Below are 144,179 nucleotides of genomic sequence, written 5' to 3' on the forward strand. Positions count from 1 at the left end.
GTAACAGAGTGTGAAACAGCCGGTACTGCCGGTAACAGAGTGTGAAACAGCCAGTACTGCCCGGTAACAGAGTGTGAAACAGCCACACTGCCCGGTAACAGAGTGTGAAACAGCCACAGTGCCCGGCAACAGAGTGTGAAACAGCTGTACTGCTCAGTAACAGAGTGTGAAACAGCCACACTGCCCGGTAACAGAGTGTGAAACAGCCACAGTGCCCGGTAACAGAGTGTGAAACAGCCGGTACTGCCGGTAACAGAGTGTGAAACAGCCAGTACTGCCCGGTAACAGAGTGTGAAACAGCTGGTACTGCCCAGTAACAGAGTGTGAAACAGCCACAGTGCCCGGTAATAGAGTGTGAAACAGCCGTACTGCCCGGTAACAGAGTGTGAAACAGCCACACTGCCTGGTAACAGAGTGTGAAACAGCCACACTGCCTGGTAACAGAGTGTGAAACAGCCGTACTGCTCAGTAACAGAGTGTGAAACAGCCACAGTGCCCGGTAACAGAGTGTGAAACAGCCGGTACTGCTCAGTAACAGAGTGTGAAACAGCCACAGTGCCCGGTAACAGAGTGTGAAACAGCCGGTACTGCCGGTAACAGAGTGTGAAACAGCCAGTACTGCCCGGTAACAGAGTGTGAAACAGCTGGTACTGCCCAGTAACAGAGTGTGAACCAGCCACACTGCCCGGTAACAGAGTGTGAAACAGCCGTACTGCTCAGTAACAGAGTGTGAAACAGCCACAGTGCCCGGTAACAGAGTGTGAAACAGCCGTACTGCCCGGTAACAGTGTCAAACAGCGTCAAACAGCCGCACCGCCCGGCGTGGGGACAGCGCTGTGACTCCGTGCCCGCTGATGGCATTTGGCTCTCCCACGAGTCTCACCGAGCCTGGCACACAGTGCGGTGGGAGGATGAAGCTCTGCCATCTCAGGATCTCTGACCAGCATCTCTGAAAAACACCAGAGGCAAGCCTTTATGAAAGCACCCACTTTCTACATTTCTCTTCCCATTTTTGGCGGGATTCTCACCAGAGCCCTCAGCAGCAGGCAGGCAGCCCCAGGACTAGGCTGGGATTGCCCTGGTGTGGGTGCCCACAAGCCCCTGTGCTTCCCTGCAGCTCATTTCACCCACCTGTGAAAGGGCTCTGTGGGTCTGCTTGTAAAGCTTAGAGATCTGTAAAGGAAAATTTTCTTTTTCTGTGTAGAATAATATTACAAGCAAATTAACTTTTGAGGTTTTTTTGGGTTTTTTTAAGGCAAAAAGGGACAGTTCTTTCTGGAGGTAAAAAGCAATATTCCCCACACATTTTACACTGCAAATACCAAGAAAATCTTATCAAACATATTCCATTTTATCTTTAGGCTGAAGACAAAGTCATACCTCCTCCCCCAAGCTGGGGAGCTGCAGGATCACCAGATTGACGTCATTCTCCTTGGTGATAAAACATGCTGCATGCTGAACTTGGCATTCAGCATGCTCAGGTTGAGCTAAGAGCTAATGTAATGAACTCTGGGGAAGGATTTACATCAAATACCACTCTGGAATATTAAATACAGACAAGACCAACTTCTCACTTGAATAATTACACACTGGCTGAATTCCTCCTTTAGTTTCAAAGAGGAATCACTTTTCTCACTTCCTTTTGAAAATTGCATGCATTGGTGCAGTGTTTCACTACCTCTGTAATAAAAGGATGAAGTGATTTCTGTTAAGTGTCACGGGCTGAACTAAGATGAGTTTCAGCTCTAGCAATGACTCTTGCCACTCGACGGGGGGAGCAAGCAAACCGAGAAAAGGCAGATTCAAATTTCAACAAGTGTCCCCAGCTGCTTGTGCTCGCTAACATAACCTCAAAGGCAGAGGTGCCTGGGAACACTCCTGACTTCACTTTGCATGCAGGAGTACAGTACCAAAGCTTTGCACACATATTCCCACTGCCCCGGCAGCACTGCAGTGCTCACAAGCTATTTCAGTTATCTGTGTTTGTACTCTCCTTCTGCCTGTGGATACCAGTGTAAGGCTTTCAGCCATGTTAAGATATTTATCCAGGCTCATTTTGAGTCAGAAAGAAAAATATTTTCTTGTGGTAAAAGCTGTAGTAAGCAGCAGGAGTCAGTTTGAAAGACAAGGTTTAGTCTCAGCATTATGACTGTGTGTTTGAGGGAGATATTTAGCCAGTGGAAGTTAAAGGAAAGACTCCCAGCGAATGAAAAATGCAAGCAGAGAAGCTGGAAGAGAGGAGGAAAGTGGAACATGAGAAGACCAAAAGACTGTTTCCTAGCCTAACACTGTTAAACCACAGGCAGGGCTTGAAGATTCAGGACTTCAAAGATATTTAGAAGCCTCAAAGCTACTTTGGTTAGTGGCTCTGGGTTCCCTGGCCTTTCCTAGCTCAGTTGCCTTGATTGCTAAAGAGGCAATTGCCATCGCTTCACAGGGTTTGCAGAGCTGAGTCCACTGAGGTTTGCATGGGAAGTGTTGGAGGAGAGTCCTAAAGATGTTGACCAATGGAAGAAAGGAACACATGAGACACTCTTCCTAAGTAACATTCAAAGCAGGCACTGAGATAAAGCATTCAGTGCTTTGGTGCCCTTTGCTCACAGAGCCAAAGCTTCAGCAAAAACCAGCTGAAACACCTGGACATCCCCTTTGTTCTGAACCAGCAGCACAGGGCTGCACAGGGACATGGCACCGATTTGAAAGCTTGTTTTCTGCATCTAAACATCATGTCAGGACAGACTGCGCTCCATCCTGCTATCATTTAACAGCACCCCTGGGACCCCTGCACCTTGGAGGCATGATGTCACACATGAGCAGAGAGATTATTTGTTTTGAAGCTTCTGAAAGCTCTGAGACCTCATTTCTAAGCACTCCTTGCAGAGTCATGACTCAAACCCTTCTGGTCTCACTGAAGGGCACAACTGACTACTGTTTGCCTGTGCTGTTTCTCAGCACCCAGCCAGTGATTATTAGATATCTATTATCCTTTCTTCACTTTTATGCAGGAATGCCATTGCTCAATTCCTTCATGTTCAAGACACATTTTTTTTAAAAATGTGCATTTTAAAATTTTTTAAAAATGTGCATTTTAAAATTTTAAAATTTTAAAATGCTTTATCAATGATTCCTCTACTGAGACAAGCAGAAACACCCAGACAAAAAGACACTGCAACAAAAAACAAGGCATTAATTCAATTTCAGGAGATTTAAAATTTATATATTAAATTATTTATATAGCCACTGGGTAAATTGCAGTATGAAAACCATCTTCAGACTTGTGATAAGGTAGCTGTGCATACCACCTGGTTCTCCTTTTGTCATAATAAGCAATCATGACTCCAAATTTTGTACAAAGGAAAAAGACATTCATCTAAGACAATTTGCTGAAAAGAAAATATTTTTTTAACCAGATCATGATAATTCAGATTCACTTGGAAGCATCTACAGGGATATCCAGGTTTATAAGCAGGATTACCTGACAGAAAATATGCAGCATAGAAAATAGAGCCATTCATTCTGTCATTTAATGCTGAATTGTTGAACCTTATTAAGTTTTAAAACACAGAGATTTTTACTAAAGCCCTGGAGGTGCATAAAGGACCTCTCCTTCATCATGTCTACATTGGAATTTACTCTTGTATTAGCATTAAAGCAAGAACAAATGAAAAGAGCAGACACTGCATCAAGACTGCCAGCCTAACTGAAACTGGGAACATTTCAATCACACTCAGTTTATTCCTGTGTTCTCCCTTCCATGGTGAAGGACCATCAGCAAAGCCATTTCTGTCCCCAGGAAGTTCCATCACTGAGTGACAGTTCAAAAAGCTGGAACGGGTTCAGAGCACAGGGCATGTGATGCTGCTGTGTAATCTTGGAGAATAAAGAAAGGAATCTGGAATGGCTAAAGCATGTGCAATGGGAGGAAAGACATCTGCATCCCGGAGCAGTGAATATCAGGTTAGAGCTATCACTGCTCCAACAGCAAGGCCTTCATGCTCATGGGCAGCAGCCTGGAATCATCCCCATGGAACAGGCACAGCCTCACAGTGCACAGAAAGCTTCAGAGGTGTGGCTTGGAGAGAGAAGCTCAGTGGGAAGAAAGTCAAGATCAGGCATCATGGTTCCAGATTTTAGTTATAATCTGTCCTTGGCAAATTTAGATGGACAAGAGAGTGAACAAAGCTGCAGTGGCTGAAAATCAGTGTTTTATGTTAAGTGAAATTATTGTACACCAATATGGACATAAATCTGGCTTACAGAGAGGGTTAATTAGCACAGTTCTACAGTCCAAGTAATGGAAATAAAGATGCAGTGTGAATTTCAGGGAATTAATCATATTGATCACATCTTTTCAGTGATGATGCATCAGGCACTTTTACAGCAGATGAAATTAACTGCTTTTTATCATATATTAATATAACCCAGAATATTAACTATGCTTATGAAGAAATATTTTTTCTGGGCAGTTTAATACCTTTATTGAGGATCTGCATGAGGGGATCAAGTGCACCCTCAGTCAGTTTGCAAATGTAGCCAGGTGGGGATCAGTCTCTCCTCCCAAGAAACAAGTGATAGGACAAGAGGAAATGGCCTCAAGTTGCACCAGGGGAAGCTTGGATTGGATATTAGGAATTTTTTTTTTAATTCAAGGGTTGTCAAGCACTGGAAGAGGCTGCCCAGGGCAGTGGTGGAGTCACCATCCCTGAAGGGATTTAAAACAATGTGGCACTTGGGGACATGGTTTAGTGGTGGATTTGGCAGTGCTGAAGGAATGGCTGGACTCCATAATCTTAAAGGTCTTTTCCATTCTAAATGATTCCATGATTTTTACCTGCAAACAAGTCTCTAGGCCCACATACTCATGCCTACACTTCCTCTCCCATCCTTACTGCAGCAGATAAGCAGAGGAGACACTGATAGTGTGATGCAGTTTTCCTCTAGTGGAGACACAGGAGCCTGAAAGGAACAGAAGAGATTAACACCAGGTAGCAAATTACAGCTGGTTACAAGAGATGCAACATAGGGAAATAGAATGTGACATTGCCAGGAAAACTGTCAGCCAACTCTCCCTCTCCTTGCAAGCTCCCTGTGAAAACAAGATACTTGTTTTATTGAGCCTTCAATGAAAATACATTTGCTCCTTCAGCTTTGGTTGTAGAACCTCTGGAAGACTGACCAGAGAAGCTTCTGTCCTACTACTGTCAGTGAGACAGTGGCACAGTCTGGGCACCCCTCACAGGGTCTGAGCCCCCTGGCTTAGGCAACAGGCACACAACAATGAACTACATGGAATTACAAAAGGGAATTCCCTGCCCCAACACCATATAAATGAATTCTGAATAAGTAAAGAGACCATACAAGCAGGGTAAGGGCAAAAACATTTGCTCCTGACACTAACAGGAACAAATGGTGATAGCCCATCAGTCTCACTGGCTTGGGGAGGAAGGAGAAACAGAAGCAGGTAACACCTGGAGAGGTCACCTCTTCCTTCCTTACCTTAAGGCTGCTACTGCAGTCCCTGAACTGCTCCATCATCCACCTCTCCCCAGCTTCTGCTTCTTCAGAAATGGTTCAAAATGTCTCTAAAGTCAATTCCTCTGCAGGAACAACAGTCAGCAGCCCTTTCAGTGCCTTTGGATGCCTTTCTGTCAGCTGGGAAGGATGACAGGATACTCCTTGAGTCCTCCAGTGAAACACAGCGTGGCACTGCATGGAGCTGCAAAGAGACTTCTCCAAGGATACACAAGGGTCTGATGGGATTACCAAGGGCAGGCCACAGACACAGGGGCTTGCCAGCTACACCTTTCATCACCTGTATGCCATTCAACCCCCTCAACTTTTCCCTTCCCCAGACAAAAAGTATCTTAGTTATTTTTAGAAGAATTTCATGTGTTTGTTAGTCTGCAAACTACAAAGTGCATATACACTTCAAATGAAATGGGTAGGACTTGACACTTCTTAAAATATACATTTTATTATTTTCTGGTAGTTGCTATGAAGGTTTCATTCAAATTGTGAAGGTACACAGCCTTTACAAACTTCTTGAGTTGAAGGTTTGTGTTGGTGGCTTTATGTTCTTTTTCTTTTACGGCAGAGGAGAATACATTGGCTATAAAATGTTGAAATTCATCAGATGCTTAGTATCACCTCTTCATATACGCTGTGGAATGCTTTGTAGAAATACTATATAAAATAAGGCAGACTTTAACAGGGAGTTCAGTCATAAAATGTCATGGGAGAAAACAAAGAGTTCCAACACATTATTATTTTTGTAGCCAAGAGAAGATCAGGTGGTCCTCACTGGTTTGTGGGAGAACTACTGCAGTTCTGGTGCTCAGACAGTATACAGTTCTTGTTTATTCTACTATTCTCAAGTGAGACCTTTTTAATAAAACTTATTTTAATTAACATAAATCAGACAATATTTAAACATACACATCTATCCTTACAGTGCAATAAAAATGTATCATTGTATAGTATTTTGTATTTGCATTATGAAAATAAAAGGTCTGTACATCAATTAAATGTATATTAATGAGTATGAATCATGTAAATTTATAATGCATCTAAAGTTGGCTTTGGCTTTTAAGTATTTATAAATTCATAGAAAATATTGAACATCTAACAAAATAAATAAAACATAACATTTTAATCATAGATGCTAACGATCAACCTCAAAAATTCTTGTGTTATTTTTTACATTTGCTACTAAATTTCTTAAGGAGAACTCACTTTCAGTAGTGCTCAGAAGTGAATGATTGCACCTTCTGTGATGTGAAAAAATACAGTACATCTATTTTTCATAGATCAAAAAATTCTTTCATAGACAGTTGCATTTTAAATGTCTGATTGTTCTACATAACTGTCTGAAGTGCTTATAAAAAGCATGTAGCTTTCTCATAAAAGCTGTGAGTCTCTATTAATAGATAAACTTCTAGTGAATGTCCTTTTCATGAGGATTCTCTTCAAGGTCTTCCAGCTTCACGTGCTGGTATGAAGATATCACAGAAGCATGTTCGTAATAAACCCTCTTCAGTACAAGTACTGCAGCAATCCAGTGTAATTCCACTTGGTGGGCTTATTTCATCCGAGTCCACACACGGGACTTTGGGAAGTCAACTGCTGACCTCATGTTCTCTTGCATGTGGAAGTTCCCCAAGTGCATGGGCTAGCTTTACTGTAATACTGAAGAGACCAAAACAAATCTGAATTCACACAGATAAAAGTGAGCTTGAATAAATATCATCAGGCTAGTGAATGACACACCATGGTCTAACTGCTATTCTGGTGGTGGTCGGAGGACTCGCAGGTTCCTTCCATCCAGTCCTTTCCAGTATTTAATGTTATTATTCAGATGCTCCATCAGATTTGGCAGGTCAGCAAATGCTAGGGAAGGAAGGGCAGAAAGTATTGAGCTTGCAGAACTGAAACAGTCACAGATTCTGTCTGCTTAAGTATCATTTGAAATGTCTGGACAACTGTGTTAAGTAGAAAAGCTGAAATCTGTCATCCTGAGTCTTGAAATAGTGTTGGCTGTAAAGTTCTCAGCACTCATGTGGCACTGGGGCCACTAAGAACTGTTCTGTAAATTTACTTAATTTACAAAAACTTACTCACAATACTGGTATTGTGAGTCCCAGCAAAGGAACACAGTTTTCCAGGAGGGGCATAGCTAATTATGGTTGTAATTATCCTGCTCCATCAAACCTCAGTCACATGTCATGATCTGGCATTCAGGGCAGTCACATTTCTGACCACTTTTACCATGGAGGCAGCACTTGGAAGGAAACAGCTGCTCCCCCAAGCAGTTTCCAGACAGCAGAAATTTGCCTTGAAGAATAACCAATATTAACATGGTCAAAATGACTGTGCTCAAAGAGCTATCAAAGAGAATGTGTTCCGTTCTCTGTTTACAGAGAAGTAAGTTTAAGAAGTTAAAGATTGCCTGAATCTAGTATATTATAGGCAAGCCATGAGAATTGCTTGTAGCCATACTTATAAGCAATAATGAAGTTATTAATCTTACTTGAACTGCAGGAATCTTCCCTTTTCTCCCCCTTTATTTAGGAGCCATAAAAAAGAAATTTTGTATCACAGCAGCTTCAAATGTTCACAAACTGTTCATATCAGGAAACAGCAGAGTTTTGCTTACCATCCCAGGCATCAAACATATCAATAATGAAGTAATCAATGAATGATAATTGGGATTTGGGGATGCTGCAAGTATTTCTGTCAAAAACTGGCATCACAACTGGTAAACCTTGCCTCCTTTCTTCATCAGTCTGCAAAAAACATTAGTGATTATTCATCTAAGACACGTTCTGTTAATGGGCTTCTTTTAGCAGCAGATTGTTTGGCACTGACTAGAGCATGCATCTGCTAAATCAAAGGAGGAACATGAATAAATCTGAAGCAGCAGCAACTTAATCTCAAGCAGCTAGTTGTTGTTCAGTTTCAGCAAAACAGCAGACAAATAGTGCCTTCCAGTGTTTCCCAGAAAGGGATATATTTACCTTCTGAATCTGCACACAAGCTGACCCTAAGTAACTTGGCACATTAGCAAGGTATGACTGCTTTGGACCTAAGAGCTGCTTAACCATTGTCAGTCTCTGATGGAAGCAGTGATCTGTCCCCCTCAGACATGGCAAAGCACCTTTTGTATTCCCTTGCCCCTTGCTTGGGGTGCCAAGTTCCAACTGCAGTGTTTGATACATAATCTGTAATGATGACTGCCCTCTCCTTTTCCACATCTTCCTAAAGCCTTTCCTCAGCACAGTGTGCTTAGGGCTTACAGCATTTCTTGGAGTGCGTGCTGCTCCCATCCAGACACTAGAACCTGATGATCCTAGGCAATGATTCCTGATGATCCTATTTCCAGAGGCAAAGCCAACATGTGGGTACAGAACACATCCTTGCTCTGTCTCATGGGAGTGCATTTGCAGACAAGGCACAAAAAGCCAAGTTCCAAACTGAACAACTTGAAAGCTTAGATTTTTCAGAAATTGCACAATAGAAGTTGTCAGCTTTCATCTCTCTGAAGGCATCTAGTTGTGTACCAGCATGAGTAATACCCATCATTTAAAATAAAAAGGTTATTATTTCTCACATGACACAATGCAGCCTGAGACATTCTGTGACACTGGCACCCTTTTAAAGAGATGCTCACCTGCAGCTCCAGCAGCCTGGTTTAGCTGCCTTACCTGTGCAAAGTACTCCTCAGAGATGCGCCCAGCCCACTCTATGCACTGTTCTCTGGGTCTGCATGGGTTGGAAATGTCAGCACACTTTATCAACATGCGTTTGATAAGGATACGGTTTTCAGGAGACCTGAGAACAGTTTTGATTGACTCTCCATCACCATTATTCTGTAACATTTAAGAATAAAAAGCAATCCATTAGCAAGGTCTCCATGCACTAACTCAAAAGCTTTTGTGCTTTGGGAATGCTTTCAGCACATCCTACAGGGATCAGTCCTGCTACTGGCTACCAGATTTGATATCTAACTGAATTTATAGATGGATTATCAAAGTTAGCCACAGCTCTGAGCTAGTACTGAACTCCAATTTCTGGATTCAATCACTGGCTTTGTGACAGATCTCTTTGGCATCTTTGGGCAAGTCATCTAATCCCTCTGTTCCTTATCTGCCTTCTCAAAAGTGTGGAGAGGATCAATTCATCACTACACACACAGTGATGAAGACCATGCCAAAAAATGTAAGTCTGTGCTGAAACCCAAGGATTAATGGATGGACTTGCACATTAAGAGTGGAATAGTTGGTTTGAAAAGAGAGACTGACCCAAGATGCAGAGCCACCCTTGGCACACAAACCCCATCAGTGTACCAATCATTCTGACAGCACTGCTACTATTCAGACAGCCAGATCCCACACTACCTCCCAGGCATGTTCCTCATTCCCCTCCCTTGCTGCTGGACTCTTTAAGGATGGATAGGTACAGGAGTTTACACTGATGTCTACTCAGAATAGAAACTCTTTGAAGCAAGGAACATACAAGACTTTTTTGGCACCTAGCAAGGTCTTGCTCCACAGTCAGAGCAGGGAAGAAGTAACAAACAGTAATGATAATAATAATGTGCTACCAGTTCCTGCAGTGTTTTGTACAAAGAGGGAGATACAAAGCAGCAGAAACATTCTGACCTTTTATTATGTCAGAATAACCATGACATTTTTCAGAAGAAAATTCTTGTGGGGAAGAAAGTTCTTCCTAAAGGAAGAAACTGACAGTAATAAAAAAAAAATTGATAGTACAGAAATGGCTCAGAAATACCAGCTCCACAGGTCTCACCAAAATGAGATGCCTAAAGCAATTCTTTTCTCTCTTTTCTAAGTATGTGGAAGGGGAAACAGAAGAAACAAGGTGAACTTCCAGATGCATGGGAAAATTATATACGAGAAAGCCAACATAAAGTGATGGAAGCTCCAGAAACACAAGCATGGAAATGAGGTATGGAAAATTAAGATTGTTCAGTTACAGATGGTAGAGAATATCCCAGTAAATAAACCACCAGGGATCAAGAAAGGATGTTCACCTCTGAGATCTGCTCAAACCAAAGGCACAGTTGTACTTGCTGGATGCAGATGTCTTGGGAATAAAATGTGTTAACTGTGCTTAGGCCCAGCATCCTGCTCCGAGTGCAGAGGTGTCTCTGCATGTCACATGTTGGCTTCCTGTCATAGCTGAGGTGACATCATGAGGGGAAATGGGAGGATAGAGGATGCTGGAGCTGGAAAGGATTTTTTTCAGTTTATGAAACAAAAGCAGAAAGGAAACAAACAGAGCAGCTTCACAGCATGGCTCTTTGTACAAATTTGTGTAAAAATAAAAAATAAATAATAAAAAAAAAGAAGTGGAACTGTCCCATTTGGAACAGGCAGTTGGCAGCTCAGCCTGCAAACACTGCACTGAGTCACCACCATGACTGGAAAGCAGGCCAGAAAACACACACTGCTGCTGCAGCCAGAGAGACAGCAGCCTTGAAAGAGGGGCTGACAGTGTTGTTCTGCTCAGCACAATAAATAATTTGCTTTACCCACTCACACATTACAGGCCTTTTCATAGGAACTTGCCAAACTGAAGCTCCAAGCTGAAAGAAGGAAAACATTTTTCTTCTTGTTTTCAATAGAAATTATATATTCTTTGTCTTCCCATCCTTGGGTACAATTTGCTGTGAATCACAAATGCCTTGTGGGGCACATAATTTCCCTGCAGTCTCTGGGGCTTAAGGATAAAACTAAACTTTTGTTTCGTTTTTCTATGTCCCTGTTTGTGTTTTTACTCTCTGACTATACAGGTCCAAGCCCTGTTCTTCAGCAGCACCAGCTATTCAGCTCCCTGTAATAGGCAAGAAGAGGAGTTTTGCTTCTCATGGGTGAAGGAACAAGACCTGTTTCTCTCCCACTCTCAGATAATAAAAAGACTGCCTTCCCCCATTACACACAACAGTCATAAATGTGGCTTTCTAAAAAACATGGTAAGAAACTACAGAAAACCATTACAGCTCCTCCATGAGGTTGCCACCGATGCAAGCTTTATCATAACCATTTCTGCAAGTCTTCTCTTGGCAAAAATCATTCCAACAAAATTATACACTGCTCTTACTGGCAACAAAACTGCTGGTTGAAGCTGTTATTGAAACTGGTGTGGTTTTTCAGAAAGAGTTCTTAACAGGCAATTTCTTTGTGTCCATGGGGTTCCAGATGGCTATTGATTATATGATACATAATGTCACCATCATCTATTTTAAAGATTAAAAAAGAAAGCACACAGAAACCCCATGGATGCTGCCAGGCAGCACTGGAGGCTGAGGGCCCTTATTGCCAGAGAATGCAAAACATGCCAGCCCACAGACCTGCCCTTATGCTGCACCCCCAGCATGTCCCCTTGGGAGGGATGTAATTCAGCCTCTGCTTTGAAGCAAACCTCGCCTTCTTTGCAGAAACAGCCAACAGCAATGCCCAGTCTTGCCACTTCTTCCATGGGAGCAACTGGGTTAATCAAAATGACATTTTTCCATGAAAAGATACAGCCCAGGGTCCTGGTTCCAAGTACGACATCACAGCACTGTGATATTAATAGGATCCAAGTGAGTCCCACTCACCCTCAAAGTGAGTGACAACCATGTTAAGCAGAAGGGGATTCAATCCCAGAGGTGAAAGATCAATCTCCAGCCTCTCTTTCTCCACATTTCTGATAAACTTTCTCAGAACACCATGTGGGAATTTCCCACTGCCAAGGGTTCCCAGTCCCTGCCTAGGCATTTTAAGGAGGACTTGCAATGTTGCTTACCCCATTTTCTTCTAGTGCTGCCAAGGGTTTATTAATGCTGTTGACAAACTTGTTGACATGCTCAAAGTGCTTTGTCATTTCTGTTGCTAAGACCATGTCAATAATGACTTGGCGAAGGGTTCGATACTCATTCCTGTTTAAAGAAGGAAACAATTAAGAATGCTGGCTGGGTCACAAAGGGCTGGTTGCTAAAACAAGTCTAACAAAATTGCAACAGACCATTCCTGTTTGAGAGAGGTGCTAGGGGAACAAAGAACAGCAATAAAGGCTGGGGCGGCTGTGTCTCTGTTAGATGTAGGTGTGTAGGGACATATGTGCTCCAAGCATGACTGGATCTCTAGGAGAAACAGTACCTGGGCAGAAGCAGAGGCACCAGCTGCTTAGGAGGCAGCTAGGACATGCCACACCTGCATGTTCCCAAGGCTTTTAGCACAGACACCCAGCTGTGGCTCACTCCCCAGGCAAGTTGTCAGCAATATTTTTCTGTTGTATCTTGAGAGAACCAAGGCAATGATCACATCCTTGCCCTGAATGCTTCTCTGAGGCTGCAAGGGCAACAGCTCCTTCATTATCCTTCACGCTGCTCTGTGGCTCTCTCTCTCCTTGTTCTCTACCCACCCAGCCATAGCTTGTTCTCTACATTCAGTGACACAAAACAACTCTTCTAGACTTGCTCACATTAAGATTTACACTAAATTCCTTAGATAGGGTCTGCCTTTTGATGGAGAAACTGACTGTGGGGATTTACTCAGAGGTTTTTGCAGGAGAGACAGAAGCATTCTACTCTTTTAGAAGCAAATTTCTCAAGGGCCATGGACAGTTCTCCACCAGGCAGTGCCCTCCTCTAGGATGCTTGTTTGCCTTATGGTACATAGAAGGAAGTGAGAGATGCAGGTGGACAGACAAGGACCCTGGGGGTCAGAATTACCTCTCCATGTTTTTGAAGATGTTGCATTTTCCATCCCGGGTGGTGAGCTGGAAAGCCAGGGCAGCGTGGTGGCTCTCCAGCACGGCCGTGTCGTTGTAGAGAATGGCGAGCTCGCTGCCAGCGTTGCACAGGAAGGAGTTTGTCCTTCCTGGGTGATCCACATCGTGCACTGTGGCAGCAATGAGCGCGGCAACCTCGTCAATCGGATCCAGGGTTTGCTGAAAATAGAAGAGTGCTTAGTTTTCCTGGCAGACTCATTAGGAACCCTATTATGTCCATAAGATTAAGCCAAGTCACTGAGGAATAAAAGCCAAAACTCTGGAGATCAGCAAGGGTCAGATGTTCTACACAGAGCAATGGAAAATTCATTATAAGCTTCACTGAACATTGCGTGACGTTTTTGGCCATTTTGTACCCCTTAAATTTTGCCTTAACCACACCTTTGCCACAGCACATCAAATTAAACAAATGTAAAGTAATAAATTAGTTTGTGTTTTCTAGCAACACTGAAACCACCTGCACTTGGAGTTAAGGTATTTGGCTTGGAAAAAAGACCAATACTGCTAAAAATTATTCTATTAACACCCCTTAATTTCCTTTGGCAATTTAATGTGTCCTAATCATGTTCCACTGACGTGCTGGCTAGGTTTACAGTTTGAAAGGAATGTTATCCATACATCCAGTTCTTTAATAACACTGCCCTGGGTTACAGCTAATGCATATTCTATGGAGAATATTCAATGTTTTGTATCCATGGATAAATTACATGACACATGTTCTGTACTTTCTGTGTCACATTCTGATTCTGGTAGCATGCTGCACTCCAAGCTTTATGTCTCCTTGCAATGGGCATTGCTTTATGCCTATTTTTATCTACCCTGTCATGAAGTACAAACCTATTTGACTCTTAAGATTTTACACTTAAGTGCTAATACTTTATTAATAGCATAAAGGAGAACAAGAACTAAGCATCTCAGAAATATTTTGTATACATTTGGAAACCAGCCTTTGTGCTGTGTTTATACTGGCATTTGTGAAGGATCAGATACAAAACAATTACATTAAAAATTTTAATAAAATGAAAGAGACACAAGAGCAGAAATATTCCCATTTGAATCTGGGAGCAGAGCAGATAATTTTCATTCCAATTTGCTTTTATTTGAGGTCCAAATTCTCTGTGGGCCCACTACTACCATTCAGAATAGTTACACTTGGTAGGTGAAAAGACAAACCCTACCCTTCTTCACACCTCCTGAAATTATGCAATGACCTGACTTGGCAGGAGCAGGGATATTATTCATTGAGGACTAAGAGAATCTCATGGAGAACAAGAGTAGGCAAATAATTATTTCTGCTCTAGTTCATAGTTAGCATTGTCTGAAATACTCTCTGCTGTGTGTTAACTTCTTCCTTCTTTCTTTCAGCTGCTGCTCATGGGATTCTATTTTTGTGGTATAAAGTTCAGAGAGGGGGATTTGAGAGAGGGACTTCCTCAGAGGGACACACTGAGCAGCATTCATCTGGCTGAGAAAGACCTGTGCAGATGGGAAATGGCCAGAAACACGAGAATACCTGGCCTGGAGGAGTCTACCTGACTTATTTCACAGGGATTTACAGCACTTTTACACCCAACATCAAGGCAAGGATTCTAACTTTGTTATCTTAACTCCCATGAAAGCGTTTTTTCTCAGAAAACGGTTTTGAGAATATGGTTGCAATTTCGAAGCCAGAAAATCTTCCTAGGCAAGTTGAATTGAGTTCAAGTTACCAAAAAAAATATTCTCAGCATGAATTTCAGTGGCAGAATTGGGCTTTGTGTGTTTAGACTAAGTTGAACTCTGTGCAACACTAAAGCAGCTGGGCTATAACTTTGAAAAGATGAAGAGAGAATTCTGAACTTTGATTCTGCTCCTTCTGTTGCTGCAACATTTTTTTCTCTTCCTATGCCTACAGAGGAATGGAAATAACATTCTGGAAAAAGAGGAGGCAGTCATGCTTCTGTGGCATTGAAATGGATCCAGATCTTTTCTGTTTTTCATAGATATTCTTGGGAAGACCAGCTAAACCTCTGGCAAATCAGGGGCTGAAAAAATCCAGTGACGTTCTAGCCCCACTAGGCATACAGTATTTGTAAATCAGCCTCTGGAGAGCACACTAATGAGCTGCAGCTCCAAGTTAACAGAATTACTACAGTTTAATGAGCTGTCAGAAGCTTGTTTACAGTCACAAATTTCTCAGCCAGGTGCCCATCACTGGTGCTATCCTTAGGCAGACCAGTTCAGAACTTGTACCCAGAACTGTGACTCAGACATGTCCCACCACTCTACTGCACACACACCAAGCACTGCTTTATTCCCCTGCTCCAGTCTGGGTGTGTGAGAGCAAAAGTCTCTGTGATTTATTCTGGTTTTCATGGTTCTAATACCCCAGTGGGTGTTATGGTAGTGACAAGTAATTTTTTTCAATACTTTCCTGCAGTGCAGTCTCTATGAGCCTCAAGGCATCTTCTCCAGTGGGTGACACAGCCTACTTATGACCTATATTGTCCTGGGAATCTTTTGCAAAATGACCATCACAAGACATAAGAGATGGTAATTTACTACATTAAATCTGTATCTGGCATGTGCCAGCACAAAAATAATTATGTTATTACCTCACCTATCTGAGAAGGTTTAATTACATGAAGAAGTTTTACTTGAAAATAAGGTTTTCTTATTCTCCTATCAAGAACTGTTCAATTCTGTAATATTAGTAGCCATCCTTCTACATATACTGTCAGAGAGATCCTAGAATTCACACAAAGCTCAGGTTTTTTGACCTCAGAGTTACCAAACTGGTTGGCACTGGGCAGACATTTGGCTTTTGAATCTGTTTCTGAGAGATCTTTGATTGCATCTGTATTCCCCATCTACATTGTTTCACATAGATGTGGACTCACCTTTACTCTCTCTTTAGACAAGAAGTAAGCAGTAGCATGTAGTACATCTGCTGAATGAGTGGAATTGTGGTAGGAGTTGGAGGAATGGTAGTTAGCCTCAATAACTTGTAACCATGACCTCAGAGTGGATTCTGAACAGTTTAGGAATTCACAGATTCCAAAGCGAGCAAATATTTTGAGACCCAGATAAACCAAAGGCCTGTGGAAAAAAATAAACAGAAAGTTTTAAAATGAATGCAGCTGAAAGAATATTATATAGCATCAACAGCGTGAATCCACACAGCATTTTTAGCTAATGATATATGTAATGATGTGTAAGGACTTGTTAGAGAATTACTGTGTCATATACTGGAATTGTAACATACATAAAGTCCAATTCCCTTTAATCCCTCCAGTGTCAGACAAAGGTGTCTCCAGGTTTCTCTGTCAGGGAACTGTAATGCACTAAAATTCAATTAATTATCCTGGCTTTATTACCATATGTCTGCTTGGACTTAAGGCAATACTAGTAATATATTCGTACTTGTGAGTCATTGAAAATCACTTTACTTATCTTAACAAATGAACTGCTGTCATTTAAACACAGTAGGAAGCAATCATAATTACACTGCCTTTAATAAGAGTACAGGCAACAAAGTACCTCCTTTGTCCCTCTGTGGTCTCTCTACATCAGTGAGAACAGAGAAACCTACCTGGTGATCTCATGCATGCTGGCTGGGATAATTAATTAAGTTACTGCAATGTACCCATTAAATGCTGTAAATCACACCGACTGTACTTTTACATCTTTCTTTTTAATTACTTATCTCTATTACTTCATTAGAGATCAAAATGCATCAAAGAAATAAAACCTAAAGCAAGTGGATGTAAACCCCTTCATTTAAAATAAAATAATTTTAAAGAAGAATAAAACCCTAGGTGGTTTTGCACCTCTTTGGCTCATAAAGCCACAGCCTAATAATGAACTGCATATTCGTTAACTAAGTGCCTGACATCTTTCTTAGACTTTGGTTTTGAATAACTTTCAAAGCTCTCACAGATCTGGGATTTTGACAAAAGTTTAAGACAGTCAATTAATTGCATGATCTGGCCTGCAAATTGGTGTCTCACAAAAGCTTTTACCTAAGACAAAGCATGATATGTGAAACTAGACCCAAAAGGGGAACTTTTTATAAGCATGAGAAAATAAAACCAAGGCTTTAAACAGAAAGAACAATTTACAGTCTTAGGGGGAGCCTTTGCTACTAATGAAGTACAGTCTATCAAAACTGCTGATCTGCTTTTGAAAACTTCTGTGATGGAAATTGGTATACCCTGCTTTTTATCAGTAAATGTTTTCAGTTAAGCTTATACATAAAATGTAACCTGCCAAGATTTTAGAATAAAGACCTTCCTCTAATCCCAGAGAAAGGTAATGGGAGTTCTGCTGAAAAGCTATTCAGGAATAAAACCTTTCCAATCAAATGGAAAGAAAATAAAACTTCATCTGTATTAACTGATCAAATCAAGACCAGCATGTGGATTCTGTGTGTAGTTTGCCGTAATAGGAATCTGAATCCCCACAAGAAAATAATTTGATTTGTATAACTTTTCTATTCCTGAATAAAGGAAGACTTTAAAAATTATGCTATATTGTCATTATACCATACCAAAGATATATAATCTTCACTTTTATCCACTGGGGAATTTGAAGGAAATAGTGCATGATGAAACAGAAGCTATTTAAGATGCATACATAGCCAGAAATGAGAAAATTTCAAACATCTGACATTGAAAATAAAATTAATTCAGTTGTAAAAGCACAGGTAGAGAACTTAAGGATCTGATTAGAAGACGACATTTAAGTCAATTTTCAGCAACTGCAGTTTATGAGCTCTTGCATTTACTGACCTTTTATGGGTGGCAGCCTCAAGTTCAAAGATATCAAAATCCCACTGTTCCTCATTTTCCATTGCCTCTGTTATCCGTGGGGGTATGTCATTGAGGGAGATTGGAGAGCTCAGACTGCCAGCAACCTGATGAGTTTCTTTTGAGGAATACAGTTATTACTATATGTATTTATTATCAGTATATTAAGTAGTATATTTAATAGTGAGATACAATTTTACTGAATGACCATGGTTTCTCTTCTGTAGAAGAGAGCTCAGTAATGCTGCAGAAAAATGCTTACAGATAAAAAACCCCATACAAAAAAAAAACCAACTCATTAAAAAGGACATCTAATCACATTTCCCCTGTTTCTTAAATTTCTGAACATGTTTTAGTATCTCAAATTAAATTAGCTGCCAAATTAAAACTTACGTTTTGCTGACAATATGTATTCGTTCCCTGATAATCTTCGTAAACCATCCTGTTAAATGAAAGTTGCAAGGTAAATGGAGGGTATTGAACAATAGGTCTAGGAGATGATGACACCAAGCAGTAGCACAACTTCAGGGAAGCCTGACTGCAGCCTGTCAGAATCATCAGAGCTGCCTCTCCCTTATTTGTGCTGCTCAGATTCACCCGCTTTACACAGAGCTCGTAACAGAGGAGGAACTGCAGGCTGGAGAATACAATATGGACTCAGGCAGGTAAAAACTCAGGTTCCTCAGGTGCAGATAGAGGTCTGGAATTGCAGCCTCACATCTGTCTCTGCCTGGCCAATGTGCACACCAGCTGTGGGTCTGTGCCCCAGAGCAGACACGGCGTGTCCACACGCTGCCAGCCAGGAGCAAAGGTGGGAGGGAGTGCATGGAGACATTGCCCTGCTCCCCTGCCCTGGGGCTGGCACATCCAGTCACCTCAGCAGCATCAGAATCTCAGGAGAATCTCAGGAACAAATTACTCTGAGGCTTCCTTTCACACAGAATGTGAACTTGTTTGTTCTTCAGTTCCGTGCCTCCTAGGCTTAATTCTGGCATGGTGCCTAGACGTGAACACTGAGATGATGGATTAAAACTAACAGACTTATGTATTTAATATTTACTTTTCGTTTTATAATTCTAAATGCTATGGCCCAAATCCTGCTTGCTCTTTTGAGGTTACAGCTGTTGGCTCATGTTTAGCCCATGATGTAAAAAAATAGTGTTTAAAAAAATATTTCTGAATGCATCTTATTAAAAATGTTATTCACACCAATTACAGCTGAAGTAAATGTGGATCCTGTATCTGACATGCAATATCCACTCTTAAAAGAGCTGTTATATCTAATTCTTATTTTCACATTTGTAAGTAAGTGAGTCTGGAGTTTTGTGATTTAAAAGGAAAGGGAACAGTGGCTGTTCAATAGAACTGCTATGACACAAATATTTAGGTCACCAGATGCTGCCTATCATTTAGAATCAAAGATTACTTTTTAAGAGTTGAAATAGCAGGTGTAATTGTATCTGGTAAATCTATCTTTAAACTCCAAATGCCCTTCCTGCTTGAGAGTTCAAATCCAATAACATATTACTTGTTTCCTTCTCAGATGTAACTTCTGAACGCAAATGGAACAATATAATTTGTTTTCAGCAAGCTCTTTGATGGAAAAAGGTTTCTCTCCAATAACTTTAAAACTCATACCATGCCATATGCTCTGAAATTAATTTTCTCAGCTTTTCTTATTGCTCCATAAAAAAGCCTTGGGCTTATTTTTAGTAAAGATTTTATATTTTGCAATATTGTTATCTTCATGTTCATGGACCAAATACAACAATCCACAAAAAGAAGAAACCAGTCGGGATTATGGACTCTTATTTATTCAGCAGGAGAAAAGATTCACTTCAAGAGAAAAGATTCACTTCAAGACTAATGATTATATATATCAATGTTCTTCCTATATTTTTGTAGTTAAGGTAACAATAAATTTTGTCTACTCAGTTAGTAAATACAACCCAGTATGAACCATTCAGGTCTTCTCCTGGAATTCTTGGAGTCTCCAACATGCTTCTCCTGATTAGGTATTTGCTGTGGTATTTTTAAAAGCAAAAATACACATAAACTATTTGAAGATAGATACTGGAAAGATGTCCTGATAGTTCCAACATGAAATTATAATAGCCAGAGACATCTCTGAAAAGCTCACATTTTGTGAGCCTTTTTTCATCCAACACACTGTAAATTTTTGTCCTGACATAGCCTTTCACATGCAACCTACAGACTGATGAGAGCACATATCCTTAGGGCACAGGTAACATTCATCTAAACTCATCTGTCACCACCAGAGGGGTCAGACTCCAGGCTCTGAAGGTTTGGGTTCAGTTCTTGCTTCACTATGTGCCCTTTGTTCAACTTTGGATACTATGCTACAGGTACAAATATAATCCAAGAAACAGCAACAAAAATATGTATTTTGCATTCTTTTGAAAACAGTCTTTGGTAGATTGAAAAGCCCCCCAAAACCACGTCATTCTAATCCTCATTAATAAATTTTTAAAAATATCTGGTCCTCTTTCTTTCTTCCTCTCCCATCTATACCTTACTCAAATGAATCACATTGAAAAAAAATTTGGTTTTACTTTCTAGTTTTAGCTAAACTAATGTTTTAAAGGGGCTGGTCAATTTTCTTCCTATTTTCAGAGCGACATTATTCAAGTAGGGGGAGAAAGTCCACAAAAAGATATGTGGAGTTTTTCCTGAAAATTTGGCGTTGTAGAGGCAGAGCACATGGCAGATGATAAAGATCAAGTAACTGGGAAAATCAGGCAGTGAACATTAATCAAGAGCTGTTTGTGGCAGTAAATACTTACTGTCATTAACCCTCCAACAAGGTCACTTGTGTGTGGATCCTCATCTTTTGTCCCCAGTTGTGGAGAGTACAATTCAGTGGTTCTTAAAATCTCCAAAGCCCGGTCTAAAGCTTCTGCAACTGGCAAGGGACTGCTCTCTTGTGCAGCATTGATGATGTTTATTACCTAATGTAGCATCAGAAATATTGTGAACTTTGATATTTTAAAAACAGAGACACTCATTAATTACTATGAAAACCTCAGGAAAATAACAAGACATAAAATCTTAATCTGCATGGGGAAAACCAAAATGAAAGGGATGTTACTGAAACGCTGATGTTTGCTACTGACTCTGAAAATAAGATATTGGCCTTAAGGACAGCGATCTTATTAATGATTTTCCCCTCCAAGGCACTCAAAATGTCTCTGAATGGATTTAATGCAACTTTCTCCCTTTGTTAAAGAGCTGGTTTTTGACAAATCTTTGAATGGTTTCAGAAAGCAGTTGACAATAAGTTTAACGTAAGAAGGAGGAACTCCAGTCCCTCCTTCTTAAACAGGATCGTGTGAAGGCTGACTCCATGGATGACACTCCACCAAGCAGGTGCGGGGATTTTTGTTCAGAGTGTCTGCCTTTTGGGAGCCACAGCAGTGGGAGGGTGGTGCAGCAGAGCAGAGCTGGGACATTACCTTGGTGATGGGTGCCTCGATAGTCATGGAATGGACCCTGGCCATGGAGGAGCGGCGCCGCTGGGAGCTGCCTGTGGCAAAACAGAGCAGAATTTGTACCCTGGCTGCACAGACAAGGCTCATGGCAGGATCAGTCAGGAACTCCTGAGGCCCTTCCTGCACTGCTTACCCTGCTGAGCCTTTCAGAGGCAATCTACTGCAGAATGCACGACTGCAAAGAGACGCTGGCTGAACCACTGATGTCCCTGAGTAGAGGTAAGTGGCCTGGCAAAATCGTGGCTTTGCTTTATTATTTTAAATATTCAGTTATAAACTCAGTTAAAGGACTAGACAGATGTGGGTGTACAAACTGGCAGGCACAGGTAGGTAACTACTGAATTCAGATTATTACAGGATGTATCTACTCTTGCTGCCTGATGCAATAGGACAAGTCATAATGAGTCAGCTTCCAAGCTGAGGGAAATCACTGAAGCTTTTTTGAAGTGGGTACCTATGCCAAATAAAAGCAGCAGAGGTTTTGGCCTATTACATTGGAAATGTAAAAACAAATGTTTTATACTGGTTAGCAATTTTGGTTCTGCACAGAAAAGGCCAAGATGAGATTTTTCTGGATATTGTGCTACCTATGAAATGCAGACATCTCTATTACTTATTGTGCTGAGCAGTTCTTAAGAAGAAGAGTCAATGCTATTTTTGCTGTACTGGAACATGACTATTCTCACTGGCACAGACATGCTTCACTAGTGTTTGCTGCCTAGACTGTGATGAGAGATGATTTAACAAAAGCATCTAAGTGTCAGCAACAGTTTTGAGTATGTGACTCATCTATCAAGTTTGGGGTGATCTAAAAGAGCAAAAATACAACACAGTGATAGAAAAAAAAATTAAGAAAATAAATCTTCATGTCTCTATCAAGGGAAGAGGTAAGAAAGGCAATAATTTGTGTATTGGGTTTGCATGACAACTCCAACTCAGCCAGACCCAACAGATGAGCTGTTTCACATACCATCACTCCCACGAGATGTTGTGGATCTGACATCCAGGGATCCTTTCCTCATGTCTTTGTGTCTGCAAGTCTGAGTGTCTGTGAAGAAAATGATATTGCATAATGACACAAAGTTTTGCCTAAGATGTATGTTAAAGCAACTGGAGCTCAGAAAAGCCTGGCAGCAGCTGACACTGACCTCAATGCTTCAGCAGATGAGAGCTGATCAAAGTGCCTTTTAAAGCTCTTGCCCTCTCACACTGTCCTGAGCCCAGCCAAGCTCTCAGGCAGAACATGCCTAAATGTCTGTGCAGAAGCAAAGTGTGGAGAGAAGAGCTCCCCTCTCACCACTGTGACACAACTGCAGTTGTGAACACAACTCGTGCAGCACAACTGAGCTCACACAAGGAACCACTGCCACCAGGTGGGCCCAGCAGAGCACAGGCCAGCAAGGGGGCAGTGAATCCCAGCTTCCTTAGGGACTCCAAGGTTCAGCCTGTGCTAAGACTACAGTTAACAGCAGGGATGCCAAGGATGTCCTAACTGAAGTGCTGAAATGTGGGATGAGGGTGAATGACAGTGCTGGTCATCCTCATTCCCACCCACATGCAGCTCAAGCCAATGCAGACACAGGTTCCATGTGCTACAGAGCAGCCACAGCAACAGGATGACATGACAGCATCCTTCTCATTTCTAATTCCATCACAGGGATCCACCACCCACAGCTGAATTATGGCACTGAATCCAGCAACACCAGGACACCAACTTGGGGCCCTGTGACAGCATTTTCAGAGGTGGGCTGCTTTGTGTCACCTCTAAAGTGAGGAACATAGAGCGGGTCTTGTATTTACTTTCCTGCCTTTTGAGTCGGATTCCCAGCTTATCACTAGGTAAGCAGGACTGTTCTGTGAAACTGTTTTTTCAGTCAAATCACTAAAATGGCCTTTATTCTCCCCCCAGGTATGTTATCCAGTTCTTGGGACACAAGAGACATGTCTTACCTGTCTGAGATTCAGCCTGAATACATTCACATGTCTTCTCCACCTACAATTCAGTATGAGAAATCCAGTTAGTCAGAACTCTGCCATTATTTTGTTATACTTAGGGCTCAAACTAAAGTGAGCATAGCACTGTTTTCACTTACCTTATTGTTGTCATTGCACAGTCTACTAATTGACACATAGTGTCTAATCTTTCTGCAGGCAAAAAACAGTGAGTTAATTCCCATCCAAACCTCAGCTCTAATTCATTGCTGACACCTGGCTGCTCCAAAGGCTCAATTTGGGGACCAGGTGGAAGCTGGATAAAAGTCTGGACATGCTTGAATCTTGCCCATGATCAAAGCCCACAGTGACCTCATCCCATCACAATCCTTGGCAAGAGCCACGGAAGGAGCACAGGAGAGTGAGCATGGCAGGACACAGTACAGGGGCTCAGTGACACAGGATGTAGGTCCTGGTGACACCAACACCAAGCACAGAAAGACCAGAGGATGCACTTGCACTTCAGGGGGAATTAGAAGAGTCAGAGTAACAAATGAGCACATCTGCATCTTTGGCTCCTTTTCGGGGAGAATTAGAATTTCACTTTCACTGCACACAACATATAAAGTTGATTTTGCCCCAAGCAATTAAGCACAGAGGTCTGAGGCTCCCTTCCTTGCATAAGCTTCCATTATACTCAGCAGCAGGATAATCCAATATCTGCTGGAGGCAACTGAACTCTAAACTGAGCCTTCATTCAGACACAAATCATGACTTCAGCTTCCACACTTACCCTCCCTGTCCAATGACAGGTAGTATCTTCACATTTTGTTGTATGCTATCTCCATTTTTCTTTTTCGCATAGTACATTCCTTGCCATTCCTGAAAAAAAGAATTCAAGTGGAAGGAAGTTGAGATCAAACATGAAGAGAAGCTGTAGCTCCATACCTTCTTTCACTGAAAGCTGCCTCACAACACAAAACCAGGCAGGGTTGGTTAAACTGTGCTCAAACCCTCAAATTTCTCCCCTGTAAGTAACCTGCAGGTGACTGTGCTGCTGCCAACGCAGGACAACTTCCAGAGGAGCAGCCTGGGAATGCTGTGATGGCAACAGCTGAACTCAGGAGCTGTGGGAATTAGCTGCATTCTCTTCCCCATCCTAGAATAGCTGTTGGTGGTCTTTTTTAACAGATGCATATTTTGAGCTGGGCATTTACTAAATACCAAGTGATTAATGAATAATTAAATCCATCTTCTATGTTCACTTAACACAAACTGCTCAGGCCAATTGCTGTACTTCAGTTGAGCTCAACAAACTAGATCAGATCTTATGTATGTGAAAACACCCTCATGAGGCACACAATATGTATTTATTTATGTGAGACTGACAGATTTCTCAGTCAAGCTGGCCAGAACACAGGTACAGAGAGAATAGTTTTACATTTATGTGGATGGAGCCAGCAAATAAAGACTCCAGCCCACAGAGAACTGCATGGTGACAGGCTGTACAGGAAAAAAAAAAAACATTAAAGGCTTTTCTGAGGATCTGTCAGAGAAGAGAACTGTGAATAACAAACGGTGTAGTGAGCATAATGCCTTCTGTGAGCTGCTTGAGGAATACAAATGAAGATAAAACAAGCACCACAAAATTCAATGCTCTCATAATTAAAAGTATGCACATCAATAGTTTCCTGACAACCAGGATGAGGTAGAGATGAGTAATTGATCTCTAACCCAGGTAATAAACCCAGGATGTGCACAAAGGGGTGAAGTCATAAACTACAGATTGGATAATTCCCTCATTGAAAGCGTATCCTTTTCAAGGCAGGTTATTCACTAATGTGTTCTTCTTAGGCAACAGATCGATTTTTTAACTTGTGAATTTCTAAAACCTGTGAAACTGTGGCAGGAAATGTGTGAGGGAAAAGGTCAGTGCAATTCTGAGAAGCAGGAGGTCCAAGCCAAACTCCTGCTGGTAGGTGAAGTTCTCCCAGGGATGTCACTTAAACATATTTTAAGAACACCATATGCTCCCTCCCAGAGCCTCTGTCAGCAATCCAGCAGAGAGGAGCTATTCCCAAGATGTGCTGTCACTCAGGCCCATGGTTGTGTCTGCACTGGAGCCACACAAGCTCCATGGCCAGCTCCTGCTGTGGGGATGCTGGGATCAAACCAGAGCAAAGAGCAAACCCCAGAGTGCCATTCCTGACAGAGGGCATCAGAGCTGAGCTCCCAAACTCCATGGGGAAGGCAAGGCACACCTCTACCTCTATCCACAGTGAGGAACCCCCCAGCTCAGCCTCCCTTTTACACTGGGGCTTCCTGCACCACACAGCAAAGTTCAGCAAATGCTTGCAGAAAACAGAGCAAACCAAAATAAACACCATGGACACAGTCCCACAGAACTGCAGGCTGAGCTGGGAAGCTGCTGCCACAGACCTTTATCAAAACACCATAGACACAGTCCCACAGAACTGCAGGCTGAGCTGGGAAGGTGCTGCCACAGACCTTTATCACAGAGTGGGATTGCTCTCCCACCCCCTCTGCAAAGGCCTTGCCAACAGTTCCCAAAGGGGGAGAGGAATTGCATGGCTTGTCTGCTTCATCAGTAGGTGTTCATCTCACTGCAGCAAAAGCAAAACTAAAGCAGGCTGCAGAGATCAGAGGCACCAGGAATTCTAGTCAGAGTTGCACATTTCATCTTAATGGAAGCAATTTGAATCATGAAACAGAAGAATGAAGAAAAGTACAACTCTTTTTTTAACTCCTCAAGCATGGATGGATGAACACTTCAATAACATTGGCTTCTGGCAAATTACAGGCAGCTGAAGTAACAAAAAACTAACTTTCAGAGTTATGTTTTTTGCTAAGAGAAACAACATCCTGACCCAAGAATCCCTATGTACTTTCCAAATTCCAAGTTTTGAGTTTAACACCTATGAACTTTGTTTTACTATACTGAACTTGCTCACAGCACTATGCTTGTCAGCACAAGAGGTGAAATGCTGCAAGAGTCCATCTTCCTAAATTCCATTTAAAGATAAATTTCATGCAGCTTAGATTTTTCCAAATATAAAAACACTTGCTTTCTTATTATTTTTATTACTCGGTTAGTATAGCACCATATTTGTTCAAAACAAAAGTCAAACCTGTTGACAGGAGATTAACACAGCAGCAAAGAGTTTCCTTTTTTGATGTGATATAACCTACACTAATCTACTTTGCTGTAGCCAAAATATGGCCTATTGTAGTGAGAAGCAGTCTTCTAAATTTAGGATATAAAGAAATCCCAAGTCTGAAAACTACACACAGACCATGTCAGAATGATCCAGGTAACTCAGGTACCTCTGAAAATGCTGTAATATCTTGACACAAATGATTTCAAAACTTCAGGTATTTTAAAGGTTGTTCCTCACAGTTAACCTCTACTTGCAAATGATTCCTGTAATAATTTAATTGGCAATTCATTTTTATTTTAACATATAAATTTAAGGTTGTACAGATTACATATTATAAAATGTTCCAGAGGGAAACACAGAACACCTGCAAACAGAATATATCCACCTAAAACAGCTTAGGCTGCTAAGACAGACAGGTTTAAGTAGGCAGCATTTCATTAGCACTCACTGTTAAAGCCACACAGTCAGGAGTAAAATTAGTACAAGGAAGGAGATGAATTAGATTTAGATTTCTATCACTCATAGAGTAAAATATATTTCCATTATTAATGAATTTTTTATCAGCTCACTAAAATATTAAAAAAATTTATCACTTTATATCTTGAGAATTGATGGTGTGGATTTAAAGCCTGACACATCTAATGCATTTGAATTATAACTTAATAAATACTCCCTCCTAACATCAGTTTTGTATTGCACACATTTACTGAAATAACTTCAGTCAGGCAACAGAAGGGTGAAGCACCATAATCCAAATTACTGTCTGGGACCTCTTCCAACAGGCCAACACTGGTGGAGATGAGCGACACAATCTCCTTGAAATGCACCTGGAATCTGCACCCAGCTTTTGCCACTGGGGCTGTGCCAGCACCCTGACCCCCAGAGCAGGACTCACCACAACTCTGCGTTTGTGCTTTTAGATCCAGAGTGCCCTGACTCCCTTGGGCACCCCCCTGCCCTGTGCCAATGCTGTGCTGCCTCCCAGGACAGTGCCCCTGACCCTGGGCCATGGAGCATCGTCCAACACAGCCCTTCCCAAACCCCTTTGTGCAGCCTCCATCACCTGCTCCTGCAAGGCACTCTGTCATGTTCAATGTCATCAGGAACCAGCTCATCTCTGAGCAGTGAACCCTTCTAATGGAAATCCATTAGACAGCTCCCATGCCATTAGGGAATTAAACAGACTGGCAGCTGGCACTGCCAGTCACTTCCAAGTGATATTGCAAATGTCTCCTTGGTATTTTTACATTCTGAACTTGCAAATCAGCTTCCACATTTCATGGTGAAATTCTTCAATATGGTACTTTTCTCATTTACATAGCACCAGATAACATGTGCATCCATCTCATTTTTCTTCGGTACTCCCACACCATTTGCTATGAACAGCATAAATTATAAAGAAACACAGCAAGTCACTTATTTTTGTAAAACAAGTATCTCTACCAAGCAAGAAAAGAGAAAGAAGCCCTTAAAAATGATAAATTTTTTACTTCCTGTTCTTGTTTTAAGTTGCAAATGCTGTGTGTCTGTGAAGCTGCAAGTCACAATGCATTTCACTGTTGGACTACAATAATTTATACAGATAGCAAATAAAAGTGATTCAATTCCATTACTCACCTTTCCTATCTTTATGCAGGAATTAATAGTATCTAGGAAATCAGCTTTTTTTTCATTTATAGGCACTTCTGTTAATTCCTTTTCTATTAGTTCACCTATTTGATAGCCCATCATTGTTTCAAAAGCAGGATTGACGTACTGTGAGATAAAAAAAACAAAAACAAATACCCATTCAACAGAATACTTAAGAGAAGAGAATCCCTTGTTTTGCTTGCTTAACCAGGAGATCTCTTTCCCAGCCTGAAATAAATGTCTGCATGTACTATTCCTGAGAGAGATGCTCACATTTTTTCTTTGTGAAGCAAACCAGGAATTTCCATGCTAGAACAGTTGTGCAGAGTGTGTGCATGTCAGCAAAGAGAGGGAAATTACACAAACAGCTGAGTATCACATATCCACAGAGTTTAGACAGACAACATAAATTCCTGAAAAACTGGCTCTGTCAGTTCCCAAACCAATAAACCTCAAACCTACCTCAGTGTTCCTAAAAATCACCAACTGGATGTTGGAATACCATAGGAATATTATCCATATCTATTGGCAAATTCATCGTCTTATTCTGTGTCAGGGCCAGCCATCCCTATCCTCCTGTCCAGGCCAGGCCCAGCCAAGCAGAGTGGAAGCAGTGGGATTTAACAAAGCAGGTTTCTCCCTGAAGTGAATGTTGCATTTCACTGCAGTTTTTGGCCCTTGCCAACAAAGCTGAACACTGGTACCCAGAGCCCACCCCTTCCTGGCCTCTCAGTGCTGAGGTACAGGCACAGTCCTGGCACAGCAGCTTCTGAAAGACTTACAATATTTTACAATATTAAACTTACAACTTGTAATGTTTTCATGTGAGAGAAAGGAAAAGGAGCCACTCTACATCTAATGTTTCTCCTCTAAAAGGTCCATCCCAAAGGATCCCTTCCTTTCCCCCCTGTGCCTGCTGGAGCCGCAGGACTCCTGCAAGTGTCACTTCTCTCAAACCCAGGGGCTGTCAGCAGAGGGACAATGTTTGGTCTGCAAAAAAATGTATTTAAAACAACTTCAGGATGAGTTCTGTTATTTTTGTAAAAGGGATGAAGGAGGCACATCCTTCAATGAAGTTGCCATTGTCAAGATTTGGCTCAAGAAGGTACAATTTGTATGCATGTTATGATTCCCAGGGGCTTAGACTCAAGCTCTTTACTGATAATAAAATCACTTGTCACTGCTTCATGGCTAGGGATGGAACTAACTCCTTTAAAAAGATGATGGTTTTCAGAACTGCAAAACTAAGCACAATTTCTTTTCCCTGTTTGAAGAAATTTCTAAGGGAGGATTACATTTAAAAACAGCTGGCCCAAAAATTCTGATACATCAAACAGTATCAGATTTTAGAAAAAAAAAAAGTTCAATTATTTGAATAGAACATCCATTAGATTTTAAAGAGCATCAAATTAACATAAAATATTTTTGGAAAAGAGTGCACATAAGCCAGTGGCTGCATTCATTCTTGATACAGAGAAGCAATGAATAATAGAGATAAGGAGTCAATACAAAAAATAGAAACAAGAGAGTAAATTCTTATTCATTCAGAAACAACAATCTCCATTAGAATTTATTTGATTTATGCCAGACACTTTAAATGGAGAAAATTCTACTCTACAGCTAAAATCACTTCAATCTTTTAGAACCATTAAGTTAGATTAGATTCTTGTGCTGTAAGAAAGAGTAAGTGTAATCATAGACAAAATAAAACACAGAGGAATTTTTCTGTAGTTATGACTGGAACAAACCTGTATTACGTGGTCTTCACTTGTGATCTCAATGGCTTCTTGACTTTTCTCCAATGCTGTAAATAATGAATTACATGCCCTGGAGAAAAAAAGAAAAAGGCATCCAAAAATTTTATTCACTTTATTCTTCTTATATATGAAAATAAAATATTATAACTCCATACTGAATAATGTTGCAGTCTAACAATTAATGTATTTTCTTCAAGTAACTGACATTCTATAATTAACTATTGCAGATCAAAATAAATACTCTATTAAAGATCTGGCAAAATTGAAAATTCTTTGTTGATAATAATTTTGGTAAAATTACCTTAGCTTGAATTGTGCCTGCACCTGTCCAAATTCCAGCTGAATCAACTCATTGTAACAGGCCATTCTACTAGAATTTTCTACATATCTCTGCAAATAGAAGGTTAGAAATATTTCATTAATACACATTCCTGTCTGAGAGGATTTGAAGCTCTGATTTCTTTTGCTTGCTAAAGAACCAGAAAAGGAGCAGATATGCCAAAAATGAACATGCTGGGACAAGAGCAATGGGAGAAGATTATTTTTTGGTACTAGCAAAACTTTTCAAGTTACTGCATTTTGAAAAGGTGACAGATCCTCATGGCAATGAGGTTCAACCAACCTGTTTATTCTCTGTGATTGTCGGCAGGATCACTGTAATTTTTTTAAAATCTACTTTTAGCTTTCTTAAAATAACAATGAAAAAATTGTTATGTCTCAAGTAGTTAAAATTTGAAATTATTATGAGTTTCCAACTGCTAATATACCAAATTGTCTATACAGATGACAATAAAATTTTCTGTGAAATACACCTTTATTGACCTTGGGGTTTTTATCTCAATGATCTCAGTATTTTCACTTTTTAAAAACCATTTCATATTTACCAGGTATGAGCCTGAATGTTAAATCTTTGTTCACACTAAACTCCCACAGACATGGATATTTTGGGCAGGACAACTGATTATCACAGGTAAGCCACCACAATCTAAGCTGCTAAACAAAATTTTCTATGCTTTGCCATTAGCCCCATTTCCAAGGCTCTGAGCCATAAATAATTCAGAACCTGTGTTGAATTACTTATGTGCCCTCTGGAATGACTCTGTTCATATAAATGCCATTATCTTCAGGCTGTAGCATTTCCTGGATCAGGCCCATACTAGGAATAAGCAGATGGGTGCAAATGGAATGTGATGGAACAGCAAAAATCTGGAGAGCACGCAACCAAATATTTGGAATTGTGCTGTGAATCAGGCCCAACCTTGTTCTAGTGTCAGCTGAAGGCACTAAGGTGCCCATTTAACTGATGCACTAATTAGCACCTTTCCTGCTCAGCTGGAACAGTTGCCAAGGAACAGATTCAATGCAATTCTTCTCAGGTGCCTCCAAATGATAGCTAATAGCACTTGACAGTGTGTGAGGCCTGTGTACAATGGGAATTGGCATTTGACAGAAGAAATTTCCCACAGCACATTCTGTTGTTCACTGCAAGCTGCTCTCTGACTCTGCCACTAATCAATTTGTCAATGTCAACTTTTCAAGGGAAGGATCATGTATTTAATCTGAAATAAATGCTTGAAGTAGAGGAGTCTCAGTCCCACTCCTTACATCCCCAAGAGTGTCATGTCAACGCTCAGAATTGGGACACAGAAGAACGAGCAGCACAAAAAGAATCTACAGGTTGGATCACTGACACAAATGGTGACTGGCAGCCAAACTTCTGGAGAGCTTCTTGCATGACAATTCTGAAATGCCAGAGCAAGGCAGCCGAGCACAGCACATACCCTCGTGAAGCCAGCAGAGATCAGGGGCAAGATGGATGACTCCTCACGATCAGGGTGCCTTTGAAACAAGGAGGATAAATCAGAGATTTTGTAATTAACTCAGACCAAATTTCACAATCCATTCATCTACTTGTACCCCAGATGCCACACTGAGGCTAATACTGCTAGATCCTTATAGGATATAGGAATAAAACATATTTTTGTATTTTTTATAAGCTTTCATCTTTGGCATGGATAAGCCAAAATGTTATTTTCCCTTGTGCATGTAATGAGCTGCTTACATCAAAAAAACTCTAATGCTTCAAGGAAACCAATTATTGAGCTAGATAATTGGACTTTTTCTGTACTGGATCCTTGTTGTTTATGCTGGCATTAGTCAGCACCTGAAAGTCTGCACAGCCAAAGTTTTAAGAAATTACTTGTTATCTGAATGTACCAAATCTTAGATGGGCAACTCAAGGTGCCTGAATGAAGATGGATTTTCTGGTGTTGCCTACCCACTGCCTTCTAGTAATTCACATTTGGGACACATCATTCCCAAATGAAGTATCTGAATACTCTGGCTGTAACTGTTAAAAGAGCCTTCAACATACATGAATGTATGGCTGGAATCAGGAAGAAAAGCCATTATGGGAAGGGTCTGTCAATAAGCAGATTGAAGCTGGTCATGTTTAGCACATGGCACAATGGCTTTGATTTATGCAGGAAGTTTTGGATCTTGAAATGTTTAATTAGGGTCCTTTTTTTTTGGTAGAGATGGTAGTGTGTTTTTAATGGTAAATTTCAACAACTCAGAACTGCTTGTCAGAATTAATGTGTTCTGAGAAATGGCCATTCCCAAATTAAACTTGGAGGAAATTATCTTCCACTTATTTCATTTCATTAAATACACAGAATTTCTTTATTTTTTACTTTTACATTATTTTACAGGTAATGTTTTCAAAGGAGGGAGAAGGAAATAACCCATGCAGTACTTTACTGAGATGTCATAATCTCTTTTGCTTTTAAAACTGCTGTGGTCAGATAACACTTTGTACTGATCCAATTGTTCTATGTCACTTTTCACACTCAGCAGATCTCTGGTTTTCATATTGAAAGAATATTGAAATATTGAGATTATTCATATTGAAAGGCAGATTAAGAAAGGTTCAAAACACAGATCTGCAAGAGAGTTTTGTACAGGATGTTGCAGAAGTTGTTTGAAACATGCTCTGAAAGCCTGCAGTGATGGGGGGAGTGTGAGGAGGAACCCAAAACAAAACTCCAAGTGAGATTCTTGAGTTAAAAACCTAGAAATTAAAAAAAAACAATTTCTGTCCCAATCCTATGGTCAAGTATGGTAAAAACTATGGTACAGCACATTATTATTAGCACAGTAGGAAGATCTAATTCAGGATTTTTAATGTTAATGTTTTCCAGGTTAACTTTTACAATGGTAAGATTCACTGTTTTGATCACAGGGGAAAGGAAAGAGATGAGTATTTACCTTTGTACTACACAAATAATGACTGTGTTTTCTGAGGCTTTTGTTGTTCTGATAGACCTTCAAATAAAAAGCAAACCATTTAAATTCTTTTTAAGTTCACATTTCAGAAAACATGACTTTATAGAACCTTCAGACAGCACTTTTCTTAAAATATCTTTTTTAAATCATTTAACAACAAAACAAATGTCAAATCCTGAGCCTGCTGCTAAGAAAGGAGAATAAATGATATCTGAGACTCCATGAACATAGATTAATCTACAACTCAAGTACTCCCGGTGGGGGAATAGCAAAAAATATCCTCTCTGAAACAGCATTTAATGGACTTGTTTGAAGGGCTTGGCCTCACTCATTTAAAGTGCATTTTACTGAATTCCGGGGCAGATTGGTAAAAATGGAACACAGGGAACAGCACTGCTACCTAGTGTTGGCCTGACAAAGATCTCATCCACGTGTCTCAGCCCAGCACAGTCCCCAGGGCACACAGTGTGACCCTGGCACCCACCCACAGCCCTGCTCACGTTCCCAGGGCGATTTCACTGTGAAGCCTCTGGAGCAAGGCACTGCTGCCTGCCCAGGCTCTGTGGAGAGAGACTCAAATCCTTCCCTCCTTTTTTCACACTTCACAGCAGTTTCTAAAGTTACTTTTGGAATCTGTTTGCAATTTTGCTCTTCATAACGTACTTTCAAATGTTGTAGGTATGGAAATGTGCACGCCAAACATTGCCTGTTAGCACTGGGAGTTATTCAACAGGAAGTGACATTCCAAAAAAATTAGAACATTAATGAAGTGAATTAATTAATACAGGTGCTTGGTGGCATATGTTATCTTCACAGTTTATTTAGTGTGAAAACAAGGAACCAGGTATTTGAAAAAAAAACCCTAAACAACAAAATGAAACACAAAAAATATCCAGCAGCTCACTATGGCAACAAACTTGTACACTGTGGCTCCAAGCCAGATGGAGCTTCAGAGACCCTAGGACACAACCAAAAATGCTGCTGCTCTCAGATGTAAAACACTGAAGTAACAGTATTTGATGCTGCCAGTGCACACCTGTCTAAAACCAAAAAAAAAAAAACAACACTGCTCTATAGAGTTTATAAAAACATCATATAAAAGCAAAAAACCTGATGCTGTGTTAACTATATTGTTAAGCACTAATTACACTGAAACGGTGCTTACCTGCATAATGCTTCTGCATCAAAGTATCTGGAATGCCTATGGTCAATGATGATAATGTCATGGTGCTTATCTAGAAAACATTCCAGTGCAGACTGGGGTGTCCTGGCAAGGTTGCAGCGGAATCCAGCCTTGTCACACGCCCAGCGGAACCCGCTGCTCTGCTCGTCCTCCTCAGCAAACACCAAAAGTACCTGGGTGGGGCATCACAAACAAGCCTCACACTTACAGGGGATTCTGTGACCTTTTCCTCTTCTAAATATGGCTTTTAAAGCCACTTTTGAGGCTTAATCCATTGTTTTTAAGAGAATTGCTTTCTACAGACCACTGATTTTCTTATAGTTGTCTGTATACAGAGGTGTTTCGAGTGTGCAACAGTCTGCCCAAGCCACGGCATATCCACATGGGAAGAACAAGTTTTGGAACTGCCTCTCTTGTCATTACCTACAGAGAGAGCGCAGGCAATCAAGAGACAAGATGCCTGAGTGTACATGAGGGAGTGTACATGAACTGACAGTGAGTCCACTTATCTGAAACTGTCTCACATGCAGCCCTTTTCTTGGGGTTTATTTTTCTTGCCAGGATCATATTTCAGAAAAGGGAAAAAAAAAACCCAAACCAAACCCAACAACAACAACAAAACTCCACAGTTCATCTTATGTGATGATTATGTATTTAATGCTGCTTCAATGGCATGACAAAAAAATCTGCTTTCCTTTCCATCTCATCCTAATCCCCCAAAGTAGTGGATGCTGCCCACTCTGTGGGGTTTCTGGAACCTCTGGACAGGCTGGTCAAAAGGAACTCATGCCAGACTAAACTCATAATCAGTACCACTGTATATGGAGTATGTCCCTGTGTGACTCCTACACAAAGCCTGCCATGGGATTTATATGACAGAAGAAGATTATCATAGCTGAAATCCAGAACTGGAGGTCAGACCTGGGAGCCACTATTGGCTCTGCCCTAACTTGCCTTGTAATTGCCAGTAACTAATCTCTCTAAGCCTTTTCAAAATCAACAGAGAGCCTATAGACTAAAAGTATGATAAGGCCCAATTCCTTTAAAATGTATTTCCAGTTCTAGGATTTAATACAGCAAAGAAGATGAACAAACTCTGCTAAGGAAGCCTCACTGATGCAATTGTGCTTTGTGTCAGGATAATGTTTGCAGAAGAAAACTACTCTTGCCTGAAAGAATACAGCATGGCAGACTATAGATCTGTGCTGATTTTGGGGATGGCTCAGCACATGCAGCCTGTTGGGAGGGATGGGTACCTAAGCCAGCATTTGGTCTGCTGTCCCAAGACACCAATCTTTCAGAAGCTGAATCAAACCACACTCAGATATGTTTTGGTCAGGCAAAGTGAAGCAAGTGTGACTCACATCACATCACATCACATCACATCCCACTGCTGTTTATCTTCTGTGTGATTTTAGGAACTCCAGTGCTGCTACACTTTGGACCAGGCTGGTGAAATGTACACCAGTAAATCTTAACATTCCCATGTACTGCATATTTTTGTTAGAATGAAGGATTTTGCACACATTCAGTTCAGGCTCCTTTTATAGCAACCTGCAAAACTGTTTGCAAAAAACATGTCGTAGTTTGGGCTGTGTTTAGTGAAGTTAATCTATAACACTCCTTAAGAGGGGGAGAATGGATTTCAACAACAGCACAGAAAACAGGACATCTGAGTTGTATGACTGACTCTGGCAAGAATGTGATGTTGCCTTCCTTCTCCTTCCCTCACACCTGCCAGATATATTACCAGGATAAATCAGCAGCATTTCAGAGTGGTCTGTGACTGTACAAAAGTGATACAATCACTAAAAACAATACAGGTGGCAGAAATACTCAAGGACTATTCTGATTTTGGGGAACAGCTGGATGAAGATGTCCTAAGATCTGATTTTTGATGATATTACTGTTCCGACAATGGCTTGAGAAGAAGATGTTAAACTGCAGTTCTTAAGACAGAGATTTTCAAATTATTAGGTCCACATAATAATGCCTCTACTGAGGAGTTTTGCAATTCCTGACAGAGGAACATCTTGGGTGATTAATGATTCAGTATGCCTTGGGTTATGGGAGAATTTCCACAGGAACTCCAAAGGAATCACAGATCTCTAAACCTCATGTCCATCCCAGGCAAAGTAAGGGGACAAATGACATAAACCATTTATTAATAAAGGGATTAAAGATGATTAATTATTGTCATTCAGTAATGAAAAATTAAAAAAACATATTTTGCCAAGCTCACTTCATATTCTTTTGTAATGATATTGCAAGTTTGGTTGGCTTGGTACCAGTTTGATGAGATTGTGATTAAGAATTTTACTACCAGTAAAATACAAAATGAGGCACAAACTAAATGATTACAAGGTAACTGATAGCAGAAAAAATAGATAGCTCCATTTTTATGAGCTGAGAGATGGTTGAAGAAAACAGGCAGAGGTTTTAGGGTATCACATAGATAGAATGCCATTATAACAATCTGTTGTGTGCACATTATCTCTTGAGCAAAATACTCTGTGAAGATCTCTATAATCCAAGAAGTTCCAGTCATAAATATTAACATCTGTGATACTTTAGAAATCAAGACTTCAGTTTGAACTGCTGTGTTACCTGAAGTTGATCTTGATGAAGTCTCATAGGGCCAAACTGCACATCTGTTACTGGTGCCTAGAAGAAAGAAGAAGGGAACTCATTAATGAATAATACCTAAGGAAGAAGAAAAATGATTTCTGTTATCTCTCTCCTCCGTGGGAAGGAGGGCAACGACCACAACTGCTTCTCTTTTATATCATTAATCAAACTTCAACATTAATGACTCCTCAACTGGTATAAGACTACTTCTAAAGGATTTAAACACATAAATACAGAGGGACACTCAAATAGGATTAGAGTGTTTGGTTTGGTTCTTTGAGAATTCCCACCAGGCAAGCATCAGCACTTTCAATGTACTTAAATATTTTTTACCTCTTGTCCCAGAAATAAAAAGCTAAAAAGCAGGAATAACAACGTTCCCCATGCAAGATAGGAAACAAAGTCCAACCATTGGTCCTTGGAGTCACATGGACTCTTCAAAAGCAACTGGAGTTAAGAAATCAGAAGAAAATAATCTTTGGCAATGCAGTAAATGTAAGGTATCTCTGAACTGAAACATTAAAAGAAAAGGGCTGTTGAGCACAAAGGTGGCATTTTTACATTGTTCTTTTTCAAAATTAAAACCCACTCAAAGATCAGATTTATTGCTTTGCAACCTATAATTTTTCCAGTAAGTAGTTTCAAAGAATCATCAGCACATCCCACAGAAAAATCTTTTAGAACTGTACACTCCACTCTTTCCATGACCTTAATGCTCCATTGCTCAGCCCTAAGGGTATGTAATTTGTGTTTTTATTTATTTATCAACTTGGAAGTCATCACTGCAATATTAAATAAGCAACAAACACAAGTCAAGGCAAAATGGCAACACAGTGCCTACAAAAGCATGCCAGGAACCAGTGTTTGCTTCTCTTGCTTAAGTGGGTCTTTAAGAGATGATACTAAAATGACATGGAGGGGTTTCAGATTTATTCAGCCATTGGGGTCAGATTGGCTTAGTTTAAATACACTCCAGTCATTTCTTTTTTTCTGATCTTGAGACCAAAAATCTCTCTTCAGTTGGAAAACTCAAGCTGCTTTACTCTCCCCTGTCGTACACCATCCAATTATTCAAAATCTGCACTACGAAACAGCAAAGACTTTTGCTGGTAGCACACATGACAGGGGGGAATCCAGCTCTCTGCATCAGTGTTACTGGGTTTGCAGTCCTGAATCAGTAGGATCAGCAGAAGTGCCTGAAAGCCATGGAGAAAACATCTCACTTGAGTAAAAGACACCTAAAAGATGCCTTTTTACAGTTACTTCTCTGTCCAGAGCTGCACTTCAAACCTGGACTTTTTGTACACTCCACCTGGCAGCATAAAACAGTGAGTGTTCCATGTCACCGGGCAATGGCCTGAGCTGGAGGGCTCAGATCCAGAGCTGAACCTCACTGGCAGCTAGGGGGATGCAGAACCCCACCCACGACTCCAGTGTACCCTTGGACCATCAGTCCAGGCCCAAGGGGAATTCTAACAAATGAGATAAACACAGTATTGCCCGTTACTGCTTTTCAGATGCTCCTTTCTTCTAAGAAGCTTGTGAACAAATAGTAATTGAAGTACTTTAAGGACTGAGCCTGAAAACCACTTTTCTGGCAGAAATCTGTGGCTATTGCTGCAATGAAAATACCTGTCTATGCACCATTTACGCCTAAGTCACAAGAAGTGACCAGATGAGATAACCTGGCTTGTTACACATTAACTTGCTGTCCTGAGTGGAATCAAAGCCCTGGTCTGCATCTCAGCTGGAAAATTTTGGTGAACTCCAGTTAATTCTTAATCCTGTTGAAATCTGCTCAAACAACTTGATTAATCATTTAAACTTTTTGTGTGCTGCAGGTAGCACTGAGAAGTAACATGCCAATTAAGGATTGTGTCAAAAATCAAGGCTTCAGCAAGGATTAGCAGAAACTCTCAACTATTGCTGAACTAAATGAGCTTTTAAAATACCTCTAATGCTGCAAACTTATAACAAAATCAAACACAGCCAAAGCTCACACGTGTAGTACTGCACAAACACATCTTTATTCACTCACACTTTCTTCTACTTCTTCCATGGAATTTCTTCCCTAGTGGAAGAGCCTGAGTACATTTTCAGATTGGCAGACACGACTCAGGCATGTGCCAGCCTTCCAGGCAGGCACAGATTGGGAAGAGTGTCTGGGAAGGCAGAGGTGGGACTGGCTGTGGGTTCCTGGAGCTGGCTGTGATGAGCTGGCTCTGCTGCCACAGCGCCGCTGACGCAGAGCCCGTCAGTGCCGCGCGTGCGGCGCCTCCAACACTCACAGCACCTGCAGCCCTCTCACACCCTCCGACCCCTCAACTGCTGCTGGTAGCACTCACTGCCCCTCAAATTTGCCCTCCTTATTTGAACACTGAATTTTTTTGTCCTGTGGAACCCCAGCCTTGCCTCTGGCACAAAGTGGGATTCAGCCCAAGGCAATAGCAGGAGCTGTAAGTGACTGACAGCTGTCAGCAGGGAAGGTCATCCCCTGACTGCTGTGAGCAGCTCAACACTCGGAAATGATCTCTGTGTTGTAGCAGCTGCACTGCAAACACTGAAACTGCTGATAGAAATAGTCCATGTTTCCAACGCCCTGAGAAAAGTGAATGTTGGGTAAATAAAAACAAGTGAAATAAGCTTTAAAAACACAGACCTACACAACTGTGGCTGATCTGATTAAAGTACAACAAAGTCAGCCCTGACCCGATGTAACCTGCTAAAGTACTTCTTTCTATGAGTCATTCTTCATATTTTACCAGAACACAACCTGCAGGAATAGTCTGTTCATCACTGCTGGATTGTTTTTTCTTTCTTCCTACTGCTGGAGAAACTTCAGATGCTCAATGAATAAATGCAGAAAGGAATAAAGGGTGGACATAAAGGCAGCTTGATTCACACGCTCCCTTTGGTGATAAACTGCCTGGCTGGTGACAGGGACAGATCTATGCAGCCCGTGGGTGTCCTGTTTGCTAGAAGTGGTGTATCCTGGCATTCTCCAAAATATCTCTTACCATTATCCATTGAGGAGGAGAGCACACCTAACATTTTGGGCAGAATTAGCTCCCAAAAGATCCTTTGGCTATTAACCTTCATGCAACACTCCTGCTATGGAGGTGCAAATGCATTTCCTTTCTGGAGGCTGATTTTCTTACAAGATCTCTTTGCTGAAGCTTTTTTTGGGATGCTTTAAAGCAGAGCCCTGTGCAGCAACACTCAGCACTGCCCACCCGTGGGAGGGGCTGCTGGTGCCTGGAGGAGCAGGAATGCTCCCCTGACACCCACAGCGCTCCATCCCTTCCCTTCTGCCACGGCAGGAGCTGTGCCAGTGCCAGGAGAGGCTCCTGCTCTGCCCATTCCCTGCACAGCCTGGCAGTACATCCCCCAAGGGCAGCTGGCAGCACTTCTGCTCCTCTGCCAGGTGAGCACTGCTGCCCTTTTCTGCAGCTCACTGCAACAAAAAGGTGCCATCAACTTCTGCTGAATGGATTGCAGATGGGAGCTGCTGCTGGAGGGCAACATCTGCATTCAGTGGGCAGACAGTCAGAACCTCTGACTCACTGTAATATATGACAAATAACTACAGTGATTAGACACACGACTTCACTGTTAGTCCTACTGGAATACAGCCAGCAAAATTCATCATTTTCCTCAGATCAATGTTTTAAGGTATCATCAAAATTTTTTATCTGATTTTAAAACACATACTTATATTTTCTACATATACTAGGTACATGATATGAATCTGCATGAGTTGACTCATCACATAAGAATTAACAGTCTTGATTATCAAGATATGCTGGAAGCCACAGGACTGTTAATATTAACTTAAATTTTGTAATTCTAAGAAAACCAGAGATGCATTTTACAAAGGAGAAAACTCCTTTCTCTTAATCCACCATTTTAGGCATAGATTTATCACCCCAGAAAACAAAGGCTCAAATGAACTCAAATGATAGACTTATACAATTCCCTAAACTTTTATTGATTCAGGTTCTATTTGCTGCAAAGAATTGAAATCTGCATGAGAATATACTTCCTCAGAAATCTTAGCCAAATCTTCCTGGATGCTGAAAGCTGGGAAATAGACAATTTCCCACAAAGTGGCATGACAAGGTGCAGGATCTTGTCCAGCCAGGTCATGCCAGCATGGTTCCTCTTTCTCAACAGGGAAAGGTGTTGGGACTTGTTGCAGCTCATACTTCTGGGCAAGAAAGTCTCCATGTTCAGGATCAAGTTTTCACAATTCACATTTTTCTTTGCTTATCATAACATTCATCACTTTTTGAAGTATATGAACACGAATCCAATCCATGTTCATTTACCTACTCCTTTCTCCAACAAAATGAACATCTGTAGATGACTTAAGACTCAGCTTCCTATTTTCCATGTGCTTTCTGCTGTACACTGAACATCACTGTCCATGTCTTCCTTGCACACTTTGACAGCACTCTTTTGTTACCAACTCAGCATCAGTGCAAGTAACATAAAAAGCTGTCCAAGCAGATCTTCCTAACAGGCACAGCATAAAATTAATTTTATAGTTCACAGACTGAATTCCAACCTGGTTAGCAAATCCAGTGAAATCCAGAGCAATTCAAATACAATGAAAATATACTGGATTTACTTCAGTGTAAATGGAGTGGGAGTCTGGCCCTGTGCAGCTCTTTCTTTTGTTGTTTGGAGGCCACAACAGTTTGAATAAAGAATAAAGAGAACAAAGTGTCCAAGGTTTCTGCCTTCGCTCAACAGACTCAAGGACAAAGGTAAACTTGGCCTTCAAAGACCCTGTGCTGTACAGTCAGTTTATTCTTTGCTGAAATACAAAGACATGAGTTCTGTAAAGTGATTAAAATTTACCAAAACTGCTCTTCAACCTGGATGAAACCAGTTATTCCAGTTCTTGATATTTTTTCCTATTTCTGCTTCATAAAAGATGTAGAAAAATGTCACAGACTCTGAACTCATAATGTTGCATCCTGACTCAGTGCTTTGATAAAATCTAGCATTTAGATTAATCTAAATCGTGTTTTCACTGATGCATCTCTCTCAACAAACGAATACAGATTTCTATCTGTATCACAAGGCCTGCAGATCACTCAATGTTTTGTTCTGGCATAATTTTTCTTTTATCTATTTCCTGGTTTAAATTGATTCCTAGAAAAATTATCTACAATGCTGCCATGTAACAATACAGCAGACAGTAAGTAATGGGTAACACACCCTCTGTTTTCTTAATCTTAAGTTTTAGTACTGTTTTTGGATGCATTTTACATAAATGAGCTCTTGAGAGCCCAACTCTGGCCTTCAATTCACATCATTAGCAACACACAATTTTGACAGCTTGCAGTTTTTGTGAGGAGAAAAGCTTTATTGAGTGTAATTAGTTGCCAGAGCTCTCACATCAGGATGCTGGCCCTTCTCTGGGCATGTAACCAGCCACAAGACCCAATTTCTTATTCCCAATGAACTGGCAACACCTTTCCCCTCCCAAAATCCAGCAGCTCTTCCATTACTCAGCCTGGGGGCAATTTTTGTGTTAACCCAGGTCCTGAGGAAGCTTCACAGGAAATTTACAGCCTGGTGGGACTGGGACTGCTTTACGAGAGCACCATCCAAGCTCCACCAGGGCTCTCCCTGGCACAGCTGATTTTTGGCTTATGTTCAGCTTGCCAACATGCCAACCACTATTATATATGTTTGTTTGTTTGTGTTCTGGGCCTGGTTGCCCACTGCATTTCCTCAGTGCCACGAGTGAAGCCAAGTTAGAACTGAACTGCAGCAATGCTGTTGTGAAATCACACTTGCTGCCTTTTTGCACACTTCAGACATAATCAAGAATTCCCATTTTCTACTGTTTATAAATTCTCCCCTTATGCTTTACAGGAAACTTTGGATATCAAACTGCAAGCGTAGCACATGCAGAAGTGAATCATTCTGTTTGGCTGGGAATAATTAACAATGCTGTCCCAAAGTGACTCGGATTCTCATCTGCACTGTGGTGGGGCCTGCACGGCCTCAGGCCCAGAGCAGGGGCCCTCTGTGGTCACGTTGTACAGTGACAGCAGAAAAAGCCAGCCAGCAGTGCCTGCCACTGGAAAAGGGCTGAACTTTTACACAGAACAGCCTGACAAACTGGGGGATGTTTTCAGGTCCTGATATGGTATTGAAATGATAAAATAAATGCTATTATCACTCACGCCTATGGAACAGATCTTCAGCCTTGAAAAGGGAGGTTGCTGGTTTCATTTTGACATTCAAAGGAACTGAGGCACTGAGAGAGAAACAACTCCATCTTCCCTTGTGCTGAGCCCTGGCATCCCTGGGCAGGGTGTGCAGTGCCCCTCCTTGCTGGCCAACTGGTCATACTGGGACCATACTGATACCTGGGAAACACCACTTATTTCTGAAATTCAAAACTGTGTTGGTGATAACTCAAACAAACTGTATCACATCTTGGTAATCACAGCAGTACTGTAGGTTTCTAAGCTAAGCAGATACAACTCCTGCAAAGCAACTCTGCAAATCTCACACTACACACTTACACAAGAGTGCTCACTGCCAATGAATCACACAGCAAAAAGGGATGGAATACATCATCCAAGTCAGAAAAAGAGAGCCATTTACTCATTAATTCACATTGACTTTTCTGTCCAGTGAGAACAAAGTTGAATGGAAACCAGTCCTCATATAAAATCCAGCAAGTTATATTTGCTCCAGCATCTACCTGATTCAGACCCCTTTTAGACCTGCATTTTATGCACAAGTACACTGGGCTTGAAATTTCATCTATTTGTCTGAGAAAAAAAGTGAATCATACACTCCACAACAACAAGTGTGAATAACCTTAACATTGGTCTGTGCTTCATGGTTGTCATTTTGCCAAACCCTACTCTGACCAACCAGCCCAGAATTTAAAGCGCCCTAAGTCTTCATAATCTCAAGATTTGAGATGGTTCACTGGGGTCTTCATTAAGGTCCCACTTTATGACTGAAAGTGCTGGCAAGAACTTCTCCATTCAGGCCAAAAATGCACAGAGCTCTGTCTGGAGGCTGTGAGGTCTCCCCATATTGAATCCCTGGGCTGCTCACTGAACTGCAGTCAAGTATTTCTGTGTGGTGAGGGCATGCTGTGGAGCATCTGTAGTTATATCCTGCACTAAGAGAAAACCAGCTTAAATGATCTGGCCTCTACTTTAGAAGAATTTTCTAAACCCTATAATAATGGTTTTCTATACATAGGTTGCAGAAATTGATGCCTTTATCAATGCAAAAAAAAAAAAAAAAAGTAGTATGAAGATTTTCAGCTGTTCAAACAGGAACAGAATGTGCAACATGCAGAAACTGAATTGCTTCAGATGAAGCAAAAAGAAAGAGGTCATATTTAAGGCACTAGCACCTAATTCCATGTTTTATTAGTTTCTGACAAAATTCAAGGGTCAGCTACAACACCCTGCACTGCAGAGCAAATGTCCTGCCGAGTCAGGCACCCCTGGCACTCTGGGCTTACACGAGGGGAGGGTGGGATTGCTCTGTGAGATGGAGCCTCATGGGCATCGGGACAGCACATCTGGGTGGGTATTGCACCTTGCTGAGTTTCAGCAGCTCTTCCCTTGTACTCCAGCAGCCCTGAGACTCCTCTGATTTCCCCTTTGCAACCAGGACCAGCCATGCTGTGTCTCACAAAATGCTTTAATGGCAGCCACATAAAAACAATGTGCCTAGCAACTCCCAGAAGGCTGAGAGTCTCCTTTCCTCTCCCCTCTTCCCCTCAGCTGACACAGGCCTGGTTATTCCACTGGCTGGGAGAGCTGTAACTGAGCTCTGGGGACCAGCTCACGCCTCCTACACCAGCATTTTACAAAAGTTTCACTGTGCTGTCCTCTCTCATCTGCTGGCAGCAGTAACTTTTACCCAGGTGCAAAGGCTGGCCAAGTCAACAGGGAAGAAATTGGTCTGTAAGTCTTGCAGGTCATCAGCCAAGACATGTTCCAAATCAGAGCATTAAATATATTGGGGTTCACGTAACTCCAAACAAATAAATGCAGCCTTTGGCTTTACCAACACCTTTGTCAAATGGGAAAGGAACTTCTCACTCGTCTGCTGTTGCCTCAGGTGTATTAATTTTACAGGCAGGCTGTGGCTGACTTTCCATCCCCCAGCTTGAGCAGACACCTCAGTACAAATACAACATTCTTCTGGCCCTGGGGGAAATTCTTCCTGCCTGCATTTTAACAGTTGAACTGCACAGCACTCTGGGAGACTTAAATATGGCACAGTAGTTCTATTGTTTAATATCATTAAAGCTGCTTGCTCTCTTGTGATTCTGCAAGATCCTGAAGTATAGCAGTAAGTGCTAATCTGTTTCCTATCTATCAGCTAATTCTGTTTTTTCTGGTGGATACCACTTACTAATTTTATTTTAGAGAGGATTAAAGATGCATCAGAACACAACAGAACTCCATTATCAGTTTTCATTTTTTCCTTATGAATATGAATTTCAGTGACAGTTTTCTTAGAACCATCTGGATTTGAACAGATTCACTGACTAAAAGGAAGTTCCAGTCTACCAGGAAGTTTTCCAGCTACTTTATGCCAGACAAACTTTTCATGGCTTGATCTACCAACACTGCAATCGTCACAAACAGACCAAGCAAAGCAAGAGTGTACAGTCCAAAAATAGCAGAATTCAGTCAGCAGATCTGCTGGGCTTCCTAGAAGTTCTCCATACTGTCCTAAACCTCCATTTGTCAAGGAATAAACTTGCTTTTCTATTGTCACTAGTAACACATTTTGTGTGCTGACACAGTTGAGCCTTTACTGACCACAGTAATTTTTTCCACCTGCTGCCATCTGTTATCTTTATCTCCATTTCTCCAGCCTGTGCAGAAGTGGGATCCTGGATGTGCCAGTTTGCTGCTCCAAGACTGGATGGTGACAGCACAAAGCTGCCTCCTCCTCCTCCTCCTCCTTCCCTCTTCTCCCAGCCATGTGCCACACACAGCACCCTCACACAGCTCACTCAGGGGTCTGGGAACCTGCTGCACATCACCAGAACTCTTTGGGGCTCCAGGGGTGTGCCCTGCCCACCTTCAGGGTGCACAAACCCACCTGTGCTCATCCAGCACCCGCCTGGGAGCTGCTCTGAGCACCAACAAAGGCGCTGTCTCTGAGATGGGATGTTGCAGGTAAAATAACTGCAAAGTCAGGGGGACAGCAGCCAGCAGAGCAAAGGAGAAACGATCATTACTGATAATAAGCATAACTGTATTTTTGTCTATTGAGTACATGTTTCTCAGACTGAGTGGAACTGTCAATTGACACTTGAGAAAACCAAGAGGAGTTCTTGGCAGTCAAACCTTTTCTAAATAGGGAACTTTGTCTCCAGCAAATGAAGACTTGAGACTGCAGGCATATTCAAGATGTCTTGTTTTTAAAAACTGAGGAAATTCACAGTAGAACATTCTTTTTTTTCACTCTAAGGTTTAGCATTAATTTTGCTTGTTCACAGCTATAACCAATGCAACAAACTAACTTCAAGTTTTAAGATAAGGAGGAAAACAGACAAAAATACTTAAGAGTCCTGGGCATCCCTTTCTTTTGACCACTGGGAACTCCACTGGCAGAGGGGATGAGTGACTGGCCCCTAATACAGATGCCTCTTCATTGCTGAGGACCTACAGGGTAGTCTGAAACCTGACACCGTTTTTCTGCCTGACTCCTGTTCACTAACTCACAGTGCTGCTGCCAGCCCACAGGGCTCGTTAAACATCACACGCCTGCGATGGGATCACGGGGGTTTTTTTTCCTTAAGTATAAAACCATTTTACAGTTATGCCAATCCCCCTAACTCTGCATGTCTTTAATAAAGTGGGATTTTCATTATGATCAGAACTGCCATTAAGTAGACTTTATTGCAACAAAGCAGTTTTTCATTCTAGTTTTCTTGTAAATATAATTTCGCTCTATCTGGATTTGTGGTAGGCACACTCCATTTTATTTCATTTAAATGAAAGAATCTGTGTAATTATACTATTATCTTTGATACAAAGCAATCCTGCATCTTCTGCCTACGAGTACCATTTCCTTTACAAAAGAACTGCTGGATACGCCAAAGGAGATGCTGCTGGTACAAAATAAATTATTATTTTGTACCAGCAGCACGATTTTCTCCATAGAAACGCAGAAGCAATCAATACATTACCAACTCCTAGTAAAGTTTCTCAGTGTTAAAGCTGGGGCAGCCCTCAGCCCAGGAGCCTCCCACAAGGCAGCTCTTTAATAAACAACCCATCACCAAGGAAGCCCTTAAAGCACTCTGACATTGCTTTAACTGGGAAACAAATCCAGCTGGGTATCAAATATCCACTTAAGATGAAATCCTGCCCTGCTGTCCAAACATACTCTCTCCAGGTACCATGTCAGCATTCCTCAAACTGAGTACACAGGCCATAATTACCCAGATAACAATCTATACGTGTTGAATAGCCTCATATAAATTATTTAACCTTGAGATTTCCAGGAAACAGAGATAACGTCTGGAGATACTTGCATCAAATACATTTACAAGTTGCATGGCATCAGTGAAGCTTTGTCAGAGAGAGCTGCTGCAGTCACAAAGTTTGAAAGATTTGCAAAGATCTGTAACGTGGGGGATAAGAAGAGAAGATGCAAAAACACTGAGTAAATCTTTAATGTAAACACATATTCACCTGCAAACTGCCAAGCATAAGTGCTCTATAAACCATGAAAGCTTATAAGCAGTGGTTGAAAGGTGCATTTGGTCGAGCAGATGTGGACTTTTCATGTGTCATTTGAAGAGACATTATAGAGCAGTGCTTGTCTTGCCTATAACAAGAGTGGGTGTCAGAAATTTTTTTCTCAGCTTTACGAGACTCCTCAGGTTTCCCACTCCTCAAACCCGAGTGGGCCCTTCCACAGGGCCTGTCTGAACAGCAGCACCATGTGCTGCCTCTGAAACAAGCAGATTCTCTGCTCCTCCCTGCAAGGACTGCAAAATGTGAGCCGACACTAGAGCAGCAAAAACAACTTCTCAGATATTAGGATCAGCAGGTGCCTATCACCTTCTGCACAATTTTATTGACACCTAAATTTATCTGTCTCATCTAAAAAGGTCTGATGCTGGAACTGAGAGTGGCACAAATGTTTTACAACAGGAACCAGTGCTGGGGCTGGGCATGGGTGGCTCTTGTGTCACAGGGAACAGAGCTCCATAGGGCACTTCCAGCCAGGCAGTGACATCCTTATTCCACTTGGACAACAATGATGAACTAAAAGAAGGAGCACCATGAAAGAGAGAGGCTCCATTTACTCATTAAATAACTAAATAGTGTCCACTATGCAAAACCCCCATAATTAGCTGCAGGGAAAGCTGGCCTCTATCCAAAATCAATCTCCCTCGAGATCCGAATTCTGGCATTAACCAAGCCTGTCTAATCTGTTTTGCAACCACCCAGAATGTGTTTCTCACTCTGCTGGCTTTTCTAAGGAGAGGATGCAGCAGCCCTGGGCCTTCTATTGAGAGCGTGAAAGCTTTATGCCAAAGAACAAACAAGAGAAAACAGACATTAAAGCCCTGTCTGGCGACACCATTAGCAAGTTCACAGTCACCATTTCCTTCTTCCCCCCCTGCACCAAGTGCTTCTTCCCAGACAGTGATCCAGACTGCTGATAGCTCTGGCTGGGAGCTTTTACCAGAAATTTTAGCAGGAAATGTTAATTTGCAAGCCTCGGTGTCCTCCCCTGGGGAGGACGGACGCTGTATCTGCATGACCAAACTGGGGGGACTCAGACTTCCTCAGACCTGCCTGCACCAGGCAGAAGAGAAACTCCTCTGTATCTCCAGCAGAGCGGAGTAAAAAACCAACTGTACTCATTTATTTTCTTTTGCCTTTTCCCCCAAGCTACGAAATACTAGGAAGAACGTCCAAAGCAAACAGAAAAATTCTATTAATGAAATATGCAATTTAGTGCAGTTCCATGGGCTGACTCTGAGCTCAGCCAGACTTCTAGGACACAAAACGTAGCTGGAAATTCACAGAAGTAGAATAAAACAAAACTATTGCTTTGCATAAAAATTATACTGCATTTCTATAAACCAGTTTAATGGGAAAGATAGCCTGTGTGAATCAGTAAATATGACCCATTACAAATAAATTCGATATCAAAGATAAATAGTTTTTAGTATAAAGTGTAATGTCTCATATGCAAGCAACAGAAATGAAAAACCAGACTCACTTTATTACAGTTCCAATAAAACTACAGTAAAACTATAGGTTGCTCTGAGAATTAAAAAATAAAAGTAAACCTATAAACTCACTGAAGAATGACATAGGTCTGACTCTTTAAAAGTTTATTACTCAGATATTTCACCTGATTTCTTTTTCTTCCTCTATGAACTTTGACCATAAATCTGTAATTACTTAGTATAGATGCAGGAGAGAACAGTGTCCTTAATTATGGAAGCTTTTCTCAATCCTGGGAACTTTCATTTGACTTGTTTTATGTGTTTGCATGTTCCTTTAAGCCAGGACAAATGTTCTTACCACATTCATATTTGTGTGGTTAGCAGCTTTTTCTGCATCTCTTTTGTCTTCATCCTCTAAAGACAAAACAAATGGTGTGCTGCTCAGTGTTGAACTTTATAATTTCAGTAATGGTTTGCAGCAGGAATATATTTTGACTAATTCTATGAGCCACTACCACGTACAGTCTAAGCACCTACCATGGAACACCACAGTTCTAATTATTTCCTTCACTGCTTAATTTGAACCAATATGTCATACTCTGGATGACTTCAGAATATACTGTGAGACACATAATTTAATCCACTCATATTCTGTAATCTAATTTTGCTAAGAACTTTCAAATATATTCCAACAAAACAAAAAAAAAAAAACAAAACAAAAAAACAAAAAAACAAAAAAAAAAAAAAAAAAACAAAAAAAAAAAAAAAAAACCCCACCACCCCTTATGTGAAACAGCAGGAACACATTAGGGGTGGCATCAAACCACTACTCCATTAGACATAAATTACTCACAGTATGTTCCCCACCAAAACAGAGTAACAAAATTTGTAGGCCACAGTATGAGGTTGTACCCAGAAATACTTTCCAGATGAAGCAAGCAAGATTTGCAGTGGTTTTGTGACAATTTCCTGCGAGTGGCAGAGGTTATCTGGGGCATTTGCTGCTGGGATTCTGTGTCCTTGCACATCTCCTTGTCTGAGCTCCACAGAAAGCTGCAGAGGGCACTCGTACAAACCAAGGCCCATCGTGACTCTGTGTCCTTCCCTCTCTGCCCAGCTGGCCCTGAATGCTCAGTAATTGATCACCTGGGAGTTCCTTTGTCAGACAAATCCAACAAATCCATTGCCAACCCACACTGTGTGGTATTCCAGCCTCGTGCCCTTATGTATTCTTAAATAACACAGCCCTGCCATTGCTACCCACGTGCTCTTCAGGAAGCATGGCTTGCTTGTACCATAAATGAATACTGCTTACAACATTTAAAACAAATTTAAAATTTTTACAAGATAAACATGCCTGTGTTAGGTAAAATATTTTTCCGAGACTGTAAATGTGAAGCCATGGGTGCCACAACTCACACTGCACATATTACATTTCTGCTTCAGACCAAGTTTCAAGACAGAATTTTACAGTGTTTATGACAACTCAATAGCTTAACTGATGATTTTGCTTTGCAATTACACTGCTTTGTATTTTCAGCCCATTCTATTTTTTTCTAATCTACACGGCACATAGGGCATATAGAATTGCCAGGTCTACCACTGGACTGCCTTGCTATTTTCTTCTGGAGTAAGAATAATCTCTTGGCTCTGCCAGTCAAAGAAAAACACTTCCTCCCCCAAGTCTGACTTTGAGAATTAAGCTAGAGCCTTTGCAAGCAGCACTGTGCAAAGCAATGCTTCCCACATAAGAAGCTTTTCAGAGTCTGCAGCAAGAAATACCTTATGGTAAGTATAGATCTATTTTTTGCAGTACATGATTGCATACTTTCTGAAATGCTCCATTATTTCCACTTTTTCTGTCATACAAGATTATTTTAATTTTCTTTTAAATCTAGTTACTACTGTTGTGTCATTGCAGTGCCAGCCAGTTGTTTTCTCAACTCAGCCCTCACAGTCTCATCTGGAACTCTCTTAGCTTCATCTTGTCAGAAAAGCTCATGTTCCTTTGACTACAAACCACTGGGAAAGGTGAGCACTCATTTCCCACTGTCATCTAACACAAGACTGAACAACTGGAGCCCCAAGCTGATCATATCAGCACTGAGGGAGTTAGAGGCAAACATCTGGAATTGATTTGTTAGAAATGAAATGAATGACAGCTTTTGAGGAGCTTTAGCTTGCACCTGTACTTATAAATCTCCATGAGGGTAAGTTATGAACACATTTAGCCAGGAGCAGGAGGCAGAGGCTCAGATTTTGAGCCCTTTGGCAGATTTTGAGCCCAAGGGCCCCAGGAGGGAGCTTGGTACTCGGATGCCCTGGTGACACAGTTTGCTGAGCTCTCCTCCACTGCAGGGTAAGGAACAGAGTTCCTCAGGCTTGCTGTGCCCCCCAGGCTGGCAGAGCCCATGTGCAGACAGCTCTGCAGGGCATGGGGGGCACAGCCACCCTGCTGCCCCCTCCCCAGTAATGCAGGGCTCCAGCCCTGCAGTCCACACAGGCAATGGGGAGCTCTGGCCACCTTTGCCACGGAGGGAATGTACCCCTGAAGGTTGTTCTTGTTGGCTGTAGCACCATTAGGGGTTCAAACTTGGCAAAAGCTGTGATGGGCAATGGAAAAGAGCACAGGAGAAATTTAAGGGGACAGTTCTGCCAACAGGATGGGGGGAGGGGAGCAGAGGTCAAAAGAATCCAACACCAGCACTGTTATCTGATGGGAAGGCACAAAGACACAGGATGAACCTCAGAAAACATGGAGAACAGGGAATACATAGAGAGGAAGAAGGGCAGAGGACAAACAGAGATAGAAACCCTGCCAGCAGTTTGGATGAAGTGTTACATTTGCCTAGGCACTGAACTCATTGTCTGCAGCCATCTCCTCACCTGATTCTTTCCTGAGCCCCCTCAGCAGACAGAAGGTGACTGATGTGGGTCCTGCACTATGGGCAGGTCTGTACCAGGGATTAGATCAACTTCTTTATTTCCATTTGTGTGCAGTGCAAGGTTTGCACCACAAGGGTTTAACTGACTGAGGTGCAAGTCAACCACATCTTATCCAACCTGGCAGCCTGTCTTGGAAAATGTTCATGTTTAGAGATTGGAATGATTTTATTGCGACAAGCCCATTCAGAATGCAAGCCCACACCTGGAGATGTAAGGCAGATTCTCACAGGTACCCAAGGCTGGGTACTGCATCCAGCCCAGCTCTCCACATGCTGACTGTGGGCCCCATCCTGGATGCAGGATGCTGCAAGAACAGGAACTTGGTGTTGCAAGGGAACCCTCTCATATTCCTTGTTCATTATAATGGAAGATACTCTGAGGCAAAAAGCATTTTTGTCTCTGCAGAGATCCAAGCATGAAGATGTCAGAAGTGATGACAAGAGCTCAGCATTTCCAGGAGGTGCCAGCCCACATGCTCCACACTCAGTACTTCACACACTCAGACTATTTCCAGTCACTGCAAGCATCAGTGAGACACTGCAACAAAAGTGAATTTAGTAAAGAAATGCAGCAAGCAAAATGTTCTGGCTCTACCTTAATAAAAACCTTTAAAAAACAAAGACAAACTCAATGCCCCCAGTGGTGGGATAGTTCCTATAAATCACTCCAGCATACCCTGTAGTTCTGTCTGTCATCAGATACTCCTGCATTTTTTCAGCACTCTGCAAGTTGACTCCAAATGTTTTATGTTGTGGGATTTTTATTTTTCTGGTATTTGGGTGGGTGGGGCAAGGGGGGGAAGTGTTTTAGGTTTGTTTTGTTTCTTTGGAGGGGTGTTGTTTTGTTTTGTTTTAATAAAGGATGTTAGGAGAATCCTTACAAAAATTGGTTTTGTGTAGTGATTAAATGCTCTTTGGAGAAAGGAAAAATTGAATTTCAAGACAGAGCAACACTAAGTTGGGGGGAGCATGACAGATCTACAAAAGAGAGGTGAGCACAAGACTCAGGTAAAGGACACAGCATCCCCTATTTCACAGAGGTTGCGTGGGTTTCTAACAACAGCTGCTCCCTCTTGCTATGGATGACAGGAGGCCAAAATAACAATGTTGGTGTTATCAATGAAAGCACCCCAGACTTTGCCTGGAAGACCTGTTGAACAAAGGTCTGCTCTGCTCATTGCTGGTGCTTGCCCAAGTGGAAGTTAATGCCCAGTGGCAGCGGCCAGAATCAAACCAAAAAGGGAAGGGATCAGTCCCTGTCAGTGTCAGCACCCCTGGGCCCAGCACTAGGCTGAGGAGCTGAGGAGTTCCTGAGGAGTTCCTGATGGAGCTGAGGAGTTCCTGCTGGAGCTGAGGAGCTACTGAGGAGTTCCTGATGGAGCTGAGGAGCTCCTGCTGGACACACTGCCAGCAGCCCCTCTGCCTCAGAACTACAGCTGTGAGCACCTGACAGAGGTGTTTTCACACACACATCACACAGCACCACATCAGAAACTATTTCAGGCTGCTTCAGGAAGCTGCTAGCATAAACTCACAGAAAAAGATCCAAAAGCCATTAAAACCCCCCACAACCTGAAACAAGTATTTTATCACTGCTCCATTTTGAGCTGTCAGCTTTATCCCCCTAGTTCACAAGTGAACACCTCCTTTATTTATTTAGCTCTGCTGCATTTAACCCTGCATCCTGTCTGCTGGGTGCATCCGCTCCACAGAGCTCCACGCAGCAAAGCCTGAGCACAAGGTGGGGGAGCTGCTTTCCACAAGCCAAAAAACAGGAAATTTGATGACATTGTTCAGTGAGCAGACGTCAGCAGAGAGTGATACAAAAGAGTAAACAACTTCCTAGCAGCAGCAGACAAATGGGCCGGAACTACTGGAATCCTGTGATGTCTGGTGTGTTTTGCATGAAAATTACTGTTTCAATGAAACAGGGAGAGATCTTTGGCTGATGCAAGTTGGAGCTGCTCCTTAGAAATCTAGGAACTACATCTTAATATCTAACTCCAAGTCCTTACCTTTCTGATCCTGAAAACATAGTTTTTGAGAATTCATATTGATATTCTACATATTTTGCAAATATTCTTATTATTTTAGAACACTCAAAAATTTGAGTAGAAAGGATAAACTTCAGTGAAAATATGGAAGGCAGTACCAGTAATGCAGGTGCCACTTCATAATGATCATACCACCATCAGTCTTGTATATACAATGGATATACAGACACATAACCTGTAAACTTGTGTGAATACTTTGATATGATGGAAGCACTTTGCTGGTGGAACCACACAGAAGGTATGACATCTCCCTTTTGGATTTCAGTGTTTGCTTTGTGCAATGTGCTCTCATATTTTCCAGCTATGGGCAAATATCAAATGTAATCAAAACAAATTAATCTCTCAGGTAGGCATACAATGAAGGTTGTTCAAAGCCAGGTTACATCAGGCAGGAAGGAAATGTAAGGGAGGATATTTCTGCTCCAACAGAATGCCCTTCCGCCCATCTCTTAACTGCAAGAAGTAATATTTGACCAGTGACCACAACCATGGAGCTTCACCAGTAAATTCCAATCAGAAAGATGGTAACCCCTGGAAAAACTCTCTTGCCTACACATCTACATGTAGAGAAACCACCAAGGCATGTAATTTTGCCATTTGTACTATCTCTTTCAAAGGGATGTAGAAAAATTAAGTCGTATTCTGAACTAGTTCTTAAACTGTTGACAAAGGACTTAGCTGGGGCTTTATAACCTGGAAACACCTGGGGATCTTACAGAAAATACACCGGGATATTCTCAGTATTCCAATTCAGTAGGTACCAAACCCTGGATGCTCATCTCATCCAGGTATGCCTCTAGCCAAAATCTAAGCAGATCTGACTCCTAAGACAAAAATCAGCAGCTAAATTTAGAGCTGTCCATGAGGCTGCCCTACTCCCAGTAACAGAGAGAGAGAGAACAACAGGAAAGAGCCAGATGCTTCTCAGCTCTCCCTGCCAAATTCTCCTCTCTTTGGAGACAGAAAATGTCCTGCATAATCGTGGGGAGGAAGACACACCAATAGCCATGTCAACAATGCAGCCAAATGACAAGGCAAGCACACTGGGCCAAAGCTATCTGCAATATAACCAGTGAATTCAGCAAACTTTGTTCTTCCTAAATCCTGGCAAGTAGCTACAGGCTAACAAACAACTAGGCAAAAATAAATAAATATATGCACTCAAAGAGCAACAAATGCCAATAAAACCCAGCAGGTCTATAAACAAAACAAAACTGTTTTTCACTCAACACTCTACCTACATCAGAATCTTCCTGGCTTCAATTAATTTGTTCTTTCAGCAGAGTGTGAGTTTGCACCAGTTCTGTCATTCTTCCCTGACTCCTTGAATGTAAGAATTCAGAGCTTAGAAAACAAACTCCCCTTTGAAGCTAATCATTCCCAATCCTCTTTTCTCTTTGCTTACAAGGTGAAATTCGAAGTACATACATCACTGGCAAAAACTTCCAAGAATAAGCAAATCAACCTGGAGGAACTCCAAAGTGTTTATCAGAGAATGATGTTCACCTGGGTGTGCCAACAATGCCAAGTCAGTCCTGTCAGAAGTCAGGTTTTCTGCAAACCCCACAGGGCTTCAGGATGAAATCATTATTTTGCTATAGCTCCCTTTCCAACTCTTCCTTGCCCTAAGGCTTGTGACTAGGGAAAAAGACCTTGCTCTGCCCTGCAGGAGCAGTGGTGATGGTGCTGTGACACGACCTGAGTGGAGACACCTGACTGTCCAAGCCTGTCTACCACAGGGCCCACTTATTTAGGGCTTTCCATTGTTAGGGTCTGATTTGTACCAACAGAGGTGACCCAAGGCAGCCAGCCTGTGGTTTTAAATCTGAATGAAACCATGGAATCCCACTGTGTGCAAGCACAGCGTGGAAAGGGTGGGTGGCTGTGCTGAGCATTCTGTGGTGGGGTTAGTTACTAACTCTTCTCTATAGGATCTGGCACAAAGGACAGCAATTTCTACAGAAATTCCCTCCCCCTTTCAATGGTCTGAGGCCCCAGACCAGCAGGTATGCCACAAAAGACAAAATGTTCTCCAGTTATCTCCACAATGCCATACTGCTAAGATTGATTCAGCAGCCACTGTTTCCTGCTTTTTCCTGTGCACCTAAGCAGAGAATTTTTAACTTTCTGTGCCTGGGATCAGTTATCATCCTCCATGTTCAATTAAATGTCTAGGCATGATTTTATTTCATGGAGGTATATTTTGGAATTTTACTTCTTCAGTGTAATGTAAAAGCACCTTTTAATAAGATTAAATTAGTAATAAAAACCCAGCCTGGGTTTAGAGGGGAGTGAACCTGAAGACCACTAACTATGGCATTTCCCCAATTTCCCCTTTTCAGGTCACTTTACATTAAATTAGCAAATTGACTGAACTGAAATATGTTCTGATATAAAAAGAGTTCTTGTCAGGAAAAACAAGAGCTCCAAGAGTTGGATGCACCTACCATGTGCCATCCACAAAGGGGAATGTGTTTCTTACAGGATCACTGCACAGTGCTAAGCTTTGTTTCTGTAGAGATTTTGACATATGGCTGAAGTTAGACTTAAATTAGAATATTCCTCTTTGAATTGAGAAATGATCTTTCTGTGCAAATGAATAGTGTATTCAGTGTGAATAAAGCTTCTGCTATTGCACAGTTCATCCTATCTACTGATGTCATTTCCTCTTAGCTGCTTCTGTAATATTAATAATCACCATACAGCCAAAGAGGTCATACACTAGGAATGTATACTTAAAAATTCTTCAACATCACAGAGGAGTTGGTACAAAACAAATCTATATTTCTGGCTACATGAACACACTGAATGACTTGCAAGAACATGACGTTATGCCATTTAAAGGTGGGGATAAAGAAACCTGTCTGCTCAGGGGGAAAAGACTCCACACTGCAAGAGAAACACAAAAATTGAACTGAGGAAGGAAAATCATGAATGAACGGTGAACCTAAGCTTCCTAAAAAAGGGGCACAGATAAAGTAATCGTGCTGATATAAGCAAACATTTGAGCCAAATAATTAACTCTCAAGAAATAGCCTCAGAACACAGTAACTGGAAACTTTCAAGATGGGCTGATGAAAAAAAAAAAAACCCTAAGAGTATGATCTAGTAAAAATAGCAATGATTCCTTAGAATATTACAGAAGAAACAATATCTCACAAATATGTTCTTTTTCTCCTTTACTTTGGGTGAATATAGGTCCATGGCAGACACTGTGCTCTTTTATGTACTGGACAACATTCTCTTATGTAATTTGAAGCATACTGTGCTGAAAAACTAATTATTCCTTCCTCAGATTTGAAGGTTGGTTAGTTCATAGAGGTAAAGGACTTGTTATTTTTCTTTAATTCAAAACATTTTAAAAGCCATAAATAAAGGTTGTAAACCCTGTTATGGTATCTGTACAAGCTACAACTGCTGAGCAATAGTCCAAACTAGTTTGAGCAGAACTTGTGGGAGGGGTTGCAGAGGGGTGCATCTGACAATCCTGAATCCCAGTTTATAGGAAATGCCTAGGGAAAGCCCAGTTCTCCTAGGGAGAACTGACCCCCATGGAATTCATTTTGTTGAAAACCAAGGCTCTGCATGTCCACCACACAAATGTATCTTATTGCAATAAAGACAATTTTAAGTTAAGCTTGTGCTTAAGTTCTTGCTGAAACACAGCTTGGTGTTGCACACAACAAGAAGTTTGTAACAGACATTCATTTTCAATCAGACAACCTAGACGTTGTAGGAATTACATCTTACTCTTAGGATTGCACTTGGACTGATTTTGTCAGTCCCCAAAGAGAGAATTCCACTGTTTATTACAAGAGCTGGGATTAACTATGCACTCTAGCAAACACACTAGAAATCCTAGCAGGATGTAACTGTATAATTACACTTCTCCCAGATATCTCAGAACAAAATACAAATCTCAGTTAGTGCTTACTGACACCCCCAGAGCATTCAAACTCATAAATGAAGTCTTTGTAGATTTATAAACAGATAGAGAAAAGCTTTTTGGAAAACAACAGACTAGCCACACTTACCACACTTAATGAGGTTCTGGCAAACTAGAAAATATAAAGGAAATAGTTACATAATGCCTAATAACTGCTTAAAATGGAAAAAATGTTTCTTTTATCTTGGCTTGTTCTAAGGGGATGGTCAGAGAGTACAACCCTGCTTCAATATGAAATCATGGCTATGATCAGCTGCAGCTTTTAAAAGGTGTGTGCAGGTACTGCACAGACCATGTTAGCTTTGAACCATGCTGAAAAGAGAGTAATTTCTATTTGCTGGGAAGCTGTGGGTTTAACTTAATAGCTCAAAAGCAATGCATTGACTTTCCTGCAACTCAGCCAAGGAGGATGGAGTAAGTATTCTCAGGATAACAGGAAATAAATCTATACATACATTTATATCTCTAAATCTATTTAATACTGATAAATCTATATTCCATTTCTTTGTTCTCTGACTTTCTATACATTAAACAGCTATTGCAGATTACCAAGAAACTGTCATTATTGTATACTTCCAAAGCTTCCCACTGTCCTTTATCCCAGCTTCTGGAAGGTGCTATCATTGGAGCACCAAGAACGCAGTGAACAAGGTCTCTGTTTGTCCAAGGGGAATCTTTGTGAGGAACACTCCTTGGTACTGGCCCTGCTCAGGAGATGTGAGGCATGTGCTGCTCCTCAGCACAGCTTCCCTGAGAGTTACAGTGCACCTGTTTCAACAGATACATCAGAAACAAAAAGGTAAATGTAGTCCTGGCCACAGCTCTCACAGTCCTGTGTCTGAGCTGTCCCAGCAGAAAACTCTGTTTTATACCATATAAATAGGTTTTGAGTGTCTACAAACAATATATTCATTGCTTGCATTGCAATATTATGCCTTATATCGCATATGCCAACCATAAATTCAGGCTAACATAAACCTAGATTTTTCAGCTTCCATGCTAAGAAAAACACCTCCAGTACTTCTGGTCTTGAACCTTGCATTTCTTGTTAACTACAGATCCACGTATTCTGAGGCAAAAGTGCTTTTAGTGCACCAACAGTTTATTGCTGTTACCATCACTCAAACAGGCCTAATTAAGGGGCATCAGAATATTACATTAATGAATATGAGTAGTGATAGTACCAAAGACATCCCCAGGTGAGGACCTGACCCTTTTGACTATTATTTTGGAAGCTGCACTTTTCACAGCTGCAACTAACTGTAGCCAATAGCTTTCTACATGTGCTGTAAAGCTCAAGACTCCCTAACAGATGATAATAAAATTAACAGTCTTTAAAAATAAGAAAGCCAGCAATAGCAACACACAGGCTCAGCAGCCATCTCGTCATCTGTTTACTCTGGAAAGCTGTAAAGTCACCATTCATTATTTCACTGCTTTTGCAATTATTAATCCCTAGATTTCAAATCAATTTTAACATGGGTGGTGAGTTTTTAGTACTTTAGCTTCTGCTGTGCAACACCTTACTCCTTGAAAGTCTGGGCAAAATAAAAAAATTGGCAAACCTGATCTAAACTTGAAACTACCTTGGAATATTCATCCTGAGTGCAGCTGCAGCAGAAATCCTTACACACAGCTCTACAGGCCCTGCAGCATTTCTAACAGGGATGCAGGAGCAGTCAGCAAAGATCCTGCCTGAGGGACGCAGGAGAGCATCAGCAGCTGTCACTGCAGAGCCCCCAGAGAGCCTCACAGGGGCTGTGCTTCAGCACAACTTCAGTTCTGTGTGAGTGAACTCTTGTTTTGTCCTCACTAACTGCACACATGACTTAGCAATTCCATTTTCTGGAGCGCCCCCAGAGCAGCAGGCTGCAGTTCATGGGGTCAGCACTGTGCACACCTGTGGCCAAGGCTGTGCTGCCAAGCCCTGGCTCAGCAGGGACCCAGGGATGTGAGACCTGAGAGGGCCCTGGTCACATCCAGCCCAGCTTCAGTGGCACTGCCCTTCCATCCTCCTGCTCAGTGGGGAGGAGATGCTGACAGCTGCCATCTCCCAGGAGCTGACAAAATGTGAGGAGTTCCACCCAACCAACACTTTGCAGGTGACAATTAATTCCTACAGAAGCAGAATTGTGGGGCAGTGTGGCAGGCACACCTGACCACAGGCTGTGCTTTGGTCCATGCTGATGAAGATGCAGCAAGCCCTGTGTGAGCCTGGGGGCTGGCAGTCCTGGCTCACGTAGGGCACTGAAGATGCCTCAAACATATTTTAAAAGGTGGTCTCAAAGCCTAAAAATGCCAGATAATCCAAGTACAGAACAAGATATCAGAGCTAAACCTAAATAATGTATTTTTTCTTTACTATTGACTAACAGCCAACTACTTCACTCTATAAATATTACCCTGAGCTCTCCTGGAGCAGGGATGCCCCTCCAGGTTTGAGATTCCTCACCCAAGAGAGCCTTCCCTGCCCAAGGCAGAGGGATCCCCTCAGTGAGTGACTGGCAGCACACTGAATTAATTCTAATGAAACATTATTAAATCTATGTAGCTACTCAATATTCATTAGCATAAACTTAATAGAGATAATTTCATTTGACTACATTATACCTTTGTCCAAGTCTGAGACTAAGATTGTCCCAGTTGCACCTAGAGTCCATCAGGAGCTTAGAAAGCAGGGGGGTCCACTCTGAACCTCGTGACTCAACAGGAAGGTCTGTGGTCTCTGTGTGAATCATTCTAACTAGATTCTAATCCGATTTTCCTTCTGATGTTTCTTCCACGCAGTAATTAATAAGGTGAACCTTGCCATCAAACTTACTGACCTGTAGCAAACCCCTGTTAAATTTTATTAACTATCATCCAATTTATTGAATGCTGTCAAATTATTATTTCACCTTAATAAAAAAAACAATACTGCTGCTTCTGTCTTTTGAATGAGGTGCATTCTACTCACCCCCAACAGCCGGAATAGCTCACATTCCAGGACAGAGTAAGAGCAACTAATTCTGTGTCTTCATTCCAACATTTCTGAACATCTTTTTGGGCCCCAGTTTTGTCACAGGTACCAAAGGCCTAAGGCTGTCCTGGAGTTAATGCACCCCTTCTCAACTCATATTCTCCACCTGGATACCATCCCTGTGACATTAAATCCATCCCTTTCCTTTGTTGTTTGTCCTCAGACAACAAAGAAATCTCACAAAGGGTCAAAATGTATCATCTCTGTTGCCAGCTAACAATTCCTTATCACCATTACTCATTTATTCTGTTTATGTTTTCTCATTGCCATGGTAACAACACAGCTACAAAAGGCTTGCATGAAATAAATCAGGGGAGTCTGCAGACGTGAAAGCTGCTCAGTTAAACAATGGCTCACCTCGAGGGGAGAAGGTGAGGCACAAAACCTGTAACACATTAATGCTCTGACAGTTTTCATCATGCACTGCTAACTGACAAACTGTGGCTAAAGAAAGCAGAGTCTAAAGAAAACTTTTCGAATTAAAATCTCATAGGGAATGTAATACAAGGAGAAAGACTTTAATGAGATGGTTATGAGTACTCATCATTGTTGTAACATATTAATTAAGCATTGATATTACATGCAAACACCAGAAATTTGGCCTCTAGCCTAATGACCCTGCAGTCTAAGAGATCCAGCCCTCAATCTTTCCTTATACTAATGTCCTTTTTTATATGAACAGCCTCACCACATGAGATGCAAAACTTCCACAATCAAAACTTCACAACAGACAACACATACAGAGAAAAATAATCTATTAATGGTGATCTGCTAAATACTTTGGGGAAAGCATGGAGAGAGGCTTTTGTATAAAGGGCACATAGGCAAGTTCTGTTCAGTTTGTTTTAGTTTTTAACCTGCTCTCCCTGGTTTTCCCTTTACTACAAGTCTCAAAATACCTCTACTGTTAGTCTTTGCACTTATAATTAAGGGCATCACAATGCTGATACACTAACAAAAATGCCCAGAAAGAGAACTTTCAAGATCCACAGACATTTTGATCTGAATGCAGCCGTTTTGCCCCATTTGAGGTGTCCTGGTGTCTCTCACATGATGTTCCCAGCTGGTCCAGTTGTGTGCTATGTGCACCATGTGGCAGCCCAGGAGGATCAACTGAGCTACAGCAGGACCAAGTGGCCTCAGGATCACAGTCTTAGATGTGAGAGAGATCTAAACCAAGTGAGGAGATCCAAATCAAGTTTCCCTTTGGTGGATTTGCTCCTTGTAACAATCTTTACTAACACTGCTGTTGCAACAGGAAAGCCTCAAGTGCCTTTTCAGCTCTGAGGCCCCATCAGCTCCTCCATTTATGTTTATTTCTATCACCACTATATCCTGGGATGCTGTTTTGCTGGATCACCAAAACACAACGATGGGCAACACCTTCCAGATGAAGCACAGAGGGAATAATGGGTTGTAACACAGGGAAAAACAGACTGTGACACAGACTGGAGACAGCCATGGTTCATTGGGCCTGGCATGGCTGATGCTGCCAGCAACACTGGCAAGCTTTCAGGGCAGCAAATAAACCCAAGCAGGTATCAGCTCACTGTAAATAAGTTTAGGCTTGAAATAAGAAGGATTGGAAACCCTCAGAAAGAATAACCTTCTAATAGAAACAGGGAAAGGCTGAAAAGGAATTAGCTTTGAGACAGTACAGGACACATTTATCAAAGACATTTAATGCTGTGGCTACCCATAATAGCAGAGGGCTGACCTTCATGACCCAGGTCATCCTCCTACTCCAACAACTGTATGTCCCCAGAACACAAAAAAGGCCAAAAGCCTTTGTTCAAAGCCCTTTTTCCTCTCTGTGCTTGTTGTGTGCTTAATCCACTTCTCCAGTGGCCAGTGAAATAGTGAACAAGCAGCTTGAAAAAAGAAAATGCATTAAGCAGAAACAGAATAAGTCACTATATCAAACCCCCAAATGTGTTCTATTTGAAATTTAACTTTTAAATCTTCCATCCCCAACTCCAAAGCACAAGAGCACAAAAGTGATTGGGGAACCAAATCTCCTGGTTTTATGGTTGTCATTACACAGGTCATAAAAATTACTGACTCTGGCTCTTTACGCCTTTAATACATTAAACATAATTACAGCCATGCCCTGACTGAGCAGCAATCTCACTAGTCAGCATGTGATTGTAGGGTTTTGAAGAAAATCAACTGCTCAGCAGCACACAGAGCTCCCTCATCCCAGAGAGAGGAGCAGGCAGCTGCACAGCCTTGTGACTGAGCATCCCACAGCACAGTTTGTGCAGCCCTCTGGCCTGGGCTAAAATCCTTCTTTACCATCATCACCTCAACAGGTAGTTACTCCTGAAAAGTACAAGCAGGTTGCTTGAATTCTAAAGAAAAAGGGAAGAAAGAAGGTTTTTTGGACAGTTGGGAGGAAAAGTGGTCCAGAGACAGCACTCACAGTATAAAGTATAAAGAAATAGTATAGTATAAAGACAGTATAAAGAAAGCTGAGCTCCCTTCAAGAAGTACATTCACAGCATGCTGTAAGTGCTCTATTCATTCCTGCTCCATACAGAACTCCCACAGGTACTGAAGGGGGAACGGGACTGAGTCAAACATCAGACAAAACTTGAGAAATTACTTCCAGTTCTGGGTGCCTTCCATTTTGAGACACTCCTACAACTGATACTTAAAAGGGTACAAATTCACTGTTTATCTTCTTACCTTCTTACCCAGGCAGTGTGATTCCCAATTTGGCAGCTCCACACACAGGGAGTCTGTTAGATCTGCTCTGGCAAAGTAAAGCAAAACTCAGAGACCTCAAATTCCCTTTGCACAGCTGAGGCTGCCTTACTTCACATCTGTTACATCTTTACATCTGTTCAACTCAGCTAATTCTCCTTAACTCTACAATGACCACAGACAAAATTTATCTTAATTACCTTCAAGAAAGCAAATAATTTAGCATCAATCCTCAGAATGAGATTATTTGTTTCTGTTTACAAGTTCTGTAAAGCCCAGTTCAAATTCAGGACCAAATGACAAAGGCACCCAAATGACATTTGAAAACTAAAGCACAGACAGCCCTTGGTGCAGTCAGCATGCTCAGCAAGAATGGGATAACTCATCTATATAGAGTATTTCTAGATTAAAAAACCTCAAAATCCATTAATCGTTAAGTCCCTCTTTAAAATCACATCATCCACCCTTGGAGTTAATGCCACATGAAAGTCTTCTCTTATTTCCTCTTAACATTTCATTCCAACTGCCTAACTGCAGGTTTAAAAGCTCTTCCATCAACACTTAGTTTTGAAAATTGCAGTAATTTACTCTCACCTGAGATCATATATAGTAATCTGCTTGTTACCTCTTTGTTAGAGTGCCCCACTGTGAATGCATCAGCTGCAAGAGGCATTGCTGCTCTCCATCCCATTTCAGGCATTTGCAATTTTATCAGCTTTTGAATAAGTTGGCCTGGGCCTTGGCCGTGAAGCAGGAAAGAAACTGGCTTTCAAGGACTTTTGGTGTGAAAACCTCAGCAGCTTTTTGTTCATAAAAGTCTATTCAAGCATGTGGATATTTAAGGTGTTCTAAAGATGCAGTTACAAAACCTCTCTGTTCACTTGTAGGTTCCTGTGGGGTTTTTTTTTTCCACATGGTTCAGTATCTGGATCACAAAGCAGTTAAGACTAATTGGCAAAAACATTCATCAATACTAAGCCTTCTTTGTAAGTACATTGATATTATGATATTAACTTTATCATGCACAACCACATCAAAGGCTTACATTTGCTCATGGCACAAAACCACCTATGTCTCATTTTACTGACAAAGGAACGAAGATGTCAGTACTGTAAGCAGCAGAAACATTCTCCTTCACTTGTCAGTCAGGGTTAAATTTTGTGACATTTGCATCACTTAGGCCATGGCCAATCAAAAGAGGAGACTTTCTGTTCCTCACCCTCATTTTTGGGCTGCAGATGCTTCAAGACTGAAGCAGCAGGAGGCCCAGAAGCAGCACTCATCACCATGGACACGTCATCTGCCACAGCATCTCTGGGGCCCTTTAGACCCACAGCAGAGCAGCACTGCACCCACTCCACCAGAACCTCAGCAAGTTCTCTGCATCCTTCTTCTGGACAGACGAGTGTCTCCAACCACACACATGGGTTCCCTTAGCTCTTCAATCCACCTCAGCATTTCCTGGTTACTCACTCTTTTGTTCTTTGAAAAATGATTGCCTACCAGCTCCTGTCCCCGGGTCATCACTTCCCATCTGGCAGGGAAGCAAAGCTGCTTTCTGGCACCAGCACAGCTAGTGCTGCAGCTGAGTGACTTCCCTGGAAATCAGTCTGCCTGGTTAGCCTCTGTCTCTCCTGTCCTACTGCAACAGAGAAATATTTCTTCCTATTTCTTGCCAGCCTCAAGCAGCATGTCATCCACATGGCACGTCCCTTCAGCAGAAAAAACAGGTTTTCCAGTTAAAGACTGAAAACTAAATTACAGAAGAACATAAAAATTCACACATACCAAATTAATGATCTTTGGCAAAGTATTGCTTGAACGCCATGATGGGGTTTTACAAGATTATTGTTATTGTTTGGCAAAGCTTTTAACTGACTGTTACATTATTTTTAATGAGAAGTAATTAAAGGGGAGTTTGCTACTGAATTTTAAAGACATTTTTCTTAACACATTGGTGTATTTCATTGGCACACAGCAGTCCATGTGAATGCATGCACACAGCAATGCACACCTTTCCCACCAGCAACTGCACTTATCCTGGTGCACATGGCTGTAAATTTCCAACAAAAAAAAAAAAAAAAGAGAGAAGCAGAACAGGAAGGAGACAGTCACAAGACACAGGGCCCAGCTCTGAGACCAGGCAGCAAGATCCATAGCTCAGGTCTGCCAAGAACAGGAAAGCAATAAGTAATGAATCACAAACAGCTGGGGGTAGGGGGAGTTTTGGACTGGATCCTTTCTAACCCAGTCCCAACCAAAGCAAAGTCCATATTGCCAGGCCAGGGGAACAGCAGGAGGAGTCTGACACTACTTTGAGGCAAGAGCTCAAACATCCATGGACCTTGGAATGACTTGCAAAATCCTTCAGTGCTGCAAACCATATTTACCACCCTGAGAATGGTCTTTGAACCCATTCTCACCTTGCCTTACCACAGCCAGTGGTGCCTCTGTGGTAAACAGTGCATCTGCTGGCACTGATGTCCCCTTCCACTCCCTCTGCCTGTACTGAACCAGCTCAGCTTGGGCTGATCACTCTGGGAAACAACAGACACAAAGCTAAACTTCCCTTGAAGGAGTGACTTTTTGTCTTCCCGAGGAGACCTGAGCATGAAGCAGAAGGCACTGATGCCATGAAGGGTCAGTCCTGTCAGGATGCAGCAGGAGCAGGCAGAGCTGGAGGGCTGTCTCCCCACTCCTGCACACCTTGCCCTCCACGAGGTGAGGGTCAGGCTCTGCTGTGGAACAGGAACAGCTGGGCACTGTGCCCTGGGGCAGGGCAGGTCATGGGGAGGTGGAGATGCTTCAGAACTGGCTCAGGAGGGTCAGGGCAGCTGAGGAAGGCAAGCACTCCCATTCACTGTTTGCCATACTCTTGTTTCCCTTTTTCCTCATTGCTCACCTTTTCTCTCCTCCCTACCTCAGTGGTTTTTGCTCTTTTTTTTTCCTTCAGTGCTTTTTCCTTTTTTTCCCCTGCCTTACCTCCCCCTTTCAGTCCTGTTTATTCACTCCCCTTTTCAATCACCCACTTGTGCTGCTGTTCCCATTAACCAGAGATGGATGAGGTCCCAGCCAGACCAGCAGCAGCCTCAGCAGTCAGGGGCACAGAGCTGCAAGCCTGTCCTTGGCCAGCACAGCCTGTGCCACCCAGTCCCCAGCAGGCTGCACCCAGCAGCACAGCAGCTGCTCTCACATAAATCTGTTCCATTTCACTGTTTTTACATTCTGAATGCCTCTGCTTCCCAGCTCCATCACTACAGCCAGGGATCATCCTCAGTCACTCATTTGCCTTCACAGGGAATTTTTGCTACTCTGGGCAGAGCCCAGGAAAGAGGATCTACCACAAGCAGATTAAGTTGGGATTTCCCTCCCTTTCCAGCAGAGCCTGCTCTCCCTGACCCGTGGCTGGTGATGCTGGCAGACGTGTCAGAGACTGTCACCCCTCCAGCAGGGCTGCCCTGCACCTCCTAATCCCTGTCCCTGACAAAGCCTCCAGCTCTGGCAGCAGCCCCAGTGCTGCGTTATTGCATGCACAGACCAGTTCAACACTTACAGCCCCTATGGCAGCAGCTGCAGTGGAGTGTGATTCTATAATCTATAGAAGACTATCATATTTGGGCCCTCTTGAAGATCAAAACTGAAATCTCCCTTCACCAATACTCAACAACTCATTATCAAGATGCAGGTTAGATTTGTGGAAAACTATTTTTCACTTATTCCCAGACAGCACTAAAATCCTGAAAGATTTGGCTCTGAAGAGTCTCCCTCTTGGAAACATGACCTTTGGGTAGGGCAGAACAAAGACTTTTTCAGTTTCCTCCATGTGTACAAGGCATCTGCCCTGCTGGACATCAAAGAGAGCCACCATGATGATAGGAATCTTTACTTTGGCAGAAAATGGCATGTAGCACACAAACAACATGCAGACTAAGAGGAGAGCTGCCCTGCTGGGGTTGTGTGTGCTGTCTGTGACTCCTGTACATGCCTGTGTGCTGCCTTAATTTTGATTTAGTACCTCTGCCTCGTTTGTGTGGATTCGTTTAGAAAATTCTATAAAGCAATAAATAACTAAATAGCTAAGGGACCTGAGGATAACTGGACACAGAATGCCTCATTTATACCACATACTTGTATTCCTGCTGACTACTATGTGTGATTTGTTGCTAAAGCATAGAGATTCAGCAACTTGTGGTTGTATTTAGTCTGTGTGACAGTGCCTGTTTTGCTGACCCCTGGGGCTCCCTGCAGGGCCTGTTTGCCCACACTCCCAGAGGGGTGCACAGAGCTGAGTGTCACATTCACTGCAGGCTGGGCAAAGATGAGGCCTTTGCTCATGGCTGACGTGTGTCAACTTTAAACCTGTAATAAAGGCATTTTCAGAGGCACAACTGTCTGGGTGCTTTTGTGTGGAGCTGTGTCACGTGGACAGGAGGCACATGAGGAGTGAGAGGTTACATAAAACTCGTTTATGGCAGTGAATCCATGGGGCATTGGGAATCAGCTAATTAGAAAGGAAGAATCTGCGTGTGCACACACACATCTTGCTAATTGGTGATTATGGGAAAGAAAGGATCAAGGAAATAGATGGCAGCTAAACAGGATTTTAACAGGATACTAGAGACAGAAAAACTCTTCCCTCAAGGCCCAATAAGCATAAACGTGGCAGATATGGTTGATAAGAGCAGCCCTGCCCTTCCATGAACAGCAGGGTTGAGCTCATCTGAAGCTCAGGGCAGAGGATGGACCTCAGCCCCCTCAGGCCCAAAAACAACCAACATCATGGCAAGAGCCCTCAAAAATATGCTGATTTCTGTTTCAATTCCCACCAGAGGACAGTGCCCCACTGCACAGATGTGACTTCCCATTCACATGGGATAATTCTTGGGGAGAGTCAGGGACCCATTAAAAGCTCCAGAGAGCCACTGGCACCATGAATTCCTGAGTGGACCATGCTGACACAGTGAAGGCAAAGAGAAAATAGATTACATCTCTGCACAAATACCCCAGCCAGGGAGCTTCACTCTGATTTCTCTGAGAGTCTTCTGACTTCCATGGTTTTTATACACTGACTGTGGCTTTTTTCACAATGCTACCAAGTTCTCTCTCCCTCAGGCAGATAATGCCTTTGAAGTGGTGTACAATAAACTGTGTAAAATTGTCCTCCTTTTTCATTTTTTAATCAATGAGAACAACAGATCCTTAAAACACAGTATCAGACCTTGAAAAAACAACTGTTCCATGCTACAAAAGAAGACCTTTCAGCACACAGCTCCAATAGTCTGTTCCTGCACACAAAACCTGAAGCACAGGTTAAAAAGACAAAGCTAACAAGCAAAATAATTAAGCAACAGTAAAATGTAGCACGGGTGAAAGCAGCAGAAACTTTTAAGTTGACATCTAAGACTAAGTAGCAGAAGTTCCCCTCCCCAAGCTGAGTGTTGAAGCGCACAGGGTTTGTAGAGCAATAACAAGAACTGTCCCAGGAGGAGATGCAGAGCCCTGGCTTTGCACCATTCACAACCCACTCGTGCAGGGCTGTGCTGCTCACAGCCTCAGTGGGAGCACACTCACCCCAGGGGCCATCTGCTACCCTCTGCTCAGCAACCACCATTAACACATTGTCACTGTCTTACTTACTAACACATGGAGCTGGCTGTTCTTCCTGCAAAAGAAAGCTGTTCCATAAACATAAGGACTTATTTCCAACCCTCAGCATTCAACACTTGCTTGCTTGCCTATTCCAGAGCATTCATTTTTAAAATCTCTTCTTGTGATACAGACTTTGAGGAAGAAATAATTTATTCAATGGTTTGCTTCTGGTCTTGAACAGCCCTGATGAATAAAAAGATCAAATTAGTGTTCCCTAAGCTACTTGTCAAAGTGGAGGCAGAAAATTAAAAACACAGCCATTGTATGACAATGACCGGATAGAACTGCCCTTAGTGGCAGAGATTTACTCCTCATCTTCCTCTCCACAACATTATTTACTCATGGTATGTTTTTTCACAGATTAGGACCCTTGCTCATGTGAGCCCTTGTGCACAAGTAGCACATTTTATCTCAGTGGGATTCATTCAGAAAGATAAGTCTGCAGAAATCAGGGCTACAGCTGCACTTCTGAATGCTGCTGCAGAATAAAGACTGCAAAACCAGACACAGTGTCAATAAAACCTCGAGGCAGAGCAGCTCCTTGGCTGTTGACTGAACTGTGTATCTCTAAAGGACTGCAAATGATGCAATCATGGCATTTCCATTACTGTACAGCAGCATTTTTAAATGGAATGGCACTGGCAAAACCAGATTTAAGGTAAGTCACAGTCCCCAGCACCCCTTTTAAAAACAAAACAAAGACAAATAAACAATTTGAGACAAAATAATAATCTGAGCTGACTTTGCAGTATTTACCATGCTTTCAAAACCATTTTGTGTTTTTAGAAAATACAGTGGATTCTGTACTCTGTGGCGTTTCCAGCGGACACAGCTCTTCCTGTGGTATTAGACCTGGCACTGCCACAAGAACTTTGCCCCTGATTGTCTCAATGAAAACACCACAAAAAGGAACACTTTCCACCACTGACTGAAAAATCTTAAACATACATCTGTACAGGGATACATTTATGTAACCAGGCATGAAGAAAAAGAAGAGAAAAACCTGGGAAAAAGATGAAAATGCAATGACAGATTTTACTAAAATCAAATAAAAAGACAACGGGGATTTGGGGAAGGATTTTTGTTTGTTTGTTTGTTTGTTTTTGAGAGATTCCAGTCAGGCTCAAAAGCTTTGCTCATTTTTAGCTGGTGGATTTGAGCCAGAGCCTTTCCTTGGCTCTGACTCAACTCCACTCTATAGCTTTGATTCACTGAAATCAGCTGCAGCTGGGGGAAGGGAGGCAAGCTGGTGCTGCTCCTGCCAGGGCAGGCAGGAATTGGAGGCAGCAGCTCCCCGAGCACTGTCCCTCTCCCTGCAGCAGGGCATGGGGTCCCTGCTCCTGGAACCCACTCAGCTGTCCCTGCCAGACAGAGCTGCTGGATCATCATTTTTGATGTGAGAAAGCAGAGTCAAAGGGAATCAACCCAATTATATACAGATTACATTGAGTTCAGAGAGGTTCTGTAATGTCACAGCCCCTGGGAGCTGGTGAGGATGCTCTGTAGGGACAGGGACCTCCACAGCCTGGAGGGACAGGGCGCTCACACGTGTCCAGAGCAGAGCTTGGCTTTTTCTGCCGAGTGTAAATCAGTGTTTAGCTGCACCAGGTCCCCAGCACAGCCTGCCAAAATGCCCCAGCCCTCCCCAGGAATGACCAGCCCCATGGATGGAAGTGTTGTCTCTTCACCTCGTGGGTTCAGGGATTTGTCTGTGCCCTCTCCAGCAAGGCTCCCAGCACAAGCCCAGCAGGGTGGGGTGGGTGAGCAGCAGAGCCAACCGGAGAGCTGCTCTGAGCACTGCCTACCACACACCAACCAGCCTGGAGAGGACACTGACTGTGCAGCACAGCCAGAATATGCACTGACAATACAGTCTACAGCTTTCATTCAGCTGTTTAGTTACCCAAGTCACACATTTTCCTCTGTGAGCTCAAAAAAATACATTCTAGAGAACAAAAACTGTAAAGGGAAGCGAGTCAGGCTGAGACAGACACGTACACCCTGGGCACGTGGCCGGGAGGCAAGGAGAGACACACAGCTAATTGCAAATTGCTGCCATTGCCATATTAGTCATGCAACATAAATGCTGTCAAGTAACAAGCTTTATGGGAACAGACTCTGATTTCTCTCACAATGCCAGAAAGTGGCATTGTGGCTAAAGGCTGTAAATGAAGCATTGTCAGGGTTGGCAGCAGTTTGCCAGGATCTGTTGGCCAGCAGGGGAAATGGGCTGTATTTAAGAGCAGGCTCTTTCTGCAAGCATGGCTGACTGGGATGGGGAAAAGGCAGAAGGCAAAGAGAGACAGCTGAGTGGCCAAAGCACACACGTAGTCCCAGACTCATTCTGCATGCAGAAGCCCTGGAGAACTTTTCTCTGTGAAAAGTAACCAAAATCTAAAGCTGCTTGGCCAAATACTTCCATTCTTTTGGTGAAAACAAAATCCACATTTTTTACCCACATTTTTCTCTTCATTAAGCAAAACTCTTGACTTCCCTTATGCCCCAGTGCTGCATCAAGAGGGTAAAGGTACAGGTGTGAGACTTAGGCATGTTGTGCTTCCTTCAAAAGAAATAATTTAGAGATTTTTTCAGATTCATTTCTGATCACAAACAGTTGAGCTTGCTGCATTTTGCTGTACTCTGCAGTAATTAGTATCATGACTCCAAAATGCCAATTTACAGATTCTCACTCAGGAAGTCTTGAAGAAGATGGGAGTCAGATATTTTGCTTTCTGGCATTTATCCTCATCCAAAATGAATCTATTCTTAACACAGAGCCATGTGGCAATGGCAAAGAAATACAGACCCTTTCACCCCAAGTGGGCGATTTCATCAGAATTAGCATCTCTGAACCTACAGCAAACTCATTTTTGTGCTGCTGTGGGAATCCTGGCTGTGGGACCTTTCCCAGACTCCCCAGCTAGGCTCCTTCTCTAGTTTTGACAGCAGTACCCAGCCATCCCACTCTGGTGATGAAAAATTCTAGAAGTGTCTGTATAAAACACCAGCCAGTAAAAACAGAAACAAACAGAAAATGCAACATTGAGATTAGAGTTGCAAAACCTGAGAGAGACCATCACTCCAGAGGGGTAGCTAAGCAACAATTGCTTTGTTTTGTTTTGTAATCTATATGAGGAATAAAAATACCACCAGTCCAGAAAAAATATTCTCTGTTCTGAAGAGGAGCTGGGGCAATGTCAACCAGTCCAGCTGCCTGCAGTGCATGAAAAAATGTTTTAAATCTGTTTTAAACCTGCCATCCCAGAGCTGCTATATACAACCTTGCATCTGACTGTTCAATGTGTCAGATAATGATGGGATGGCTTTGCTGAAGTTTGTGTGATGATTTTTTTGAAAACATTGTATTTAAGTTAGGTGTGCTATTCTTGATAGTAAGTCTGATAGCTTAGACTACATTTACCAACAGAAAAAAAAGCCTCCCTTAGAAGGGACATGCTTTGAGTAGGTTAATTAACCTAATGAGCACTACAATAAAACCCTATTAAACCAGGATGCTCCAAACATCCATCAAAGGAAACACTACCCTATCCAAAGTCAAATGCACTTTCAAGTTCATTAAAAGCCAAAATAAGTGAGTTTCCAGCTAAATTCTGCTGGATGAACTCTGAAACTCAGGCCAAGGGTGAGACACCTTATACTAAAAAGAAATGGAAAGTGCTGTGTAATTGTTTCAGACAGTAATGAACACTGTTACCATTTCAAAGGACAAACTCTTCCCCACCAGTCAGCAAGTACCAGATACGGCACAAGCTTCAGAGCAACACTCCTGGCTCCTTTAGCCTCAGGCATGGCCACTTGACCAGCCAGGAGCCACAGCACATCTGCTGCCAGGCAGCAGAATTCTCTTACAGAGGAGAAAAACACTGAGAAAAAGGTAACAAAAGATGTGCTTAGCCTCCTAAACTGATATTCCTAGATCTGAGGTGAATTACACCGTTGATATCAAGGTAGCTTCCCAATTAAATCTTTACAAGGTTGAGATTTTCTTGTGAACAAATACAGGGATAATCTTTATGGGTGTTTGAGCACACGGAGAGGTGACTCATAACTTCTTAGAGCATCCAAGAGAATTCATAAGATGACTATTGCTGAAAACTCCAGTTGGTGCTCAGCATTTCAGGAACCTGTCAAAGCTTGTTCTTTAATCCTCAACAAATAATCAGAGAATGGTTTGGGTTGGAAGGGACCTTAAAGACCACGTAGTTCCAACGTTTGCTTTCAGGCATTTACTAAAATCTTTTTTACTGCTGGACCATTTTGAATATTGTGATGGATGTAAGAATATCTGAAAACTGAATGAGCTTCTCTGTTTCTACCCTTTTTCTACCTTTCCCGTGGGTGTAACTGTATCAGTACTAATGGAAGAAAAGAATTCACCCCAACACTTATAGGCAGCATTCTCCCTTTATCATAGGATCAAAAAAATACAATCACATATTATTTTAACATTTAGAAACACATTTTGCCCAAATGGCAGAGCTGCCCAATCCCTGCTAAGCCCTGTGGTGTCCATGACACGCTCCCTACCACAGCAGGACAGGCAGAGGTGGAGAACTCTCCAGAGCATGTGCTCTAGGGTCAGGAGGGAAATCTCTCTGGGGAGGAAGATTTTGAACAATCAGGCTCTGAGGAGAGCTCCTGGGAGGCTGCACAGCCCTCTCCAGCTCCAGCCCCTGGCAGCAATGCACACTGTGCGGTTTGGGTGAAGTGGGACACAAACTCCTCCTGTTTCCAAGGCCCAGCTCTGTTCCTCACCAAAGTCAGTGATCACTCTGATGGGCACTGGATCCTAAGCAATTTATATCCCACGTATTTCTGAGTACTTCAGCCTGTCTTTAAGGAGGCAGAGTCTGTGTTTGAGCACCTGAAGAGGTCTTGCCACAATTGTTTTTTTCCAGTGAAGACAAACTTCTGCCCCCATGGCAAGGCACACCATCAAACCACCGCTGTTGCTGATGTTGGTTAAACTGAACAGAATGCAAGAAGACCATAAAATAAAATTATAATTTCCATGTGATGGGCCCCAACAAGAAGCCATTGGGGCTATGCCCTTCTCATTCCAACAGATGGAGACAGAGACCTTTGGGTTTAAGCACCATGCCTAAATCTCAATATCTACAAATTTAGATATCACCCCGATTTATCCATGCACTCTGCCAAAAGATTTAGATTCTCACTAACTTTCCATCAAAGGAACAACAATAATAAAGGGGGGAAAATCAGTTCACAGAAATATCTATAGAAATAAAATGGAGGCATAAACTAAAAAAAATAATAATATATATATATATATGTGTATATATATATCTCTTGTCCTGTCCTATACTACATTACACTCAGCCATAGGCCAAAAAGCAGTGTCAGGATGAGAAGCAATAGGTTTTCCTAAACTGTATTTAACTAACTTAACTAAAAATATTTGTGAGTTCTGGGAAACAGTCTCATAGTTGGAGGAAAAAACACAAGCCAAACATTTTCCCTGTTTATTGTACTTTAAAGTTTGGATACTCTTTGTGTTTCATAGCTGCTGTTTAGGGAACTGAAGCCAGTGAGGGCTCTGAGGTGCTCAGTGCTTCAGGAGAGCGTGTCACACCCCCACAGCATTCTGTGTTCCCAAAAATAACCTTGGGAAGTGGCGTCTGTGCATCTCAGCCAACCATGGCAATGTTGCAGTAGGCCCTGTTGTGACAGTGCCTTCTCATGGGCTCCAAGGAGCCTGTCCTTCTCCTTCTCTCTTTGTCTGGGCTATGTGAGGTTACTGAACTCAAGATACCTTTCAAAATATATTTATCTGATTTTTTTTTCCATATAGCTCCCTCTGCCTTTTCTGGGAATAGCAGTGCATGTGCTGCCATTTGAACCATGACATCTCCCTCCTTTCTGAAGTCATCTGTGTAAGCATTTTCTGAGATGTTGCAACTGGCTGTTATTGCAACACGCATTTCCCCCCCTCCCAGTATTCTCTATTGCTTCCAGGTTGTGACATCCACCAGCAGTTTGCCTCTTTCCTCCCTCCAGGCTCAAGGTTTCACCTTCAGAAACCTCCCAGCTCCTCTGGCCAACAGGAGAAGGAACATGGGCTGGTTCTGTGCTTGGTTTTAATGAAACAATCCACAACACTGCCAAGTTTCCAGGCTGACCATTTGCAAATCAATCTAGTACTATACATGCCACATGCTTCTGATCTGTGCAACAACCCATACCATGAAGCAAACAACAGAAACAGCTCTTCTTTGATACATCCATTGCTCTACTTTCTGAACCTTTGCTGCATTTCATCTAAAAATGGCAGTGCTGATTAAAATACAGAAAAACTTGTTTTGACTATTTATGGCAGGAGGACTCTGCTTAAAAGTCTCTGCCTTGAAGCCGAAAGCAAAACTTACAGCTGTTTACCATATCAGTTTTACAAACAATTTTCAGAACTAGACAATAAATTCACTCTCTAGGTTTGTCCTGTGTTTCTCCTCTCCAGCAGCTCCAAGCTGTGCACTTGCTTGCTGCTAAAACTCTTTGTTACTGGTTCACCATCTTGACTGTTCAGCTTTTATTTGTCCAGCTTCCCAACCTCTAGACTTTTCACTCCACCCTAAATGGAGCAGCTAAAATCTCTGAATTTCTCCAGGAGTTTCCTGTTACTGCTGCAAACTAAAGAAGCCTCTTCCTCACTCACAGTACTGTCAGTACTGTACGTGTTTTCCACACCATCTACATCTTTGCTCCCCTCCAGCTCCTTCCATACCATTGTCCTCACTATTATTTTCTCAGCTTTCTACCTTTCCCCCCAGAGTAGCTTCTCACTTTTCTTCAGCCAGTTTATGTAAGACCTTTTTACTCATTAACCACCAATACTCAGATTGTCCCCTAAAGTACTTCTTCATGGCTTGATTTTGTCTCTCCCTGCATTAACTTCTAACTCTTCAACACAAGAATCCCATCCTGAGCATAATTTCAGCATTTCTTCACAGGGAAGAAAAGGTTGGAACAAATAACCACAATGCTGTAGGAGTTTCTTGAAGGTAAATGTATTGAATCCCACTGGGAGTTCAAGTTTCACATTAGAACACAGAAGCAGCTCAAAAGTAAAAACAGAAGCTACTTCATAAAGGCAATCATTAATGCAGTTACACAGTTACAGGAAGAAATTGTGTGTATGAGAGATTTTACTTAACTGTAAGCAAATCAGAGATGCACATCTCATATATTAATCACCATCCCTGTACTTTTATTTTTTGCTCAGATGGAAATTCACAGCTCTAGATGGACTTACAAGACAGCTCCCCTTCCTGAAGTGTTGCCAGCCCTGAAAAGTTGATCACATAACAGAGGAAAGAAAGAATATATTTTAATAGCTTTAATGTAAAAGTAGTCCCTTATTTTTGATTTCTAACATTAAAGTATATTTTTCACTTCACATTGTTAACTAATTTTATGCTCTTTTTTATGCAGTGACCACAGAAAGCCAAAACAATGGAAAATTACTTAAGCAAAATTAATCAGTCACAGAGAATGATACTTATTCTGGAAGCTCACTCTATCGTCTTTCTTCAGCAACCTATGACTATGATTTCATTTGTGAGTCTTCCTTTTTTCTGAAGGCACAGTTGAAAACTGAAGCTGAAGAATTAATAAAAGACAAGCTCTGTGCTTCACCAGGGACACTTCCAGCTGGTCTAAATCTGCACTTGTTCCAGTGCAGTGAATGCAGCGATGACAGTTCACCAAGGAAGGCGAACTTTTTTTTGCCTTAAAGATGTGTATGTTCTTTTTGTTTTGCATTTTATTTCATTCCAGAAGTAGTATTGATTTTGGCAAAGCATCCAAAGTATTGTTGTCCCCTTTTAAAACTCATGTAGACTGCTGAAAAGACAGGTCCAACAGGAACAGTCAAAGCTGAGACTAAAACCATAGGAGTAACTTCCTGACAAACAGAACCAACAAAGATGAGGCACAGCAACCTAAAATGTGCAAGGTTGTAAGCATGACACAGCTGTCTGAAGAGCTTGCTGCAATCCATGAATAGGGTGTAATGTAACATCTTAAAACACACCTCTAAAAGAATTAATCATGATTGGTTCCAGGCAGTTGTTCATGTAGAGACTGCAGCAATATTAAGCTTTTACAAACCCTTTGAAAGCCACTCAGGCAGTGGTTGAGTAAGGCTACAAAATGTGGGATCAGTAAGCACTACCAAGGTGTCACACATGCACAATAAAGACTCATTGAGAATACACTCAGAGACAACTTTCTAAAAAGGTAACAGTGATCAAAATCAGCACTTCGCCTTTTACTCAAGTAAAAGATAAATAGATATTGAATTGTATACACTGGGAACACAGATGTCCAAATCTGCCTTTTTTTCTAGTCATAAAACACCACGCTGTTTGTGCACAGGAGAGGACAGACAGAAACAGCCCCACACATGTCCAGAGGTGGAATGCTGAAAAATGAAAGAGGAACCTCCATCCCTTCACTGCTCACTCGACAGACTGTCAGCCCCTGGATTCTGGACAAACTGCACTGAGATGGCAAATGCAGAGATAGCAAATGCAGAAACAGCAAATGCAGAAACAGCCTGCCACTACTAACATGGGCTCAAAGCACCAGGAAAAGGAGAGGGCAGCCAGGCCCTGGTCAGATCCTGACTGTCTGGCCCTGCTGCCCCTTCCAGAGTGTTGACTGTCATAAAAAAGTGTCCCACAGCCACTAGGGGTACAGAACAGACCTCAGGTCTGCATGTGACACACGGCCCATGACAACGACTGAGCAAGCATGAAGTGGAGCACGTTTGATTTTCATGGTAAGAAAAGTGAGCACAAAAGAGCTGACAGGCAGCTGAGAAAGGCAGGGTTCAAGTTCCTGGTCTGCCACAGAGATTGATTTTGTGTGACCCCAGTGGAGTTGTTTATTCCCTGCACGCCTGAGCAATAACTCCGTGGGTGGTGCAGAGGAGAAATTCATTAAAAACCAGGAGGTGTCTGGACACAGGAGTACCCAAGAGCTCTAGGACTGGCATATTTATACATACAGAGAACATTCAGAGACAATTACTCGGAAAGCATAAATGCACTGACAGCAAATGTTAAAGTAAGCATAAACAGAGGAAATGAGCAGGGGACACAAGAACAGTGATGATTTCCCTCATGGTCCTAGACCTCAAGAAAAGGTCTTTTCTTACAAATCTAGCTTTTTTCTAGGTTGGGGGTTTTTTTGTTTGTTTGTTTTGTTTTTTTCTTTTTTCTTTTTTTTGTTTTTGTTTTGTTTTTTTGTGAGGGATTACAGCTGCCCATGCAAAGGATGAGCAGAAGCACACCTGTGTGCTGTGTCCTGTCTGACCTGGGATGGCTGAAGTGGCTGCAGAGTAAATCAGGGTCAGCCTGCAGCTGCAGCCAGCTTTGTGCAGATATTGTAAAGCAGAGAGCAGGAGTTTAACTCTCCTCCCAGTGGAAACACAGGCTGGCTCCTACAGCCTCTGCCCAGCAGCCAGCAAGAAATCCTCATTAATCAGAGAGAATACAACTCTCACCCAAGAGCTCACTAGCATTTCTTGGGACATGCCAGCTGAAAAAGCAAGACTAATATATTTTACAAATACACACCAAAGGTTTTAATTTTTGACAGCTTTTATCTTAAGTGAAAAAAAATTTAACAATTACTTTTTAAATGTGAGAGAGATTTTGAGTTCAAATATTGTAATTTGCCATACCAAAAGCAAACCGTAAACTTGTTTAAAAATTAAATTCTCATTGAAAAAGGGAACATTTGCTTTTCAAAGTGCACTTCTTTTCTCGTTGATAGGGTAGTTTTAAAAGAAAAATCACAAGAGAGAAAAATAGTGCACGATTACTTTTTTGCACCCCACAAAACAATTATAGGTTTTTCTGGGAAAATGTATATCATGGTGTTAAAGAAGGGGACATTTTCCCAGCATCTTCATCTTTGTTTTTAAGCCAAAGGAACATGATGTTAAATTCTGTGCAAATATAGCACAAACCACAGTCCTTTGTGCATGTTCTTGAACTGTTTCAAGGAGCCCTAGAGATATCACACATTATCCCATGATTCAAACCTTTAACCTTGAGGGAAAATACACAAAGCAGCTTCAGATTTTTTCCAACTCAATACAGCATTGAAAGTACTGTAGCAGCTATTTGATAAACACAATGGAAGGGCTTTTAAAGTGAATACATCTCATTGGCCATGTTTATAGTAAATGTCTCAGTAAAGACTGTTTTAAAATGCAAAACATATTTAACTACTCCAATATTTTTACTGTACTGATTTATCTGCTTTAAGAGAAATCCAAGCATGTCTCCAGTTTGAGGAATGCAGTATCACTCATTTACTGAAAAGGTGATTGATCATTTTTAAAACTAAATAAACTTGATTTTAATGATCTTCACCTGATATAAGAAATATTTTAAACAAATCACATTTATCCCAAGTACCTAAAATGATTCTAAGGGCTGACAGAGTGGAAAATCTCCTACAGCATGAACACAAATGCAACCCCTCTGGGCTCATGCAGCTTGAACTGCCTGGTATGGATTTAAATATGGTATGGGAGGCAAACCTCCCATAACTCACAACCACTTACTAATGTTTGCTTGTATTTAGCAAAATATCTGACATAGCAACAAAGTTTTCAGGGTAAAACTATACTGAAATACCTGCAAGTCGAATATTGAAATATTTCTAGTCATGGTGCCTCACTTCCTTATAAATGTGAGTCTTTAAAATTTAAAAAGGCCCCCTAATATTATACTGCTTTTAAATTCACTTCTATTGCTTCGGAAATACGTCTGATTCTTCAGGAACTTAAATACATTAAATTTCATTTCATCATCATTCACTCAGCCCAGAAACAACAAAATAGCAAATCCTCTTTTTCTGCCTTATTCTGCAAATTATCCTCCAAAAGAAATGCAGAAGTTATGGTAAATTCACAGCCCTCACACATTTGAAAAAATAGAAAAGAAAACAGCAGCAGTGTAAAATAATCATTGTTATCGTATTTCTACAGAACTGTGAATTCTGTTGGCTTACTGACATGGAACCCTTGGTGAAATATTTTTAGATGTTTGTTATGTAAATGTTGAAAATCAAGCTAAAGTTTTAGGCAGTTTTTTTTTTTTCTTTTTTTGGCATGAGATATGGGAACCAAGATATTGTAGCATGACAATAACTTTTAACAAACTCTTCCTTCTGCATCGTTTTTTCACTACGCCAAATAAACATCTGCGATCCACATGAAGAGAAGCTGGTGGTCTCAAAGAAAAAAAATGCTTCTATGAGTCTGAAGTCTGTCATAAAATCAGTGTCTTTGGAGGCCCCAGTGCACAGAGCACACACTCCATCCACACTCACCCATGCCCAGCCTGGGACAGGAGCAAGAAATACATTCCATTCTAGAGCAAGCCAGACATTGCAGAACCACTACTGTATTTATTTCCTCCTAGAATCATTAATAATTTACCATCTTTTTTAAAAAAAGCAGCACTGGAGCTGCATCACTGCATTCTGAGCGAGTTCTAGGTATTCATACAGTTGTTTGTTTTCCTTTATCTCTTAGTTCAAGTCCTGAGTTTCAGCCCCACTGGCCTTTTGTAAATCCCTGAAGATAGCCAGATGGAATGGAACCCAAGGTTTTATTAAGCTACAAAAGAAAATAAATTACGCTTAAGCTCATGTGAATATTTAGAATTTTTTCCAAACGCGAGGATAAATGTGCAGGACTTGTGATGAGATACAGGAAAAAACAATTCCATTAAAGGGCCACTTATGCCCAGTGAGAACATTCAGAAAGTTGATGGGGGAAAAAATAATAAAGCAGATGGCAACGTGAGGGCCTTAAATACCCACCTGCCTGTCCACCAGGGACAGGACAGAGCTTTCGTGGGAAGTGCTCACACCTTTGGCACAAATTGAAATATGTTTCTTCTCCACTGCTTTACCAGGAACCCAGACCTTCATGAAGAAAATGGAAAGCTCCCATTGGGCTCTGCTGGGGACAGAACCAGACCCTCCCAGCCTGGCATGAGAGCAGCCAAGGGAATGTGGGCACCTCACAGCTCCCTGCCCACTGGCTGTGGGCACGAGAGGGTGCTTGCAAGGCTGGGAACACAGCATAAAGCTCCAGACAATGATTAAAAGTCTCAGCTGTGGAGGAGAGATTCTTCCAAACAAATCCTTTCCTGTTGTGAGATATTTATTTTTTTTCTTAGCAGACATCAGAACTCTCTCATTTGCAAATGCATGTACAAGTCTCCAGAGGGAAGTTTGAACTTATCCTTAAATTGCTGAAAGTTTATTATTATTATTTTCTCATGGAAAAAGTCACGGATGTCTTGTAATCCCTCATGTTCCCATCTTTTATAATTAAATGCATCTTGACCCAGAGAAAAGCTTGGGAGCCCATTAGAATAGGAGGTGAAAGACAATTCTGAAACAATTTACAAGATGTTCTTTCCTTCCAGACTTCAATGTTATGACTCACAACTGGGTGCTGGAAGTCCCACAAGAGCAGCTAGGAATCTATACATTCAGTTTATGAAGTTTCTAGAGCAGCAATGGGCTTTTTCTGTGTTTTACAAAGTGATGCAAAACATTTTGTGTCAACAGAGCTAATCTGCCCCATATCTTGGTAAGCACTGCTCAGTCTGGGGTACAGATCTGACACATTTGTATTTCAGAATCACAATATCTATATATTTTTAGGGGATGGAAAGAGAAATGGTAGAGGCTGGGAGGCAAGCAGTGTGCCAAAAAGCTTTGTCTCTTCTGCAAAATGTCTAATGTGTTTTCTTAGGGCCTTATCCAATGCCTGTTGGAACTAATGGGAATCCCTGCAGGGCTTTGCTTTCACACTGATGTACACATCTTTATCACCTCTGCATTACATTCTTGTCACATCTGTGGGCAAAATGGCTGTGAGATGCTCTGATACATAAAATACATCTATGAGAGTCCTGCCAGAGGAGTTTGCTTTCCTGGCTTCTGCATGGTGCTGTTCAGTGCCTTGGTTAAGCAAGCAAAGAAGATTCTTGCTTTCTGTCTCTTAAAAAGACTTGAGGGAGACACTATAAGACAGTGAGTAACAGGACTACAGCTGACCACCAAACATGCTCATGCCAGTGATATTCTGTGCCTGGATGGCAAGTAATTTTGCTCACTTTACCATGAAAATGCAGTCACATCAGCTGCACTGGTGCCCTGCACCTCCTGCACTGCAGTGCCAGGGCTGGACACACTTTGCCCTGCAGAGGAGGTGCCCCCTGCCCAAATGTGTGTGGGGTGGCTGGCAGCAGGTATGACAAGCCCAGACCCTTACAGAAACCAGACAAAACCACCCAAGAACACAGGCTGCTCTACCTGAGTGTTCAAGGAACACCCTCCTCTTGGGGCAATCCACCAACCAGAACATAATACTGAGAAAGATCAGTGTGCAGGATGAGGTAATCTAACAAAAAATGCATTATTTAATTATTTTGGAAATGCATGATAGACTCATGTAAGACATGGTGTAAGGGTGTTTTGGATCTCAGTTGGTACAGCCTGTGGAAGAGCTCAGGATGGAGCTACCACCGACCAGGTTCCAGTGAGCTCCAGAAGTGCCATGGCAAACATTCCTGCGTTTGGTTTGGGTTTGCTGTGGTTAAAGAAGCCAATGCAGAGGCTCAGAATTAGCATCAGAGATTATGGGTACTATGTAGGTGAGATCTTAGCTTAGTGATACGACAGCTTGTGGAAATTATGTAAATATATCAAGTTACAGTGCACACAAAAGCACTGCACAATTACACCAGATATTTAGACAGTTGATCCCTCAGACAACAAATGCAAGTGATACAAGCTCTTAAAACTACATGAAACAAGACTCTGCTTTTTTGCCAAATTAGCTGGTAAACTAACACAACAAGCTTTATCTTGTTCTTATTAGCCCACCTGTCTTTGCCCCTTTAATGTCGGGCTTTAAAGAGGAAATGAGCACTTAACTGATACTGTCTCTTCAAAGGAAATATTTGCTTCAGTTACCTTGCATTTTTAATGAGATTGTTTAGTCACAGCTTGGCATCAGTTCATAGTATGCACCATATCAAAGCTTTCAGGTTTTCAAAGCACAAAAACACATCAAGCAGTTTGAGCCAGCAAAAGTGAAATTCTTCCTGGTTGGCATAAAATCATGGAGATGTTTAACTCCTGTCCTTGGTCAGTGCAGAGACAGAATCAACAGGAGAAAGTTATTCCTTTAATAGCAACCTCTGTGCCATTTTCTGGGGCCTGTTTACAGAAAATTCTCTGCAGTTCAGATTCAGCTGAGGAATCACCCAACCAACTGCAATTTGCTCATGTTTGGGATGAGGGCAGGAGCTGCTGAAGTGGCCTTAGCACACCAAGGAGCCTGAATTTACTATTACGTCATGCTAGTGAAAACTTAATAATAATGTAACCCTAGATGGCCTCTTTTTGTTAAAGGGCACCATAAAAGACATCGTATCTTTATTTGCTCTTTGTTTCCTTATAGGCCCCAAATCAAACATTTTGCTTTGTATGGCTCTGACTCAGCACACAGTACATGCATCTTTGACACAAAGCAAGGCATCTTCTGTACACAAAGACAGAAGTCCTGAGAATATTTACTGACTTAAACCAAAATTACAGCTCCAACCACCATCTCAAACCCTCTCACAGTGCACATGTAAGCAGGTGACCTGCAGTTGAAACATGAAGTCTTGCACACAAAACTTTAAAAAAAAAAAAAAAAGAAACCACTCATTAATATTTTACATCAATACCCATGTTCAAAACACATTTCTTCTAAGTTATGCCCCTTCAGTAAACACCAGAATGGTTTCATAAGGCAAATGATAAAAAGCACTGGAAGATTTACAGAAAGACAAAAGCACCCCTCTGCCTTTACACCTTGCCATTCAAAGAACAAAAGCTGCAGCAGCAGCTGAAGAGGGCACCTTCCCTAATAAGAAAAATTTCCTATTTTTTACCTAACTTTTGTACACAGTTTCTGTGGCAAACACACATGTCCAAGAGCCACCCCCTGCCTCATTTCCTCTGGAGCAACACTTAGCAATGTTCATCCTCCACTGACTGAATGGGCTCGTTCATCTGAATGAGGCGTGGAACAAGCAATATTTAGGAGGGAACTGCTAAAGGATCTTTGAAAGACAAAATGAATGTACAGGTAGAAAAGCAAACAAGACTCCCTTAGACACAGCAGCCACTGCAGACCTGGGCTGCTTCTGAGAAGCTTCATCTTGTTCACTGCCACAAGTGCTGGGAAGAAATGTATCCTGACATCCCCCTTCCCCAGAGGGAAGGCAATACACTCAGCAACTGATGTGTTAGAAAGGGTGAATGAATAGAAAATAAATAAACTATTTCCATATGAATACACAAGTGCCTAAAAGAACAGTAATGTCTCAATATCCTCTGTAACAAAGTGCTAAAGAATGTCAGAACTGCTAACACAAGAGGTCACTCAATAAAAACCCACTCATTTCAAGGTACTGGAGTATATTACTCATAGCAAACTTTTTTGGTTTTTTTAATCAATAGGCAATCTTGGAAATTTAGACCAATGAGCTCCTGCAGTTATGCCCAGCTCAGAGGCCAAAATGGTAGAACCAAAATAGCATCAAGCCTGGAAAAAGATTATATAAAAACCAAGGAAATGTTCTGCAAAGTACCCATGCTCCCACTCAAGTTCTTTGAGCAGTATATTAATGTATAAAAAACCCAGCAAATTCTGGATACTGTAGCTGTGACTTTGAAGCTACAAGAACACAAACAAAGGAGATGCACCAAAAAGAAACCATGAGCTAACTGAAGATACCACCAGAGATGAAAAGGGAGGAAACAAAACCAGAGGATTAAATGCACAATTCTCACCATGTAAACAAGGATGTGTTGCCTATCATTTTGCACCAGTATTTGCTTTCAACACTTCATTTACCAGTGGCCCCACAGACACCAGCCTGGCTCTAGGGAAGGTGCACTTTGCCTACACCAGCCCCCAGAGCAGCTGCTCTCCCCCCCTCTGCCCACACTGGCCAGGCTGTGGGAGGATGAGTGCAGCGGCCTGCAGGGATGGCACAGTGTGGCCATTCCCATGCAGGCCAGGACACTCTCAGCAGCCTCTCACAAATGCATTAGCCACAGCTCCTAAAGCTCCTTCAGCTTGTGTAATGATGTGTGATAGAAAAGCTTAGGAAAACAGCAGCCAGAGAGATTCACATTAAATAACAGACAACTTGACCTGCAGGTGGGATGGGCTCAGCCATGTGGCTGGGTCTTAATCAGCAGAAATTGGATTTCAAACTCCTGCCTGTTGTGTTGCTTTTTCTAATTGATTTTTCAAGGCTGAACTGAATCAAGTCTTATGCTAAAATGCAAATAGCTTTGGGGCTTAATTTAACATGCACTTTTATAATTGATGAAGCTAAAAGCAATAATGTGTAGCAGATTTGGCTGTGTGTTCCCCTCTATCCCTCCACTTCACAATATCCACCAGAGTGTCCTGATGGCTGCACCCACCCTAGCTTGGATTTTAGGGAAATGAATGGCAATTCAATAGCAATAGGCTGTCTGGAGCAGCAACCCAGACATTTTGCTAGTATGTAAATATGACTGTAAGTCAGTTATCTTACTCTATAAACAGTGGGCAGCCCAGGGCCCATCGGGCTCTCCCCTTAAACAGGGACTCACCTAAGGTTACTCCTCAGGCTGAGATTCCTTCCTGCAGCAGATCCCCAGTGAGTGGCTGAGAGCCTGCTGAGCTTCACTAACATTGCATCTCAGATGGGCTGAGCACACCTGATCCTTGAGACAGAAACCACTGAACCAGTCTGTGCCTAGATGGACCCAGCTGACCTGGACTCCTCTGCACAGGAGCAATCTGCGTCTCATCACTCAATGAATCTCCCTGACACATGTGATTTATGCTGCTCTCTATGCACTAAATAATCAAGTGTACCTTGCCATCAAATCTTGTTAAACCACTGTCACATTCACCACTGAACTTTGTTGACTCCCTGCATCAATAAAAGATGCTGATCCTCTGCAAGTGAAGTGCCTCACTCCATCTGGGACAGCTGACAACCCCAAAGGTCTCAGAGAATGCAAACACAAAAAGGACAGAAAATGTTTTGCACTGATTTAAAAAGGTAGCTCAGATTTCTAATTGATTAGTGGTAATTTAGGCAGCATTGTTAACTTCCAAAGCCAGCTCTTAGAACACACGTGTGTGTAGCCTCAGGAGGATCTAAGCCTTATGTGCTGTAAAGAACTGAAAAACCTCCTTCAGGCAAACAGAAGTATTTCATTTCCAGGCTGATGCCAAAGAAATTCCAGAATTTATGTCCACAGAAGAGTCAGGATATCCCAGAGAAGCCAACCAATACTATTGTCTTACTTACTATTATTCATTACTGCTGCATTATTCATTCTGTGATAGAGGCACGGACCCAGCCCTATGCCAGAGCTCACTCAGGGCTGGGCAGACACAAAAACAAAAGCCTTTAGCCTGAGCAGTTCAGTAGTGAAGTCACTCAGCCACAGACACTGCTGTGTAATCCTCCTCAACCATGAACTCACCTTTTAACTCACTCTAACAATGCTGCCCATGTCACAAACAAAAATAAGTGTCTTCTGGATTGCAGTGTGGAAAAGAGTTAATTAAAGCCTTGCCAAGTCACCCAAACCCAAATGTCTGAGTACCTGTAAGCACAAAAGAGGTACCACCTCTAAAAGCACTTCTATAGACCAGCTCCTCCAAAATCCTATTCCCTGTCTGTCCCTGGGCTGCTCTCTTTTTTGAAACACAGCTAAATTAGCAGCAAGCAGTATGACAAAGGGCAGGAGACAGTAGGCATTACTCAGGCCTCTAATTCTTGGTGACACTCATAATGATACATCAGATGGTTATAATTCTTTTTAAGGCTCTGTTCACAGTAAATCATTTTTGCAGTGCTGCTGCATTTCTGGTTACACACTCATGAGCACACTAAATCCACTTCAATCCTCCCTCCATCAGACCACACCACACTACTAATTACATTTATTTGAACTTTTCTGAAAATACTTTTCTTTCCAGATAACTCATCTCTTCAGCTTGAAAAATTGTTTTCATCCCTCAATGACATTTTTATCTCTACATTGAAGAGTTTATTCTAGCAGTTTGCTAGGCAAGTAGAACTAAAAAGAAATTAAAAAGCAGCCACAATTCCTAAAGTTTTGATCTGTTTTTAAATGTATCTCCATAGCTGCCAGTCTACAACCAGGAAAAAAGGTTACCCATGGCACATATTCAGACAAAGTGTGTGTGCTCTGCAGTATTCAAAGGAGACAGAGCTTGAGGTCTACTCCCAATCAAAGCTGAAACAGAAATTTTCAGATTTTTTCCCCTTTAGCATCTTCCAAATCATTGGTTTGTTATTTCTCATGTAGGGTGTTCTGCTCATTCCATACACTCCAGTCTGCTCCCTCCTCTCCATCTACTTTCCATAGCATTTCTGTTCATTTTCTCCACTTTTCATTTTCCGTCCCCACAGATTCCTTCTCATCTCTCAGAATAATCTCATCTATTTGGGTGTCTTTCTTTTTTTATAACCACAGAGTCCTTCCCTCACTGTCCCTGCCCACACTGGGAGCTTTACCTGGGCAGCCTGGCACAGGAGATCCAAACACCTTCCAGGGGGAGGAGGTGACAGAGCTTTAGTGCCTGCTCTGCTGACAGAGCTTGAGCTGGCTTCCCATTTTCACAGCAGACCACTTTCCCCGTGCACTGGAAGGCCTCCTGCAAAGCTGAAAACTGCATCTTTTAGGGTTGTATAGACTGAAAAACCTCAAATATTTTCTGTGGGATAGAGCCCTAACTAAGGGCTCTATTCACCAGAAATATGATGCCATGGACTTCCACAACCCAGCATGTAGGCAGACTGCACTTGATAAATGTGTGTTTATCATACCTGCACAACTCAGCTCTGCTTTTCCAACCTCCTTTTCCCTTAAGATTGGGAAGATAAAGGTCACATTTTAAAAAGACAGGCCTTTAAAGCTATTTTTAAGTGCTAGCAGCTAAACTCTCTGTGTGAAAATATCCCATCCTTTTCTATTAAATTAGGCTGCATTAAATCAACATATTTTTAAAGAACTGGTACATTACTGACAAGAGCTTAAGAACTATTTAGTTACAGTGATACACAGAGGGTAAAAGAAAACTTCTGCTACTGAAAAAGGAAGCTCCAAAATACTGAACTAGAAATTCCAATATGGGTATGCATTCAGATTATATTCCAACCAAAACTCCTGTACTAATTAGAGATTGATTTTTACAAGGCTTCAGATCCTCTGTACCTCAGGGTTACAGAACTACCAGTTTTCTCTCTTACTCTTTAGACAAAGATTCATTTTCTGCTCAAATCAATACAAACAATCTGTTGCACTCCAGCCAACTCTACACCTTTCCAATACACACTCATACTCCCTTTTAAAGATACCCAACATTCTTCACCAGCACCTTTTCCATTTCAGCAAAGGCAGCACTTTGGAGTGGCACAGAGCAGAGGCAAAGCCAACCTCACCCTTGGGGGATGGAACAGAACTTTTATGTTCCCCACTCTGCACCCAGCAGGATAATTGGGTTTATTTTCACCATCTCTGCTGCCCCTTTTCCTAACACAAGGTATGTTGCTTCTCAACATGCAAAATATGCTCAAAGATTTCTTTATTTTTTACTTATACCAAAATCTCAGAGAGCAAAACTGCTACCATTAGGCAAGAGATGAATTTTTAGTTTCTTAAGGGAATGTTTTCCTGGTTAAAATGCCATCCTAATCTGCTATCCCTCCTTGTTCCAATGTATATCTCCTGACTTTCCAGGCAAAGAATACAAGGCCAGTAACTCTGTTCTCCTGACTGCCTTGGGCTCTGGCAAAGAGCAGCTGAGAAGAAAGACATGTTACATATTCATGATTAAAAGATAACTGATAACCAGGATCCAGATGTTGGCCTCTGCTGGCCAGCACACAGTGCAATTATTATTCCATTTATAGAAAGAGATGTTGTCCTGCCTTTTCCAGCCAACCCAAAGGTCTTCCACAAAGTGCTCAAATACTCTGAAGAGAGGCATTCAAAACAAGGAACGAAGAGGGAACTAATCATATTTGCTCCACAATTATTGCATTATAAAAAGTTAACATGGCCTCAGCCCCAGAGCGTTTCCCAGTCCCACAAACTCCAGGCTCACCGTGTCAGGGTGAGCTGGGATTTCCCTCTGCAGCCCAGCACAGGCTCCCACACGGTGCCTGTGGACAGCACTGCAGCACCCAAGGGAAAAGCAAGCAAAACGTGGGCTGGGAGAGAGGTGAGAGCAGCCCCTTCACACCCACAGCCCAGCGCTGACGGGGTCAGCGGGAACAGGCACAAATTGTTTGAGCCACATGAAGTCCAATGGGGTTATTAAAGCTCTTCTCTCTCTGAGCTTGACCTTGGAAAAACTTCCAAATTTGTTTAAAGAACTGAATGGTATTCTAATTCCCTGCGTTCCTGGCAAAGAGCAGGACAGCCGAAGCATAGGCTCTCTTTTGGGGTTTTTGGGTGGTGAGACTCTGGGCTGGAGGAAAGGGAGGCAATAAAAGAAAGTGAGGCTGAAAGGCAGAAGTTTCTCAAAACAGTGACTGTATAAAAATTATAGTTACCAGGCTGAAGAATGACCCACAGCTTTAACAAATTTTAACTGTTTGACATCTGGCTATCTGGCTATAATACTTTCATGATTTGTTTTAATAAATTGTCAGTGTATTAAGTCCAGTCACGAATTATAACAGTAAGTAATACATTTTGGCTAAAAGCATCCACAATTCCATAAAGAAATGCAAGTGAGAGAGGTTAGAAATACTTGAAAAATTCTGACAATCACTATGAAAGAAAGCCTGTGAAGTGTACAACTTTACACCATCTACTCAGACTCTGCATGCTAATACATTAGTAATCTTATTTTTTAGCTGTGGACAGGAAAATATATAAACTGTTAATCCATTATATACAGCCTTTTCCCTTGGGTAGTTTGAAACAATGGGAAAACAGAACTTTACTGAACTTTTAAAATAACTTTTTGTATACCAACATTTCAGTTTACTTTAAAAATACACTTCTTGCAGCTGTAGAATCACTGTGTATGTAGTGGTGATTTGTTTACTTACTATCATAAAAAGTAATAATGATGAAATGCTGTGGTTCCTATTAACATCACAGTTTTATATTTATACTGTGCATGCCATTTCAAGCATTAGTGGAACTTGACACAAATATGATTTTTTCCCAATTCTCACGCATTTTCTCCTTTCTCTGTCAACAGTTTATTTCCTAAAATGTACAATATGCAGCAACTTCTGCTTTGACTAAATAATCTGATTTTAATTTTTTCCTCCTATTATAAACACTGTCTGTTCCCACATAACAGTAACATCATTTATATGACAGAAAAATATTTACAGTCAGATCATTCAAACAAAACCCCAACATCAATATAGAGAGCTACCCATCAAGTTGTTCCTCCTTAAAGTGCCTTTTTTTTCCCCCCCCATAAAGCCTCAAATGTGTTTGACTCCTTAAGGACAGCATAGATCCACCAAACTTCAGATAATTATCAAGTTTCTGGTCCCAAGCTAATCACAGATTTTAACAGTGAACATTTACAGGAGTTTTGCATGGCCCAAATTCATATTTTCATGACACCACTCTTAGAAACAACAGCACTATTTTGGCTGAAGATTTTGCACACAACCAAACAGAAACACACACTACCCCTGAGGCAGACCCCAGACTAATTAAAGTCAGTGCTTGAAATCTGATGAAACAACAATAAAACAAAATAAAAAACCCCAGAGCTTACTAGTGTACTGTGTCAGGAAACATTTACAGCAGCGACTCTACACACCCCACCACAAAATAAATTCCTGCCCAATTACGTTTGCTTTGGCCTCTGTTAATTTGATGCAATTTCAGTTGGATCTTGGTGGTTTCAGCTCTGTCAGCTCTCTCAGGCTTCCAGCAGGGCAGGAAAGCAGGGTGGTGTGGATGAGCTGCAGGAGCAGCACAGGGCAAACCCGCCCATGGGCACTGCCCCTGTCCCAGGTGCTTCCCCTCTCTGGGTCCAGGGAAAACCTTTACAAGTAGGTGTGATACAGAAACACTGCAGGGAAAATATCAAGAATTTTACCCTGCCATTGTTTCAATTAAAAAAATAATAAAGAAAAGGAATAAAGAAACGTAAAAGGGCAAAAATCACGATCTATATCAGAGTTCTCTAACGAAGCAGAAGCTTTTGGTAGTGCAAAAATATCTCAGAAATTATAGTTTAAGAAATAAAGCTCATTCATTAACTCATTTCCTCAAGGCAGTATTTTCTGAGTATCCCCTTTCTCCGCTTTTACTCACATGATATTATATAACTATTTTATTACTGGTCTCATTTAAGACTTAGAAAGTGAAGCTCCAGATAGCAATGCAGTCACCATTAGCTCATTTAATGGCAAACTCTTGCAGGAACTGTAATTGAATTCCAGCCACTTTCCAAATTTGCTTTGTTATTGTCTTTATTTGAAGAATTAAAATTTTACAAATTATTTTTTAAAATATTCATATGAATGATTACTCAATATTCCTTTATTTTAAAATACAGATTTCTAAATTTTATTTTTTAACTCGGAAAACTCACACAGATATCCAAACCATTTTCTTTTAACATTGAATTGCAAAATAGCTCTAAGGTCTCTACTATAAACAGTTCAAAACATCAGAAGGAAAAATTTAATCATTTAAAAATAGATGCTGTAAGTAGCACTTCCATTAAAAATTACAGCTCAGTTGTCTATACAAGATTTCTAAAAGAACATCACAAACTACTATAAATCTCAGTTTTGTATATTAAGAAATTATATTGCCAGTCTCAAAAAACGCTCTGTTTAAAAGAGGAAAATAAATAGTCTGTGATGTTGTTAGAATGAACCAGCAAGTCCTACATTACATACACAACTGGGTAGCTGCAATGTTTATAGAAAGACAGTAATTTAAACCTCCACTGAAAGTACTTAAATCTTTGTTGCTGACAGTTCAGAAGACAGGGAGGAAAAGGCTTTTGCCAGAATCTGATGTTTTAAGAGAAGAAGACATTCCACTTTTGCTAAAACACCGCCTGAGATTGTGTAGAAATATTTATGATTATCAACAGAAAGCATGCAATGAAAGGCGTGAGTGATTATAGAAACAGAAAATTAATTCAGAAATTGTCTTCTCAGCCAGGTGGCATTAGCTTCCATTTCTGATTTCGCACTCCCTAAAGAAACATTCCATCTCCTAAAGAGAAAACAACACTGGGCTCATGGATATACCACTAACACTGAAAACTGAAAAAAATTAGCTGCCCAGGATTCCACTAAACTGCAAGAACTACAAGAATTTGTAATCTCCTGATGATTTCACCGCTTTTTATGTTTAACTGTACATGTTTCAGCAGAGAGTCCAGTCAGCATCTCATGCTTGGTTGCACAGACAGCTCCTCTTTCCCAGGTACAGCCCCTGTTTTATTTAAACACCTTACCACCTCAGAAGGCTTCAAGCAGCTGCCTGTGCAGAGTAACACCATTCCACCTCAGAAGGCTGCAAGCTCTGCCCTTCTTGCTCTTTGGCCACACCTTTTATCCCCTCCTGTTGATGCCCTGCACCTGTGTGCCCTCTGTTCCTGTGTGGTTGGTCAGTGCCCCTGGGCACTCCATGGCTCAGTGCTGTCAGTGCTGCTCACAGCTGTGCCCACTGGGGATGAGGCTGGGCCAGCCCCACTCCCAACTCCCCCAAATTGTGCCCCCACACTGTGTCAATGGGTGGCACAGGGAGCTCACACCCAGCTCCACTCCCCAGGTTCTGCCTCACCCCACAGCCCTTCCCTTCCTCCTCTCTGCTTCCTGAAGGTTATCTGAATGCAGGGATCATCATCTAGAGACTCTGTTTTTTTCCCCCCAAACAATCAGTGTTTGTAAACTGCAGATTATCTGTACTGCAGCTTAGGTGCATGAAAACTGGCATGCTGCTGTTTAAAATCCTCTTTTCAATAAAATGCATCAGCAAACAAATGCCTATTCATGTAAGGAAATGGTGATCATTCTTATTTTGGACATAAACCTAGTATTTTATCAAATATAGTTTTGTTTAAATCTTACTAATGCTGAATGATTAAATCTTAATAATGCTGAATAAAAAAATGGGGTTTTTTTAGTCTTAGAGATTTACATGCTTATAAAACTATTCTGCTTTAAATCTCAGGCCTGGCATAGAGTAAATTTCTGCTCTGCTTGGTTAAAAAAGGTATCAGCTTACCAATTCTTCTTCTGGGTACAGTAATTTCAAGACAAAATTAGGTTTACTTAATGTAAAGGCTCAAATTACTGTAAAAGACAAGAAAAGGGATGTATTTCACAGCCTTATGTCATCTTTTTTCCTAGGAGTTAACTTTCTCCTTAATCTCCTAAACAAGACACTGGCATTTTGCATCTCTTCTTTGTGTACATAAGAACTTCACCAAACTGGACTCAGTTACAAAGTGCTGCCTTTTCTCAGCGGCATTTCCCTAAAGTGATAATTTTTCATGGCGTGCTCTTGAAAAGCAATCATATAATCTCGAAAATATGCCCTATTTGAAGCTCTTGTGCTGCACTTGCTGCATGGAAGGAGGAGAGCTGTTTTCCACAGCAGCTGTGGTTTCCATCCATGGCACCGAGGGCACAGAGCCTGGGCTGAGCTGCAGAATGCCATTTCGTGTTGGAGCCACACGAGACTGACACACACCAACAGTCCTGGGTACAGGGCTCATGCTGATCAGCCACATGCACAAACAAGAGTGCTCAACCCACACACGTTTATCCAATCTGCATGGCCCAGAAAATAGCTGTTCATATCCAGAATGTTGATTTTTAGGACTATTAACTATTTCTTCTCTACTTTTTTTTTTCCTCACAGTGGCTCAAGAGCCACGTTTATTTCCCTGCCATGAAACACCAAGGAAGTTTTCATTTAACAAACCCATCTTTTTTTAATACTAGACTGTAGCACCATTGGATCAAGGAGAGCAGCTAAGACACCAGCAGCCTTCTTCCACTCAGCTGGAGATGACCCTAATTCAGACAGAAAAGCAGGTCTGTGGCACCTCCTCAGCAATGTGGAGATGCCTGAAGTTAGCTGAGACTGTACAGCAAATTTTTAAAAATCTAGCTGTTCTTCATTTCCTGAATTTCTCTCTATCTGAATAGCAATGAAAGCATCAATGTGTCAGCTGAAAGGTTAATGCCTCATCAAAAGGAAGAGCATTTGTCACACTGAGGTGGATCATCAAAAGCAGCACTTTGCTGCTGTTTTATCCAGAAAATGTCATCTCCTAAATCAGGACTGTGTACACGTTTTAATTCCGTAAGTGAAAAAATTAGCTAAAATTGAATAGGAAGAAGAGCTCTGTATCACCATGCACATTAAAAAGTTTGAGATTTTTTTCAATACAGTCAATTGTGGGAGTCTGCAGAGCTTCTCCAGTATTTTATAATAATTTAGGACATGGTTAAGAGGCATCCACTCTTAAATTTTTCAAATAGTGTTCACTTTCCAAAGGAAGGGTATCAGTACATTGAGTGTCATGAAGGAATAGTTTGCACAAAAGCACTGAAGCAGTCTGAGCCAGAAAGTTTGACTGAACTCTCAGCTTTAGTTAAACTATGCCAGAAATAAATGGGAATAAACAAACAGATTAGGCAAAGAAGGCAGAAGAAAGTAATAAGAGTCGTTAACGTAATCTTCACTTGAGGAATGGGACAAATGTAAACTGAAAGGGTCTCTGTGTGCAGCAGAGACTATAAAAGGAAGACTGTTTGGTATTAAAACTGTTTTGTGTAGGTTTTTGAAGAAAAAAAATATCCAACTAGCCATCCAAAAACTTTGCACCTGGTCTGTGAGCAGGTTTGGTCCCACGAAGAGGAATAAAGAAACCCCTAAACCTCCCCTAGAGCCTGGAAACCGGGGCCTGTAGGCTTTGCAGGGAAACTGCACAATGGTAGAAAGATCAGAGCAAGCAGGATTTTCCCTGCCAGAGTCCCAGCCATGGCCTCAGGAACTCAGCCTCTGCCATGGGATGGGAGATGCTGTGGCAGCACAGTCGCCTCCTTTCACAGCCTGAGCCCAGGAACCACAAGGGCCCTGCACAGGGGGAAACCTCAAACTGGCAGTGTCTAATTTGGTTTTGTTTATGTTCCTGTGCTCCCCATTGATCTGCACAGGGCTCAGAATCAACAGCTAAGGCCAGCAACCTCCCCAGCACAAACTGCAGAGGGAATATAATCTCAGAATAATTCTTGCTGCTCCAAATCAGAGGAGACAATCAGATCCAGCAGCTGGCACTGCTGGAAGGGGCCCCAAAGCCCACTTGTGACAAGGCCCTGCACAGAGATCAGGGTGTGTTTCAGTCTGGTGTTGGGATCTCTGTTGATCACAGCAGAGGCTCTCCCAGTTTTTTTAATAAAGCAGAACAGGCAGCATCCATGGAGGCAGTGCCTCAACCCCATAATGAGGTGAAACAGGTTCTCAGTAGAATGAGTGTCATGGGGAGGAGAGAGAGCAGGAGAACAACAATGCTGAAAACAATCCTTTGGGAACACTTTAACCCCCAGGTGCCTACTGCCAGAATCTCTAATTAACAGAAACACTGACTGCAAAACAAAACACGGATGTCTGTCCTTTAACAAGGACAGGGACTGAACAGCCTGGCCATGCCACATGAGAAATATCTGACAGTCACTGAGACGTGCCCCACTAGAGAAGCATTCACAAGACTCCTCAGGAGACCAAAGCACACAATATCTGCACAGTAAGACATAATCCTGCTCTCACCACATCATCTCATTTTTTCCACAAATCTTAGACTCTTAACAGCTTTCTATAAATTCCAATACAGAAAGCACAGCACATCCAGTGGTTAGAAAAGCCCCTTTGTATTTGCTTAAAAGGAAAACAAGTCAGTTAAGAAAGGCAAACCAAAATATCCTGCTTGCTGATTTTCCATTAGATACTTGTGGGACTACCCCAGGTCTGTGACCAGGCAGCGAGTCCACCAAAAAACACAAAACATTTTGGAAGGTCTTTTCTTCCTAAATAAGGATACTGCAGATTTCAATGCTGTCAGCCTGATTTACAGGATACAGATATTAGTTATTCTTTGAAACAGGAGCCCTTCATACACAGGGTTTCATCTTACAGAGAAATCAGAGTAAGAAATCTTTGTGGTGGTGCAGATCACCCTGCCTTTATGGAGCCCCTGGAGGGCCATATTCCTTCTCTTGTCACTTAGGAAGAAATTCATTCATCCCTGAGCAAAACCCAGGCACCAGATAAGGTGCTTTTCCAGCACATGGTGTGTGCATTTCCAGCCAACAGGTGCCTATGCACCAAGGTATGACCATCATTTACCAGATGAATGCCCAGTATTTGCACATGAACCAGGGTTCTTCACAGTATGGAATAACAAATGGTCTTCAGCCCATTCAGAAAAGAGAGCAGTGAAATATTAGAACAATTTAACAAGTCCATGGTGTCCAAGATCCATGAAAGCATGGACACGTGATGCTGCAGCCTTGTTCCTGAGCTGTACACAGAGCTTCTCAAAGTAATTCTCCTCCCCCAGTTCCATGCTGTATATTCAGGATGCAAAGGCACTGATGTGTAATGTTGTAATCTTTTCTGTTTGTTCTTCTTCTGTTAAAGTTTTTTCTCAATGCTATCAGGAATTTATTTTTAAGACAGTGGCAATGTAGGGTAGCTTGCACAGTGCATGGGTTGGCATGACCAATTCCCATGCTTTCAGCACTGCCAGGAACAAGTGCCATGGCTAAACAGCCAGGAGGGATCTCTGTCAGCAGCTGGAAAAACCCACCACACACTGCTACTCTCCAATAAAAGATCAAGATAGCAATCAAAGAAGAACTGCATCACCGAATTGCTGCCACAGCCCCCTCCATAACTGATGCTCCATCCATACCTCCAAAGGACACTCTCAAATCATGAATTTTATTGCACTACAAAATACTTGCCTTGTTCACTCCTAGAAGCTAGAAGTGAAAGGAAAGAATAAACCAGACCAATGGCTTTGGAGATACAAATGCCCTGTTGAAGTCAGAATGTATGTTGGTGCCTTCCGAAACTGCAAGAAAACTTCAAACAGCAGGAGGCTGGGAAGACAGATAATTCTGGGGACAGACTGCAGAGTAAACAAATAAAATTAAGCAGCTATATTTTTCAAGTTTCTTTAAACCAAAGGTTCATCTTTACTTGTTGCCTCTACGAAGGATTAATCATAACAGAAACTGTCTGCTGTCACTGAAGTAAGGAAATAAGAGAACTGAGAGGACACACAAGAGGAACAGAGGCCATCAGAATTTTAATAGAGCTTTGAAAATTCTATGAGGAAAAAATTACTGGTTGATAACACCAGAGAGTCAAATATTGGCATTGAAAACAAGAAAGGAGAGGAAGTATGTCCTATAACACGAGTGTTTTTGTTGGAATAGTCAGTAATACATGGCAAGTGGCATAATAAGCTTCGTTAGTGCTTCCACAGCCAGAATCTCTTCTTTACCCATGCAAGGCAATGCACAGGGGCTGAGGGTGGCAAAAGAAACACTCAGCTGTTTCAGCAGTGTTTGGTTCAAGCTAAGTCACCAATAAAAAGAAAGAAAGAGATTTTTCTGTACATCTGCTGTCAGGGTGATGTTTCTCTGAGACCTAATCTACTAACCTTGTGAACAAAAACAAGCTTTTACTACTGTTAGCTCTGCAGAACCAACATAACCATGGCTGAACAAGCTGGAATTTTTATTACTGGCAACGAAGTAAAATTCAGACAGAAAACAGCTTGATTGTCAAACCCAAATGTATGAGTTAGAGAGACTGCTGCTAGAAAAATCACCTTCTGACTTGTAAACTTAGCAAAGTTTGATCAGAAAGAGACGGACAGAGTGCAGGATCCCCTGCTGGGATTGTCACAGTTACTTCTGGAGAGATTTCTCTGTAGGGTTACAACCCTCTGCCCTTCCTGCCAGCCCTCACCCAGCACCCACACCTGCAGGAGCAAGGGGCAGAGCTCTGGGCATTCCTGAGGTGTGCCAAGACCATGCTGGATTACTCAAAGAGGGAAGAGATGGAGAAGGAAAGGGCAGCCAGGGCTCTGCCCTGCTACGCTCTGGGCACTGCCCCCTGAGAGAAAGATTCTCCCATCTTCACCAGACCAAAAAGTCTAGAAAAGCCCCTTAAAGACTTGCTGACCCCCTGTAAGACTCCTGCAGTCTGAACTCGCCAAGCTTTGGGATTTAGTCTGCTCCTGACAGAGCTGGAGCCTCATGCAGGGCTGGGGAGCTGCTGTCCCAAAGGCAGCCCTCACTCAGGCTGGGCTGAGCAAAAAAAGCAGCTCTGTGCTCCTGTCTCATCTCCATCTCCTCAGCTTTTTGTGAGGCACCTCCCCAGCAGGATGCAGGTGGTGCCAAAGGGAGCTCTGGAGCTGCATCCCCACAGGACCCTGCACACATCACACAGCTCTCACTGCTGCTCCCCAGCTCAGTCAAAATAACTCATATTTTTCTGGGTATTACTGCTTCCCTTTAGATACAGCACGAAATTTCTTCACTGGCTCAGATGAGGAAGACTCAAATTGGAAAAAGCAAATCCCATTAATCCAATCCTCTACACCTGGATGTGAGATAAGTCTCTCCTGCCTCTCTGAAAACAAAAGAGTGTTGCCACTTGGCCCATATTAAAACTCCTTCTCTGTCCAGGAAACAGCATTTTAATCTCTGCACAGCCTCAGATTGAGCCAAGAACGTGAGTTCAGCAACAATCTTTTATGTATCTGACTTAATCCCAATTTAATAACTTAAACCCTAAATAAATAACCTTTTTTCCCAGGGCATTGAGCCACTCTAAGGTCAGCATTCTGTTTCTAGAGGAGCTGCCAGCCCCTTTATCCATCCTTCAGGGACTCCTTCCTCAGTTTATCTGTGGACATTGCCCATTCCAGCAGGGAAGAAAAAATTGTTACGAGAAGATGAAGTCCCAATTTAGACCACACTGCTTGAGACCATGCTTTTGGAGATCTCCCTATCAAGATGTACTTCAGGTTATTCCAGCACTTGCCTTAGGATCCAAGATCTTATCAAAGAAACCCAAGTTTTTTAATTTTTAACTATTGTTTCTCTTCTAACTAGCAGACCTAACATATCAGGAACTGAGGCTACCCTGGGCTTCAGGCTCCCAGCCCACATGCAGGACCAGCAGAGCCCCAGGGAGGAGGCAGAGGCAGGGAGGAAGCACAGAGGATGCTCCAGCCAGCCCCAGACAGGAGCACTGGCAATGCTGGGGTTAACTCTCACCTGGTTTTGTTTCTGAAGGAATATCAGCCAGGTTTATTTTTTGGTTTTTTTGGTTCTTTGGGGTTTTTTTTGCCTAGATTTTTTTTTCTTATCAGTTGACACCTTCAGTTTGATGCCTTTATTGTTAATTTCCTTTTTTTTACTGTAAATATCTGGGACAGTGGATACCAGGGCTATCATCAGTTATGCCAGCAGACAAGTCATCTATTTCTGAACTAAATTACTTCTAATTGCATATTTAACTCTTGTGCTCTACTTATGCATAAAGAAGTTTATGTCTCTTTTTTAAAAGTGCATGTCATTACAGGGAGTGAATTGACAGAGAGTTCACTTCCTGACATCACCACCACTGGTTTTATTTTATTTTTACATTTGTACTGTGTAAGCATTGAAGTGTACAACAGCCCTATAAACAGAGAGGAAAATATGAGCCCTGTCCCAGTGAGTTTGCATTCCAAGATGGGATTTCTTGTTAGCGCTAATTCTTTCCACTTTCCTAAACTAATTATCAAAAACAATTACAAAGACCTGTGCAAACTATGTGTGCTGTCGCCTGCTAACACAAATAAGATGTATCATTACTCGGGCTTTTTCCTGAATCCATTTTCCACAATGCAGTGTGACCCCCTCCTCTCTGCCCTCCCCAGCAGCACCCTTGGAACAGAAGTTTCCCAGCTGAGCTTAATTCACTGCCAGTCATTCCTGAGCACCAGCAATGGCATCTGAAATGCTCAAACTATTGGACTGAGAAACAGTTTTTAGATATTTTTTATATATTTCCACTTTTTTTTTTCCCCAAATATCATACTGATTAAGCTTTTGAATAGCACGTTGCTTCAGCAAGATTTGGTATTATTTGTATCTAGAAGAAAAAAAAAAAAAAAACACAGAAAAATAACCACAACTCAAGTAAAAAAAAAAAAGGCTCCTACAATTTAGACAAAGCTAAATAGCTAAATAATAATTTTTAATCTAAAGACCATGTGTAGTCCTTGCACCACAGTTGCTTATCTGCCACAAAGCAGACAAGCTACAGCACAGCCTTGACTGACCATTATACATCATTCCAAGTTAACATTTTTCTATTTGACCACCTTATCTTCCTTTATCTCCCTGCCTGAGTGAGGAGACCCACGAGTCAGTATGTCAAATATCATTCTAGATCCCAGAAGTCTTTGCCAAGGCACAGTGTGGTCAGTCTCAAGGATTTTTCAAAGAGTAACTGGTGTGTTTAAAGTGATGGCTGGAAATACTGAAGGCCTTTCCCTGACAGCTCTCTTTGTTTATCTGTGCTACATTTGCTGCTGCTAAATTTCTTTGGGGTAATTTCTAGTTCTATGATGCTAACCTTCTCTGGGGAAGGATTATAAAATTTAGAAATACCTACTCAGTAGTCCTAAAAATCTGCTGTTTGACTAAGAGGAGTTGGAATCAAGCAACTGCTTTGTCTAAAGAGAGAGAGATTCCCAAACAGCAAGGAAGGGCTGACCCAAAGATGTAACTCCCAAGTGTGAAACAGCATCAAGGGACATGGAAACAGGGAAGGGACTCCTGATCCCAGGGCATACAAGGACAGAGTGGACCACAAAAGACTGAGCTTGCTTAGTTTCTGGTTGGAGGGTGTTTACCCTGAAAATGCAAATGTATGATCTGTGGAACAACATTGTCATGAGCTTCAAAAATTTAACAGCCTAACGTTTATAGAGGGCGACACGTTTTGGAAGGATGCTATAAAAAAGGCAAAGAAAACCTAAAGAGGAAAAAATGAAATAGACACAGTAATTAGACTTTAGGTTTGTTTTCCATGGACTGAACTGGAAGATGATGAAGTGTAAAAGAAACAAGTGCTGAGGTTCCCCAGAGCTTCCCCACAGCACACAGTAGGTACAGAGATAGGGGCAAGAGTCCTGCACATGGCTCTGCTTTATTTGCAGAGCATCACCTAAATGAAATATCACCCCACCTTCAGTGCAGGCTGGATGAGAGTCAGGTCTCTCAGTCTATTTACACACTCAAAAGAAAACAAAGAGCACCAGTTTGTAGCCCCAGATCAGAGCAGGGAGCTCCTGGGTGAAGGTCCATAAGCAAAATAGCACCTGTGGGCCACCTTCCAGGAATGGTCACCAACTCTGCAAGTGCAAGAAAGAATGGATATTAAACATATAAAAGAACAGCTATTTACATTAGAGACACAGTGAACATAACCCCATGAAGAAAATGGGAATTATGGCAGTTATTGGGACTGTATCTGGAGAAAAAGTAACAATTTCTTTCACTCAGTCCTTGTCAAAAAAAATCTGTCACAAAACCAGCTTGAGCTTCAATACTTAGGGAAGACATTGTAAAATTTCTAGTAAGGAGAAAAATCAATTTCCATTTCAGATCAAAGTTCAGTTTGATCACAACTATTCATGCAGATATTCCCTTTACACAGCAAGTATCTGAGCAGACATGTTACAAAAATAGATTAAAAATGTCTAATTTTTATTATGAAGTTTTGTCAGCACCAGCTGAATCATGTAAGACTAGGAGTCCATCATTAGTGTCATCTATGACAGTTTCTATTCATGGTTAAACAACTAAAATTCATGTCCACAATCTACAAACAAGCAATTTACCCATCAACTGATTATTTATGTTGTGCACTATGAAAAAAAAAATTATTTTTCCCCATAATATTACTTCTTTCTGTTAAGCAACACAAGAACACACCTACAATTTAAAATGTCAGTACAGAAAACATCTTAAGCATAGAACAGCACTGCAGTTTTGAAAGCTTTATGAAAGATGAAAAAAACCATTTTTCTAATACAGCAGATTAGAAGGAAGTTTACTGCATTTTAGCTGAAGTTAGAGAAAAAAAATTACTGGTTTGTTTATTTGTGTTTGTGTACACATCTATGACAATACTCCTCCAGTATCAGATTGATTTATAATAATGGCCCTTTAAGGGCTATTGACCTTGCTGCAAATGATTAAGAGTACACTGAGTGTACTAAATAAAGATTTTCAGGGAGACATCTGTTTACTAGCTATGCCTCTTTGTGAGCAGGATTCTGCCATTGCCAGGACAGTGTCCTGTGCCAGAGGGTGGGAAGAACCTGGACCTTCCTCAAAGACCTTCACCCACAAAAGTACTTCATGGAAAAAAGGCTTCAGAGGAGTTGGTATCAGTTTTGTCAGTGAGAGGACACACGCTGTTTGTAACCCCCCAAAATTATAGATATATGCACTTATGAGCATTGGAAACATGACAATGGCAGCTGAAGGTAGAACACAGTGGCAAAAAGAAGAAAAGGGGCTGGAGGAAGGAACTTCTGCTATGTGTGACTGAACAAGTTAAAGAAAAACTACCAACTACCATGGATGACAATGCCAAAAGGTTAAGCAGAAACAGGCAGTAAAATGGGGGAGTCGGCACAGAAGCAGCTGTGGGGTGACAACATTTCTATCACAAATTGCCACCATTTGCATAACAATCAAATTGTCACTAAATCACACCTGACAATTCAGTCTCTTCCATATTTACTTTATGCATTATTATACGTATTTGTCCCATACTCAAACATAAAACTGGAATAGTGTAATGAGATAATTATTAACATTAAGTTGGTTCTAAGCAATGGTATTAATTGATACTTCAGCTTTTCTCTAATAATCTGAAGTCACAGAATGCAGAGCCACTTACAGCCTGTTCTGAAGAGCAAAAGGCAAACAAACAGCAACAGAGGACAAAGGCCATTAACAATCATTTATTTGTCCTAATTCAAGGACTGTTCCCTCCTCTGTTTGTTCTACTGCCTAGTCAAGCCTACAAAGTCTTGCTGACAAAAATTACCTTTATTTCCCAAAGCTCTGCAAATATTCGCAACGTGATTTCACACCTCAGCCAAACTATTTCCTGTTAAATCTGTCTGTCCAAAAGAGGTAAAATTCCAAAAAAGCATCAGTGTGGCGGTGGCAGCATTCAGAGTCTCACAGAGCTCCTTGGAACTCCCACAGCTAGCAGTGCTGGCTGTAAAGGCCCCATAAAAGCAGGCAAGCGGCCCAAAGGCATCAGCTGCCAGAAACTATTACAGTCCAAAGGCTCAACGAGGAGCAAAAGGCTCCATGTGCTCACTCCACTTCCATTTCACTCGCACAGCCCTAAATTCCTGGCACAGGAATAACACAAATGTCCTGGGAAACCTTCTTATTACAAATGGAGCTAACATTAGCAGAACTGGTTTTGCTGGTATACTTTATACCAGCTCCTCAGCTGAAACAAGATATTCTAACAAAAACATGCTTCCCTCTATCCACTATCATTGTATGCATTACAGACATCTTTTCCAAAACAAAATATAATTAAAATCCAAATCCCTCACTGATATTTCTAATCTAGGTAACATTCCTCACACAGTCCAGTCCTTGACTGTATTAAGACTTCACCTAAACATCTCCCAAGTGTGGTTCCACATGTCAAGAAATCCAGAAAAGGTTTCTGCGGTGGAAAAAGCTGTACCATTGTATTTTTACTCTCAAATGGCATAAACAATGCTGCAACAAGCACAGTAGTATCAGTATTGATGTAATTAGAAGAGGACTTTACCCTACTTACGTCAGTAAGAAATCTCCTGAAGAACAGGCCATTGCAATAACTGACACTTGAGGTGAGAGGAGATGCCCCAGCCGCTCAGACCCTGAACATTTGTTTCTGTAACATTCTGATGAGCCTTTTCAAGATCATGGGCAAAAGAAGTTTGCAAATGTCTGCAAGAGTATTTACTCTTCCTCCAAGGAGAAACTGAAGAAACTTTGCTAACTGAACTGCAGTCTCCACTGACTTCAGCAGGTGCTCAGACTAAATTTTCTATACTGTCAGGAAAGACAAAGCACAAAAATAAATATCCATTATTTTATAAAGAAACAGATAAGAATTAAAAGAATTTCACTTCTATGATCATTTTAAAAATAGTACAGTAGATCTTCAATCAGAATCACACAGGAGCTGCAATCCATTGACTGTTTTAGAGTGCTTATGCTTTTTAACTATCTAAAAATGGAAATAATTATGAAGCTCCCCAACATGCTGGGAAAGCCAGGGGCTTTCTTTAAACACTTTGCAAAATAACACTCTCTCTTACCACATGAGCCCTTAATTTCTCAGTTCAAAAAAGCACACAGCACTTCCCTACATTGCATAGCTGGGCAGTTCCAGAGCCTGCTTCTTCACACAAAATCTTTGAAAGACGACTGGTAACTAAACTTGGCTTAATTAAGCTGACAATTTCACAGCTACTTTGAACAGCTCATTAACTGCAGGCTCCAGCTTCTTTGCAGCCAAGGCTCCACAATACATCACACAGAGAACCTGCTGACAGGAGCTGCAACTTCCAACTCACATTTCAAGAGATCAGATTTATTACTGAAGCCCTGCTTCTTCTAAAACCAGTTCAGGCCTCCTGTAACACTGACTGAAAATACTTTTCTCTGCAGTACAGTGCTACACATCATTGCAGAGGAACTCTGCATGCTAAAGGCAATGCTGTTTTACATGGGCTGCCAGGCTGAGAGTGGGGCTGGGGTGAGGACGAGTGGCTGTGGCTGAGCTGCCACAGCTGAGGGTTTACCAAGTCAGAGGGCTGGATTCTACTTAAATTAACCACATGCTAATTGGCAAACATCCTGTACGTATGTATATAGCCCTTGGTCAGTCTGCTCATGTCTGTTCTGGGACAAAAGTATCTGTAGTTATAGCAATCAGTTACTCTGTGTTTAAGAACTTGTGTTTGTATAAATTACTACTGCTGGCCTCGGATCATGCCTCAGTACAGAGGTCAAAGTTTCCCAAACCTAACTCAGACTCTTAAGGATATGAAGACCTCTTGCAATACCCAGAAAAGCATAATTGTGGTGTAAGCCATAATCCCTTTACCCTGGAAATCCTCTGCCATGCTTTTTTCTTTACATGATTGCTTTATGAGTTTTCCTTAAAATCATTAAACTATTTTAGGATGGGCTAAAGGACTCTCCTTTAGAAGAATCTCTTAGAAATTCTACCTGCTGTCTTGGGACACCCTGATGTTGGGAAAGATGAAGAAAAAAATGTCAAGCCCTTCACCCACATCCCTCTCTGCAAAATGGAGGGGAAAAAAGAGAAGGAAAAAAAATTAGGTACGACAGAAATCTTTGTACCTCTCACAAAGTGGCAGGAAGCAATAGTAATCAAGGATTTAAAGATTCCCAGGTAATATTTCACATGAGTATTTACTGAGTGTACTGTTACAGGGGTAAGTGGAAAGCAGATGCCAAAGCAGTCAAAGAGATTGGCCACAGCCAGGGAAGCACCACTCAGCTCTCAGGTGAGCCCAGCTCATTTCCTTTGTGCCTTTGTCCTGGAATGGAGCAGCCCTGGCACAGCAAATCCCAACAAGGGGATGCAGCAGGGCACTTCTCTGATCAGTCAGCTGGAATATCAGTCAGCTGGGGAAAAAATGTAAGGGACCATTGACCAGAAACATCAGGTTTCCTGAAGGGGGTTGATAGTTCTTCTTTGCAGGTCATCCGTGGAGAAAGGGCAAGAGACTACACGGCCTCTCTGCTAAACACACACTTGAGAAAACAACAGACTGAGGGAGACTGGGTCCTGCTCAAACTGATGATGGGAGAATTTATGAGGTTTCTCAACTTTTTGGGATAAATCACTTTTCCATAACTAGGTAAATATCCCTGTGGAGACAAGTGTGACTTCTGCAACTAAACCATACCTCAGAGAGAGCTCTGAGCCTTGCAAGGGCTGGACCCCACCACTCACACTCTCCACTGGCCTCTGGTCTTGGTGTAATTTCAGAGGGACTGACAGAGCAGTGCATCATGTCAGTGCATCCTAACCCACAATAAATCCTGTGCACCCAGTAAAAGGGTGAAAATCACAGCTACCTCTTAACACCCACGGCCTGCACTTCCCAGCACAGCTCAAAGGCTCTCAGAGGAAATGGAGGAGAAGATTGCCATCCCCTGACCCTGCACCAGGTCTGGTTCATTTCCACAGTCTTAGACTTTGTAAAGCCACCAAACAAGGTTACCCCACAAAGCAAAAACTGCTCCAAGAACAGTGTCCCACAAACCCAGCAGGGCACAGCAGGAGAGGGTTTATTTTACATTGCCCAAAGAGCACAAGAGAGCCTTGTAAGAGCTCTCAGCAATCACAACAGCCAAGATAAAGTTAGCAGAAAGCTTCAGAGCTACATAACCTCCAAAAAGAAATTGCTTTTAGTTTAATTGGCAAAATAAGAGATGGCCATTTCAGCTTGCTTTTTTTGACAGTCCAGCTACACATCTCACTGCAAGTAATTCATAAGAGAGCTCAGCTTTTTAGAAAACGTGAACTTCAGTCACGCTTCTCTGAAAGTTTGGTGCTTGGCACAGTTCCCATGGTCACACTGAGCAGAGGCTAAGCCTGAGGATGTGACAAGCCTCTGGACTTCCCACAGCTCCCACCAGCCCCTGGCAGGGCTGGCTCCCTCTGCCCCACTCCCACTCAGGCTCTGAGGCTCTGCACTGATACAAACAAACAAAGAAGGGAAAAAACCCTTCCAACTGTGTTGGGAAAAAAAATTCCAACTTACAAACAGTGACAGCAGAATTGTGTTTCTCAGAAAACTATCATAAGCTGATACATCAATATTTAGCTCTCAGAACCAAAAGCAGAGAATGTCCAACAAAATTTCTTTTTTTATTATTTGCTGCCAGACCAGCAGGCTGCCCCTACTGCCTGTCCTTCAGGGACAGACAGACACTGCCTGTGCCCTTCTCACCAAAGCCAAGGGGGAGGGATGGGTCACCTTCCTCACTGAGCACCTTCATTAGTTCAGTGAGTTTTAGGAAGGATGAACAAGGATCATAAAAGCTAAATCTCTCTTATCTCCAAGAATCTGGTTTTCCTACTATGTACCACTGCCAAAGGCAACTGCTTTTTGGACAAAACTTGGTTCCCTACTGCTCTAACACATCCATTTTAAAGAGCTGTAACATGCAGTAAATTTTCAGAAAACTCCAAATAGCAAGCAGCTGCCCCATAGTAAAACATTCCCTGCTTTGGAAGAGGCACAATGTGACATTATCTGCTGAGGGAAGAAGTGTCACTGGGAGGCTGAGGGCTGTGAGTGACAGCAGTGCCACAGAGGTTGAGCTGACTGTTCTCCTGACAGATCTCAGCTCCACAGCACAGCAGGGACCAAGACCAGCACCTCCAGGACTGAGGACATGCAATGCCATCACTAATTGACAGGAGGAGCAGAACAGCTCTCTCATCTGGAATTCTGCAGAAAGCAGATCCATTCCTGCCAGAGACAAAATAGAAAACCCCAAGTTTTAAGTAAAAGAAAAGTTCCAGCAGCATCACTGGAAGCATGAAGCACTGAGTTCACAGGACTTGTTCTTCCTTTTGTTAACAAAACAAAACCTGTCTGGGTTTGCAAAACCCCCTCTGCCTGGCTTTGAAATGTTTAATTCCTCTAAAAAAAATCATTTTTACCCTCAAGTTTTTCATCTGGAGAACACACTGACCTATGCATGGAAAAATAACTAGTTACCCTGGTCGTGAAGTCCTCTTCAGCATACAAACCCATACTTAGTTTCAATTCATGTCCCCTGCTTTCTTCTAAACTCTTTCATTGTTTTTTTGTGGTCCCTGTAAGAGTATCTGCAGAAACAAATACATCAACCATCCACACTGGTGGTGCTGCAGTGATAAGAATGTGCTAACACTGGTTTGGAAATTAATTCTCCATTCACAAATCCCACTCAAGAGCACAATTTTTCATTACACTCATCAACCAAGTTTTAAGGACATAAAACTAAAATATTGGTATCATATTACACGCCAAAATGGCAAAAAATGAAAAGTAAATCAGTTTGTTCAGACTAAAGCCAGAAGAGGAACATGAAGAACTCCTCTCAGTTTTGTACCTTTAAACAGACCCCTTGCATCTTTCTGCAGAGCACCCTGTGCTGAGGGCAGGGACAAAGCCCTGCACACGGGGACGCAGCCTGGCCTGAGTGCAGCCCTTGTGCTCTGGGTACATGGTGGCCCTGAGCCTGCAGGACACAGAATTCCCACCGGGCATCCAAGTGGAAAGAGACAGCGAGCTGGCCAGGCAGGACAGCTCAGCAGGGCAGGCGAGGGTCCTGCTGCATCGCTGCCACAGAGTGAGCCCTGGGGGTGAGGGGGGAACAACACAGCTACAAATATACAGGGGAAAATCCTTCTGAACACTTAGAAATTAAGGGTCTAACTTCATGAGTCATCACTCTGCAAGATCTCAACAGGGTTGAAAGAGTGTCATTTCATTAACAATCTGGCCACTAATAAATCTCTTCAGTATTTGAAAATAACACTTTGCTTTGGTTTGGAAAATAAAAAGCAGATATCTCGCCAGCAATCCCAGTGCCATCCACGCTTCAGTACAAGCTCTGGATTCCAGTATTTATGGACCTACACTCTGATGCTCATCCTGTGCTGAAATATTTATCTTTGAGTTAAAGCTCATGGAAAAGTGCAGTTTTTACCAAGCAGTTAAACTGTGTGCAGGACACACCACTTCTGCTTCAAGTTACCAGAGTAATAGGTGTGGCTGTCCTCAACCATTTGTGGAATTTCTCGCCAAACTTATGAAAAGTTATGAAGGAAGGGAAAAAAAAAGGACAAAAAACCAAACCAAACCAACCTTAGAAATTGGAAGGAAAAGCAGACAGTATTCTAAAAAGAACACACATCTGCAAATTAATCATCTCAGCTCAACACTGATTTTGACCTACCTACATATCCCACAGATATGTTTGTGCATTTAAACCTGGAATTAAAAGCACTGCTGTAAACAGAGCTCTACACCTCAGTGTCAGAAGAGCCACAACCCTGATAACTCAGTGGGAATGGGGAACATCTTCCTGATGATGCAAAAGTGTAGCTACTCCTAAATACAGGAAGATTGCTTTCAATGCAGATCAAGGTTTTTTCAATGCAGATCAAGGTTCTTTTGTTGTGCTTTAATTAACAAATTACCTTAGGCTTTTTTCAAAGAAAATTCTTATAAAGAAGGTTTACTTTGCCAGTCACTTACTGAGGTTGTTTTTCTGCTTAAATTTTATTAGAGATAACATAACCTCAGACTCAAAGGCAGAACAGGATAGTAAATGTGTAACTTTAAAAATAAGTTGTCTTTTAGCGGCAAATAAGACGGGGCCTCGTGGAGTTTCCACCACATCCCAGCAGGGAGCTAAAGGTCACTGCTAACTCAAATGAAAACAATGGGAAGCAGAGGACGCCATTCTTTCATATTTGTCCAGTGATTCTGTGTTTTCTTTGCATGGATTTACTTAGGAAACTGGGAAGTCTAAAACACAATGAAAAGATTTCAGTGTCACCATTTTCCCTGTAACAAGACCAATAATCTGTTCATGTTACTTTATAAAATGTTTGATTTACAAAGCAGATGCATCTTCCTTGAAATAGGCATATAAAATGTTTGGTTTCCTATGCAACTTTCAAATTAACATGCAGAATAATTCTGCTTTTGCCAAAAAAAGTGAGTTCTCATTTCCAACAAAGAAACAGACAGGCCTTAAATATGTTAAAATATTATTTAACAAACAGACTAATATATATCTTGATTTTTAAAACTCCTTGAAATAGTATCAGTTTAGTTCACTCCGAAATGAAAGACCCATCTGGCCAACAAAGAGATTTTCTTTACACAAAAAAAAATTCCCAATTTCTCAGGATCTATTGCTCAAAAATTGTCTTTAAATTTAAAAATTACCTGTCTATCAGGTAATAAAGTGGCAGAACCCAAGCCACATTTCCTGCCACTCCAAGCAAGGGTGGGAATCCTTATTTGAGTCCCCCATGTGGGAATCAGTCTTCTTCATGAGCAACATTTTATTCCCAAAACTGCTTTTAAATATTGAATATTCCTTTTTCATTCCAAGCTCTTCTGCTATTAAAGGACATTAACTCTGTACATATATCTGCAGACTACCTTTGAACATTGAAAACACTATCAAAACCCATCTCAGATTATCTTGTCTACCACATTCAAAACAGATACCACCTAATTTATGTCAACACATTTCCATGTCAAAAAGCAGGTTCCAGCTCTCTCCCTTTCTCCTGGAACAAAGCCATACATGTGGGAGCTGGCTTGCACAATGCTAAGCCTTTCACTTTATGTAGAGTGACAGAGTTACAGATTTTACAAGAAACAGAAGAAAAGGGCCTGGGAGTTTGATGTGAGGCCAACAGCACAACCCATGGCAAAAGAGAACGGTCTGGAAGAATGCACAAATTAGACACTCTGCTGTTTAACTTCACAGCAAGTGTAACACCATCATTTATTACACTGTGGCCCTAAAGGGGTATCAAGACAGAACCTAAAAGGGGCTGAATGCCGAAATCTTTTTGCAAAGCAGAGGACTTAAACATCACTTCCTCGGTGCCTTTGAAACTTAAAAATCTGACTCTGGGCAATAAAACTATTTAGTATGTCATGCACATTAAAGCTATTCAGTTTGTATCTTGTCATCCTGTGCCAACTTAAATTACAGTTATATGATGATACCTAATTATTTTACCCAAAGAGCAGATAGCAATGTGTAGAATGCCACAGGACCAAGCCAATTCCTACTGAACCTCCACTGGGTCTTTTATATAAAAACACTGAAATTCACATGGAAAACTCAGCTTGGGACATTGCTAACAATGTTTTAATTCCATCCATGGCTGGTAAAGCAATTTCGGACAAGCACATACACCAATATTACAGTGTGGGCATATTACACCACCAAACTAAAACACAATGCTAAATTGTTCTCCTGCATGTGCAGGTGCTTCTGTGGCCCCCTTATAAAATGACAATGTAAATCTTGTATTGAAACTATTTCACCTTGAGGCCACTCTGCTCATTATCATATTTGCTTTAAGCTTCTTTCACTTTTTGCTGAGAACTATAAAACTTTAGCTGTCCATATCTCAAAACACTTATTTCTTCTTTGAGGACTCATTTGAAAGTCAGTTGAGATTCCAACTGCTCAAAAGGTGGAATATTTTCAGTGTATTGCTACTGTTGCTTAAGTAAGCCAATTCTGGAGTCCTTTCTCAATGTGACAGCCAAGAGAGGTGAACAAATGTTCATATAATACAAAAACAAAACAGCTATTTATCACTGTTGGTAGCGGCGACTGCTGGATGTAACAATTTCAATGGATGTTAAAAATAATTCTCACTCAAATACCTCTCCCTTTCTTGACATGGACATTTACTTGAACATGAGGAACAAATATTAAAGCATGCAGAATGGAAAGCAAAAGTTTCCAAAAGGTATTTTTTTCTTAGATTCAAATTAACTATGAACAACTTTCTTAATAAGACATTCTTCATTGTCACATAGATTGTAAGCATCCTCCAACCTACAATTCATTGAATGACAAGTATTTGCAAGTGGGTGTAACCATTTTGTACCTTTAATTTATACTTAAACTTAGCATTTTGAATGTAAAATCTGAATTGCTGGTACATTAAATAGCAAGGCAAAGCTGTTAAATTGCATTGGAATTTCACACCACACATAATATTGGGAATGGTAAAAACTCATTATACATCACCTCCTGTTATTCTGCCTGGCTTATAAGTACACTCTACAAGTAGAAAATTTCTCTCTGTAAATGTACTTACACTTCAATCTGAGCCATACAATTAAGAATACAAAAGGTACAACGCAGTAAGAAAAATATCTAGAACTGAAGAGAAATAGAGTCTTGGTTTTAATACTTCCTCTATTGACAGATTCAGGTGGCAGAAAAGGAAAAGCTTAGTACTTAACTACATAAAATGGCCAGGGAAAAGACAGAGCAAACTCAGAGAGCAGCACTGAAGAACAGAAAAGGCACAACAATTTTCAGCTGAGTTTCAGTGAAGTTTTTACCAACAGAAAATACTCCAAAAATTCAGGGCCTAACCTTGCTCATCTCAGGCACACCAAGAATTGCCCTCAGAAGCAGTGGCACATTTTGCATGAGTTGGTTTGCATGACAAGGAGATGTACCAGTAATAATGCTTTGAAAATTGAAACCACAGTTTATGCTGTCTTTGTAGTGTAGCCATCTATATAATGTGAGTGATTTATAGCTTGGGTTTTTTCCAATTTACATAACAAACAACAGGAAACTTAAAAAGATAAAAATTAGACCAGTTCACATGTTACTACACCACTTCACTTCATACAATTTAAAAACTGGACTCCCATCCCCTGGAGAAAGGATTCGTGCCTTACAGCAACAGCATTAAAAGTATCAGTCTGAAAGTCTGGAGCTGCAAAGACTGAGAAGAGTTCATGGATGTCAGCGTGGGAAGGATCCTCTCAGTGCCAGCAGGGATCTCTGTGCAGGAGAGCTGACGTCGGTGGAAGTGGGAGGGAATGGGATGGGAAATGATTGAGGACAGCTTCGGTGGGAACAGGGAGGACTCGGGAGAGGGTGGATGGCCTCGCTGGAAGCATGGACAGAGAGTGTGGGAGTATCAAAGGGAGGGAGTGCTGGTGTGTTCCGAGGGAAAGGAATTACCAGCCAGGGAGGAAAGGAGCAGACAGCTTAATGGACTAAATAACGTGCTGCTAACTGCTGACACGAGATCCACTGCAGGTGCCATACAGCACACAGCCATGCAGAATTACGCAACGTGGGCTTGCAGTGACTGCAAAATTCACAGGCAATTTCAGGGTTTGAATGCAGAAAACTCACTGGCTGTAGGGGCATGGATTTAAACTGGCTGCCCCACAGCAGCTGATAAATCAAAAGACTATTTCACATTTGGTCCTTCCGACTTGGGAGTCATTTTAATTTCAAACAAATGAAGTGTGGATTTACTCTCTGATCCCCTTGCAACAAAATGCACATATTTCTGTATTAAATGTACCAACAGGGAGAGTTCCTCAAGGAAAGAGGAAGGAAATCTTGCATACGTAAAAGAATGACAGAGCAAAATCAAGGTGCCACAGTGTATATTAATGTGCTGGAGAAGAGCCACACACACAGGATGTTGGGATAGCATATGATTATGAATATCCCAGCCAATTCTAAATAAACACCAAAAAGTCCTTATGCCTTGCAGCATTTACTCCACTTATGTTATGGATTAAACAGTTATTATTCTAATGGTGTTTAAGCAGGTTTCTATAAATCCAAGTACCTTTATCACAAATTCAACTACAAAAATATCTGAAAATCATAACTAATATATTTGAAAAGGACAGACACAATTTTGAGTCCACTTCCTTGAGATTTTTAGAGTTAAAAATCAGGGAAACTCCTCTTTGCAACAGTACTGGTTAAGGGTAATTTGACATTCTTTATGTAGCACTGGATGATCAAACCCCAGTCCTTGCACCCAAGTCCTGCTCTTCTTTCACTAGTACAGGGTTTCATCTGCAGAGGCAGTGCATTGAAAATTAAGGGAAGAGTTTCCATGGCTGGTTCACTGTTTAAATATGGCACAATCCAAGATGCTCATAATTGTCAAATAAAGGCCACATATGAAAATACTAATTAAGGAGGGAGATAGAGGTGCCATGACCTAAAAGAGGATTTCCATTTCTCACATACTGTCACCACATTCATACATAACAGAAATAGGTATTACAGCATTTACCTCTGCTCACACACACTTTTAGGATTATTCTGCAAATTTGGGTGGATTTACTTAGGGTTCCCCATACTAGAAAAGAACATGTCACTTTTTTAGCTACAGTTTATAAACTGATGCAAATCACAAAATACAGTATGCTCACACCACCCATTCAGAAAATGACCCTCTGCTATTTGGCCAGGAGAAAGATAAAACAAGACGTGAACACAAAACCAAAGTCAAGGGCTAGTTACCAACAGATATAATGCCATTTTACAACTAACATGGGACTTTTTTTTCTTTTTGTTACATTTTCTGAATTGAAAAATGTGCACTATAGCTGGCAAACTGATTCAGTAATAGTAATATAATAGTAAATATTATTGCACTATTGAAACTATACATGTTTTAATGAACTTAACACTAATGCCAGCCAAAGTGAAAACATGAAATTTAGACACAGGCCAACTTCTGTTGAGAGCTCTAACACAGCATTCTGTTGGCTTTAATTTGAGAATATACACCAACTTAAAGCACCCTGAACCAAGTGAAAAATCATTCAGGCAGATTACTGGCAATTCACACAAATTGTGGGTGATACCACCAGTGCCCAAAGCACACTAGGTCTGCATTTTGGGTTTTGTGAAGGAATCCCCAGTGTCATAAAGAGTGTACTATACACTCCAAGAAATAGCAATGGTTCCTAGTAGCACCCTAACTCTCTCAATTCTTCCTCAAGTCAAAAATCCTTTTAATTACAAAACAGCACAACATCCTGCCCAATGCTCCTTTTGCCTTCAGGAATTTCAAGCTCCTGCTCATTGTTTTCAGTTTTCTCACTCTTTCCAAACTTCACTGGGCTGTGAGAACTGTTCTGCAGTGATCCCTCACTCCAGCACAATCTCTGAGACAGCACAGTTATCCAGCACTGCAAATCTGGTCCTACTACACACGCTAATGATAAATGCAGAGAAAGAAATACCACGCTGCCTGACAGCTCTAAAGATTATTACAGGGTTTTGCACATGAAAATAATGTAGATGTGATGTGTCCAACAGATTTTGTATTCAACTGATCACAAGCAGAGCTCCATTTTCATTTCTCAGAACCCATCTTCCACAGAACTGTGCTGAAGAGTGATGACAGGGGCAGAAAATGTGACTGGGTGATAAACATCTGAGTGGCTGTCAATGAGATGACAGCATGCACACAAACCAACAGCAACCTATGGAGTCTGGCTGAATTATCCAAACCTAGTAACAAGAATTTGTTCAAAGTTCTTGAAGGAGAACAACAAAATTTAACTAAATTAAGACTGCTTCCCACACATGCTTCTGGAAACAGGTTTGAGGGATTTTTTTCCCCTTAAACAATCACTCAAGACAAATTCACAGAGCAAAAATTTTAAGACTACTTTTGATTCAGGTTTTGTAGCATTCAGTTATAATCTCTATTACAAATTCAGCTAGCAAAACAAGTGTCAGGCCTGAGATGACAGCTGAAGCTTGCTCAGCGTGGCCGCTCTGTTAAACACCCGTGAGCTCATCTATCGCGTGTGAACAGGGCCGTAAAGTTCATTTCCTGTGCAGGGCTGTTAACACTGAAATTGAGTTTAGTACACCCCCATTCAGCTTCATGTTCTTTGTTAAGTATTGTTAATTCCTCCCCAGCTCACCGCTCTCAAAGTGTCTGCTAATTTTCAAGACTTTTTTTTAAATAATGAAACTTACTAAACTATGACCAAAGATTGCTAAATCTGAAGGAAAACAATCAAAGAAAATCACCCACATAATTGAAGTAAATTATTCCAGGTCAATACTCTGGAAATTGTCTTAATAAGCAAGTAAAAACCTTAAGAAAACAACAAATCATTAGATTTTCTGATAGTCTGCAAAGCACTAATAGATTCAGCTAGATCTCACTTGCATCTCAAGCCTGTATCTTATATTTACAACATGTGTATCTCAGTTCTTATCTCAGCAACCAGAAGAGATCAGCCATGTTATATAATATCCCCAGGACAGCTACAACGTGATTTTTCTTACATTTGCAACTCATTTTTACAAAATAAAAAATAGTTTCAAAAAAAAAAAAAAAGGCAAAGAAGCAAAGATATAATCCAAACCTATAACATTAGGAGCTAAAGTACAACTCATCGATAAACAGATAAAAAGCAAACAGACAAACAAGCACTCCAAACCACGAACTGTCTCACTTCCAAGAAAATAATCACAAATCACAATTTTTTTCAGTATGTGCCTGTCAACTCCATACAGTCTTGTGCTGTTCCTCTAAAGGACGGGCGCAAACACACGGAAAAAAAACCGCAAAAAAATTCCCTATTTGCAGCAACAGACAAGGTCAACAAGTTGTTAATGTAAATCAGTACCCAGAGCAAAACACGCCGCCGCTCTCCCTTAACTCCCCAAATGACAGGGGTACGAAGAGCGGTCAGCCCAGCTGGCAGAGGCGATGTGCCCCCGTTTGCAGCGGGGACAAGCGCGGAGAGCCGGGCGGGCCCCAGCGCGGGGCTCCGCGCATCCCGCACGGCGCGGCCGCTCCATGGGGACACCAACACCGCTCTCCTTGCCGGAGTTAGCAAAACTCATTCTGCGGAGCGAACAAAGAGGCTTGGGTACCTCTGCAAAGCCGCCAAGACACGGATTAGTTTGTAAACGAAAGTAAAGCCCAAGCCAGGAAAAGCTCCCGCACAGCGGACGGGAGTCCCTGGGCTGAACCGCTACAGCCAGCGCCTGTTCTGAGAGAAACCGTGCTCGTGTTTAGCACCCTTTTTACCTTAACATTGGGTCTGCCGGTCTGGGCCTCTGCCTCCATGCTCTGGCTGTTCTCCCTCTTGTCTTTCTTAGAGGAATTAGTCCTCGCCTCATAAGTGGATGTGTTGTAGCATTTAATGAATAATCCTGGGACGGGGTTGCCTTGCTGCTGTTGAGACATGGTTGTGTTGGTCTGGTGAGGGAAATTGTACTCCTCAGACTCATTGCTACTGTGACAGATCACTCTGCTGTCAGAGAGGTTGGTGCTTGGAACACAGCCCATGCTTTGTGGCCACCTGGGGAATACTTCTAAATTGTATATATATATACGTGTATATATATATGTATATAAATCTTTCCTTCCCGTTGATATTCTCCCCCTGCTTAATTTTTTTTGTTAACAGGCTGAATCTCTGTCCTGCGTCTCCGCTACACTCTGAAGCATTGCCATCGGTCCCTTTACACCACCAGAAACGTGTCTGTTCTCCTCGTCCTCCAGGAAACAGGTCCTTTTAGCTCAATCTCAGCAGTGGGCTGGGGAGCTGGAGGGGAGGGAAGGGGGAAATCAAGAACCGGTCGACTTCGTATTTTCACAGATTATTATTAACTTGTCTAAGCCATCTGAGAATCTTGGTAACGTTTTCTTTTCCTTCTTGTGAAAGCAGGAAAAAAATTGGAGAAAAAAAGGCAAAAACAACAAAAAAGGCAAAAATAACAAAAAAAAAAAAAAAAAAAACACAAGCCCCAAACCACACACACCTCGGCGTCGGCTAGGCGCTCAGAGCGGCCGGGGGCACGGCACCATCTCCTCCCCCGAGTCCGGAGCGCGGCGCATTTTCCACCCGGGCTTGCTCCGCGTTACCGATTAACCCGGGACCGGGCCGGGGGCCGCTCCCCACCTCCGCGTCCGCGCTCACTCCTCGCGGTCCCGCTCGGCGCTGCGCTGTGCCGGGGGCGCGCTTTGGGGCCAAAAATCAAAAAACCCCAACGATTTATTAAAAAACACCAGCGAAGAGCGAGAGCCGCCCGGCCGCGCCGGGGAGCGGGCTGCGCCCCTCACGCCGCGCTGGGCTCGTCCCGCGCCGCCTCGGTCGCGGGCGGGCGGGCGGCCGCCGCGGGGGTGACATTCAGGTTCCCGTCGTCGGAAGGAAGGAAGAGCCCCCCGTCAGGCGGCAGCGCGGCTCTCCGGCCGCCGCAGCGGCATCGCGGCTCAGCGCCGCGGGGCAGGGGCGGCCCGGGCCGCGGGGAGCCCCCTCGGGGGACGGGGCACGGCCCGCAGCGCTTCCCTCAGCCGCGGGGGCAGCCGGCGCGGCGGGCGGACGCATCAAAGGGCCTCCATGATGCGGCCGGTTTTTTGGGCAGAGAAGTGATGCGAAACGGCGAGAAGGGAAAAATTTAAAAAATAAAAAAAAAAAGGGCGAGGAAAATCAAAAAGAGCGAGAAGTAGAAGGAGAACGATCTTAGCGTCCCATCCCGGCGGCAGCGGCTGCAGCGGCGAGAGCTCTGGTTCCCGGGGCCGTGGTGTCTGCATCCCTCAGCAGGGAAATGCCTGGCTCCCCGCAGCCGCCGTCCCTCGCGCCGCGCTCACCTTGTTATTATTGATGTTCCTCGGCGGCGGCCGCGGCCCCTCCGCGCCCCGCCCGCCCCGCTGGCCCCGCCCCGGCTCCCCCCGCGCCGCCCCGGCCCCGGGCCCGGCCCCGGCCGAGCCAATGCAGCGCCCGGCGGCGCTGACCTCCGGCCCGCGCTGGCGTCAATGCAGATCAGCGGCCGCGGCCAATGCCGCGCCGGCCCCGCCCGAGCCCCGCACCGCACCGCAGGCTCAGAGAGAGGAGCAGCCCCGGGACAGCGCCTCGGGGAGGCAGCGAGCCCCGGGAGACACCTGGTGCCCTGCCTCAGACAGCGGACAGCCGCCTCGGTTGATGCTTCCCATCGTTTTCCTTCTCGGCTCTGCCCATGCCAATTTCTTTGAAAATATTTTTGAGAGCGAAGCCTATGAAAAGGGAAGATGGTGCTATGGGTGGAGCCAGGCCCCGGGGCTTGGGAAATCAACTGCAGGCAGACTTTTCCTGGAATATGTATGTAAAATAAACCTTTTCTGTTTCTGTATCATATGAAAGTAACCATGCTTCCTTATCCTATAGATGTGCTGGGAGACTAGATGTCTGAGTGTACTTTAAGAGAGAACATGCTGTATTTAAAGCCCGTTAGACACCCTGCCCAGAGCAAAACAAGTTACTGCCATAGACAATTTGTGTTCCAGAAGCTCAAGTGCAGCCCAGGTTCAACAACAGACATACAACAGTGTACTCTACCACAGACCACACACAACCCGTGGCATCTTCATGTGCCTTTTACTTTTTTCACTATGTCATTCATAGCTTCTGCTACCTTTATTCTCAATGACTGACAGAAGTGCTTCTCCAAGCTCCTGCCTCTTTTCACTAACTCAGCGGCAACAGCAATTTAGGGAAGGCCCAACCTAATTTTAGATTTAGGAACATGGTGAAAACCAAATATCAGAGACATGTCTTTTATCAATAAGCTCCAGCATCTGAAGAGGGGAAAATGATGTGTTACACGAGGAAACTGTTTGAACTACTCCTGCTTTGTGCCATGAACACTTCTGTGGTCCCCTGGCAGAATCACTGTGTTTCAGAAGACTCCAATTCAGCAGGAGCACATTTGTGTGCATTCAGGAAAGCCACACTTTTAGCAGTACCTTAACTGCATGACAAATGCCATCAGGTCATAATTAAAAGCAAAACATGCAGATAAGTGATGACTATGGACAACAAGAATGGCAAGAAGCAGCTTTTCACTCATACATGTAACAGCATCACTTGATCCAGATGAGAGCACCTTGTAAAGTTGAGAGATGCAAAGCCAAAAGTCAGTGCTTTTGAGAAATGTGGTTTTTCAGGATAACCACAGTACTTGCAATGCAGAAATGCTTTTATTTACTTCTCATAATTGCTAGCATTAAAGGCTGGAAAATCAAGTCTTTCCTTCCCTGATATTCCTGCTACTGTGCAGTTTCAAGTATAAGCAGTAGTCACATAAACTTCATCCACCCCATTAATTTAGCTGATCTATAGAGCCTGTTATAACCAGGAAAAGAAGTCAGCTTCCTGTGTCCTCTCTTCACTTTGGAGAGCCACTCAATACAAGCATTTAACAATAAATGAAGGGAAAGGCTTACCATACCCATTTGAAACAGTGGGCACTGTTTGGAGATGGATCTCATCCTCATTCTTTCCTTTATATTAAACATTATTTACTAAATGCCATTAATAAGAGCACATTTATGTGCAGCTAGAAAAAGACTGTGGAAGAAGAGAATGCTACAATTCCTACTTGTGCTGTTAAGCATAAGTGCAGGCTCCCTTCCTCAGCCCTAATGGTTCTGTCAGCCAAACTGCTCTTGCACTTTATTTTGGTGGCCCTGGAGGAGTCAGAGACAGCAAAACTTCATTTTCAGAGCTGCACATTCAGTTTGCAGTGCTGACACCTAGAGTTAAGCTTTCGACTTTGTAAAATAAATGGGTCTGGTTTGCAGGTACATAGAGATAAAATGTGCAATTCATGGTGTCATTTTAAAAATAATCAATATTGGAAAAAATCTCTGCTTTCCACTTTGAATGCAAACGAATTCCCACTCAACTAATACAAACATTTATGTAAATAACAGGCAAATACTGGAGGGAGGGGAAATGCTTTGTTTGATAACAGCATGACAAAACAAGAAAACATACAAGCAAATATGATGTCCACTTTGCTCTTTTAAAAAGTAGTTCCACAACTCTTCCATTGGCAGGTTATTACTGATTATTTCTACAGCCTAACTTCATTAAAAACAATACAAACTAAAACGAATCCATTTGCAAGATTTTCTGATGAGAACTCACACTGCCTTGAATGGGCATGGATGAGATGAGACTCAATAATCCCATAATAGTTTAATAAAAGCCATTGAAAAATCACTGGGGTTATTGTCACACTGATAAAAATACAACTAAAGACAAAAAACTGCTCTTTGAACAAGACACTGGAATTGTCTTGTTTCTCTACAATTTTTAAACACTGGTGGTGGGTTTTATTGCCCATAGAAAAATACAGTTGAAAGCATAGATTTACCCAGAGCCTAGAATCAGAGAGAAGGAGTGAAAGCATCAAAATTGTCGGCAATGGTTGTAATTTGTCACTGCACTGTATGAAGTGTGTGGATAAAGGGCCTTGTTCACACTTACTGCTGAAATGCAGCTCAGGAAATGGTGGGCCCTGTTATAAAAAAACAAAAAAATCATGCAAAATAGCAGAGGAAGCCTAGGAGTGTAGACACTGGCAGATTAGGGCTGTGGGGGAAGTGCAAGGTCAGTACAGAGTCAGTAAGGGAGAGGTCAGAAGTGAACCAGCTCTAGGAGACAGCTGGAGGAATGAGAAAGGTTATTTATGGATAATAAGGTTGAATTTCATTCAGGACTGCAGAATAAGAAAGAATGCTAGGAAAGAGCTTGGAATGATTGTTATCAGCTTCATCTGCAGACAAGTGGGTGCTGGGGAAGATCAAAGTATTTGGAGAACAAAACAAGTGTCAAAATTAAAAGGATTGAAAGGACACTATTCAGCCACATCCTCATCCTTCTCACCGAGAAATTACATTGGATCCTGCATGTTTTTGAGAAAAGACTGAATATACTGCCCCAGATATCCCCCACTATTCCTCATATCTGCTATCTCACCCACATTTCCATAAGCAGAACCCTTGCTGTGCCAGCAGTGTCCATCCAATTCCCACTGCACATTGTAGGAGTTCATGCACAAGCACTGGGACAGTTCATTCCTGTCCAGTCACACAGGGATGCATGCAAAGGCCCAGAGCAAAAATTTGCTGCCAAAATCCCAATTCTGATAACACTTCAGTACCTGAGACATGGGCAGGCAGAATTATGCAGAAGGAAAGACGGGCTGACATCTGCATGAACAACAAATATCAGTGGATACTTTGGGAAAGTGTCTGTCCAGCAAAGGCAGAGCGAGCATGACTGCAGTCCTGTGAGCACAGGCAGCAATCTTGGTAGGAGATTACTCTATGTGGTTTTAATTGCTTCTCCCCCCAAGCCAGCTGTATGTTCCAACTGTGTCTTTTGCCCTTCTGAAGAGTTAGGCAATCCTGTTGGTCTCTGGGCCAGTGAAGGAGGCAGTGGGGAGAAGGAGAACTGTGGAAAATGTGCCAGCACGCCAACAGCTGAATGGACTCTACAACACTAACTACTGACACGTGCAAGCTGTGACAGAGTTTTCCTCCCCATCCCAAATATTCTAGAGGAGGAAACAAGGACCATATGCTGCCTTAGCCCCAAGTGAGTATCAGCATTACACCCCACCAGGGTACATCTGCTTGTTTGTGTGTGAGCATCAGGTATCCTGGGGCAGGGTGTTTCCAGGTGGCACAAGAGTAAAATTTGTCCTGAGACAGCTCATCCCCAGCTCCTGGAATGTACAGCAGTACAGTGAGTTTGTTTTGTGCAGCACTTTGCTGATGTCCTGAAAAGCCCCAAAGCAGCTGAGAGCAGGCTGTCCTGGTGTCCTGGCAGGCTGTCCAGCTGCTGCTGTTGTGTAATTGCAATTGCAGAACACAGACAGCTGTCTGTACCACTTGGAAATCAGAGCCTTCAAGGCAGCCTAGGTCAGCAACTTTTTCAACTCTAGCACTAAAGACAGTCAAGTCCAAAGCTCAGATACTCCATGTATGTACAAGCTTCATCATCATAACTGGTGTCAGAACAGCTTTTGCAGCTGTAGTTTACACATCACACTCTGCACTGCTCAGTGATCAGCAGATAGACATACTATTTCTAGGAGAAAAATGTACCCCCTTCTCCACTGTACCTTCTTTCCACTTTGACTGCCTTCTTTGCTATCCATCTGTCCAATGCTTCTCAAGTTTCCCTCAGCATTTTAGTTTCTCTACTTGGTTTTTGGGGGGCTCTCCCCAAACTGCCCAGGAGCAGCACTTGCTCCACAGCAGGTGCAGAGTGAAGGTGAGCAGATCTCTGCCACTCAGCTTCAATGGCTGGGCACAGGCCTCCAGATGCTGCTGCTCTCCCTCCCACTCCTCCCTTCCCCAGTGTCCAATGCCCGTCCCTAACCCACATCTTCCCAGTGCTTAAGCCTGGAGCCCTGCACAGCCCAGGGAGAGCAGCAGCTCTGGGTGCAGGAGGCTGCCCTGGATCACCCAGCTGCTCCTGACCTGCTGCCAAAGCAGCTCCAGCAGCTCCTACTGCCTGGCCTCGCCTTCAGCTGACCAGAAATTTGTGGGGAAGGGAGGAACAAAGCACTGTGGTCCCCACCAGTCCCCTGTAATTACCCAGTGCTTCACAAGCAGTATTATCTGTCTGCCTACACAGGGCCATGCAGCCAGCTGTGACCAGAGAGAATTAGCTGTTCCCCTCTTGGAGAATTTTCCCTTCTCTCTTCCTAAGTTTTTTTAAGCCAACTTACATTTATTTAGCATGCAGCCTGTTGAGTTTGTGATTAACTAAACCAAGGATGACAATTAGTCCCTTTAGGTGGAGTGGTATACCCAATTCTTACACCCTGCAAGTGCCTGTTGTTCCTCTGCTTCCTAGGAGCATTGGATCCTTTTCTTAGTCAGCCTCAGCCCAAAAGTGACCACAGCCTCAGGACCCTTCAGACTCCTGAATTGGTTCCCAATGCCACAAGCCCTATATTACATTGTGGCCTGCCTGGATCCAATACGAGGAAAAAAATCAGTAAAAAAAACAAGCAACTTGTGTCCTCCCTCAGTAAGTCAGTTTTCTTTGTTCATCAGAGCTAGAAGGACAAGCTCTTAGTCTTTATTGTCCACCCCAGCCACTAAAAGATCAGTTCAGGCTAATGAACTTACTCAAGACAGGCTCTCAAACCCACAGACTCCTTGCCCCTGAGTCTCCCCCAGGTTCCCACTCTCCTGGTTAACCAGCAGTGCTAGTGGCCAGCAGCCTGCCTGCCTTCCTGTGCCAGCATCCTTAACCCTTCCCAAAGGCAGACAGAGTAAGAATGGCAAAGAGAATGACAAAATATGGAGCTAGAAGCTCATCCTTGCTGTATGGCAGCAGCAGAAGCTGAAAAACTCTCAGAATTAATCATTAAGACTAGACTGTACACCTGCAAAACAGATGGCTTTCATGGTTGCTGAATTTATTATTTAAGGAACAGATACATCATCCATGGTCATACTGAGCAGTGATTTATTATATATTCACAATAGCAAAAAAATCCCATGTTTTGGCTGTGAGATTTATGTTCTTAGATCACTGAAAAAACTGAAGAATTTATCCTACAAAATTGTCTGAATATAACACAGGGAACTGGACCTCATTTGAATACTGAACAGCTCCTAGCTGTGTTCTCAAGTACATTTCTTTTCTTTGGGTCAAAACAGTATCTTTAAATACATTCAGTCATTCCTGGCTGTGTACAGTCCTTCCCCAATGTAAAGTCTTTCTGTGGAGCATATATGCAAGAGTAATTAACTTAATTAACAAAGAGGATCATACCCTACCACCAACAGGTAACTCTGAGATGATTGTGCAAGTGAATATATCCCTTTTCCCAGGAATGTTCCACATCCATTCTTTCATTGCAGTCAGGCTCTGATTTTCCAGCAATGGCAGAGCATTTATCCAATCCTGTTCTTTCCAACTGCATTCTCATTTCTGTAAGCTCCCACCAGGGAAGTTGCAGTCCTTGTCTCTTGCCAACATGCAGTTCTGCCTGCAGACAGCTGTAAAGAGGAATGTACAAGAATCTCTGTGGTGCCATGGCACAGCACCCATAGATCATGGTTCTTGTAAACTCCATTTTATAGCTGTCTGCACATCCAGCTGGGCAGCAGGAAGAGCAACACCACAAGAATTGCAAGAGGAGATGACAATTCAGGGGAGAGATAAGGAGAAACCACACTCAAGGGAGAGGGCAGGTGGAAAAAACCAAGCCATGGAAGTTTTCTGGGGATAGCTATGTAAAAAAAGAGAGAAACAGACTCAGGATGCGTCGGGGAGATAAATCTTGGGAGTTTTGAAAAGGGGAAGGCAGCGCTTGCAGGCTCACTCACCACAGCCCTAACAAACATAAATCTTTCTCACATGGGCACCATCCTTCCCAGCACATTCACCAGGGCTGCCTGGAGCACAGCTATCACGGAAGGATCTGTCATATTAAGCAGAACAGCACTTGGCAGTTTGTGTGAATTATGGTTAGGGCCAGCACAGCTGGGTGCTGCAGCGGTTGACAGGCTCTGTAACACAAGCACAATAGCAAGCACTAAAAAAAAATATTAAAAAAAAATCTCCAAAATGTTTTGGGAACAGAGTTGAAAAATACTTTTAAAAACACGTCCTTTAAAATTTGCGAGAGACTTCCAAACAGATGGGGTGGGGAACGATGTGATGAATTGAGGGGGCTGATCTCATGGTTTAGATCTGCCTTGGCAAGATCTGGGTCTGCACTTGCTGTGCCCAAGTGGGTGGGTGCCTAGTGCTCCATCAAGAGGCTTTTTAATCTGTGCTCACTTGAAAGAAGCTGCAGTGCCATCTCTGTGTCCCTGACAAATCTCCAGGCACAGCTCCCCACTTCCAATCCCTGCACACAAAGGCCTCACCCTGCTGGCTGCAGGAAACCAGGAGCAACCCTCATCTCTCACAGGGCCCAGTGCCAAGCACACCTTCCCCCAGAACCCAGATCTGGTTTACACTTCTGCTTTTGGGGAGTTTCAGAGCAAACCATTCCACACATTACCTTTACAATGAATTAATGTAACCAAGCCAAAATAATCGCTCCTAAATTCACTACCACAACTAGTATACCAATCTGGACAAAGCAATTGAAGATATATCCATCTCCTTGCACTCTTGGAAGTTCAATAGGCAAGCGTCAGAGTCCTTTGAGAAGGTCAGGATCATACCATGCATGTAACATCCCTTCAGATCCCAAGCAGACTGCTTCCCTCTTGCTCAGCTGCTATAAACACCTAAAAGTCACATTTTCCTTTTGACAGTCTTGGGCACCAAAAAAATAACCACTTTTTAAAATAAAGCTGAGTTTTTAGGACTTCAAAAATCGGATCTAAATTGAGTATCCTTTTAAAAGGAAACTAAATAACTTCATTTCACAGATTCACAGGGGGAAAGCTATGTGGCCTTTTAGGAGGGGGGGGGTGAATTGAAGAAAAAAAAAAAAGTACATACATAAAGTGCCTATTGTAAGATAATCTCACTATAAAAGTTTTTTCCAAACACAGCCACATTTCTTTTTCAGGAGGAACAGCAAACCTCAGAAAAATCAGTCTTTCTCTGGGGAGAAATACAAGTATTCAAGAAAACTTTTACAAGAGAGAACAGTTTAAATTCAGCTTACCTGGTGCAGACTGCATGGACTGGTGCTGCACAGGGCAGGCAGTAGTGGCAGCTCTGTGTGACTCAGCTGAGCCTGGCTCTCCAGAGGATCACTTCTGGGCAGCAGGAGGGTTATTCCCCTCATCCTGCACCCAGAGCTGCCATCTGATTTGATCAGTTTTCACCCAGTGCCCTGGCTCACCCGTACATCACACACAGGTGAGCAAACCTTGCTGCCCACTGCCACCCAGGGGGAATTTTTAGGAAGTTCTGGGAGAGGGACTTCAGGAAACTCTTGCCAACTCTTGCAGGTTTTCCCCCAAAATAGCAACAGCTATACTGGATTTATACTTCCCCCTGACTGAGCAAAGCATCCCCCCCAAATCCCTACCAAACCCCCAAAGAGATTGAAAGAGGAGAGATATAACAGGCCCTGTACACCTGCAGTTAATTTAGTGTCTAGGCAGCAGCCCAGTCTCACAGCTGAAACTCTGGGTCCAGCTGTGAGGTATTTCACTGATTGTGTAATGATGATCAAACAGAAAAATTAAAGAAGTAAATAGCAATATGGCAAGTTCCATCCCTCATAGCATTTCCATTCAAGTTTTTATTAATATTATAAGCTTAATAACAGAAAACAGTTTGTGTACAAGGGATGTTTTGGAAGGACTCTGCTTAGAGACAAACTGTAGGTGTACATGCTTCAACTTCTTTCATGTAGCTGCTGTTTTCAGAAAACAAACCAGAAAAATGCAAACTCTCCTGACTGTCAGCTCAGGTTGTTGAACATTTGAGAATGGAAAAGGGCATTAACCTACAATGGCAGTTAAGGGATTTTCATCACTGTATGAATTACCTGAATTACTCACAGGGAAATCACTGACACACAGGTTTAAATAAGACTGTAAGTGCTTTGTAAAACACATTCATTTTGCATACTTACTTATTTGTTTTCTGGCTGTGTTGGCTGCTTCTTAACATGTAGAAAAGAGAAATGAAATTATCACCCAAGGATGGCTCTGGGATACAAAGGAAGTGCCTGGGCTGTCACAGCATCCTGGGCAGGGTGGGCAGCTGCAGCTGGTCCTGACAGCAGCATAATGGCATCACCTCACTGCAGCCCTCTATACTATGTGAGAATATATAAATACTCAGTGTTTCCTCCTGGCAGCCCTCATTTCTACTTCTATCTTATTCTTTATTTTTTTTCATTTTCTCACTCTTTTGTCACATGACACATTTTTATTATTTTAATATAAGACCCTTGTGATATTATCGACACATTAATAATTACAGTTATATTTTCCCATCTGAGGCATTTATCTGATGCAGAGATGAAGACTGTGAAAATTATATGAATAAGAGAAAGTAAATTAAGCAGAACTTTTCTACACAGAGACTGAAACAAAAATAAAAGTTTTTTGCAGTGCTGTAGATTTCAGACAAAACCTAAATCCCCAGACCAGCTTCCTGTCAAAGTATAAACTGCACGTACTTTGGCCATTTTCGCATCAGTTTAAAGCCAGCATCATATTTGTTACAATGACAGCATATTTACTGATGAAAGTCATTTTGGGAAGAGAAACATAATTTTATCAGACTAAATTCACATTGCACAAACAATGTTTTTTTTCAATACATTTGTGCCCCTTTCATTATTGAAATAAACCTGAGGCAGCTCCCACATCACAATATTCTTCAAAACAAAAAAAAAAAAAAAAAAAATAAAGGCAGGAATTACCCAGCTCTTCCTCCACTTGAGGAGAATGTGAACTTCTGATAAAAAGTTTACTTTAGTTGCTCTGCCAAGTGCTAGGTCCAGAAGTTGGGAGGATTAATAACAGGAATGGGCTGGGGACACGTGATGGAGCGAGCCTTGTTTGCAGCTCGGCTCCTTAGCAAGGTACAGCCTGACCTGAGGTGACTGTGGCTACAAGGAACAATTACGGAGCTCAGCAGTGGAAAAAAAGGTAAAGCAAAAACAGACAGACCGGAGCCATATAACTGAAAGAATTTAAAGTGTTCAGCTAAATTAGGCATGTTAGGTTAGAATACATTACATCCAAGCTTTGTTAATCACTTCAGTGAGAAAAAAAACTTCAGATAAGATTATAGAAACCGTGGATTTCTTCTAGAAAAGATGCTGTACTGCTTCCTTCTCTCTCTTAATAACAAATAAAAGTAAACTTTCTTTTATCTAAAGTTACATGGCCCTATCACAGACATAGTGGAACACATCATAAATACTGGTTGATTTATGATCCTAATTCCTTAGAGATGGGAAAATATTGAGTGATTTGCTCTTAATGACCTGGGAAATACTTGTCATTGCCGAGAAGCAAGGCTGTAATCTGACCTCTTTCATCAAAGTCTCCACCTTTTGAAGCTTCAGTGGTTTCTGGGAAATCATATATTTAAGACAGTATAGCCAAGTAAAATTCAGTATTTTTCAAGTGCATATAACATAACATATGATTCTGCAGCAACACTTTGCCTCTTCTAGAGTTAGCACATCTTGCTCTGCAGCACCAGTGGAAAAGCTTGAGCTGACTAATGATCATCTAAAAGGTTTTAAACGAAACAGCTTTCTGATAAGAGTGCATTTCTCTGAAGGTCAGTTTATCCAGAAAATGCTAGTAACAGTCAAGTGAGATGACATTTAGTGTAGCAGGTTTGCTCCTAGAAAGGAAAGTCTCCCAGCTTTTTTCCAAATGGGGAACCACTGCAGAAAAAGGAGTGGGTGGCTGTGGAGGCACATGCAGAGAGTTTATTCATATCTGACTGGCATTGGGGGAATAACCTGACACTTTTGAGGAAGCTCAGAAACCCGGAAAGAACCTTTACACAGCTGTACAAGGAAACAGTTCTCATCTCCATCTATTTTCTTAACTCTGCTTGTTTAAAAGACTTCCTAAGTCTTGTTTGAGTATGGAACTGTTGGCATTTTCTGTGCATCAGCTCAGTTCCTGTTCAAGGGAGCAGCGCTCCTGGTGGGATGGAGAGCAGGCCCAGAGGTGTGCTGTGTGCTCCTGCAGCCACAGCACCTGGAATGCCTGAGTGCTGGTACCCAGGCAAGGAGCTCCTGGATCAGGAGCAGCTCCACTGAAGCCACTGGAGCTGATTTTGGTTCTCCATGTGATGTCTTTCAGATGCTGTTTGTGGGCACAGAAAAACACCAGAGACATGGCTTTGGGATACAGTCATCAAACACAGGCATCCTGGGACACTCACAGATGCCCACTGCAAGCCACAGAACACAGGCCTGCTGCCTGCCGATCTGCTCTGGGGAAAATTGCTGGGATTGGAGGAATTTATTTTGTTCTGCACTTCAAGGGCCTCCCGTGGGCAGGCGGGCGGGCCGGATGCAGCTGGAGCTCTCCCTCCCTTTCCTGGTGGGAGTCAGGGAGGCCAAGAGGGCTGCCCAGAGCCCTGGGGTGGCTCCCTGCACTGCCTGGGACGTGGCATTCAGGGGGAAAACCCCCAACCCTTCCACAACCCAGCCAGCCAGGCAGGAAATTGCTGGGTGGCACCCACAGGCCCTCCTTCTTCCCACCTAAAGCAGCCATTTAGTCTTCTTTTGATGGGTGTTCAGAGTGTGGAGTTGGATGAGTTTAAAGTTGGGCTTAGCTAGCCACAGTGCATGGACCCTGACAATGAGCTTTGAAGCCTCCTCAGTGGAGACAGCTGGTATTTTAAGGGACAGGTTAGGACATGACAATAGCTCCTTGCACTGGTGCAACTGGTTACTGGCTGCAACTCTCAGCAAAGATTCATACAATAGATTCATGCAGCCGTAAAATTGAAGAGATTTATAAGAAAATTCAGTGTTACCTATGAAGACAAGACAATGCAATGTATTAGCTGGGGCTGGGAAGCCAATTTCACTGGTGCATGGCTCCCTCCTCACATAACTGGCTGTGATGGAGGTCAGCTCATCCTCCTGGATATCCATCCTGTCTCAGTCAGACAAGAAAGTACTGTGACCTGATCCAACCCATCAAGCCCTGATCCAAACAGGAGATACAAGGCAAAGGGCTTCTATATAAGGAAAAAAAAAGGAGCTGGTGGAGTTCAGAAAAAAAAAAAAAAAAGAAGCAGGATCAAAAGGAGTATTTTGTAGCACAGTTGAACTCATCAACACAGCCTGCACAGTGCCATCTTTGGCTCATTATCCCACAGCATAAGAACAAAGCTAGATCCAAAAAGACAATTAAAAGGAAACCACATTATCTAGACAGGACATCTCTTCTGCACAGCACTAATGATTAACCTTTGGAAACCACAATAATTTATCATGGAAGTAAAAAGTACAGTGAAACCCCAAAGATCATGGACATGAACCAGAAGTAGCCTCTGGGAGATGTCCTGCCTGCAGGAAAGAATTCAAATACATACAGGACATAGCCAGGGTCTGGACATATAATTATGTTTTGAAAACAAATAATGTTGCACCTTAAACAAAAAGGAAATTTCCATAAGATGAAGCTTGAATATTCTCTGGAGCATACCTTGAGACAGCTCTCAAGACACAATGAGTCACCATACTCCAATTTAAGGGAGTCCCTCAGTAAATGCAAACAAGCAAGGTTAGGTAGCAGAATAATATTTGAGCCTGGGACCTCTTTGCAGAAAGCATGACCTCTCTTACTGTAAATTGTGTGATCTGGTGTGACCAGTGGCTGATTGCAGAGTGCTGTGTCTTGTTAGCTCACCTCTGGCCATAACAGGTAGTCGTCACTTGCATGGAAAGGAAAACAGAAGTTAATGGACTAATTCATTCAACCTGTGTTTAAAAATCCCTCACTGCCCATGACTCCTAAGTAAACCATCAAGAAAGGGCTCTGATTCCCCTGCATGTCTGACTTTGAGCATGCACATAATGCTCCCTGCTCACAAGGTTATCTTTGATGTAAAGCCACTGTGCACTGGCCACTAACTCTGCTTACATCCAATACAGGAACCCCTTGTATAAAATGCACCTTGCCTCAGCGTGCAAGACATTTGGTTCCCAAAAACACATAGGATGGCTGGAGTAACCACTAACCAGACATGCTGGAATGCCTGGAAGTGTCCAAGATTAGTCATTTGGCAGCAGTCTTGAGGAAATGCAGCTTTACATATCCCACTCTGGACAGAAGGGTTTAGTGCTCAGGCCCTTCTGGCAGGTCTGACCCTGACTCCTTCCCTTGCAGAGCACAGCAGAGCTTGGATCAGCTGTGGCTATGACAGCTAGAGCTGGGATGCGACTGCCACAACAATCTGCATCACTCACTTTGTCAAATCTGTCTCCAGCATACTCTTTACTTCACCAAAAGAAAGAAACCCAAACCAAAACAAACCCTATCCCTATGCTTGGCCTTGGTATGTATTTTTCCTGGATAATTTCAGCTTCTATGTTTATCAACTGAAAGGAAAACGCATGTGTCACACACTCATGGGTATGCGTGTGTGACACATGAGTTTTCCTTTCAGTTCAGAAATCTGGTGGGTGTTTGTACATTATACAGGAAATCAAAGACTGGAGAAGCTTCATTCTAACCTGAGGACAACAAAAGAAGTTTGCTGAAGAGCAGTGTGCCTGCTCATCAGCTGTACAGCCATTTCTGCCCAGGGCTGCAGCGAATGAAGCAGTTAAAGCATGCAGAAACCAGCAGCTGCCCTGGTTTGCATGCACCAAGCTGCAGAACTGGAGCCAAGGACTCTGCACCCAGGAGTGCACAGATGACATTGCTCCTTCAGTGTGTGACATTCATGGGGCATTCCTGGGGTGAAAGAAACCAGCACGGCCAAATGGAAAAACGAATGGCTGCAAGTTGATTTAAAGGAGATATTTAGTCATGCATGGGGAGGAACAGAGAGAATAAGTGACCAAAATAGAACGAAGCAATTGGAAACAGCTGATGTTTGATGAAAAGAAAGATATTTTCTGGGGTGAGAAATTTAGAAGCCTTGAGTATTTTGAAAGGGCAAATGATGCATGAGTTTTTAATCCTTTCAATGGTGCCAGGTTATCCAGAATCCACTCCAGAAAGGTTTCTGAAGCAGTTTATTCTAGAACTAAGCCAAAACCTTCAGCCAACTCTGGAAAATCTTATTTAGAGTCAGACTAACATATTGTGAGCTCATGTCACTGTTGGAAAACTGCTCCAGCTGAAAGCATGAGGGAATAGTTTTGCTAAGGAACCCCGAAGTTTAAGCCTTTTTTTTTTAAATTTGCAATAAGAAAGGGCAGGAAAGGAAATTAAAATCCTTGATAAAAGAAAAAAATTATAGAAGGGCTGAGTTTCATTTTCTTATATTGATTACTGTGTTTCTGTTTCACAAAGATTGGATAAGTTTCATGCTGTACTGGAAGTAAAGGGTTTCCTTTCCATGAGGGTGACATTAGGGCAGTTCTCATACAGAGGTGACAGTTCCACGGTCCCAACCCACAGCACTTTGTGACTGCAAAGGGGATAAATCCAATTGTGTTGCTCCAGCCAGTGTCCAGATCACACCATTACCACTGAACTCCTCTGCCAGAATGGCAGCTCAGACAGTGCACTCCCCCCCAGCCAGCAGGAATTCAGGTGTCAAACCCCACAGGGCACCATGGGAGACACTGTGACAGCCACCAACAAATGGATTTCACAAAGCAACCTTTTCCAAGGCTTTGTGTAAGCTTTTGGGAACATCCAAGTCTGAGGCATCCTAGTCATTCATGTTTCTGCATCCTCAGCTGTTCTTTATATGCTATGAATGATTTGCATTTCTTTCAGTTTTGGACTGCTTTTTATTTTAACTTGGCAAAAAAAATTTCCTGGATAAATGACAGACACTACCTTGTCCCTTTAGTAAATCATTGGCAGACATGGATCAGCATTTTGAGATGAGAGGAACATGGTTTAGTGGTGGACTTGTTGGTTTTATGGCTGGACTTGATGATCTTAAAGGTCTTTTCCCACCTAAATGCCTCTCTGATTCTGTGTATGGACACAGGTAGGAAGCCAACCAGACAGTATATTACTACCTTTTATAATAAATGCTAATGTTTTGCTCCCATGAATGTCCACATCTTTTAAAGTCACAAGTGTGCTGTAGTAAGCAATTATAAAGTCAAATATTTGTGGTTACATAAAGCCATGTGGAAGAAGAAAAGAGAAGCTATGTGGAATCCATGACACCTGGATTTCTACAGGGACAGCATACATTGCCAGCCCAGCACAGAGGACATAGACTTCCCAAATAGAGGCCTAAGAAAATAAAAAAGCAGTAAATACAAACTTGATCCCAAAATAGTTGGGGAGGGAACACAGATCTGTTTAGAAATTCAAACCAAATTTGGGAAATTACTGTGGACACAGATAAAAATTCAAACCAGAAATGTATAGCATAATCAAATATGCTTTGGGCAGAGGGGTTGAACTAGATGATCTCCAGTGTTCCCTTCCAACCTCAACTATTCTATGGTTCTCCGAAATGTTTTGCTTTGGTATTTTCTAAATGAAATGGGTTGGGTTTGAGTTTTCTTTTCCAAAATGAAAGGGGACAAACAGAAACCGCTCTTAAAGCAACTACAGGCATTTGGTTTGGGACTGAATAAAAACATTTTGCAAAATTTAACAATTTTCCTCCTAAGCCTCCTCAATTTTCTCCAAAGCAACCTCTGCTTTTAGTTTCATTAGACCTATATTTGTATTTCAAAGCTGAGGGGGAAGGGTCAGAGGGCAAATAATAAAGACTCACCATTGCTCCAGCTCTGCTCTCAACTCCTATTTTCTTGCTCACAGATAAACCCTTTCAGATGTACCCCGGTTCCTTCAGGGCTGGAGGTGCAGAGCAGGCATCTCTGCAGCCAACAATAACAAATACTGACACCAGCTTTGCATGTTTCCATGGCCATGGTGCCCCAGGGACCTCCTCTTTCCTCCACACACTCCTCCCCTCCAAAGCCACCTCATCACCACCTCTCTGAGGCTGGGGAAGGAGGGACAGCTCAGCTACACCCACTTACCAATACATTTTGTTACTAGGGGGAAGAAGAAGACGGGAAGAAAAAAAAAGGTGTTTCTGTTTTTTCATTCTTTTCCCTCCTTTCTTATTTGCTCGGGTCTGGTTACCTGCCCCACGTGGTTGCTGTGGAGGATACGATGTCATCCAAGTGCAGGGGCAGCACAGGGAGCTCTGTTGCACAAGCAGCAGCCGCCGGGATCACGCTGCTGTCCCCAGGGCAGCACGGGCAAAACGGAGCAGTATTTTCCGATAAACACTAAAACCACTTGCAGCTAAACCTTGTGCTTGGTCTGGCATGGGAGTGCATGACACTGGCAGATCAGCCACACCAGAGACTGACTGGGGTCCATTTGGGGTCAGTGACAGCTTCAGCCAACCACATGCTCGTGGCCAGCACTGCAAAAGGTGCTGCAGAGGCTGGGTGGGACTGACAGGAGGGGCATCCCAGGAACATCCCAAGGGCAGAGGAAAAAAACATCCCAGGCCTCTACTATGAGCACAAAGGAGCTTCACCACTCCTAGGAGGGAGTTTGGGATTGGAACAAATGGGGGAAGAGTCGAGGAGTAGGAAAATGCCAGCCTTAGGGAGGGAAGGCAGCGGAGCTCAGCTCATCATATCAGCACTTGTTCGCTCATGCAGCAACACTTCAGCACAAAGAAAAGCAAACTTCCATTATAATCTCTCATTTCTGAACTAGTCTCCTGCATATTAATTCCTATTGACTGACAAGTGGAACAGCACACATCGATCATCTTGTTAATCAGGTATTCTTGCAGCAAAGCGTGATGCAGTTTAAATAAGCCAGGGTAAGTTCCTTGTGTACACAAGGAAGCTGTTACAAGAAAATGTAATGATGAAACCCCTTTTTGCAAGAAGCAAGTGGAGCTTGAACACCTGATATGCTTTGGAAAATTTCACTTCATTTACATCATTTTTCATGACCTTTTGCTTAGCATGACATGGTGTTGTCCCCCAGCTGTGCCCAGTTTGGCTTGAAAGTCAAGATTTGATTTCGCAAGCCTGACTAGTGCAATCTCCTGAGGCTCTGAGCCTTCAGGGAACTCAGTACCTTCCTTTTGAAGGGGCATCTCTTCTATATAGGGTGTTTTGGCAGCTCAGAATAATGACCACTCTTGAGCTATTGCTCAGATGCACAGCAGTGCTTGGCAGACAGGACTGCCGAGTCCTGGGGTCCTGTAGGAAAAGGCCCTTCCTCACCATGGCCCCGATGGGGACACACCAGCACTGCCACAGAAGAAGAGTACTGGTAACCAATGAGGCTGCCCAGCCCAGCTCTGCACCCCAGTGCTCAGCTGACCCTGTTGCCCAACCTCCCAACACAATTATATTTACAAAAGCATCTGATTTGCAGAAACAGTGCTCTGGCTCAGCTCCTGCCAGTATTGACAGGGACTACACGCGCTGGGATACTGAAAAATCAGCGCAGTGTCACCAGCCTGTGCTTCCACTCTCCCACTTTTACAAGGGTGGCTCAGCCTCTAAGGGGCCATAACTGAATCTTTATGAAGCCTTGCATGGGTTTTACTGCAAAACAACGCTGAGAATGCACATGCACGATTACACCAGGACAATAGCCTGGAGTTAACAATCACTTCCTGCAATTGTTTGAGGCAGCCTGTAGAACCAAGAATCATCTCATGATAAATCCTTGTTGGTCATTTACCATCATTAATCTATACTGTCAGAATGAATTAGGTGCAGAGGAGCATATTAATTACAATGCAGATGACACTCCAGCTTTAATTATCAGGACTTCAGGGTGAGCCGTGCCAGTTAATCAGTGCCAGCACCACGGGGGCTGTGCAAGGAAAGGCTGCTCAGCTGGCAGCACTGACACCCAGCCTGCAGGGTCTGCCCTCACAGTGATGCCATTCTAGCCTCAGTTTTCCAAATTGCTCTCTATTTCTATCCACATTAGTCAGGTCTATGGGAACACTTTTTCCACTGCCTATGACATGCCTTAAATTAGGGGTGACCAGTTTTCTCAATATGCAGCCACCTAGCTTTATTTATAGAACATTTCATATTGAACAGCAAAAGCTCCCACTGTCTTTTTATGCCTGTTGCATAAAATTTAGCATTTAACAGCTACTTACTCATTTTACTTACCAGCTAAGGCTACATTTTCACAGGTTGTTGTTTCCATGTCAATATTATTTTATGTCATTTTCTGGAGGGCAGGAATTATGGAATAAACCTAAACATCTGAGCAGTTTGTAAAGCACTGGCAGAGCAGCTAGCAATGTTGCAAAGGCCCCCAAATCCCATCAGCCAAATGCAGCCCTTTTGTTATTGTAGGAGTAGAGACAGAAACTCCCAAAGCCCATCAGATTCCTGCTGACTCTCTGTGTGAATTCCAGCAGGCAGGCTGACCACTCACTCTGGCTGGGTCCCCAGCAGCTCCTGGGAGAACAGATGAAGCTGTTCTGCACCTCTCCTGCAGACAGGACATGAGGAGGTGCCCTGCACAGCACAGAGACAGCAGGAAGGCAGTGCTGGAGCTGCACGGGTGCTGGAGTGGCTGCTCAGTGAGGCTGGGATTTCCAGCAGCACAGACTCCAACAAGCTGGGTGTGCACTGCACAGCCTGGGGCTCACTGAGCCCCTGGGGGGACCGCACTCCACTCTGCTTCTTCACACACCTTGTGAAAAACACCCAAAACTGGTATACAAAATGCAGGAGCCTGAGGAGATCCAAGCAGCCTGAGAAATGTCCTCAAGGAAAGCAAACCAAAGAAATAAGGAGTTACAGAAACAAACCAATAAAGTAAAATTACTGTGGGGAATTTAATCACCCAGGAGACAGGAAATTCAAGGCTGTGGTACCCATGACAACTACTATTTGTCCACAGTGTATGGAACATTAACCTTACCTCCATATGCGGAAACAGAAGAAATTATGGGACGTATCAGGTATGAATGCACACTTCATGCACAGGGTACTCTTTGAGGGCTGCTATGGAAGCAATAATTAAATTTCCTGACTGCAAAGCAAGTAGGTTGATGCACAAGCAGCTCTTCTGAGACACGAGTGAGTATCACCAGACAGAGCTCCCAGCTCACCCCATGGCTTGGGCAGGGAAGGTTCCAGGTCTCAGTTTGGTCACAGCATCATCCCCTGCCTTGTAAGCTTCTGGCTGCTGTTCAGACTTTGTTTTGAGAATTGCCATGTGTTGATTTAGGAAATGTTGGGATGTTTCTTTCAGTTGTTGGGTCAACAAGGATTCTGCATTTCTTGTATGTTTTCCTTTTGAGCAACTAAAGCAACATTCATCCCTCAGCAAGGCACAAGTCCAGGTCCTGCTGGGTGATCAGTTTACTCGAATGCGAGAAGCAGATTATTGCTGAGTTAGACAGCAAACAAGTTATCAAACCCTGAGAGAGTTTTGCACTTGTCTTGAACTGAATTTTAACCCCTGGCTGGAATCTGAGCAGTCAGAGCCAAAACCAAAGCAGCCAGATAGACAGCAACTCTCTGGGTGGAACTGCTGTCCCTAAAGTCTCAATTTTTACACGATCTTAGACAATTGCTGGCTGTTATATCTAGTGGTGCTAAAATTTGGAAGACAAGATTTATGAATACAGAAACAAACAGCAAAAGTATAGCAGCTGAGAAAAATAATTGCAATCAGGTGGAAAGGGGGGGTATTGAAACAAGAGGTTTTTCATAGTAAAAAAAACCTCTTTTGTCACTGCCAGAGGACACAGAAGCAGACAGCCTGCTTGGTTATGACCTATCACTAGCTGACTCTGGAGCTGCCAGTGTGCTGTTTGATCTTTGGGCAGCTAGACCCAAGGCCCAGCATCTCCCACACAGAATTTTGCAGCAGAAGCAGGGCCAAATGCTAATCCAGCCCATCACTCTTAATGAAGTGATTTAACACATCCACAGCACCAACCAGCACAGCTCAGGTCTGACATCTGTCACCAAATGATGCCAAAATCCAGCCACGCTCACGGGGGGCTGCAGAGTCAGTGTCCAGGGCAGGCTCAGGAGCTGTGGGGTGGTGGTGCCGCCCCAGGCTCCCCATCCCTGCTCGGTGCCTCACTCTGTGGGTTTGGGGGGCTCCCTGCTCCATGGGGCAACGAGGGAGCACTTCCACACAGTGAAACTCTCTTTATCCCAAGCAGCAGCAGCATCTTCAGGTAGCCCCTGCCAGAGGGCTTCCATGCAGTTTTGGACATATTTAACAGAGCCAAGGCCACATTTATTTAGCAATAATTCAAAGCGAGGAGATCTCCCACTGTGAAAAAGGTTGGTGTTTCTTTCACCTGCACTTCAAACTAAGAGTGTCCCTCTGCCAGGAAACCATCCCAGGGCTGTCCCAGCCCACAGGCCAAGCCAAGGGGAGGGCATGGCTGGGACAAAGAGCCCAAGTTCGCTCTGCACAGCCTGGTTCACACTTGCAGCCTGCACAGGTGGTGAGCAGAAAGTAGCAATCCTCTCCATGGCTGACCTACTTAGAGGTCAGGCTTGCCCAGGGGCTCTGAGCCGTGTCCTGTGGGCTGCTCACCACCCAGATATGCACTCATTCACATCCTGATCTTGCTTCTTGCTGAAGTCCCTGAAAACCTCAGAGTCAGCTCTGAAACAAAGGCTGATGGCCCCTCACCAGCAACAGCCCACTGGTTTGAAACTCCCCACAGGGCCGTAAAATCCAGAAATAAGCCGTTTTACAGGAAGGAAAAAAGTAGGAGGCACCCTTCTTGTAAATCCCCACTGAGGGCAGCACCAGAAGGGTGCCAGGGTTACCCCAGCTGATCAGAGCCATGTGATAACACCAGCATCCCCCATGCAGCATCCTGCTCCAGGGAAGGAGGGAGCTCCCAGCAGTTTTTCCCTTTGCTCTAGGAGGCACAGGCATGCTCCTGCAGCAGAGTTTTCATCGCTATTGCAAACCCCAGACCAGTTTCAGGAGGGCTGGGCTGAAATCACCGACCTCATTTCCAGAGAGTGGTTAATAACCTTGGGCTCTTCTCAGTGTGTCTTAAATCTGAGCTGTTCCTCAGCAGGGAGAAATCAGGACTTGATGCTGCACAGAAATGAATAGCTGAACTGCCCAAGCCTTGAGAAGTGGCTCTGCATATGTTTTCACAGAAGTCATGGCAGGCTCTGGAATTAATCAGGCCAGAAACCACCAATATATCTGCATGCTAACCTGAGCTGAGACAGGTTTGAATACTGCTGAAAAATCCCAGCCTGTGAATGATTTCCATTTCTGAATCTCTGCCCTGCTGTTTATGGAAAGGCAAAGAAGTACAGTGATGAGGTAAATGTGTTTATGAATGCACTACTGTTACCTTTCTACTTTAACAACTCACAGGAATGACTTTACCACCCTTATTTATTGCTAATCAAGCTCAGCACTGGGGGAGGAGAAGGAATAAATTCTGCCACAAAGTTTGTGTTAAGTCATTTTTTCTTCATCACACGAAAGCCATAGCCAAAGCAGTTTCATTTGAAGCCTTTTTATGGTCAGAAATACCATTTTTCTAGGAGTTTGCTCCTCTTCCTTAGAAGTGCTTATATTTTATCCAGCACCTCTTCTGCAGAGCAGCAGAGCAGCCTGAGCTGCAGCAGAGCAGCAAAGTCCAGGAGCTCAGCAAGCTCCCCTGCGCTCCTGTTTGAGGAGTTTCCTCAAAAGCTGCACCAGCTCCTTTGCCAGCTAATCTTTCCAGCCTGCAGCTACAGAGCAAAGCATAGCTGTGGACCTGTGTCAAAGGTACATTTGTTAACACATTTCCCCTGGAGTGCTAATTAACATTTACATCGAGTACTATGAGAGTGAAAAAGCTTCAACACAAACACACACTGCAGGGAAATGCGGAGAGTGGTGCACTGTTTGCCCTTCAGGAGCTGGTAAAAATCCAGTTTGTTTTGTAATCTTCTGTTCTCTAAAATCAGATATTTCTTCAAGTTAATAACTAACCCGTTCTTTTTCATTTAAAAGCCCCTGGGTGCATTTAGAATTGTGAGACAGCAGGGCCCTGCTGGCCCTGGTGCAGGCCAGCCCACGTGCAGGTCTCTGTGCTCAGCCACAGCCCGGGCCAACCACAGAAAATGACGGGATTTTATGATCTTATAATAAACATAAACAAAAGAACATCAACACACTTTTGCTTAAGATTCAACCCTCTTAAACTAAACACTACGATAGGAAACACAAACAGAAATATTTGTAGCTGGCTCTTCAATTACCACATTTTGGGATGCTGACAAAAAGCTCTAATGAGTAACACTTGTACCCACAATGAGAGGCAGACAAAGTTATTTGCAAACACAAATTTGCACTTGAAAGATGTGAAGGCAGTTGCTGAACAGCTGAATTATGAGCTATTCTCAATATTATTTCTCAATATTTATTGAGAAATAAATGTGCTATCACAGTGAAATAAAAATTTTAAAACTGCAACCAATATAACTAAAATATGGTTGAAAAAATCCTCTAGATTTTTCCCAGGGCGGGGGGGAGTTTTTCCCATTTTTTAAAGAACAAAAACAGAAAATATCAGGGCCACAGAAAGAAAATCATAATATATGAGCCACAAAACAATAGTATGTAAACCTCCACCTACTCTGTGAACTTTTAGGCCATGATAGAGCACATGTTATTCAAGATATTCTTTCCTGCCACAACCATGCATCCTGCCCAGGCTCCCATGAATCACAATCTGTGTCTAAAAAAGCACCAATAGGCACACTTGCAGATGTAGCAAAAACTGACTGAGCACACAACTCCCAGAAATCAGTTTCTAGCCCTCCACCTCCACAGAAATCAGGATCTGAGATAAATAACATATACTAGAAAAACACAGACTTTTTGATTGCAAACTGCTCTAGAGTTCTATAAACATATTTTGTTATTGTTGCCAAATATTTGAGGTGAATAATTTTCACCCTTCATGCTAACAAACTACTCTCGTTGTTTTGTCCCTTTTTTTTTCCCCCTGAGTGTTGCTTCTGCCTTTTCACTGGATATCCAACTTTGTAAACAAAAAATAAGCGTGGCAACCAGCAAATGCAGCAGCAGGGGTTTTTTTTTTAGTTTTTGTTGGACAGGCTGAAGTGAAGGACCCTCAGCACTGGTGAGAATGACTGTCTGGGCAGTGCCATGGGACATGCACCAAGCAATCAATGCTGAGGTGTTCCAACAGGACAAAGTGTTTGTGTTTCTTCTGCTTGACCAACTCTTCAAACTTCTTTTAATTAGATACACGTCTGTATTCACTAAGAATATTTTTCAATAAGTCACAAGCACTCAGATATTTTCAGATTTCCAGTTTCCTCAGTTCCCTTAGTTTCCAGTAACTCCTATGAAGAAAAGGCAATACTGAGCTCAAATCTAAACTGGCACATTTCTGACGTGACCTCCCAGAGACTCCTTCTCCATAGCACAAATGGCTGGACTGAAATCCTGGCCTCAGCACAGGCAACAGAAAATCTTCCACCAGTCCCCTCCAAAGCTTGTGAAGACAACAAACCCCAGTATTTTGGGGGGAATCAAAATGGAAGTAGAACATCCAAGTTCCAAAATGCTAATGGTTTAATTTCAAGTAACAGGATGAGATTAATATAAACAGCCAACCTGCCCAAAGTGGAAATCTTTCAAACATCAAGCACAGGAATCAACAAGGTGGTTTTTTTTCAGGCAGGATGTCAGAGTTACCCCCGTGGTTAGGATGTGAGCCGAGGACAATGTTGTTACACGAGATCAGATTACAAACACAAGCAAACAGAAAACAATCTCTGAACGTCACTGCTGGGGTTTGACAAGAAGCACAGCTGACCCGTTCGGGAGGCTGATGCTCTCCAGTGAGCGCTGGGGGAGTAGGAGGAATTGCTGCTGGACACGGAGTTCCACGCAGTTAAATTGCCAATTTGTTTGCACAAGTTAATGCTTATCTTACCCCGTGCTTGCTATGGTTTTACTCAATGTATTTGACCTGCAAATCTTAAAGCAGTGGCTTTGCTAAAATTATATGGCGTTTCTGGATTCGCCGAGCACCAAAAAAAAACCTATTTTGGTTGTTTCCACAGCACAGAAACCTACAGTTACTCAGATATTTGAAACTTCCAGTGAGGTGGATGACAGACGCTTAACCACACACATCACCATTTCATTTCTGTGCCTAATGTTTAGCACAGCCTTGCTCTAAGGAATTTGTGAAGTTGTTTACAAAGCTGATGCAGAGGTTGCATTCAGTCTGGTCCAAGGGCAATGGTTTACTGAAGTCACTTGTAAACAGCAGAAAGATAATATTTTCTGTGACTGAGGGAGGAGGGGGAATAAAAGTTCTCACCTTGCACCAAGGACCATTAGAGACAGAGCTGGTTTCCAAAATATCTGTTCCTTCATATTCTTCCATGTCTGAATAGTTGCCAGACTTTGTTCTCCAATGAAAAACATTAAATCATCTTCCAAGCAAAAGCAAAGCAAACCATGCAGGCTCCAGTATCCCAGTTTGTGAAAGCCCTGCAATAAGTCACATGTTGGTTTTATGGTCACTGGTCTAATCCAAGGTTGCAGATCCTGGTTCCGTGCTGGATTTCACAGAGCTTGGCCTTTCTTTTAAGCCTCAACAGTTCCTCTTGTCAGGCATTTATCTCCTCCAGCCCTTCCTGGTGGATCCAGGTTTTCACATAACAAATGGCAAACAGCTTCCCAGGAGAGCTGACACTGGAGCTCTGATCATCTCAGGAGAAGCTGACAGCAGAGTGAAGTACGTGGCCACACCTCTCTGCTGCCAGAGCTGGCCTAGACCATAAAATCAGAGGCAAGGTCACCCAGCAACCAACCACCCAACGTCACTGCAGTAATAAAGCCAACTTACATTCAACTTCTTGCTTGGGTAGATAAATGTTTTTATTAGAAGAAAGCCCAGAGAAGATGGCAGGGGGCTGAGTGTTCTGAGCTGACATAGATAAATTCTGATGGATGCAAAACTTTCAGCAGACATTCACAGGCCACATACGAACCACAAGGCTCTGTTTGTGAATGCCAGTGGGGCCAAACCCACAAGCATTTTTCCCTAAGGATGCAGAGACTCTGTACCCCAACAGGCTGGGTGGGTAATGTCCACAGGATATTTTCCAGCAGAAATCACAAGTCCCCATCCAGGTGCCCTCAAGACTTT

The 144,179-nt window shown here is 42.4% G+C and overlaps 1 protein-coding gene across 1 annotated transcript; it reads right to left on the minus strand.

Moving 5' to 3' along the window:
- Positions 1–888: 888 nt before the first annotated feature.
- Positions 889–118,652, minus strand: PDE8A (phosphodiesterase 8A). The gene is made up of 24 exons (XM_054272466.1): positions 117,659–118,652; positions 37,162–37,218; positions 34,537–34,727; positions 33,354–33,410; positions 31,868–31,925; positions 30,388–30,476; positions 30,078–30,156; positions 28,318–28,455; positions 24,315–24,403; positions 23,683–23,734; positions 23,540–23,582; positions 22,560–22,637; positions 21,554–21,624; positions 20,885–21,049; positions 18,474–18,522; positions 18,063–18,198; positions 16,173–16,371; positions 13,235–13,452; positions 12,307–12,439; positions 9,201–9,365; positions 8,153–8,282; positions 5,497–7,386; positions 4,832–4,956; positions 889–949 (listed from the first exon to the last, which is right to left on the minus strand). The coding sequence occupies exons 1-22, from the start codon at positions 117,917–117,919 to the stop codon at positions 7,280–7,282; spliced, it is 2,565 nt and encodes an 854-aa protein (XP_054128441.1). The 5' UTR covers positions 117,920–118,652; the 3' UTR covers positions 889–949; positions 4,832–4,956; positions 5,497–7,279.
- Between the last annotated feature and the right edge of the window lie 25,527 nt (positions 118,653–144,179).

The sequence above is a fragment of the Melozone crissalis genome, unplaced genomic scaffold, assembly GCF_028551555.1.
Source record: "Melozone crissalis strain CALT ecotype California unplaced genomic scaffold, PUWL_Pcris_2 ptg000014l_1, whole genome shotgun sequence".
Taxonomy (NCBI): Eukaryota; Metazoa; Chordata; class Aves; order Passeriformes; family Passerellidae; genus Melozone; species Melozone crissalis.

What these genes read in the sequence shown, in the direction of transcription:
- PDE8A (XM_054272466.1), bottom strand. Translation starts at nt 117,919, where the DNA reads ATGGGCTGTGTTCCAAGCACCAACCTCTCTGACAGCAGAGTGATCTGT. An exon ending in CCTGTCATTGGACAGGGAGG is followed by an intron (nt 23,735 to 24,314) that starts GTAAGTGTGGAA and finishes TTTTGCCTGCAG; the next exon opens with AAAGATTAGACACTATGTGT. An exon ending in TCGAGGCACCCATCACCAAG is followed by an intron (nt 21,050 to 21,553) that starts GTAATGTCCCAG and finishes ATGCTACATTAG; the next exon opens with GTAATAAACATCATCAATGC.